The sequence below is a fragment of the Salarias fasciatus genome, chromosome 5, assembly GCF_902148845.1.
Source record: "Salarias fasciatus chromosome 5, fSalaFa1.1, whole genome shotgun sequence".
NCBI classification, from domain to species: Eukaryota; Metazoa; Chordata; class Actinopteri; order Blenniiformes; family Blenniidae; genus Salarias; species Salarias fasciatus.
The window spans coordinates 13,499,205-13,610,149 of record NC_043749.1 but is presented as its reverse complement, the minus strand read 5'-3'; the positions used below and the strand labels follow the sequence as shown (position 1 = coordinate 13,610,149).

The window sequence follows — 110,945 nt, the reverse complement described above, 5'->3', positions numbered from 1 at the left end:
TTTTGTAAGCAGCAGTGGTTGGAGGAATACAATAACATCTTGTCACAGTTATTGGCAAAATAGTATTGAATAATATCTTCAGTTAATAATAATGATTAAAGATCAAAATGGTTTTGGATCTGAAAAGGAAGCTCAATATTTATCAAGCTACCAAACAGCTGTTGGACATTAATTTCCAGTTTCTGTCTGCTTAATGCTTTCACATGTGAAAACAGTTTTGCTTAAAGCAGATGTTTTTTTTGTTTTTTTTTTTAACATAGTTTATTGTTTATTCCCTATCTGTCTAATGAGCTATGCTCAGAGTGCAGAGTGGATTGCAAAGTTTGTTTGTTTTTTTTTTCTTAATGTCAGAGTCTCCATATTTGATGTGGTTTTCTTGAACTGTTTGTGTTATAAAACAACGGGTTGCTTCATATAGCAAACCGCCTTGTTAGGCTTCACTGAGCTGTCAGATGTGTACAACACAAACGATCACTTCATAGTTCCTTAGTTTGGAACTGTCTGCTCCTTGTGCGTGTTTCCTCTATTGTATATACACTGTGTGAGACGCATAACAACGCGATGTGTGAAAGACTTCCATTTATTGTTACAGATTACTTAAAAGCGTTTTTGAATTCCTATGACCAATGTTACAGTGGCAGTAGTGAGAAACTCTTCATATGGGTTTTCACGAATTTCCTCGCAAGGCATGCTGTGTATGCTTTTGGTCTTTTCAACTGTCTTCATATCCTCTCTCCTGTAGCCTACCTGTTCCAGCTGATTTTTGCTTTGAATGCCTTTGTCTTGAAGGTTTTTCAGTTTTTCTGCTATTTCAGTAATTTCCTGACTCTGTTCAGCAGTGTCGCACGTTCAGTCTGCAGGTCAAAACTACAGCCCAATCTGGCGATCTGGTGGTGATCAGTATTGCGCAAGATACTTTTAAAAAGTGATTGGTTTTTATTGCTAGTTACTTCTTCAAAAAAAGTATCTGAAAAAAAGTAAACTGTATAAAAGTAAAAAAAAAAAAGTAACTGAGCTATAACTGACTTAAAAATTATTTAAAAGCAACTAATTATGAGGCAAACTAGCATTACTTTTAAAAAACTGTTTATGTCAAAGAATCATGGCACGTGATGCACTTTGCACCAATAGGCAACAATGTATCAGTTTTAAAGCAACATTGTTTTTTCACAAAATACAGTAAAGTGCATCAAATGTAGTTTAATTATTGAACATTTAATGTAAATATTATCATTATTTCACATTATGCACTTTCATTTAAATGATTTTGCCATATGTATAACAGAACTGACCATTCAATTCAGCTTTATGTATAAAGTGTCAAGTACAACATGATCATTTCTTGGCACTTTTACAGATAAAAACCCAACCGTTACATGAGCAAACATAAGCAACTGTGGAAAGGAAAAACTCCTTTTTAAAAGGAATGCTTTTACAGCTATTTGAGATTTGGGGAAATTGCAGTTGAATCAAAATAGACTTTTTCTTAACATGCTGATACTTCAAAGAAAGTTAATTATGACATTTGTAATGTTAATGAGTTTCTATGACATAATTTTTCTGATCACTCTCCTCACTAGGTGGCAGTGTCAGTTTCAGATGTGCTTCCTGCAACCAATCATTATAGACCTTAGAGACACAATTAAGCTTTTTAAGCTTATAAGTAATAAGTAATTACGCCATTTGTGTTCTGTTGCGTTTTGAACTGATGTGATTGTTAGAATTTGTTGTGACTGCCGTGTCTCTGCCATGCTGTACAAGCTACACCCTTCTCTGTCTCCAGCCCATGGATGTTGTGTCATCAGCGTCCAGCGGGGCACCGGGTGGGATGAAGAAGAGGGAGATTAGGATTCCTTGTGTCACAGCGATGCAGCTTGAAGCCAAGCTGAATCACTTCCATGACATTCCACGACAGAAACACCCTCAGTATTGCTACAAACGCAATCCCCGTGTGTCAAACCATGTGGCATGAAAAGAAAGGATGCCAAATTGTACCCAGGTCTCCTGTTGAGTGACAGCCAAGCATTACAGATTAAACACGCCTGTAGTAGCAGAATGACGGCTTTGATCTCCCTGTTGATTAATGCTGCAGCACAGAATGAACTGTGCTCACTGTCTCACAGGGACACTCGTGAATGCCTACTCAGTTTTCAGCATGGCTCTGGCTCAGCTTACCCGAATCTGTGTCAGTTGACTAAACTATTTTGCATAGCGCAGTCAGAGGCCACACTTGTGCTCTGTACAACTGAGAGAGGCTGTCCCAAGTGCATCATGTCTCACTGTATGGAGAATGCAGGACAAATCGATTTTATGTCATCTGGTCATCAAGTAAATAAAAAATTGATTTCACTTAAAAAAATGTAACTTTGGATATGCAATTTTGAAGTTAATACGTTTTTTAAAGAGTAAAAACCAAATTCATATCAATTTATAAGGCAAATTTAAAAGTATGTTTGCTCTGATGTTTTATGCAGACAAATTTAATCAAATGTATGTTGTTGACAACGTAATTAAAGATGATTTAAAAGTAACTAATACTGGACAAGAATACTTTTACTGAGTTTATCTGAGTATCTGGAATTTAAGCAATGCAACCATAGCTTCATCCACCTTTGGAGGAAACACAATTAAAAAGTAGTGGTTAGTATTTAAGTGTTAATGTATAATGCTAATGAAATGAAGAGGAAACTAAAGGTAGTGCATCTTTAAATAATCATGGCTCATTTAAATTTAGGGATTCTGTTTCAATGGAAGGTTTGCTGCATCAGATACTCACCTGGACTGAGAGATAGCAGGAATGTGAGCTGAGGTACACGCACACACATACACACACTTGCAGCTCTGCTTTGTCATTCTTTCTTGGAATAAAATAGAAATCAACATTGCACTTGCTATGTATAAATGCTTCTTTGTTACATTACATTGTATTGTATTTTCTGAACATTACCTGTAACTATTTATTGTAAAATCTGTACCCTTAGCTTATGGTGTCCCTCAAAAACAATAATGAGCATCCAAAATGTTATCGACGTTAAAATATAGCAGCATTTCTTTGCAAAAATACCAGCATTTTGCTTGGCAACTAGCTCAGAAGTATCAAATATCACCATTTCGTCAAGCTGGTACAGTTCACTATAATCTTCCACACTCATGACGGATACTCAATATATTCTGTGTGATTCAGGCTTATCAAGTGAACAACACTCAGCCACAGGCTCGGCAGAATAGTTTTTTCTGACGTTGATTCACAAGGTGATATTTGAAACTGTTTATGTGTACATTCACAGATTACGGTTAGTGAAGAACATAACCAGTATTTAGGCCTTTTTTGATGCTGACTGCAGGATGAGTTTACTCTGCCCAGATGAAGAGAAACAGTAACAGAACAGTAACTTCTCAGGTGACGGTCAAGTGGAACTGTTCAGCTCCTGGCAAGTGTGTCTCATCTAGAAAGCAGTGATATCAGTGTTTGTACACAAACAGATGCTGGGAATTGAGCCAGTGTTGTGAGTTTAAACATGCAAGGTTTTGTGTGATATGTTTGCGGGGGACTGTTATAAAGCTGCACCCATCCCAAGGACATACCGTCCACCGCACAATGTCATGTTTGTCTACATCCATTTGTTTGTGTTCCTTTCCTCTGGGATCTTAAAGGAAGTGCATCCAAGACTTCAGTCAATCGAGTTTCAAACAGAAGAACCCGCACTGCTAATACACTTGTCTCATGCAGGCAAGATGTTTAAAACTCCCAGCCAGCTGTCCAAACAGAAAACCCCAATTCAATATCTGAGGAACTTCTGGCTTGCACATTCATTTAGAAAGAGTTTAGGGGTATTATTGAATCTTAGCATTCATAATACAAGGTATTTCTGCTTCGTTATTTATTTGTTACCCCCCAAAGAATGCTTTAGGTATTCCTTTCATGGGGTCCTTAATAATCTTCTAAAAGCATCTGTTTGCAGGACTGTGCTGAGATCTAAACATGTTACATTTCACTTGGTATTTCTAGTTTGATGCTTTTGCCATGTATTTAGTGACGATTATGCTTTGACCTTCAAATTTTTACAGTATATTTCCCATAAATGTTTATTATTCATGCTTTTACTGAACGAAGTCGTTATTTTGAACCCAAGCCTTTCTTTATAGGGGAACATTGTGGCGATTAAAGAAGTAAACTACCTCTATAAAAAGCAGTTGTTAATTGAATGCATTGAAATTAATGGCCAGTTATAATTTGATGAAGTCAAAGATGACATATTCAAAGTCTCTATAATGAATTTGCATGCAATCTAATTTTGGACATTTTTTTTCACTGTTCTTTGTTGTAAAGTTTGCAGTTAAAACACCAGAAGCAAAATATATACACAAATGAAAACAGACACACAGCCTGTATTTTAGGTGAGTAGTGCTTTGCACAGAGAAGCAGTGCAGGTACTGCTTTTCAGAAAATACGAGGAAATAGTTTTCCAGTTACATAAGATTTGTTGTTGTAATTTCAATGTTCTATGCAGGAGGAGCACTTCATCTTAATGTTTTTTTCATTTCTAAGATTTTTAAGTTGATTTTAGGCAATTCATTGTGGAAGAGAGATATTTTTAATTATAATAAAGCATGTTGAGTAACGTCTAAGATTATATTATTCATGTTTTGTTATACCACTACATTTTCTGCTCATGCAGAGAATGGATTCTTCTATTTTACTAAACTGGCGAAGCCTGAGTAAAATAAAAAAAATTGCATTTTTGTAAATGTTTATGCAGTAAAGTGTTTTTGTTAAACTCTTTCTGCTGATGCTTTTTTGCCCCTGTCGAGGCCTCAAAGATTCAGCCCCCTCCTGGAACCACCAGACTGCTCCTTCAGGGAATTCCTCCTGCAGAGATGAATAACGTGTGCACGTGTGTGTGTGTGTGTGTGTGTGTGTGTGTGTGTGTGTGTGTGTGTGTGTGTGTGTGTGTGTGTGTGTGTGTGTGTTCATGTAGTACAGTTGAAGCTCTTTGATGGCAGAAGAGGAGGGTGGGCAGGTGGCCCAGCGATGTGTTTGTGTGTGTAGGAGAGGGGACACTTTGAGAGCCTCTTCTGTAAAAACTTTCTCAGATGATTGAAGCGCAGACAAAACAACAAACAGCAGTCCTCTGGTATGACAGATGTCTCCGCTCGATAAACGCTCCTGAAAGCCTTTCATTATTCTAGCCTACTGTTATTATATAATATTTACAGTTTATATCAGCTGTATTAGTTTCACCTCAACTGTAACTAGATTGGAGTTTCACAAATAGTGTCAAATGTCTAAAACTGTTTGCTTGTACGGACTAACCTCAATAAATCGATATTGTCTAATCAGAAGGATGAAATAGTTTAAAAGTCTTGAAAATTGCATAGGAGACCTGCACAATTTGATGAATATTTTGCCATTAAACTATTCAGTGGCAACAATTAGTTTATTGCTTACAGAATGACATCAATATTCATTTACATCTGCTCATTTCTTTAAAACAATTATCAATAAACAATACTAAGCCGATCAGGCCTATAAATCTCTCGAACATCGAAGGAGTCTCATGGCTGCAGCCGCTGAAGCACCGTCCCCAGTGTCGTCAGCGTTCGCTGACGTTCCTACAGTGTGAATGTGAATCATTGTCACATTTGTTTCACAGGGAATCACAGATTTTATCAATAGCTTTTGCTCAGTTAAAGCAACGCAGGACAACACCACAGCTCATCAAAATATCATCACTCATCCAAAATATTCCACTTTTGCAGGATTTCAGTGTAAATTATGTGGACTGGGCAGGGTTTGTCGGAATCACCAAGTAGTGAATCTGATGCTATAACCACGATCCTCAGACTTAGGAAAAACAGCATAAAACAGAAACAACAGGCAAATGAATGTGAGTGCCAATGGAACTGGAACTTGTGATATTTTGTTGTTTTGCTGTGTCACTTAGTCATTCCATTGAATTGTTGTACTTCAGTTAGATTTTACTTTTACAGCTTTTGTCCATTTATGCTGGTGATTTCTTCTGAAAGTTCAATGTAATATAAGCAATCAGCTTTTCAAAATCTTAAAAATTGTGGGAGTTTTTTGGAAAGAAAGAAAAAAAAAAGATCATCAAAAAATGAAAAGAATATAGCTCTGGTTACGCCTCTGTCAGTAAACCAGGTCGTCATTCAGTCCCAAGGTTGGCAGTTTCTGTTTGGTAGGGGATACTTCATAAACACTTGTGCATGTTGAAATGTCCTTGAGGAAGAAACTGAACCCGAAGTTGTTCCTGATGGTGTGTGATCACCTTGCATGACAGCCAGGGTGCATGTGATTGGTCACTGAAAGTGCATTAGGAGGACTGAAAAGGTAATGAATGTGAATTTACTATTTAATCTGTATTCCTGTTGCGTTGTTGCAGAGCAACAATAAAGCCTGATGTTCCCGCTGCCATCTGTCTGACCACGCATTGTCATCTACATCACCACTGGCATTTTGAGTTATGATTCAGCACAACAAAAACTTCATTGCACTGTGGCAAATGGTAATTTTTTTTTTCTTTTATATCTTGGTGACTATTCACCTACCATCTGTGTGCACAGAGATGATTAGTTTTTTTTAAAATTCAGAAAGGGACATCACATGACTGAGGGAGCCCACAACATCCTGTTGCAGGTAACCTTTTCCACTGTGACATTTGCACTTGGAAAGCTAGATTCGAGGCATGCCAGACCAAACTCGTCCAAACTAATATGCAGAGGTTGCTTAACATCTACAGCCACTAAATGTTGCAATATTTGAAATACTGTATTTCTTCCAACAGTTTCTCAGACGTTGCAATACAAAGCTATTTTGCATTTGCTTCTTTGGAGCTTCATTAATCTCTCCAAACATTTCAATAAGAATGTCACTGCATAAAGATACACTCATAACAGCGAACTAAGAATTAGAATAACACATTTTATCAAAGCTACACATTACATTAAAAAAAAAAAAAAGATTGACAATCAACAAGGGCTGCTAGTTACAAACATTTTTAACAATAAGGGTTTTAAATAATCTTGTAATGAACACAACTTTTAAAATGTCCCTGGAGGCTTCTAGTTGCTGCACGTTTCACACCTTTGCTTGATAACTGTATGTTTATACGGTGCATAAGGTTTGTAAGTCTACCAGCAGGCATGATCAGGCTCTGCATGTTTTCAAGGTCTTCCCGCTTCGACACTCCCGACTTTAATGAATGTGTCTTCATGGAGCTCTGAAAGAAGCCCGATGATGAGCCATTCATTACAGTCAAGTCTACTGCAGCAGCTTCATGTTAAACCTGCACCACTGTGGCCCCCAGGATCAGGAGTGCCAACCTCCTCTAAACAGTCTTTAACAACACTGTCATAGTAGAAGGTCTATAACAGCACACAATATGGACACACAGGCACTGCAGACTCTTCACAGTTTTTCTCCCATGTTACCTTTCAGAGGTTTCAGGGTCATATAAATCTCTTCAACGTATCTGTCTGCAGTTTTTTTTAACAGCTTTCATTCTGTTCATAACTGCACTCCGTATCTCTCTTCAGAATGTTATTTGTTACCAGTGTTTAGCAGATGGCCTTCAGTAAATGAGAAGAAAAAGGTTTTTCAAACCTTCACAGTTCAATTCAGATAAGATGCAACATATACTGTTCTCCTCCTCTCTGATCTCTGATTTACCAAAAATGATCACAATGAAGGCAATGGTGGCGAACACACCCCTCCCACCAACATCCACGAGCCACAATGGGAAGTTCTGCAGGGCTGTGTACCCTTGGATTCTACAGCATTTAACCATTACTTCAAAGTAAATTAATACAAAGTCTCCAGTAATATCACAAATACACACGTTCTTTAACCATAGGTGGCAAAGAGTATGTTTCTGACCTTCTTAGACTATATTTATTGTAATTGTAAAATATATTACGAATAAACAAGTTGCATAAATTGCAACACAAAACAATGAAAAAACAAAACGTGAACAAATGGTTATAACAACAATGGGAAAAAAAATCTTTTATAAAATTCAGATGTTCAGAAACAGCAAGCAAGACGATAATATGAGAATTATGTGATTTATATATGATGGCAGGGTATTGACTCAAGCATGCACACTGTATTGAGCTGACTCAGTGTGCAGTGTTTTCTTATTTTCAGCTCGTTAGTTATAGCAGTGATTCAGTGTATGATGTGATGACTTATGACTTACTGCTCAGTAAAGTGACTCACGGGTTTTGAACGATCATTCAAACTCAATCATTACGACTTGCAGTTAACTCACACACGCTGAAAGTGCTGGCTGTTGGCAGGATGGGATGGAGAGGTGAAAGCTGCAGACTTCTGGAGGGCCTTAAATCCGTCCCTCAGTTTTCTTGTGGCCAGCTGATCAGAGGTCCTCTGCTGATCTAGCAGCACTCCCTACCTGCCAGTCAATTAACCAATCAGCCAACAGAGATACTCAGGAGGAGAGAAGGCAACTTTAACATGCTGGTAGTGCTGTCATAGTACAAATAAGACAAATGACATGGAGGTACTGAACCTCTGAGGAGATAATCTCGCGTTGGTCCTCCATGGCAAAATGCTTTCTTAAAAGAAACTGAGGTCGGGTCAGTGACTGAATCAGTCTGTCAAAGGAATCTTTCTTATAGAAAATTGAAATGAAACAGTGTTCTCTTCTAAATAAAGGAAGATGGGGCATCAGTTCATTTCAGGTGGCATAATGAAGCTTTCCACATAGATGCTTTCCAGTGAGGGACAGGTGATCTTGGAAACTTCGTCTCAGTGTTACTGATTTTTTTTGCAAGTTTTTCCATCTTTAACCTCAAGTGTCCTGTAAATGGGTCATGCATCCTGGAGTTCATCCAAAAGTATCGTGATTCTCAACATTGAGTCCCCCAGGTTGGGGTTTTACTTGTAGGGCCTTTGCAGCATTCGGCCAGCAGGGTTTTTGTTATTGAACATTTTCAGAACTTCTCACAGATCAATGGTTTGGCTCAGGAATCTGCTGGTAAGGGGGAGTCATACTAATCAAAAAATTACTGACGTTTGATACAGTGTAGCTTAAATTTGAGTAAAATATTATTTTCCCTTTAGAAAAGGCTCCACTTCCTCTCTTTGATCTCTCAACAAAGAAATTACTGAGGAGTATTACTGAGGCTTCATTCTCTCCCAGTACTCTGATTGTCAATTATTGCTCAATAGAAGTTCTATTTTCATGTTCTAATCAAAATGTAATTATAAAACAAAATAAAAACTGCTTAAAGCTAGGGTTGGTGATCTTGGAAAACTAGCGTTAGCATCTAGCATCTCCCCAAGGCTGCACCTAGCTAGCTCCGCCCAGCTCCCACCCCATTGGAGGAGCTCCCATTGGGAGCGGAGACGTTCGCGGCGCGTGCGGTGCGCGCGGCACTTCCACGTGCAGTGCGTTCCTGGCGTAACCTGTCCTCAGCGCTTCGGTTCTTCGTTTTTCTTTATTTGCACAACGCCAAGGTATGGCGCACTGAACGGTGAGTGAACCCCAAAACATTCGTCTCCGCCATTCTGCAACGACGCTCCGTCCTTCTATGTGCGCACTGAACCAGGGTCAGTGCACGCGTACATGTACGCGCAGGGGGCAGGTCGAACGGCGAAGGGATTTGATTGGTTTAAAAAAAGGTGTCCCCTCAAGACTATTGGCTGCTGTTTGTCCCGTTTTACTCCTGCTGTAGATAGCGGATATTTTCCAAACTACTTTAAAAACACGCTATGAATTGCTTCCCATCGGGTCATAGAGATCAATTCAACCAGTATTTAAAAAAATGTATCTCATTCAAATCGCCAACCCTAGCTTTAAGGTCATATTGCCTTTGCAAATTGACAGCTGGATCACAACCCCAAACTGATTAAAGCAGTACAGAATTTGGATGGAGGTTCTCATTTCAATTGAGTAAATATGTTATGTTCATATTTACTGGATGCTTCCTGACAATCCACATCAGAGCTGTAGGATTCACAGATCTGGCAGATTTCGACAACTGAAATAACTGTTGTGATTAACAAACTTTTTGTTTTCATTTAGGAGATTAGGAATGATAGGGATAAATTCTGATTATAGTTCAGTTTTTATTTGTCAGCTGTGGCAGAAACTGTACTGACTCATTCACACAGCATTTATTGCCTTGAGATATTGTGATTTCAATATTTTTGATTCAGATTAATGTATTATGAACAAGCCAATATGAATTAGGAGTCAGAAAATCATCAGGATCCAAGGTCAATCTACCTAAGGATGTTACCAAGGTGAAAACCAGATTTTGATAATGGACTTTTTGGTTTAGAAGTTTAGATAATTTATTGGATATTTTTCATTTTCATTCAAGAACTGCGCAAAAGCAGTTTCGTGTAATACAATCCCAACAAACTATTTCACAGAAAACAGTTCTTAGGTAATTGCATAACCACATTGTTTCCACAGCATGGATATCTATTGCTCAGACATAATTACACAATGGCTGGCAACTCTTCCAAAACGATGAATGCACGATAGCGGATCAACCCTAATTGACTTTGATGGTAGCATCTTCCAGTAGGGTTCAGCAGAAAACTCCTGAATGGGTTTGGTGGTCTGTGATGAGATCTTTTCTTTCCATTTCTCCTAATTACACACATGCTGGAGGCCGAGGGGCTGGGTAGGCTAGACGAGGGCCACAAATCAAGCTCCAGACTTGAGTAACGCAATTCCAGGAACATAGCGTAGATTTCAGTGCAGTGATAGACTGTTTTATTTTTTTCTCTCTCAGATTTGCCTTTGAAAAGTCCAAATCCACTTATGTATTTACTGCAGTTATCAAAGGCATAAGCTGTTGCACTGTTACACATTTTCTTGACCTCACAGAAGTCACAGATATTCATTGTTTTCATAAATCCTCTCAAAGCCATTCAGTACTGCTTTAATGCTTTCATGAACAGATGGAACTGTCTGCATATTGAAGTTTGTACAAAGAGATGTAACACATTTTCTGGTTTCAAACCAACAAACTTGGTTATTCTTGTGAAATAGATCTGTGTGATAACCCCCATGCATCAAAACACTTCAAGATTTGTTTTACTTTTTCATTTACATTTTCAAATGCGTACCTTTATTAGAAAATTTAAATAAGTGAAAACACCTTCTATCATATAACACAAAGATTTCAAATAATTGAACAAATATATATAACAAATAACGCATTTTAACTTGAAATGTACAAAATGATTTTAATCTCTTTTCATGATAATGCTACTCAATCTGTAAGCGGATCCCATCATGTCAGATCATTCAGTGCACACTGCCCTGGTCAGAGGAGTCTGTTAAAACTTATCAATGGTGCAGAAGCCAGTTCCATTGAGTAGACCAGGATTTTGGATGTTCAGTGTGCAGGCTGTATGATCTGAGCTAAAAAAAAATATGTATTGTGAAAATACTGTTTTCTTAAGCTGTGCTATGTCTGGCAATGTTTGTAGGCAAACAATGCCGTTTCTTGGCCAAAGTTCACCTGTGATCTAGGTACAAAGGCAGATTAAAAAGAATCCTCTAAAGTTATTATAGCTTGGTATTTTTTTTCTCCTTCAATTGAAGTTAATTAGATAAATTTTGGATTTTTCATTCTGAATTTATATCTATACGTAAGAAATTATTTAAAAAGGAGGTTTAATACAATGATTAAAGTGCAGTCTTTATACTGTTTCATCACACGTTTGGCTTGAAAAAGTGAAAACACAACATCCTTCCTTGAAAAACACAAAATGAAGGGTTCGTGTTCTCTTTGAAGCAAACAAAAATAAACTTTGACCATGTTAGGTCAATAGCAATGTAATGTTAGTAGGTAAAATGTTCAGTGAATATAGAAAAGAATGATATCATCCTTCAAAGTTTGTGGCTATCATATTAACTGTGATGGCTTTTTAAAGGATAATTTCTCCTCATAATTTTGAAGAAAGAAAAAGGCATGCTGGTTACCTTGCCTTTATGAATACATTCTTCCCTCTGGTTACCTCATAAATTGCACTGGATTCTGCAGATAGCGGGAGTGATAGCTCAAGTCTGTGTCATTAAAATCAGAGAAAACAGGAGTTCTTCCAGCTAAAAGAAAACATCGACCTTCCAGAGCCAGTTGGCAGATGTCCTTTTCTTTCACCCTCTCATTAGTGGACAGAGTTTAAATTAGCACACTGTTGTTTGCTGGAGGAAAAAAAACAAAGCAACCCAAAACAACAACACTGGATGAACTAGTGATTCGGAGCTTAACCACAGTTAAAATCACATGCCTTCATACACTTGGGATCCACTCTTTTGAACTGTGGCATACATCTGTTGAGTTCCTCCAGTGACCTCTGAGATGCACAGGGTGCTTGATCAACATCTCCAGCCCGGTCCTCTCTGGGTAGCCGTTCCCCACTGGGTCATCCCCAGAGCAGACATGACCCGCAGGTTAAATGTCCTCTGCTTTCCACAAGGTCGGGCTTACTGTGACAGCTTCAAAGGAAGCTATGGGTGCTTGTTACGAGGACAGTATGGCGTTTGTGGTGCACTGAACTGATAACAGATGTAAGCTTACGTCCTTTCAGTAAGATCCATTGCTGTCAGATGACAACGTCAGGTTTGAGTTCATTAAAAAAACAACAACCCTTTTTTCTCCTAAAAGACAACATGTACATGTTAGTGGGTTCTATTGTTTAAGCCCACAATGTTATTAGCTGGTAAATGTGTTCATATGTCCGGTCATGAGGTCATGAACTCACACAACCTGCAGACTTTTCTTCATCCCCTCTTCTTCTTTGATTGGATTTCTCAAGGTTCAAGTAAATAAAATTACCTTAATATTTATTTAATTATTACTGCATTGTCTGGAACATGTAGATTTTTAGTTATTCTGAAATGCAGTTGTTAAATGTGATTTTGAGCATGTTATTTGTAGCTGCAGTAACACCTTGTAACGTTGTAGCTGCACAACACCGAGTGAGTCCTAAAGCAAAAATACAAGTTGCACCTGACATGTTCACATATAATCACATAAAATGATAGAAAGAAAATGTCTACTTCCCAATGTATTTTAATTTTAAATAAATAAGTTATTGAAGTGTTTGAACTACCTTTATCTGTATTTGAAGCTGCATCCACATTTCATCAGTTGAAAATAATTTACTGTATTTCAGCTGAGTCTGTTCTTTCTTTATGGATTTAGTTTGCCCAAGTGTAATTGCTGATTATGTGTAAAGGCAGGTTCTCCTGCATGTTTCGAGGGCAGGCTCATTGCAGTTTTCAGGAACAGTTGACAATGAAGGTAGAATGGATGAGTAAGATTAGGATGTATTTGAATTGAAACTATTTAGGTTGTAGAATATATGCTCACGTGTATTACGAAAAAACAAATATGTTTATTTTTTCGTTTTTCATTTCAGAATTCCACCAGCAAAGAGAGGTGTACTTTACAGGATGTGACTGATGCAATCACTAAGGGGGAGAGTGACTTTGAGACAGAATCTGACTCAGAATGTTCAGAGGAAACTGACATTTGTGAATACAGTTTTTCTCTGATTTTTTTTTGTCTTGATAAAATGGCATCAAAATTATGACTGTTATGTGATCATTATTCAAGACATGGCAACATAAGTACTCAACCCAGCAGGTATCATTTTTATTTCACATTCAGAAGTCCCCTATGGCAACATTTAAAAGAGTATAAAAGTGTATTTACACAAAGATGGCAACACGGTCCTACACACCTTACGAAAATATAAAAATGCTGTAAACTCTTCCATTCCTGCTTCAGAGGCCCGACATCTCAGAGGTGAAAAAAAAATTGTCTTCACCCTTTAATCTATACTTGTGTTTTACAGGGTTAAATGGACTATAAATAGATTTTGATGTAGGATTGTGCTATGTGTCTGCACACCCACAGGAAGCTCTTTTTTATTGTTTTTTTTTTTTTAAACTGCAGGTGCGCGTGTCTTCCTCGGTGAACATGAGCTGGAGGAGAGGGAAAAAGAGACGATCCCCGGAGCGCTGTGACATCAAAACGCGCCAGAGCCAATGACCTAGAAATGGAGCGTGCGTATATCCTATGTGCGTAAGCAGCGGCGGCGGCGGCACATGGCCCAGGCTGATGTTTACGTTGATGATTGCGTGTTGGGGAAACGGCATCGCAATTGGATGGTTTTTAATTAAAGGTCGGCGTGACTTTTTTATTTTTGGCAGCAATTAAAGGGAAAACCGCGGACCTGATTAAATAATGCATGGTCGGTCTCTTTGTCCTTTTAATGCGCGTTCAAGCACGAGGGCAAAAAAAAAAAAAAAAATGCACGATTGTGCATTAAAACGTCCACCCGTCCGTCCGTCCACAGCATGTGAAGAGACACATATTAGCGCGGGTGGCAATCAATCCACTGCGCGTCTCCACGCGATTAAAAAGGCGCGTGCCAAGTCTGGGGTGGGTGGCTGGGAGGGAGGGAAGGGGGTGGGTGCGCTCGTCCCCCCCGCGCGCGCGCTCCAGCCTCTCGGCGGCACAACACACAACGGTACATGTGATTCCAGTCGCCCTGCGTGCGGTAGGCGGAACCCGACCGCTCTTATAGCATCCCACTTTTGAGAAGCTTACGAGGACAATTAGGAGGGAAACACATGACATTCAGGCAGCGGGGGGAAAGGCGCGCGGACGTAGCGGGACGGAGGCAGGACACCGAGCCCGGCAGGTCTGTGTGGAGATATTTGGAGTTGGAGGAGGACACTGACACTTCTCTGGTAAGACACTGGGAAGACTGCTGCTGGGCATTTTTTTTTAACCCTTGTCTTTATCCATATTGTGTCGCTCGTATTTTAACGGGGAAGAGTTGGAAATAAATGGTCCCTCTCTGTATGTGCGGCATCAGGCGTCGTGTGCAACATTGCAAATATGGGGAAGAAAAAAGTAAGGTGATTAGATGGCTTCATTTGAATGACATCCAGGTTTAGTGTGAGAGGTGACACCAACATCCTGCACTTGATCTTGATTGTAGCCTACTTTACTACTGAGAGCCAGCACCCCAAATAGACAGCACAGCGTGCTTTTGTGAGGACTTTCTTCCTCAGGGGGTCAATCTGCAGCAATTTCTTGTTACACAAATGAATAAATGTTTGTTATGTAATCTACAGGAAGACTGCTGAGGGCAAAAGCCACTGTCTCGTGCTCTTATGATAAAATGAAGAACCAAAAACCTAAGCATTACAACCTTCTATTTTTTGTATATTTGTGTTAATCACTGCATTCTTGAAGATCTGAGGAACACATTGTGGATTATCTTGCACATTTGATGCATTTGGGCTGGACTTTATTTAGAAATTTGCTGTTGTTTCTCACCGTTGAATTTTGGTATGGTTGTCCAATTTTTCAAATGAAACCAGTGAGGCGTCTGCAGCTGGCTGTCATCCCTTCACACTGTGGCTACAGGTGCCATCTGGGCTCTATACATGGTGACCTTTACTAGCCTGAGGGACGTACTCACACATCTCACTCTATGTTAAGTGGAACTAGGAAGAGCATGTCATCTGCAGTGTATTTGCATGTGTTCATTGCTTGTGGCAGGAGAAAATGTTAAACTGATATCATTCATATCATATATGTAAGTATTTAATTATTGACAATGCATATAATAAAGATACCGTGTGTGAAGTTGGCATTATTATTTATCTTTCTAGCTCTTGAGTTTCTTTGACTCGCTTCAGGCAAATTCCTCAGTCGTCCTCTCCTCCATGGTGACTCATTTCGAGTGCTTGTGGGCAGCAGGTGAGACTGTGACTGCTGGACTTGACAGGCTGGCACAGGCAAGAGCTCATGTCTGGCCTGCTTGGCCTCTGCTACTACGATCGACTGACTCCTCGCTTTGGCCAGTGTCCTGCCTGTGTCCTACGCCATCCCAAAATGAAATGAGAGCGTTAACAGACTGATCCAGCTTCTGGTGGCATTGTGTGTGCTGAGCTTTTGATCTGCTGTGTGATTAAATCCTCCGTTTATCTGTTTCAGAGTGGGGCACAAATGTCATTGCTTGTCAGGTTGATTATAAAATGTTTCTGTTGGTAAGAAATGGAGAAAGATATTGAAGAGGCTTGTAGCTATGTTGTTGGCCTTCATTCACAACCGGGAGAGGCTCTTTTCTTCAATAGGTTATAATAATTGAATCAAAGCTAAGTTGATTCAGTTGCTCTTTGATACCTCCTGTTATTCTACCATAAATTAGTAGTTAAATGGTGTACACAAGATAGAATGCACACATGGATTCACTGATTTGGTGCTTAAATTGATCAAAGCCAAAGATCCCTGAAAATACAGTACTAGTTTACATTTATAAGAATGAACAGAAAACATGAAGGGAATTCTTTGTCTTAGAGGGTGATGAAGTTCACCGTGAGAAGAAAGGAACACCCTGCTGTGACTTTGTCAATGGTATTGAACTATGAAAGGACATGAGCCTGGAAGTTTTACAGGAATTTGGTTGTGAGCTTTGCTAAAAGAATTTGCTTAAACCTATCCCACCCATATTCACAAAGCCAACGCTAGGATTTGTTAGCCCTCATAGATTACTTACTTGGTGGTACTAAAAAAAACAAAAACCAAATGCTCATTTTTTTGCCTCGGTTTGATCTTTCTCAGTTGGAACATCAGTTGGAAAAAAAAATAGTTTTGTACTTTGGAAATGTGGATCCATCCTAACTGCTTGTTACCTGTTATGCTTCAGCATATCCGTGTTTTCCAAAGGCAGACTGGTATGATATGAAGGCTTCTGGTATTAGAGGACACATAGAATGATATTACACACTGCTGGTTTAAGGTCACACCTCTCAGGATAAATACCAGCATATTGAATATATGAGGGCTCGGCAGGGGAAAGTCATTACACCCTTTACATTAATATCCTGTAGTCAGCAGCAGATTGAGAGGAGTCGCAGTAAGCGTCTCATGAAGACAGCTTCTTGTTTAATTTAAATATGTCTTTTGGATGAATTTCATCCCCTGGATTTGCAGTCTCTGTATTACCATTTGGCATTGTCCTATGGTTTACTCACTGTCTTTGGTCTTTGTTACCCTTAGGGTGACTGTCTGTGAGTTTTGAGCTCTTTATTTGAAGAGTTTGAATCCCAAAGAGGTATTGCATGAACCCACATTATGAATTTAATAATAATGATTTAAAAAAAAGACCTCGGAGGGGGGCATAATTTTGAGCAGGGTTTTGTAGCCTGAAATCCAACCCTTCATGTTAATAACCACTGCCATAGGGAGGAGGATGAAGTAAACGCACTGCCAAGAACATTTAGATGGGACAGACAGAAGAAAATCTTTTAATCAACCTTTGAAAACCCAGGGTACATTACTCCTGAACTTGAGCTACAATGTTGTTTTTCTTATTTTCCATCACTGGCTATTGTACTGTGTGCATTTCTTAATTCCATGAAGGATTTAATTCTTAAGTCTCACATTGATCTGCTTACATTGGGTGCCTGCTGTGCTCCGGACTTCTCCGTCACTGGATTGGATTTGAACTTCCGAGGTGCTGTGGCATGTGACAGAGTCAGCAGTACAATGTCCACGACGGTGGCCACACACAGCTAGAGATGCACTTCCAGCTCAGTGAATGCTCTTCCCCCACTGACAAAACCCATGTGATGAGGAGGAAACAGGAGGGAGTTGGGTGGCAGATGCCAGGAGAGGATGGCGCTTTGTTTTAGGGCACATGATTTAGAGAAGACAGAGCTGGTATTGAACAGTGTGCTGATGAGGAAGGTTTCACCGCATGGAAAGACAGTTTCTCTCCTATTGTTCTCCAACTGCACAGATTCCCTATGAGTGCAGCGTCCTTGGCTGTGCCAGTGCTGTGTTTTATGTCTGGTTTGAACAGTCTGCTTTTGTGATGATCATGCAGGTAAATCACTGCAACCAAAAGGAGACTAAAAGGCAACACCTCAAATTTTGTGAGAGATTTCACGACTTCAGTCTGAATGTATAACCAGAGGGCTTAATACTGAACCACTCACTCACATCAATTACCAATCCAGAGTCACTGATGAACCGAGCGACTATGTTTTGGGGCGTGTGAGGAAGCCAGAGCCCCAGGAGACAATCCATGAATCCAATGAAAATGTAGTCCAAAAAGAAAGAAGCTGTTTCCCAGCAGGTTCATATATTGAACCTTATTGATAAGAGGCGATAGAGTTAACCACTGCTTCCTGTGTCATCTGAATATCCAAAGGTGCTTGCTTCAAATAGGCACATTAGACACTTTCACATGGTCCAAAAATCCTCCTTATAATGGGATTGTAAGGTGAAGAGGATTGTAAATGTGTCATGTAAACGCCTGAGTCGATCTGCTTCACTCGGAGCAGTTTATATGTCAGATCTGATTGTACGAAGTAGTCTACGCCGATCAATAATCCGCTTGTGCCTCATATAAATAAAGGCTACAGCGGAGCAGATTGTACGGGCGGATTCTTTATTCTGCGCATGCGTTCCCTCGTTCGTAGTGATGTGATGACGTGTGTGATTGAGAAAAACTTTTTCATAAAAACCCTGAGACACTTAAGAGGCGAGTAAATGAGAATATGGTCCGCACATCAACAATCAGCTTTGTGGCTGTGTTTACATTTTTGACAGTGTCACCTTCAATCCAATGTCACCAGAGTAATGAGATGGGATGTCAAATATTCTTTAATTTCAACATTAAAGGTCTAATACAGGATTTTCTCGAAAAGACGAAGCCAAACGTCTGTTACTCACTTTTTGAACAACGCGCATGCGCCAGACCATCCGCCCGGCTCTCCTGCTTCTCCCAGGAAACGCGGAAGCGTGCGAGCGCGATCTCCTCTTCTCCAGGCGTGCACGGCTCTGTTTACAGTTTCTGCGATCAGCCTCGCTCATACATAAAGCATGTTTTCCGAAACAGTTACAGTTTCATTATGTCAGACTCGCCATCGGTGAGTACTAGCTCAGAAGCTCACCGGCTACATAAACACTCTGAATGCGCATGCGCAAAAGGGAGAAGCTTATTGGGCGCAAGCACGTGGAACAAAACCAGCTCGTCAGAATGATTGACAAACAGACCCACCAATTATTTAGGTGATCCACCCGGAAATCAAAATCCTGTATTATACCTTTAACTATGAAAATGTTGTTCAAAGATAATTTGAAATAGTGTTTGTTCTTTCCCCAACGTGCAGGAATTTCCATTGAAGAATGATACACTGTTATTGGCACTTGTGCAGCGGCTCACAGGCCAAATTTGATTTACTTTGGATCTCAGTGTTTACACTGCCAGCAAAGCCCTTGTACGAGCCAGGACACATCACACTTACTTTTTCATGAAGATGAAATGAGAGTGAGTAATTTCAGAGTAAAAGAACAGAATACTTTGCTGCTTTGAACAGATGCTCCAATCTGATCATGTAAGCTAAAACTATGTGCAAGATATCATTTTTTACGACGGTCTCTTAAATTATGTCATAGTGATGCTGTAAGATATAATAGTGTTAAGAGCATTCATTCATTTTCTATACCACTTCATTCAAATATGGCTTGCAGGGAGGTGATCCTAGCTGATCATTGGTAGAGCCATATGAAATCCGTGTTAACGGAATCGCGGACGGAATCGCGGAAATGGCCAATAAAAACGGAATTGGAATAAAACGCGGAATATTGCGGAATTCGTCCTAATCTGGTCTGAAATTCAGTTTTCGGGAGAAAATGGAACCTTATAGTGCAAAGCAAACATGCCGGGGGGACCGCCCGAGCTGCTGCAACGTGTACGTCACTTCCACAGCGCTGCTAACATGCTAAAGCTGCGTTCACAACGCCAAATGCTTTCCGCAATTTTGCGTCAAAATACAATTGAAAACAAATGTGAACGCGCGTTCCAGCCACGACGAGACGCGACGCAACAACACGATGTCCAAGCGAGCTGCTCCCTCCCCTCTCACACATTGAAGAAAGTTATGAAACTCCACGCTAAGCGCTAAATACAGAGCAGAACAGTACACGGACTTTTATGTCTCAGGGGAAAAGCTTTTTTCGTAAATGCTGTCAACGTACTGTGGACTGGACTCGCAAGGACGCATGCGACTAATTGAAAATTATTTCTTTGTTGCAGGACTTTAAACATTAAATCGACTGTTATATCCTATTAAATTGTGGACATTTATTCATTTCCACTTACCAGACACCTTTTTTTATGGTAAAAATGAGCATAAAAAACAAAATACCAAATTCAGAAATATTAAAACGGAAAAAACGGAATTTGGGAAAAAATAAAACGGAATTGGGGAAAAAATAAAACGGATTTCATATACCTCTATCATTGGTAAAGGCAGTGTACTCCCTGGACAGGCCACCCGTCCATCATAAGACAAATCCTGAGACAGAAAGACAAGCTCACAGACACATGCACAAGTTATTTAAGGTGACCAGAAAACCACAAACGACTGCAGAAGAAACCAAATTTACAAACTGGAACTGTGAGGTGAGAAGGCTAACCACTGAAATATATGCTCATTTATGTATATCTGACCATACAACACTTTCCCATCTTTCATTCTGTCAAAGTTTGTGCACAGTTTGTGTGTCTACTCGCAACACGTAAGAATTATTTGTATAAAATATCAGTGCTCGGTTGTCATTTTTATGCAACGGCAGAACCAGCAACATCTTGCACTTTTTAATCAACACACTGCCTAATAACCAAAATAAACTGTCGGCATTGTTTTTTTCATCAAGTATGCTGCGAATGACGCTCATCAACAGCTCAGTTCATTTGCAGCTTTGGCCGACACACTGCGCCGGAACAGCGCTGCTCACTTCTGAACAGAAGTGATGAAAGCAGGTGGTGAGCCTGGGAACCACCAAGAGGAGGTCACAGGAAAATCAAACCAACATTTGAATCTGCGTCAAAGACAGTTGTTCAAACAGACAGCTGAGGAATGTATTAACCTCTCAAATATTTGAAGCATTTTATGTGGCGATACCAGTGACTGTTCTTTCAGTAAATCTAGTTTTTTTTAATCTACTGATCATATTCATTTACATTGTTTTAGATTTTCTCTGATAGCCACGACACATAACAAGTGGCAAAACATTTACTATGACTTTACTGTGGAATAATGGTTATTTTCCACTCTTTAAAAAAAAAACATCTTATAGAAACCCTGCCCCCCCCTGCAAAAATTGTAACCTACATCTAAGATTTGACTGTCATCTCATGAAAGTTTCAGGTGTAATCTGACAACTTTAGACTATTTTTGAAAATTTGGAGTCTGTGTAGCATTTCACAAATCTAGCATTAACAATAAATGATCTGCACTCCCCTCCTGTTGGTTGATATGCAATCATGCTGTTGACATGTGAGTCACCCAACAAAGTAAACAAAGGTCAAGTAAGTCACGTTCCTGTAACTTCTCAAAGAAACTCCTCTTCACGGATCAGTAGACAGTCTCTGTCTCACCAGTTCAGCACAATTTTTGGAGAATTTTCAACATGTGCTTCCTCCCCTCATCATATCCCTGTTTCTGTTGACGACACTTATGGACCCATTATAATTATGTCATTAAAGCATTACGGAGCGGGCCCAGCATTAGCTGTGTCTGCTGTTCATACTGCTGCTGATTAGAGTCTAGCACTGGGCTAACACTGGCAGGTAGATGTGTTTGTTAACCCCGCTGCTCATGCTGATTAAATCTTTAGGTGTGATATGTTAGCTTGAGACCTTCTCTCGGTGAGCGAGTGGGAAACATACACAGCTATGACAATGTCATGTGTAAATCCCCTCGGCAGATAGTGAGGCCTCGTGCTAACTGCTAACAGTTGAACGTCTTTGAAGCAGAACTGTCCTTTAAAGATGACGTGCTCAGAGTTACACTATCTCTTCTTAGCAAACACTAATAGCCCTCCTCCCATCTTCTTACCGCTCTCCACCATCCTGTCAGCCTGTACCAGCAGGAAGCTGTCTACCACCTTAGTCTCCTTCCTGCAGTAGTTATAAAGAAATGAAAAGCTCAGTAGTGAGAAGGAGCTCCTGCAACCTCTCGGCGCCTGAAGTCTGAGTGAGGAGCTTGCAAATGATGTATTGACACATTCAGATTTACATAGTGTATTATTGAACTGCAGCACACTTTATAAAGCTTATATTCTGAAGTGCACATACCCTTTTCAAGAAAAACCAGGACAAACAATTGTAATAGGTTATGCTAAAACAAATGAGCTCATCTGCAGGCTGTATCCTTCTGGAGTTACTGGTATCTTCCCCTGGGCCACATTTTTCAGAAAAAATAATTAAAAAGATTGATTGCTCATATCCGGTTGTAGTCTGAACATCTCTTTATACATATATGCCATCAGCATCATCATCATCATCATTATCATCATCATCATCATCATCATCATCAGCATCAGCATCATCGTTTCCATAATTTTTACATGTTTTCTTTGAACTTCAATGTATTTCTCAGTGGAAAAGTAAAACTATCAAACAGTCCTGATGCATTTCTAGTGTCTAATAACCAAATTTTTATTGGTTAGTAAATAACATGCCACTTACAGGTTCAATGTATATTGTATACACGAGCAGGATTCTATTTTCATGCTTGAAAAATCATGACCCTCGTGTGGTCCACTTTTATGTGACCTTTTTAAGCCTTTATTCATACATTAGAGGTCGGCCCTCCTGGTCCCACATGGTTTCAGTGTGTCCTTGCTGCAATACTCCTGATTGTAACAAGTTGCTCATTAGGCTTAATGCAGAGTTCCATGAGGCACATTTATGAGATTCAGCTGTATTGGAGCAGGAAAGCATTGAGGCGATCCAGGGCGGCACGCTTCCAGGATAGGGAGTGTCAATCCTTGCCACAGCGTGTATATTAGATGGGACAGTTCCCTAAAAGTGAAGATAAAACCATCATGCAGTGGTTTGTAACCAGAGTTAGGGAAGGAGTGTGTGGATGTCCAAATATCAGTACAAGCCACCCAAGTAATGAGAGTAGTTGGCATGTAGTTTGACAGCTTGTGGTCTGCAACAGTTGAACGTAGCCAAGATTATGGCAGCCGTGCAAAATGAATAGATCATCCATATTTTGATTTTATGTTTCGGGTGAATTACAGCCATGTCTCATAAATTTTCTGCAGGATTCCTTCCTTTATTGATTTTTAATAGTGGTCTAAAACCAACTTGATTTTCCAAGGAAAAAAAAATTCCAAATAAAGCATAATGTAATTTCACGGCAACACTTTGTATGAAAATAAGCATGATACATTTGATGAATAAATGGCAAATGTTTCTGGTCTGTTTAGCTGTGTATAATTAACTTATAATGGTTTTGATTAATGTTCAGCATCTCAAACTTTTCTGAATTAAACAACATGTAAGCTTCCTCTTCTGCAGAGCCACCATAGCTTTGGCAACAGTTCTTTGTTGCTGTTTGGGCCGAGACAGATTTCTGGTGCTTCACAGTGAACAAGTGGCTGTCTGGAGTGGACTGTGTTTCTTGTCAGCGTTTCAGAGTGCAAAATGGTTCTCCTCACTGGAATTTGAAACATTTCTTCACTTTTTTGTTCACATTAGTTTAGTCAGAAGATGCAGTTGGATTCATACTGTGCTCCATGCGCCATCATGCTTGCTCTGTTGACGTCTGTGTGCAACCAGGTCAGAATTATTGCAGATTACTTTACATTCAGCAATAGTTCAGTTTTCAGTTGGGATTCTCTTTTACCTTTGAACCTCATGATTTCTCATATTTATTACTTTAACGCCCTCTGAACGCATTTCTGTAGTTGTTAGTTGCTTCTCATCGTCCCTTCCTGCCCTTGGTGTGAGAGTTAAGTTAGAGTGACAGGAAGTGTCGCGTGAGTCTATAAATAAATCCAATTTTTTAGTGACTCATCAGGCTGGTGAACCCACGCAGGCATATCACAAGGCACTGGAGGCAGTGCTCGCTGCCACATACCTCTGTCCTGGGTCCAGTCTAACCTTGTGGGACTCATCATCCTTGAGGTGAAGTACACCAGTCAGACCCGGAGGCAGAACAGTACAAAGTGGGTTGCATTAAGTCTCATATAGGGGGCTATTAGTAACACCATAGTCCATAACCTGTTGAAAGGTACTTCATTTGCATACACTCATATTTCCCTCCATTTATGTTTGGTTAAATACATTAAAATTTTCTAAATCATATTATTTTAAGCTTTGCTTTATTAGGAATATCATTTTTATATAAATGTCATATTGCTTTCTCTCTGATTGTTCAGTCAACATGCATCAGTCTCATTAACTGCACATTAATATGCAAAGCTGAATAAAAAGGAGTGGAGCATTGTGTACCCACAGGTTTTATTTTTGTTAGGCTAAACGGCAGAAAGTTGAATTTATCTAATTGTGGATGGAATAATACATTACAATAGCCATGCATCGTCGGATGTGACCAGTGCCAGATTATTTGTTGGCTGAGAACTCTGATTGATCAGTGATAGATTTTAGCAGTTAGATACATAATTGTGTTTTTCTTTAATTAAAGGTAAGTTCCATTAAATGATGGATCACTCCTGTGATAAGACTAGTTTATGATAGAGAACAGACTTTAGTGCTTGTATTTGAATGTGCATATTTTAAGGTCTTAAGCTGTGAAGTGAAGCCTGTGGCAGCCAGCGAAGGAGAGTCGCACTCGCTGCGCGTGCGGCATTCCTCAGTCTGTCGACGAACGTCCACCAAATCCCCAGTGGAGATTAGAGGGAACGTTATTGCAATCTTTTTTTTTTTTCTGCTTCAAACGCGCAGAATAATCATGATTAAGGACTCTCTCCGTCTGAAACACTTGCTGTGAGATAATACCTTTCGCCTCACAGTGGATATTTAAAGGCAGCGCCAAACCGAGGCCACATCCCACACGAGAGTCTGTGACGTGTGTGTATCTCACAGCAGCTTAGAGTGATCCTGGAGATGAGGAACATTTTAGACGCTGACATACAAATCTGGTAGTCAGAAGTTAATCTCCTATTCTCCCTGCTGGCTAATCACAGTGGTACTTCATGGCCTGCGGCAGCGAGGGAGAGAGAGCTGCCAGGGGAACACTGTCAGGGAGCACAAGCAGAGGGTGCAAAGGCCCGGGGGGGAAGCAGCATCCACTGAGAGATGTTTATGAAGCCATATGAATATGTTCATGTTGGGCTATTATTTAACTTCTTCTCAAAAAGAGGAGTGTAATGACACCTAAAGATGGACTCTTATTCAGTGATATGTAGACCACAATCTTACTCTGCATGCATTGTAGTAACACATAAGCTCTGCTGCCCCTCAAAGGCAGAGTGAAGGAACTACAGCAGCACTGATGCTAAGTCAAATGTATTTGAAGTTATTCAGGCTGTACAGTATAACTACATGTAAGTCAAACATGTTTAGTTACTTTTTACATATATTCTTTATATCATGGTTGATAATTTTGCACAATTTAGCAAAAACCAGCTTATGATTGGTGAAAGGAAGGTTGCACCTTGAAAATATCACTGGGTTGCCACAAAGGCAGACAACCAATCACATTCTCATTCATACCTGTTGATTCAAAGGTAATTCTCCAAACATGAAGTATAGTGCAGTACAAAGTACTTTATATGTTAAACACAGTGGCCCTCCCTTTATCCAGTGAAGGAGAGGAAACACCTTCAATGTGTTGGAGATCTTTATAAGCAGTATAAACATTTTCTAATGGTGAAGCTTTTCCAAACTGCCAAAGGGGCAGCGGGGTGGCTAAAGGGGCAGCCGACAGCTCTCGGGATCTAAGTAGCTCAAGATCCCAGGATCTGAGGTTTGCATTTTCAGATCCCACAGTTGACATGTCACCACTCCCTGAGCAAGGCCCTTGACCCCCACCAGCTCCCTGGGTGGCACTCCGTGGCAGCCCATTGCTCCGAGCATGTGTGGTTCAGCTTAACCATGGGTTAAATGTGGAGAAATAATTTCTCCAAGAAGGATAAAAAGAAAAAAAAAAAAAACCTCTTTGACCTCATTGTTATAAAATCTCATTAATAATGAAAGTCTGGCCCAAAAAAAAGTGATTAGTGAACACTGAGTTCTCATGGATATTTACTCACTTCAAGTTATAAACTGTTAGATATGTGGCAATGTGCAAAATGTGTCAAAAATCATTTAATGTTACACTGTGACAAAGTTTCTAGAGGTGGCATGAAAGTTTTCATTTTATAGTATTGCTATGTTAAACTATTACAATACTTCATGATCCAAAGCAGGCATGGGAAAATCTCAGGGCCACAGAACGTATTCCTCGCCTCCAAAGAGATAGACTGAGCAAGTTTACCATAATGTTGATGAGAATTATGACTACACATTTTATATTAAAATTGCTGTTGTTAGCTTTTTTTTCCCCCCCTTGATACTGTATTTACAAAAGAACCATAATTTCTCACTGTCCTCCTAGAATGTGTGTGGGGGGAAAAGCATTGCGTTATTTTGGGAAACTGGCTTGCAGGCCACAGAGTTTGGACTGAGGCCACACACAGCCCATGGGCCTCTGTTGGCTCATTGATGGTGATAATATAGTACTGTGGGAAAAAAAGAAAAAAAAATCAATCTGCTTTTTGTCCTGTGATGGACTGGAGACCTGTTCAAGATTTATAATGTAAACTGTGTCTTTTTACAAATTGTACAAATAATAGAAATGACAAGCAAATAAATATTCAAGCAGAATTTCAGTGTCCATCTTCTGGCCTGATCGTATGAAGAACATCTTATAACTTATTTGTTTCATTTCTCACTTCATCCGAGACCTCTGGAGGCTGCTGTCAGCTGTAGTGAACTCACATTAACAGTCTTGATCTCAATTCTTCCACATGGCTTATCATCATTTATCAAGGTTCAAAACAAATGGGCCCATTTCTGAGGGTCCGTCTGACCTGATGTACACAAAAAGAGTCGAAGACCCAAATCCAAATGAAAAAAATAACAAACTTTAATAAAGGTGAATGCAAACAGAAACACAAAGTTCGACATGTAGAGGGTGAAATCCTAAACTAAAGCAAGGTAACTAAGCAGAAAGTGTGACCTCAAGAAGGTTTGTACACACACTAGAACATGAACAAAGGACTCACGACGCAATGATACAGAAAAAGGAAACAGAAAAGACACGCATGAGATGAGGAAAATGTTTTTTCTTAACTTGATGCCATTGTGCTTTAATCAATTTTGAGCATTTCTGAAGTTTTGGATCCAACATGCCTCCAAGGGTTCATCTTCTTTCCAGTGTTGTCTCAATTAACCTATGTGCGAGGCAGTCAAAACTTCCTAAGTTGAAACTCCTCCATGTTGATGGTTAACCAAACAGGGGGGCAGACCTCTTCATTGCTTTTAATACGGTGTTCTTGTATAACTTTCTTCCTATCAAAAGCGCATCACCTAAATGCCATTTATGGCTTTTTCTGATCAGATTGATCTGGAAACTTCACCACCTGAGTCTTTTTTTCTTCCTGCTGTAAAGAACAAGCAGGTGCACTGAGGAGTTCAAATAGAGACAGTGTTACTGAATTCTACTGAAGTGAAAACAAAAGCACGATTGATTTTATTAAAAAGGTTTTCAGGTTTCTACGAGTCTTTTATCAATTTAGACTCCAAGACTGGAAGAGTCACTTTGTAATTGGATCTGATTTCTTTCTCTGTGCTTTTATTAATGTTGGCTCACAGATTGGATTTTCAGACTTTTTGTGACAGGCGTGGAAAAAATGCACACCGTCCAATTTTATTGTGTTTTTCTTCTTGAATATGGAACATCAGAGGAGTTTATGTGAATAGATTATTGTACAACGCACAACATTTTCTATATTGTACCTCAAACTTTGATTTAGTGACACCAGTCATCTCATTACATTTTCTTCTTTTCCAAATTCAGATTTATTTTATGTAATGCTCTGATATTTTTAATTGTTATCCATCAACGTATCCCACTCCACATTTTTTTATTGGTGGTTTCTCAGTGCTCCATCCAGACACTTCATACTGACTTCAAACAAATAAACATTGATTGAGACAAATTGGTTTTGTGTGAAGAGTTTAACACACACAAAGCAGTCATTTTTATTATTTGTGTGCCCAGGTTATGTGAGTCATGCTGTTATTCTTTGTTAATCACCTGCAGAACACTCTCAAACTGAAAGGGCTTTCCAAGCATGCAATTTAGCACACTTGATGCAGGATCCCAATGAGTCAGGCTCTAAGTGCCTCCTTTTTTTGCATTAATTGTTTGATCTAAAGAATTTAATCTGAAATGCAATTTAATGAGAGTTTATCCAAGATCACTCTTTGGTTTATTCTCACAAAAACATGTTCAGTTTTCTGCCATGCAGTTAATCTCTGTCATTTTTTGAGTTATTCATAAAACATAGCACCTTTTGTCTATAAACACTCCTTTCCGTGCAACCATATAAATTATTTATTCTATCAGGCTCTAAATATTTTTCGGTAATGAGAGTAGTGTTAAATCTACTGGTGTGTGCCCGGTGTCTTTCATTGATTCAAAAACACCATGGCCTCTTCTGTAATTATGCTGTACATCCTGTGTGTGTGTGTGTGTGTGTGTGTGTGTGTGTGTGTGTGTGTGTGTGTGTGTGTGTGTGTGTGTGTGAGATAAAGTGTATTTATGAGGGTGTTCACCCTTGTGTAAAGAACCACAATACAGACAGATGGTTGCAGGCTGCGTTCGTTAAGTGTTTGCTGCTGATTTCAGGGCAGCTGCTGTGTTCAGCGGCACATGCAGAAGCGCTTAGACGCAGCTTTGTGTGTGTGACATGACGGCGGGTTACATCGAAGCCATTCACTCCTCTGCAGCTATTTTTACACCAGAGCAAGGGAGCGCGGAGTGACCTGGGCGGTTTGATCCTGATTTCCTGCTTGAACGAGATGCGCGCTAATCTGATAGACTGTTATCATAATGATTGTCAGAGGTTCCACGGCGGAACTCCATGTTTTATCGTGAAAGGCACGCTGATAGATTTATTAGCTGCTCATCAGTGAAACTGCAGGCATGTGTGATCTGTTAAGATGCAGGAAATCTATTCCCAGTCATGACTTAGGAAGACGAGGAGTCTGCTTTATGAATGTTGGCTGTCATATTTTCAGCGCCGCAGTGAAACAAATGCCATGACAGTGTTTGATAATGTGAGTTCTCAGTCGTATCTTTCAGAAATGGTATAATGAGATAGGATCACTCACATTTCAGTATAATCATTTCCTGATGAATGTGGTTGATTTTTGAAGCATTTTATTGCCAGTTTTACGGCGTGGATATCAAAAACATTCACACAGATTCCAGCAGATTAGAAGCCTTTGAGAATTACAGTGTGGGCTCAATTAAGAAAGCTTATGAGGCCAAAGGCCTATTAACATGTCATCAAGCTGTGGCAGAAGAGGCAGAATTGCACTTTCAGATTACTCATTACATAAACTCCACACACACGCACACAGAGTGTCACATTTAATTGCAGTATCCGTCCCGATAAGAGGATGAATCAGCATGCACGGCACTATTTGGTCCAGGTATCTGTTGAAGAATAACAATGAGCAGAAACCACCTGGCTCTGTTTTCCCCCCTCCGCGGAATGACGTCTCTCAGCAGAGTTGCGTACGTCAGATCCGATGAGCTGAGGCGCTGTGTGTTGGCAAACGGAGGTGATGTTTTGAATGAGGACTTGAATAAACATAGCCTCTGCTGTTGCTGTGAAAAGACTCATTTACTCCTACCCAGAGAATCACAATGTGGCATTAAGTCCCGCGTCGGATTTGGAAGTTTGGACAGCAAGTGAGGAAGTGCTGGTTTTCTGAAGATAATCTGTCTTTTTTTATTTGGGTCTTTTGTTGTGTTACCTACGTTTGTTTAGTTTTGTTTCATTATTCAGTATGAAGCTTTTATGTAATTACAGTCACACAAAGGGAAATATTTCATTGATCTTATTTATTATAATTGTAGCACAGTGTTCTCCAGAAAGCATGACATACAAAAGCATTGTTTAAGATTTATTTACAACCTGAGATTGTTCAATATAATTGCATTCACCAAAATAAAAATGCTGATGATTTATGAGACCCAGACTCCATCTTGTTTTCTTGGACACAAGAGGTTTTGAGTTTAGGATAAACGGTACGGGCTTGTACAGACAGACTCATGCATGTTCTGATGTGACACAATGTCTACAGAAAACAAAGCATTTCAGTTCAAACATACAACCTCCCCTCTGTCTCATACCACAATGGTTCTGTGGCAGCTGGTATTTACATCCAAAGAACTAAAGCACATTTATGTTGGCTTCTGATTTTCTTGGGTGTATTTAATAGTGGTTATTTGTCCCCTGATCTTGACCCTTTGGAACACACATTCCCTGGGTAGAGGTCACTGGGGTCAACCAGGTTGGTGCAGTTGGGGCATCTCTTCATTTTTCTAACTTCGTTACTCATTTTCCTGCTTTGTGCCAATTAGGTTTAAGTATGTTAGCCCAGCCATCTTCATTATGGATCCTAACTTCAGTTATCAATGTTGAACTCCTCAAATAAAAGTGAACATTGTCCTGGGTGAGCAGATCGTCATTTTCATGTTCACAGTGAAATTACAGCATGTAAATTTACAAATGAATGTGCTGCTATTGTTCCAAAATGTATTCTGCTTAAAATACATCTTGAGCCTTGACTTGCTCCACTCGTGGTAATGCACTCATACCAATAAATCACTAAATCCATCAATGAAAATCAGTAATAATAGCCACTCTGAAAATACATGATTTACAAGCTTATATACACACACCATGGTTACTTGTGACAAACTCAGGAGATTTAGAAACAAGCCTTTCAGGTTAGGTTCTCACTGGCAGAGCAGACTGAATCATTCTCAAGGATGTCATGTATTTGCTTTGCCATTGAAAACGGCGATTGTCGAAGACACAACTCAGCCCACTGTTTGAACCTCCAGTGCTGGAGGTCATTGAGGAAGAGCCCTTGTAGCTGGACGGCCCATCCTGTATTGTCTTTGAATGGCTCCTCCGGCCTCTCCGTGATTTGTGGACTGTGTGAGTGGCAGCGTGGTTCTGTGCAGTGATTTGTCCCAATAGAGCAGCCCTGCCTCTGCCTTTGCTGTCGTCAGCAACTCTGCTACAACTGTGCACGCATACAGGATACTGGCATTTGCTGAATTCAAGGTGGCGCCTTTTCAATTAGAGCTCAGTAAAATACCTTTTCAGCCCCTCGAGTGGCCTGGCGAACTGTAGCCAAGGGGGCCCAGGCAGTATAATGATGCCTGGCACAATAGTACCACTGTTCTCCAACCCGTTCCCAGGAAACCGCACAACATGTGCCATTGTGCGCTGTGCTTTGCTGCCCAACCACGTTGCCTGGCTTTAACCAGAGACACCAAGAGGCCTTACTGTGCAGCGAAGCTCACCGCAATGCGGTCGGCAGGACAGGTTTAAAAGACTGCAAGGTGAAGACCAGGGTTCATTCACCTCACACTGTAGTCAGTGTGTGTAAATTTTTCTTTTCTTTTTTTCTAAATTGCATTTGAAGGCACAGGCTGAGAGGCGGAAGAAGACTGAGAGAACGACGACTGCTGAGTCGCTGCCAGAAATGGCGGTACAGAAAACCCCGAGCATTGTGGCTGTGTTGAACCTTGCTCAATGAAGGAGGAAATCAAGAGAAAAGTGACAAGCAGAAAAATGGAGGCACAAAGGCGGCTCGAACTGGTTCGTAGCTGGTCCTGGCTGGTTCTGCTCTTTTTATCCCAGTGCTGCTACGGGGTTTCACGTTTTTGTATGTCCCTCCTTCATGGCCCCCAACGTGGCTGTCATTACCGATCCCACTGCTGTTTGTGCTGCATAGCAAGGCAAATTATTCAAGGCCGGCCAGATATTGGACTTTAGTCAACAGCATCAAGGAGATACATGTCACAGGAGCCTTTCTGGGCCTCACATGCCAGCTGGTACTCTAGGACAACACCGCAGGACACCCAGGAAATAGAGGCCTGATGCAAAGCCCAGTGTGTCATGTCTATACAAACAAACTATAAGCTTTATTTCCTCTGAGCGCCGACCTCTCGGTTGCTGTGTCAGTGATTCATTGGGATTTGCCAAATTAGGGTAGAACTTGTTTTGTTTTTTATGGAGTTTTTATAAGATATTAGCTTGTCCTCCTCTCAGTCAGTGATTTTTTGCAGGATTCTAATTTTGTGAGTGTTGCATATTCCTGAAGAACACATACTTTTATTTGTTTAATTCAGTACTGGAAGGCGTTTGCACCTAAATATGACCCAGTGCTCTTTTTTTATCCGTCTGCTGATGTATTGGTTGAAAAATAATCGATGTGTTCAGAGAAACAGTTCATACTTCATATTGTATTATTTCAGGACAAGATGGCCAGTTAGTTGAGAAAACAAATTATTCTTGTACATTTGTGTGTGTGTGTGTGTGTGTGTGTGTGTGTGTGTGTGTGTGTGTGTGTGTTACTTGACAAAGAAATGTTATAATGATCACATGCATTTCAGTGAAGAATTGTGACACTAATTGGCATTATTTTTTATGCCCACAGATCCCCAGAGGGAAATAAAAACATCACTGTTGGAGATCTGGTCAAACACCAAGCACCAGACTCAGACATTCACACGTTGCAACAGACAGATTGTCGTCTCCTAAAGAGCAGATATGAGCGAAGAGAAACCAGCCGAGACTGCAGAACACGGCCCAGCTGAGGGGAATGCTATTCCGAACGGGAAAGGCCATGATTCTGGGGAAGATATCGCAGCTTCGTCCAAAACAGTCCCTGCAGAAGATGGTGAGAAGTAAGTATACCACGACATTATGAGATTGTACATTATCTCTTAAACTGAAAATATTATAGTAATAAATACATGTAATAAATTTAATGAATTTAATGAGTATCAGTTAACAATATCATCCCTATTTAAGATTATCTGAATGTCAATGTCACCAGAGAGCATTCAAAAGAAGCAGAAACAGGATTGTTTCTTGATAACACAGGGTTTTGCAGACACAAGCTGAGTGTAAAATTAGGATCTGGATTAAGTGCCTTTGAGCAACACATTTACCTATTTTCTAACTTGCTCCTGGGCAACAGAGGGAGTACAGCGTCTAGTTATCTCATCAAGGGACGTCTTGCGGTCTTCATTGTGTCTCCTGTCAGGATAATAGATGGTTTAATTACAGCTTTTCTCTCCAAGACGCAGATGAAAAATTAGCGAATCTCTACTCAGTGAAATATTGTTGCTCTTATTATGATGTCATGACCGTGGGTGTTTTTCCACTTTGTGCTTTCGCTGCTTGATGGATGACCTTTCCCCACGCTGCTTGTAGGGAAGTTGTAGGCAATAGTGCCCAGAATGCTAGGTATGTATCGCCCCATAATAAAGGGAGAATATGTTGTGTGTGTCAAGCGTGACGTTGTTTTGTTTTGTGAGACGATATTAGCTTTGTGTTGTTCTTGTTCTTTTTAATTATGTGTTTGTTATATGTGGTTACAACTCCCGTGTTTTTAATGACTAGCCCTCACAGAACTGAAAATGCGGAGGCCAACCTTCCAGAGAACCAGGAGTTTTTGTCAGGAGTGGACGACAAGAAGACAACGCGGTTTACAGACGTGAGTTAAAATGCTCCACAGTCAGTAACCTATAACTGCAAGCTCCAGCAAAGTGCTCAACATGCTTGTTTCTCCTTTCTGTCTTTTTTTTTTCGTTGTAGTTTGAAGGAAAAACCTCCTTTGGGATGTCCGTCTTCAACCTGGGTAACGCAATCATGGGAAGCGGAATTCTGGGACTTGCATATGCAATGGCCAACGCAGGGGTCGTCCTCTTCTTGTAAGTCATGCATCTTACGCTCCAGACACGTTATATTAGCTTGTGATTACAGTTTAGAGGCACGGGGGCTGAATTGCGGCTCCCAGATGTCATGATTCATTGTCCTCTCTGGAAGATATTTCCAGAGGAGGTCTGTGTCACACATAAATAACACCTAATTGTATTGTAATTGCCTTTTATTACCACTGCAGCACATCTTGTTTGTGACACTGGAACTGATGAAACGGGGCACATTAGTTCGATAAATAATGACTTACATTAATAGCTTACTGGAAATTGTTTGCTTGGGCTATAAAGAGGTGCGATTGCAATCACAGATGCAGAAAATAACCACGTTTCTTTTCTGTGTGGTTGTTCAAGCAGTGGGTGGTGAGAATGGTGCATGTCATGAGCATCCATACCTTTCACAGTCTGCACAGCAGTGTTGTCTGTTAGGATAATGACGTCAGACAGCATCTCATTTACATGCACAGAAGGTATTTTGACCTTTCCTTGGTTGTTTGAGTCTTTCTACTCTATTCCTTTACAACAAGAAATAACAGTATACCAGGTATTTTTTTTAAAGAATTCTCGTTAGCAGATCTGTAAATTCTAAACAAAATCACTGGCATTTAAATTGTGTTTGCATTGCCATCCGTCTCCTCTCACAGATCCCTGGCATTGAGTTTTATTCTCACATAAATCCAAGGAGTGGGCATAGCTGTGATTTATGATGAACATAAAATCCTACAAAGACGTAGCTGTGCTTTGGCATGAATCGCACCTGTTTTCTTCCCTGAAACTGAAGCATGAAAGCTAAGGCCATTATGTGATGTTGGGCTGACAAGCTGTCAAAGCTTTTCATGCTCATTTCAGCCTGATGCATTTCTTCCTGCATTTATATGTATTCCTCTTGAGTTTTTTTCTAATGTTCATCTTCCTGCACAGCTCTCAAATATCATAAGGCTTGCATCTCTCAAGGGAAATCTCACGTTGTGACTCCAGCAGCATCAACACTTAAACTCCTTCTTTTGTACCTGGACTGTTCTGACACCTTCTCCTGAAGGTGGCTGCAGCTGAACCTGGCTTTGATAAGCTTGTTATTTGTGAAAGATCAAGGCCAGTGTTTAAACCTGCACAAGCTTAACGTTTGTTGAAAGATCTGGACAGCATGTTTCAGAATGTTGTATAAACACGACCTCAAGTACTCTTGGTAAGAAAAACTCAGTTTGAACAAGGAGAAACCTCTGCAGAACCAGACTCAAAGGTGGGGGCAGAAGATATTTGTCAATTTCTGGGTTTGTTCAATCTGTCTGAAAACACAAACGTTAGCTGTTTACCAGTTCTTCCTTTTGCACAGTGATCGAGCAATTTAAGCTCATGATTAAATTTTCTTTCACTTCAAGGTTTCTTTTGTATTTTTAATGTCTTTCTGATTTCTGAAATGGTCAGTAACTAAATGTAACTAACTGTAATGTAAAAATCTGTAACTAAAAGTAGCCTACCCCATAGACCGTTCTGAAATTCATAGGAAGCCATTCAAGTGCTTTGTAGTGATAGTTTTTATACCTTTGATTATTAAAGCAACACTAAGGAACTTTCAGTTTTCGTTGATTTTGGCGGCGCTAGTGGACAAAAGCGGTAGTGTTTTGCCTGAAGGAATACCACAGTTCCCATGAGGACTAGCGAGTGGCGTCGTAAAATGCTGCTCCCGGTGGCATGCTGTCGGACTGAACTCGCCTACATTTGTTTCCAGTGGCTGTGTGAAGGATGGATAGCGATGAGGTAATGAATCTAATGGTGGCTAAACAATGTTATATCATGATGTGACGCATGCCGTAAAGCAGTCCGCACATTTGGAGTTTTTTAGTGTGCAGAGTTCCTACCACCCTCCTCACAGCTGCTTAGTCCATGAAAGCAATACTGACGCCCTCAGCCCGTGACAGAGGGGTCATTCAACTAGTTGCAAGTCGATGTATCATCACAAAAGATATTAAAATTTTTCATTAAGGTTGAAAAGTTCCTTAGTGTCGGTTTAAAAAAAGTACATTCAAAATTCTTCCTAATAATTTAAACAGTGATTTTGTCAAACACTGACGTTTGCTCTCATCTCATTTTAACTTTACATTTTTGCGTGACTGTTTTTCTTCAGATCAATTAATCAGAAGTGAAAAGGCGAACTTAGAGTGACATCGACTGAAACAAAAAAGAAAAACATCCTCAGAGGTGTTTCAATGTTAAATATTTAAAAAAATGTTAGTCTCCTTTATCTTGTCCTTGAAATTAAAAAAATTGTGCCGAAGAGTCGCTGTGCGAAGTGAAGCAATGTTTGGACACTTGTACAACCCATGGCTTTGAACGCACACTCAAATAATGTCGAGAAGTGTCAGGTACTTTCCATTATTCAGAAACTACGACCGTCCTGAGATGTTGTTGGGGAGATTATCTGGCTTCTTTTGTAGTTGGCAGTCATGTCTGGAGGATTTTCCCTCGTGGCAGAAAAAGCTCCTTATTTTGATCTGAGTTGTGTGACTGTGGTCCCTTTCAAGCTTTCTGCTGCCAGAGCTGCATGTCAAACAGCGCTGGCTTTGACACTTGGCTAGACAGGCGCGGCCTTTAACTCCATAATGAACTGTATGAACTACGGGCGCCCGTGACGTGCACGCACATAATCACGCAGGAACAACAAGCAACAGATTATGGATACATTTTTATTACGTTTTCTCATTCTTTGTGTGCAAATCTCCGTCTCATATTTATTTTCATTTAACTCCTGGCTTTAGAGGCCTCAGAGTTCACATTTAATCTTTCCACCACTGCAGTGTAACAGCCTTCACTGAGAAGGAAGCAAACATGTGAATTGTTCTCATTCTGCAGGTAAAAAAATCGGTTGATGTGTTGTCACACTAAAAGTTTAAATAAAATGGAGATGTACCACTTTTTATTTTCATTCCATGTTATGTCCCAGTATGCATTTCTTGTAGTTTAATGTATCATTCATATATTAAACAGTACATAATCAATAGGGATGAGGTTTCTCCAAGATGTTCAGAATTAGAGATGCATGTTTCCAGTTGAATGCCCCCCTATGAAGACAGCTAAGGTATAAATCGTAAATGTTTGGGAAAAGGCTTTGTTTGTGTTTCCCATGTGGCTCCGGTTCTCATGTGGAGGTGGGTGCAGTGGCCTTGGCAGGTCAGTGGTCGGGGTCCGTGCAGGAATGCAGTGGGGCGAAAACCCATGAGCAGAACTACAGTGACCCAAGTGTGTCAGTCTGTCTGACTGTCAGCAGATCTGTCCTCCCACCGCCACTTGACTGAAGAAACCTTCGCCCTCAAGTCAGCCCAACATTCTTCCACAAAGTCCAGAAAAAAAAAAAAAACAACAAAAAAACCACACAAACAAACAAAAAAACTGTTAACTGGCCGAGAGTTAGGGTCGGAGTGAAAGACGGACTGCCCGGTCTTTTTAGAATGAGAGAGGAATGGAGAGACTGTGTGTGTGTGTGTGTGTGTGAGAGAGAGAGAGAGAGAGAGAGAGAAAGAGAGAGAGAGTCAATGTTGCCAACATCAGCTACAAAAGAGAAAATAGAAAAAAGTTGGAATGAGGCGGACTGGGAAAGTCAGTAGTTCAGGGTCCCATTCAGCAGACTCCCTCATGCCAGGGACTGGTCCCAGGGTCCCAGGAGTAAAAATTCGAGTAAATTCCTTAAATTGTAATGAAATGTTTCCGTCCAGAAGGAACCCTAGCATGATATTTGAGTTTTTTATAGAAAGGAACCGGTATGGCATTCACACAAATTGTGCATCTGTTACATAGCACGGCCCTTAGTCTCTCTATAATCGCTGTATGCAACAACAATATGTGAGGTTCATAAGGGACTAATGTCATTTGTTGCTTCTGGATTTCCTTCGTGTTTGATCGTATGCTGGAGTCAGACTAGAACTACTACTTTGCATTTGGGGAAAAATTTTAATGGAAGTAATAGTTTAAGAAACATTTTGGAAAACAACATCATTATTCTACAAACCAAGTGGAGGGAAAAAAATATTAAGCAGATAAGACAGAAGTAAATTACTGCAGGGAAATGCACGACGAGGGGAAAAATTATGTAAAGATGATGACCATGAGTCAGTTGAGAGAGAAATTTTGCAAGTTCCTCTTGAGGAAATTGCTCTGTTGCTGAAAATGGAGGATGTGAGTGGTTGTGACTGAAGTGGGTTATTCCACCGCCAGGGCACAAAGAGAAAGAAGATTACCACTCGGAAAAGATTTTCCTCATCTGTCAATCTTCGCATCGCAGTGACAGTGTGTTTTTTTTTTAAACAGTCCATCTGGTGTGTGTGTGAGGCGGAGGACAGAGGGGCCGACACTGTCGCCTCTTTGGCTCAGCTGGAGTAACAATCTGGTGTAAAGTGGAGCTGCGGGGACTCTTCCAGTGCAATCTATATAATGGCATCCACATAATGTATGTCTGTGCTGCAGCTGTGTAAATACCCCACAGAGTATGGTTCTGGCTTTCGTCAAAGAAAAAATGAGACCCGACAACTCTTGGTGATAAAAGTAAATCGCCTGTTTTTTTTTGTTTTTTTGTTTTTGTTTTTTTTTTCTTTTGGAAGAACGAACGGTACTCATCTAGTGTGTGACTATTGTTCTTTTGTTCCAGGTTACTCCTAACAGTGGTAGCCGTGCTTTCCTCATATTCCATCCATTTGCTGCTAAAGTGTTCTGGTATTGTCGGTAAGTGCATATCATCAAACATGTGAATTACTCTTTCTAACATCACAACGTGTGAACTCTTTAGAATTCCCTGACCTGCTTTACACCATGTTTCCACTCTTTTATAGCCATTTTACAGTAAAAGAATCTGTCAGTTGGTTGTCACTCGCCAAAATTGCCTCTTTTATCTCTCTGTGGCTCAGGAATTCGTGCGTATGAGCAGCTCGGTTACAGGGCCTTTGGGACTCCGGGGAAGATGGCGGCAGGTATTGCCATCACGCTGCAGAACATCGGAGGTGAGGTCGCACATTGCTATGTGTCCTCAAAGGAAACGATTAGTGTTTGTAGTATTTTCTAGCTTTTTAGTGCGGGGAAACGGAAATGCTGTGTTTGTATAATATCAGCACTGATGTGTTTACGTCCCTTCAATCCACAGCAATGTCCAGTTACCTTTATATCGTCAAGTACGAGTTTCCTCTGGTCATCCAGGCGTTTCTGAAGTTGGACAATCCTGCAGGGTGAGTGGCTCATGAGTCATGATCAGACCATATCCATTCGTCTTCTGGACTGCTTTATCGAATCAGGGGTCACAGTGGAAAGCTCAGGACTCACACTCACATTCACCCCAAGGGGAAATTTAGAGTCATCAGCCTCAAATGCCAGCTTGTGGACAGCGGGAGGAATCCAAATCACCTGCAGAAAGCCCTGAACTTACACACTGTGGACAGAAAGACTCCCAAAGCTAGAACCAAAGCAGGGCGTTCTCTCAGCTTTCAGGCAGCATCATCTGCATAATTACTCAGAGTTTGCATTTAATCAACCATGATATGATTTTAATTTTTGATGATTGCTTTGTTATTTTACACTGTTGGAGTTTAAGTGACATCAGCTGCTGGGATCTCATAATAATATGTCTCTTAGAAAATAACTTTGCCACTTTAAGATAATTGTAGATTATCTAGTAATCAGAGAGATTTCTCAAAGTAAGCCAAAAGAGCCTTTTCTCCCTGTAAACTCCCCTCTTAATTTTTTGTTCTCAATAACTAATCAGCGATGTTTTACTTCATGACATATAGAGATTTTGAAAAGTCTAAATGTGAACAGCTCAGATGTGCAAAACTATATTTACAAAAACCTTACGGTATATCATACTTACGACAGACATTTTTTATAGAACTTGTTCAATTTATCCCTATTTTAGGTGTTTATTTCCCAAGTATTTCAAGGCGTATCGCACAATAATCTAAACCCACTGAAAGAAATCTCTCAAATGACTGTTATGGAAAATGGAAAATAAAGAAAAATCTAGTATGTTCAAAACAAAAAAGCATTTTTTTTTACCCAAAAATAGTGCATGCTGTATTAAAATGCTGCACAATCTTTTTTTTTAGCAGGAAAAAAAAAATAAATGAAAAGAATCTGTTTCAGTGTGACATTTTTAGACCGTACCACACCTCCTAAAAATGAAATCATAATCCCGTGCCAGAAAAAGCTGCGCGTTATCCCGTCTCATCTCCTCGTGCGGTTACCCTGCCTGTGCAAAGAGTTCAGCCTCCGCACAACATTGCTGCTGAACTGTGCCAGTTGTCGACCTGCCGCCGCTCTGGATGTGATGAGCAGCTGGCGTGAGAACAGCTGTGACAGTGACCCCAGAGGAGGCTAGCGAGCGGCACCGCAGCCGGGAACACACATCAAAACACAGCGAGACTCCACAGCTGAAAACGTAAACCACGGGGTATCGCTGGCTAGTGCAGGTGGCTGCAGAGACAAATAACTCTCACTTCCTCGGATGGGATTTCCAAAGTGATCCATCCCCTCAACCCTTGCCCTAGTTAGGATCTTGTCTTCACATCCTTTTCCCTGTTTAAAGAATAGTAGATGGAAAAAAAACTTGTGCTTGCATAACAGTTGTTGACCCATTTACTCACATGCATGTATAAAATCAACATCGAGAATTTGCATTTGTGGAATAATTTTACAACTAAAACACAATCACATGTAGAATCTGTACCGAGACAAGTGAAAACAGCTCCTATTACCACTGTCGACTGAGAAATACCGGGACTGATGTGTCGCATGATATACGGCCGCAGTAAAGGTGATTTACTGTGACAGCACGCTCCCATTGTTTTCTGGTGTCAGCTCGGTTTTCTTTGTGTTGCGAGGTTGTTGCCGTGAGCCTCGGTCAACAATCATTGCTTATTGGAGATGACAGTCTCGAGTGACCCAGTGGCATTTTCTCCTGTCATTGGACGTGCGTCTGTTGGTGTATCTGTGTTCTGGGTGGCAGAAGAAGAAACATGCCGTTGCAGTCTAACTCCACCTTATATAGTGGCTGCTGTACGCACACTTCACAGAGAAACTGAACAATGGAGGGCTAAAGGGAGCAAAATGAAGTGGACCTGTATGAATGTGAGAGAGATAATGAGATAAACTCTGCAGGTTAGAGAAGAGGAGCAGATCAGATGATTCAGACAATCAAACATCTGGGGGAATTGATCAGTGAGATAACTAATCAAATCACACCATGTGCACGAAAGCTGGCTCATCAAAGACCTGCTGGTATGTGGCTGTGCAATTGTACATTTCCGTACGGTTTAGGAAATACTGAACTCGATATTGTTTTGTGTGTGTGCCAGTAATAATCGGTGCTCATGAGCTCGATGGCTACAGAGTAAGATGACAGCAGGACAGATGAGCTTCTTTTTTTAAAGTGTGCGTGTGCGTGTGGACGGGCGCGCGTTAACAGATGTTGCCTCTCTGCAACATCTCTCACCTGATAGGAGGCAAGAAATTAATCATCAGGCCTTGTGTCTCTTTAAAAAGAACTCACGTGAGTTTCTTTCCGTTCCCGTGACACGGCTGCGTGTCGCTGGAGGTCGTCTGTCATCTGCTTTTATGAACTGCTTATATTAATCTCTTCCCTTTTTTGTTAAAATGTTTCTTTAGGTTTCCTACATTCTGATTACATGTGTAAAAATCACACTATGATATTTTGTTGGGTGATTGTACGAGTAAATTAATTATTACAACGAGTAAAAGTTTAACTTATTGGCCAAAAAAAATTATAGGTGAAAAAATGTTATTACTTTTTCAAATTGTGTACACATTGGCTTCAGATTTTGAGATTAATGAAGTACAGTCATGTAAGTATTTACATTTTATATACTTCCTGCTTTCTTCTAGAATTTCACTTTTTCAATCATATTACTGCACATGCTAATACAATTGCAAGATAAAATTCAGTCACGATATGACATGTGACAGCCTAGCACAAAATGTCAGTTTGTCACTCCTTTCTGCACCGTGATCGCTATCATGTTAATATATCAGGCTGGAGATGAGGGCAGATGCATGACAGTAGTTGATGCTAATAACATTTTTCATCATCGTGATTTTCAGCTGCACAATGTTAATGTCAATGTTTCAATCAGCGAGTGTGTCTCAGTTATTTGCTCTGTTATTTTAATAAAGCTTATATTCTGTAGTTTCTTATAAACAGCAGTGCCTCTTTCCTCAATTAGCTTATGTGCCCCTGTTTATTTGACCCATTTATTTGTGGACAGTCTTTCGCACTAACTCAAATTAAATTTATTTTCTAAATGACGCCTACCACTCCTATGATTAATAGCAGCATCCCTGATAATGATCAGTAGAGGGTAATTGTTTGTCTTCGAGAAGATAGCAGTCTCTTCAAGAACCTTTCCATATTAAATCCAGTGTGTTTAAATTGTGAGCAAATGTGATCTTTACTATTAAAGCCTTAATTTTGGCTTGTTACTCTAACCAAAAGGGCACAAAAGAATTATTTTTAGCAAATGGGCAAATATAATAATATAATAATATATTTGTCTTAATTTTATCTTATTTGTGTAACAATCAATGTGCTTGTATTTGCTTTTGACATCTATCTTTTTTAAAATGTATGTAGATAACAGGGTAATTACAATTATTGTCTGATTTGCTTTATTATCTTATTCTAATGTTTCTGAAACCACCAACTTCTTATTTTTGAGAAACGACACAAAACCATTCCTTTAAACAACGGACAAGATTTGAAAATGTGATTTCATGCCTGTTCAGTTTGTTTTCTCCCCATTTCTACTCAGATACGAATAAAACAACTTGACATAGTTTTCTGGATTATACAGTAAATAGTCTTTTTTTTCCCCCCATCATGTAAATCCAGTGTGCAGGGCTCTCTGATTTTCCTGTTCAGTTTGTCCTGAATGTGCTCAATCGATACCTGACACAGTGCAAGCACTTAAAGAGAGTTGAGATTGACTGAAGTCTTTAAGTCAAGTAATTGCAAATCAATACATTTAATTCTCTCTGTCTGTATCTTTCCACCTCTCTGCAGGGAATGGTACATGAACGGAAACTACCTTGTCATCATTGTGTCTATTGCAGTGATCTTACCGCTGGCTCTCATGAAGCAGCTTGGTGAGTTTATATTCTCGTGTTTCTCTTTTCGCATCTTCTTAAGTGATCACTGGGGGTTTCTTTTAGAAATTTAAGCAAAAGTCACACATCTGTGTGAAAATATGGAAAAGGACGGGAGGTCATATGAAATGCATGCAATTATATCACTATATCATATAAACATTCATGCAAGCTTTTTTTGTATCATTCATGTCAAGTGATTATTCTTTTCTGAACTGAGCATGCAAAAATGGGATTTTTTCAGATTTTTTCCAGGTTTTTTTTTTTTTTGCTGACCTCTCTCTCTCTTTTTTTTTTTTTTTTTACAAGCATGTTTTATTTTACAGTTTCTTCCCCTGAGACTTGACTTGGTGCTCTGGTTATGCCCCTGTGCTTCAATATAATCATGTAACCATGCCAGTCATCCATGCCTGATTGACCAGAGATCACCCGTTTATAAATGGGAACTTTTTCTCTTATCACACACACTGTGTGTATCAGTGGGCTGCAGTAGTGCAGCGCACGAGCACGAGCACGAGACAAAAATAGAAGTGAAGCATAAAAACTAAACAGGGAAAGCCCGTTTGGAAATGAGAAGCAGGGCACGCTGGCCGACCTCTCGTCAGAAGTCTCTCTCCTGCCGAGACTCATTGAACAACCGACCCGCTTGCAGCAGTCAGTCCAGGAACCAGACCCAGAACAGCCACATTCAGCAAGTCACAAACTTTGAAGGACATGCAGACAGGGAGCTGGTGGGAATACTTGATTAGATGATTTCAGTATGTTTATATTTTCCGATGAGTCCAAACCTTCAATCATATCAACTTTCAGTTTGAAGAGTTGAAGCAGTTTGTTGATTTTATAGGTTTTTTATTATGTTTTCTTGTCTTTTATGGAACTATCTTCTGTCTTCTGGCCAGCAAATCGGGAAAAATTAATTGTCTTTATCTATACTTCTTTCAATTGTAATTAATAAATCGATCGATTGCAATCTCTTTCGTGTTTAAATTTCTGTCATGATTACATTAATTCATCAAAATATACTTTTGTATAGTTCAGTCCAAACAAGATGTCGTTTAGCAGGAATAGTTGACTAAATGTATAATGTTCTCAAATATTCTATGTATTGAAATGTTTGGATATCATTCCGAACAAACCTGACATTGTAATCAAAGACAGGAGAATTGTTGATAAAGTGTCTGTGTTTCAGGATACCTGGGATACACCAGTGGCTTCTCCCTGAGCTGCATGGTTTTCTTCCTCATTGCGGTAAGACCTTCAGTCTTGATACAGACACGTGAAAAAAGATATTTCATTTTTCTGTTTTGTTTGTTGTGTGATAGCTGCAGGCATACTCAGATGAACAGGGACCCCCCCCCCCCCCACCGCCACCACCACCTCTTTAGTATCCGCTGCTCTCTCTACTCATTGCTATGGACTAATGTTTGCGTTCTGCGGTTCCAGGCAGTGCTGGTTCCCTGTCTTTCTCTGACCTAGTTTTGGTTGTGCAAGCTCTAATCCACTCACTACGCTCTGTCTTTCTCTCCGGCTCTCCCATTGACATATTTTCTGCTTGTCTCTAATATTAACTGTGTCTCACAGCATATTGCATCTACTTAACGCTTCCCCTCTCTGCGCTGCGCAGGTCATCTACAAGAAATTCAACGTTCCCTGCCCATTTGTGGACTTCGCGTTCAACAGCACTGCCAGCGTTATGAATGTCAGTGCCAAGGACCCTGAAGCGGAGGCCGATCCTGCCTGCATTCCCAAAATGGCCAACCTCAACTCACAAGTAGGTTTATGCATGTCGCTTATGTCTGAATCAGCGAAATCACCCTCACTGCCATGGTCACTGACGAGCGCCCACGTGTGTCATAGCCATCCTTAGCATGTTGCCAGTGCCCCCGCACAATCCAAGCATGGAAGCCTTGGTTTGAAGCACTCAGCTGCATTGAATCGGGGATCGAGACCTTTTATGAAGCTGTTAATTGTGGACCCCCCCCCCCCCCCCCTCCCCCCCACCATGACTAACGGCTCGGGGATGGACGGCGACCCCTGAGCCGTCTGGAGAAGTGTAACAGTTGCTTTGGCATTTGCTTTCCTACAGTGAGATCATCAAGTTTGCTCTCTCCGAGCCAAAGAGACAAATCATGAGTGAAATGGGAACGGCCTGACATTATTTTAACCGCACATGCATTTTGCAACATTGGACTCACTGTACCTCCACAGTAAGATGGCCTTGAAAGACCTTGGAAAAAAAAAAAAAGATTGGTGCCTTACTTGAACTTTCAGTACTTATTTTGCTTGTGAAATTCTTGATTTTCTTCTGTAATCCTATCAAGTTTTTTTTTTTTCATTGGCTTCCATTAAAGATATATGTGACTTTCTTTACCAGACCAATCCCTGCTGCTTAGCAGCTTACAAGTAAGGCATTTTTAAATAGGCTCAAGCTGGTTTCCAGCCAGGCCCAACTTAATCACAGGGAAACAATTAGCTCTCTGTAATGTGTCAGAGGGAGTAATGGGCAGTAGAGCGCGAGGTTGGTGGTAAGACGTCTGGGATGGCGCTGCTGTATCTATGGTGACCTGTTGGGGTTCATTTTCAGACGGCCTACACCATCCCTATCCTGGCGTTCGCCTTTGTGTGCCACCCTGAGGTCCTCCCTATCTACACAGAGCTGCGCAAGTACGTGTTTATGATGGACGACCCCTGCTGACTTTGTTTTGGGCAAAATAAAACAAATCTGTTCCACAACAGAAAAGCTACTGTTTCTGCTTTCTGCTTGGCTGATCATAACCTAGGCACATGCACAGCTTTCACTTTATTTTTGAAATGTGTTGGCACTGCTTGTATGCTCCAGCATGTTGTTAGTTTGAATTTATCATCCCGCTTTGAACCGCTGTTGCTTGTATCTCTAACAATAATTTGGGTGTGTAATTGAATAATTGCATTTCTCTCCATGAAACATGGCCCTGGAGCTAAAATTGTTATTTCGTGGTTAACGGACTACGCTCTTTGTCCACGGGCATATTACAGTGACGTACCGGAAACTGCCGTGGTGTTTGTGTTTGTTTGCTTGTGTCTGTGCGTGCGAGACATCACATTGCAATATCTTCTGATTTCAGCGCCACCAAGAAAAAGATGCAGCATGTGGCCAACATCTCCATTGCAGTTATGTACATCATGTACTTCCTCGCTGCGCTTTTTGGATACCTAACTTTCTATGGTGAGGCCTGGTCCTCCTGGCATTGCAGAATAATATGTGCCTCTGTCTGTCTGTCTGTCTGACTGTCTATCTATCTTTTTTGGATCTCTTTGCTTATTTTTTATTTTTGGAAGCCTCAATCTTCCTATGTACAGTGAGAGCTATTGTTTGTAAAGTATCATAGTGCACCCCTGCCCTCTAGTGGTAATTGAGCAAACATAAAAGAAACTTCAACAGCTTCACAAGTTTCTTTTGTTTCCTAATATATTTTGATAGGTCATTTTTTTTTTATCTCCATCAAGATGCATTTTTGACATTGTTGCGACTCTAATGAAGACAGATATCCTTTCAAATACACATAACACGCATTTATTATTTTATTATCATTAATATGTTGTGTGTTTTCAGGGTAAATCCTGTTCTTTCTAGGTGGTTTATCAAACATGCTCTGTTCTTCCTGTTTGTTTCTCCTCCAGGTAAAGTGGAAGCAGAGCTGCTCCACACCTACAGCAGCATCGACCCGTACGACACGCTGATCTTGTGTGTGCGTGTCGCGGTGCTCACTGCCGTCACTCTCACTGTACCGATTGTGCTCTTTCCTGTGAGTACAGCTTTACAGTCGCCACACATATCATGAACTCCACAAAGCCTCTGGAATGTTTTAAAATAGAGTTAAAAAAAAACAACTAATAACCTTTTCGGTCTGGGTCTGCTCAGGTACGGAGGGCTATCCAGCAGATGATGTTTCCCAATAAGACCTTCTACTGGCCTCGCCACATCGCTATTGCCTTTGTTCTGCTCACTTTCATCAACCTGCTGGTCATCTTTGCCCCCAACATCCTGGGTATCTTTGGGGTCATTGGTAGGTTACAACTCAACTTTTCTCCACCACGCATGAAATGACAGCATAGAATAAATGTCATAGTCTTACGAACCTACAGACATCTTCTAGACCTTTTCCTCCAACATAGATTTGCTGGGGATGGAGTCAATACCAGCGATCGATGGGTGAAAAGATGTTAAATATGTCAGGGGTGGGTCATCATTCCTCCAAAGGGAAAACAGTCACACGCATAATCACACAGAATCCCAAGCACAAACTGCACAATTTAAAGTGACCTCAAACCTCAGAGCACGTCTTTCAGCTGTGAGGAAAAGCCGACAGGATTCAAACCAGAGTCATTCTTCAAGCGAGAATGCTGACCAGAATACTGCCCCATAGCTCTTAATCCTTTAAAGGAGAATAAAAGCAGGCTGCCCTGTCCATATACTGGTTTATAGGTTTATAGTTTACAGGTAACCTACAGATGCTGAACACTGTCAGACACTTTAACTTTGTACTACTATTGCACGACTTTTAAAAGATAGATAAAATGGACGATTACCAGATACACTAATTAGGATTTTTAAGATGGTTAAATGCTTGTATTTTGTTGAGAGTATCAAAATTTGCTTGAACTCCGTCAGTCTGATCCAACCAGCAAACACAGTCAAGCCCTTCGCGCCATCAATATGTATTTGTGGCTGTTCAAAAAATATAGATGAAAATGCTTTTCCTAATTTTTTGTTGTTGTTGTTGTTTTACTGATTTACATTTGTAGTAGAAATTGCCATTCAACAAGATTTCATGGGAATAGAAAAAAAAGAGAGAATTCACGAAGAACTGTTGGAATGAAGACATTTGTGTTTTTCCTGTATTTTCCAGGTGCCACGTCTGCCCCCTGCCTCATCTTCATCTTCCCTGCAATATTCTACATACGTATTGTACCCAAAGAAGAGGAGCCGCTGCGCTCTCCCCAAAAAATCCTGGTGAGCATCATGAAAAGATGAGAAAAATTTGAATTAATTCCGCTTCCTTCAAGGAATGCCGTCCAAGGTTATTTAATGTCGTTCACACATATCTGGTAGATGCTCGTGTAAGAATACGTTTTGCATAAACACAGATGGAACTTACCACCAGGATCAACGTTTGATCCTACTTTGGCTGAGAGTATCTTCTCATGACTGAGATCACCTCTTTGTTTTAGAGAATGAGCTCAATCAGCTTCAGTCACACAACATTTACTTCTTTGATTGCACGGCCTGATATCTGGCGATTATATTCAGCTCTTATTGTATTTCCATCCGTTTTAGTGAGACTCCAACCCCAACAAGGCTACATTTATTGACTTTCTTGCTATCTTGTACAGATAACAGATGAGAGCACATAGATGATCAACTCATCCTCCGACTGACCGCATGCCTTACAGACAGGCTCTGATTGCTGCTGTGCTCAATGCGTTTGTCACTCTATTAAATGACACCAAAGCTCTCACCATGATTGTTTTTTTTTTTTTTTTTCTGTTCAATCATATAGTGATGCAAAGCTGCACTGATAAGGATTGGGTCTTAAACCTACATATTTACTGAGCCAAGATCCCTACCTGGACTTTTCGATAGCTTACTTCCTTTAACCTTGTTTCACAAAAATGATTCCATCTTTAGTAGCTCGACATGTTATTTTACTACACTGGAAATCTCTTAAAAGCAACTCCATTGCCCAATTGCATAGTGAAACCATGTTTTTTATAAAGATGGAGAAAAATTAAAACACATCAACAGGTTTATATGCATTTTTCATGGCAACCCAGTGTGGCCTTCATTTAAAATCCACAGAAGCTTTGTCTTTTTTAGCACATATCATTTTGGAAGTTATTTGAGAAACACAGCAGCTTTTGCTAATAAAAACATAATACCACCATTTCAAGCAATATTTAGAAACTGGACATTTTTGTAATGACAGTCATAAATCTGCCAGTAACTGCCTGTAGTCTGTCTTTTGTCAGACAGTGTGGTGTTTTTCCTGCCAGTGTGCTGTGTGCATGCTGGAGCACAACACTGCTTTCTAGTGGCTGAAGCAGGGAAGCACTTCTGTTTTTTTTCATTGTAGCTGGTTTCTTATCATTGAGTTTCACTTGAGATCCCCTCCAGAAAACAACCACAGTTTAGAAGTACTTAAAAAAAAAATACATTTAAGGTTGCTTTCCAAGAAACATTCCAGCAAGCACCTACATCTTCAGCTGAACTGCATGAAGAAAATAAGGAGGGGGTTGAATTAGATGTGCTCATATAGAGAGAACATGGAAACCTTATATTCCACCCACAATCACTCCTGTATCTCATGTTTATTTCTGAGAATGTATGCAAGCTGTTCATCTTCACACTCGATATCACAATTCTTACTCAACAGATAAATATTTTCCCCACAGTCATCTCGCCTTCGCTCACTCTCTCTCTCACTTTCTCTTCCAGGCTGCCTGTTTCGCCGGGCTTGGCTTCCTGTTTATGATAATGAGTCTGAGTTTTATCATCATTGATTGGACATCAGGCACCAGTAAAGCTGCCAGTGGGCACTAAACACCACCTTCTGTTTTTATCAGGTTTTATATTGTTGATTTGGATCTGTGTTGTCATGCTACCAGTTTTACTTTGAGTCTACCCTCTTGTATCAGTTAGAAAACATTCGCCTCGGACAGCTTGGGTTCAACGTGGATCTCCACTCTGCAAATGCTCCTGAGCTCCTGTTGCCCTGAACATCCTGCCAAACAGTGATTGTAGATCCACACCAGTGTATTTTCTTTAAAATAATGGAAAGGCCAGGTGCATGAAGATAAATTGGAATTCTCAGAGGCTGTGCCTTGTGGGAAGGATGTGGGAAGAAAGCAAAAAAAAAAAAAAAAAAATTAGAAAGCTGCTGTCTTTACACTCCTGTACCTATGTTAGCTATGAGCTTCTGCCTTCTTTCACTATCCATGTTTTATCCTAAATGATTTGCAAACTGCTTCACAGTTTGAGGCGTCTCCTACTTAAAACATACTGATTGACAGTGCTTTTATGATTTGTATGCCTATCATCATTATTATTCTAAGTTATTCAAATCACTACATATTTTCTATAATGTGCAACCACAGATGGAAGTGATAGCAAAAGCTATTGCACAGTTGGAAAGATGAGTTAAAGGAATAGTCCAGCAGTTTTGGATCTGAGAGCTAGATGTCATACTTGGCCGCATATTTGCGTCTATAAATATGTAGCTTCATTTTTTTTTTTTTGGGGGCGAGTTGCACAAGCTCAACATTGAGTCTCAGCGCTGCTGAACTACTCCTTTAAGGTGTGCTGCCTTTAGCTCCAGTTTCATTAACTCGTGCTGCTGTTGTTTATTCTGTGTATCGGGGGTGTTGACATTCTCCCCTCAGACAAAGCAGGGTGAAAAACCACAACGTTTGTGGCGCAGTGAGCACATTTATCATTACATTCCTGCACAATACAATGTAGATGTATATTTTTTATTATCGATCACTACTTGATGAAAACCTCAGCTGATGAAATGATCCTCAGCTCCTGCTGACTGAGGCATAACGATATCAGAGAGGTGGGGGCATTTCAGATGGCTCTTGCTCATCCAGACTACACAGTGTGTGCAAGACTCCCTAGGTGACGTACACGAATCTTTCCTTTTCAGTATTACAATGTAACGGACGGTTATCTGAAGATCTCATCCATTTGACTGTACAGATCAAAGTGATGAGAAAATTGACTAAAAGAAAGTTACTGCTCAGTGTTTTCCTGTGATGAAGCACAGATGGTTTTTACCTGGAAGACTAAAAGTGTTGTTTCTGAACATATACCGAAAGTAATCAGAGATAACCAAAACGTGTAAAAATCAACATCAACAGGGTCATTTCATGAAGCGGTCAGTAACAGTCTGTTGCCTGTAAATATTTCTGCGTTCAGCACAACCTTGATCCCTAACACAAACGACAGATATGGGATGTCTATCTCTTAACAATCTTGAAAAGAAGTTAGCAATAGCACTTTCCTTTTATAAGCACAAGGTCGTAGCCATTAACGAGATGAAACACAAAGCATATTCAATATGTGATTTAAGGGCATGTCCCCTTGTGCAACTGAATCTTTGATCAGCCGCTTAATCTAATGTAGTTCATGAATCAGTGACGTATCGATGGTTGTCAGACATTACTTGAAATAGTTACATAAATGTAGCTTCCCAATAAGCCCCCATGTGATCATTAGTCTCCCCTTCTGGTCTGCGCTCTTCAAATACAATGACTAAATACTTAGATGTGCTGTTGGAGGTTTTTCAGTGTCTGTGTTGTTAAAAAAAAAAACAAACGAAAACATGGTTTCACTGTATTTGAACTATAGTATCTATATGCATCTGTGTTGTTTAACCTGCACCTGTACTATGATCAGAAGTATAATTCAAGTGTCTACCATTGATGGATTAACTGTTTTTTTTTTTTTTTTTAATTTGATGTGTGTTGTTTCTCGGAGCGCATCAGTCGGATTTGATTAATTGATAAAATGCAAGACGATTGTCTTTTTTTTATGTTACTTTCGTCTTGTCTCGTCAGTGATATGTCATCTGTGGTATAGTCGAGTCATATCTGACTTCCTTGCTGCTTCTTGGCAGACAGTAACCGACTAACATGGAGTTGTTAGCAAGCTGGTGTACTTGCTTACATTTCATTTTTTATAATAAATCCTCTTACACCAGACTACTTCAAGTGCTGTATGGGTTATTGTCCTGTCTGTGGCACAGCAAACCACTTTTAACCCCCCCAAACCCTCCTTTTTTTTAATATATTCAAATGTTTGGTTGTTTTTATGTATCTGTGAACAGATGAATCATGTGAATCAGCCACTGCTGTGCAACTTGGTGTTTGGCATTGTTTGACAAAATAGAAATATCCCCCAAAAACCTGTTCTTAGTTTGATCTCACAATTTTACTGTGTGTATGACGATATCATCACATGAGTAGGATGAAAGGTAAGCAGCCAATCAGTAAATTGATCAATCAATCAGTAAAAAGCAACAATAGTAAGAGGGGCAACATTGTGCCAGTGGCTGATGCAAGATGATCTCTGAGGACCTCTTCTTGGATGTCAGTGTAATTCTCTCCCTCTTTGTGTGATCTATGGAAATATGTATGATTGAATAGTAACATATTAAATATTGACATCAGCCAGCGTCTATAAATAATGTATATAAATGTATACCCTTTATATTCTATATTCATATCTAGTTTATATAATGTAAATAGCGATTAAAGAAAAATTTAGCCCAATTAAAGATGATAAATGTAATCATTTTCAAAGTGCTTTTAAACCTTTTTGTCCTTCAACTCATGTCTATTTTTCTTGTATCTCTCTATATTTTAATATGTTGCTGGCAGGTATTGTACTGTATACAATGTTGCAATAAAGATAACGGGGTAACATTGATTTTGTATCGTTTGCTTGGTATTGTTTGGACTGTTCTCTTAACATTGCCACACACACTGACGTCAGCCACACTGTCAAACACACCTGCTGAACTGGGGCTTCTGGTGATCCAGTCACATGGCAGCAGCTCGGTGCACTTAGATACACAGCACTGGTAGGGTTTTCACACGCAACCGCATCCATTTCTTGCAAATTGATTAAAAAATGAAGTGCTATTCCACGTGAGTCACAGCTGGTTGCAAGATACAGTGTTGAAGCCAGAGGTCAGATGAGAATGATCACTTTGGGTGAAGATAAACTAACCACTCCTCATAATGAAGTGCAGGAAGGAGATGTCTGAATTGACAGCACAGCGACTTACGAAGGAGTCCAGTTGCAGCATTAAACCACATACTTTTTTTGGAAAATGACAGAGTTCACTGGACTCAAATAGCTCTGGCAGTCACTCTGTTTTTGCTTTTTTGAGATGTTCGGGAAACTCAAATCATGAATGTGCAGCAAGCATGAAGCTATCAGGCCAGTTTGAAGCAACATCTTAGAGGATGTTTTTAAAGCAAAGTCTTGATCTCACCATCTATGAATGCAAGTTATGAAGCCAAGAAAATGTTCAACCTAGAACTGTTTATAATTCATATTTCAGTCTGTGATATGCTTATTATTTATTTTGACTTCTCAAATTAAGGAATGTTTTAATTCCACAAAATAGCTGAGGCTGTCTCTTCATTCTTGAGTAGGGAGTCTGTCCACAAGGCAGCACTGTAGAGCTGTGTCAGAATCTTGTCTGACATGCATTGTAATATATTGAAAGGGTTGCACAGAATTTTGTTCAATTCTTCATAGTTTTCTAGTTTAAATTTTGTTCTGGGTCAAAGTATTTAATTCACACTTTGAAGAATGACTTTATTCACTCTTTAAATGTGCCACTTTTTGAACATATAGTTCAGCTAACAGTCCTCACCGTTTAAAGCTTTTGATGGATGCATCAACACCTGGGAGAGCAAGTTAAACATGACAAAAAGACAGACAAACACTAATACAAATTGAAGAATGTGTAACTTTTATCTGTCATTGTTTCTCATGTGGTTCTGCGTTCCTGTTCTGGTATCGCAATAAAAATAATAAAATATTGAAAAAGAAGAGTGCAAAGCAAAAATATACAGGCATGCATTGCATCAGCGTACATGAAACAGTTCAGAACATTCTCAAATATATTCCACAGACTGGTTTGTATTTTGAAGTAAACTGAGTGAAGATAAATGTGCTTTAAATTATCATTAAAGTACAGAAACATTTTTCCCTGTCCAATGAAATTCTTTCTCTGCTGTCAACAGAGTGCCAGCAGTGAAATAACCCAGAGAATAGCAGGCTAAAGAAACAGTGCAAGAAAAAAAAAATCACAAGAAATTAGAGTAACATTAAAACACAGAAATAAAGTTCTTGCAGTCAGTGGCACTCCGACTACATTTCCCATGATGCACCAGGCGGTGGGCGTGTCCTCCCCGCCGGAGGTGGGCTCTGCTGCCGCCGCTGTCGGGTTGGGAGGTGACGGCGCTGTCTGGCTGTTTGTCGGGCGGAGGGTAACTTCACGGCGGCTACGGGTGTGGCTTCAAACGTGATAAATCTCAACGCGGTGGAAGAATGCGTATCGGCAACACGGATTGAAACTGAGAAAAACGTAAACGGCAGCGAAGATAATTATCCCGTGAAGAGTCGCGAGTGTAGCTGTTGGCAGGGACCCGCGAGCGCTGTTTTCAACAGCTGGAATACTTTTTTTTTCCCTCCCTCTGCTCTTAACTTCGCGTCCGTGTGCGTAACCTGCTCCAATGATTTGCTGTCGCTAAAAGTCAACGCAGAAATACTCACTTTTTTTTTTAAATCGCTCTCTGGATAACTTCGCTCTCGTCTAAAACGCACCAATGCTGAGAAACTGACTTAAAAAGAAACAACTACAGCTTTTCTTTAGATTATTTGTAGGGGGAAAAGTTTGTTCCTCTGATTTTTGCTCTTTTTTTTGTGGATGAACGGACTTCGTCACGTTTGTCGCCTCTCGCCAAAAAGGGAAGTCGCCTTTCTCAACTTCAGCCCTCGTTTTTGAGTTGAAAAGCGGGGTTTTCGGACCTCGGTCGTGAATATTTTTTTTTCTCAGGTAATATTTTCCCACTAAACAGCAGACCTGAAGCGCGCACTCGGAACCATGGGTTGTACAGTGAGTCAGGAAGATAAAGCTGCGGCCGAAAGGTCTAAAATGATTGACAAAAACCTGAGAGAAGATGGAGAGAAGGCGGCCAGAGAAGTGAAACTGCTGCTGCTGGGTGAGTAGTCTGTCACAACACTGACACTGGGTTGCAAAAGTGTCACACTAATGGCTACAGACGAATTATGCAACTGCCTGCAAGATATGAACATTTGCACCAGCGCAACAAAGGGGTAAAACGCACTAAAAAAAAAATCCCAACCAGTGCGACTTGGCGTCACATTTCCATCTCCACTGAAGCTCCAGGGCCGCTTCTTATTTATGCTTAGGAGACAAACGTGGCAGCACATCAGTGAGCGCAGCAGCTGTCTTTCCCACTTCATCTGCCACTTTTGAAAGTTCACATGTTCAGCTTTTCCTCTTGCCTTCAGACTTTTTTTTTTTTTTTTTTTAAAAAAAAAAAAGCTTTGACACAAACAAAAGTTATTTTTTTTTCTTTTCTGGAGAGTGCATGGGAAAGTTTGGAATAGAAACAGCACTCTGATGCACATGGCCTTTAGCAGAGATGTGTGGAAAGTATTGAAGCCAGTTTCACAACGTGCTGCTGAGTGTGAGCATTATTGTGAGATAATTGGTGGGACGGTCAAATGGGGCTGTATTGAGTTTGGAGTGGTTTCCTTCTCAGCATGGACTGGACTCCAGGGTCAGACATGACAGGGCCCAGTTGATAATGAGTGGGCTGGCGTTTGGATAGAGGGTGAACAGTCCTCACTGGGATATTTATACACACAAACACACACACACACCAAGTGATTGAGAGAATGACTTTTTCCCAGGCTTTGAAACATCTCTTTGGCTCTTTCAGCCTTCAGTCTCTGGATTTGAACCCTTCTCTCTGCTGTCTCCGGCATACAGACATGTTGCCTCTTGGGCTTCCTTCAGACATGTTTGTTCATTCTCTCTGGTTCTGCACCATTTTCCTCTTGCAGGTTTACACTGTGTGTTTTATTTGGAACCTTTCTTGGTAAGCTGCTCCGAGATGCAGAAGGAAATCGTTCAGCAACTCTTCATAGCTATGTCGTGTCTCATGTTCTTTGGTTTAGAATGCCAATATTATTGGCTTTAGGGACTGTAATTTTCTAAACCAACAGTGCCTTGTTTTTCTTTCTTTTTTTTTTGAAAGCTGGTATTATAATGACAAGTGATTTTATTGAAAACACCTTGCTCAACATGGAGTTATAACGGGAACAAATATAATTTTCATAAATTAATATAATTGTATTGAAAATGAATCCCAAACTGTAATCTCAGTGAGCATATTTCTCTCATGTTTACAGGACTGCTATATATGTTCTTATATCTTTTATTTACCTTAAGATACATGATTTTTTTGTAGCAGATTGTTGATCACAGACTAGCTAAATCAGTTTGTCATTCAGTTTTTTTTTTTGTTTTTTTTTTTGACAGACTGTATTAAAATGTGCTACAACTGATGAGAAACATATAGTGTTTTTCTCTCCCGAGTCTTTTACGAGAGGACTGGTTGTTAAGTTATGCCCCTGGTTATGAGGCTAATTACATACCCTGCTTTGTACACCAGGTTTGGTATCAGTAATTACCATCCGGTGCAGTGTGTGAGGGCTGCAAGGAATTACAGAAGGGGTCTGAATCTGAGCCCAGGGCTTGTGAATGTATGTATTTTAAGTGCAAGTTTCTGTTTTTTTGATACACTTTTTGAAACAAGTGTCACAGCATTTGAAAGTGTACAATTGGAATTTGTTGCTCTTATTTTTTTTTTTAATTCAAAAAGTAAACTGCATTCCTGATGAAGACTGTTGTACTTAAATAATGCAGAAAATTTTTCAGAAACCTATTTTGTGCTTTTGTCCGATAAGTTCTTTAAAGCGATGCGTGTTTCACCTAATTTGAGAATTGTGATATGATCCATTGTCAGAAGGCTGTATTGTCGTAGCCTGCAGCCTTAGCTGAAATAATTAGCTCTCCACTGCACGTGTGAAAGAAGTGTGACATCCTTTAAGAGGTGTCATGTCACACCTTTAGGGATCCTTTTTAGCTTTCTGCCACCATGGTATCTAACGGAACATCTGAGAGAAGTCTTGCTGCTTCCCTCATTGCGTGCCGTTAAGCTGTCTGTCTAATAAACCTCGAGTCAACCAAGCTCCGCAGATTCAGCGATGTGCTGCAGATTTTACATTCAAGGGTGAAGCTGGCTTCTACTCGTGGCAGTGACAGAGATGAAGACCTTTTCTTCGAGGCTTATTCAAATTGAATCCAAGGAAGTGTAGCCACAAAAAGCCCAACCGGAATGTTTCTTATTTTGGCAAGTTACTTGCTGTAGACAAGCAGAAGACAATCAGGAATTTCCATGGTGACTGCTTGCTCTAATTAAACCTGACTAAAAAGACGGGAGCATCAGATTGTTTTGTCTTGTTAGTTGTTCCCAGAGAAAGTCATTAGTTAATGTAGCAGAAAGGACTTCATGCCATCGAGGCTTAAGCATTCATTAACAGGAATTGCTCATTCATAGGCCTCCCTGCTCATTCTGTTCTTTGATTGACATTTAATCTCCTCCTCATTCTCTTAAAACATTGTTGCTGCTCCTCTCAGGTAATTTTCTCTGTTGTTGGGAAACCTGAACACTCGTTTTTTTTTTTCCAAAGCCCTGGATGGCTCTTCTGAAACTCCCGCAACAACTGCAAAGTGTGTGCGCGGATCTCTCCACGATTCGCTGAAATGACTGCTAATACGTAAACGCACACTTCAGTCATCATCGTTTTAATTACTCATGAGCACCTTTCCTCAGAGGCTTTACTGACAGAACATTTATGTAATGCATTGACATACTGAATCCATGCATGCAGCCTGTGGGCATAGAAGACTTGCATACATAAACACGGGCTAAAAATAACTTCAATATGTGTGCATAAATAAAGAAGTGGGCTGTGTATACACCCCTCCCTCACCCTTGGGTGTCAGCTTGACAGGGCAGAAGTGATAAATGATTGAACATAAAGTTTTATCGAGCTGCGTCTGAAAAATGCTGATCATGTTCTCAGAAGAGAAACGATCTGGTCTATTTTGAGCGGTGAAACAACTTCTGTGGCAGAACTGCATTTTATTTCCATTGAGAATAGTAGGCATGTTGTTTTGTGTCGTTTTGTGCGTTGCACAACACGTCACAGTTTATGACTTGGTTCTTCCTACAGCTCTGGATTGGCCCGGATTCCTTCAAACAGCTCCCTGTGGTCACAACAGCAAGGCTGCCGCATGTAACAATGTTAGACTGACATATGGTTCAGCCTGCAGCTCGTTTTATTCAAAATCAGAGCGTCAAGTAGGAAACTTAAAATGAAGGCGGACACATTACATCACCATGCCACAAGATTAGAAATGTGACGTTAATAGCTTCAGGTCAACAATATATTCCAGTGTGGAAAGGTGATGTAGAGAAATATTGTTTGAGTTTAACGTCGCCAGTTATTTTATTCACACTGCTCATTGCTATGAATCAGACTTTGAGTTTTGAGAGACACTGATGATATGAAGCCAGTGTTTTTCTTCTCCTGTTGTCCATGTGATGTCTGCAGTGTTCATAGGGATAATTACTCATTAACCTGCAAATGTTGCTGAAGCTTTTGGCAGAGTGTTGGACTTCTAGTGAGCGTTGGATCTGTTGTTGGGTAAATATGACTCCAGAGAGGAATCTGGGTGAATTGATTTGATATGAATGAAAAGTGAAATATGCCGTAAAGTAATTAACATGTCCAGATTCTAATAAATCTAGTTGTTAGTTTATTGGTTTCAGCCATTGAAACTTTTTACTGCTTGAACATTGTGTTTTTAAAAAAAAATAGAAAAGATCTTGTCCGCTCTCACATTCTATGCCGAAACTAGTGGTATTTTGTATTATGTACTCAGTTAATGCATCTAACTGTCTACCCCTTTAGTCAACATGGAGTTGCCAAGACAAGAGTTAAAAACCTGTAGAAGCTGCCTCCGGATTGAGGCAGTTTTTCTAGCCAGCTGAGAGATACTTTCTTACAGATTGGGGTTATGCTTCCTGGTAATTCATTAGTTTTTCTGCTTATGTGTGGAAAGATCAGCAGAAATAACAATGACTGGTTCCAGGTGTTGTTTATGCACCATCATAGAAAGAAACTTTTTTTTTCCCTTTTAGATAACTTAGTATTGCAGCTGAAGCCATAAAGTTGAGTCAGTTCAGTGTGTCACACGTTGGCTGAGTCAGACCAAAGTGTGACCTGAAAAACTAATTAGCTTTACTATGGGTATAAGACTGATTGAATTTTTTTTTTTTTTTTAAAGGGATGTTATTTATGAGGTGGAGCATCATATAGAATATAATTTTAATTAAATGTGTGTGGTTAAATATTCAGCTCAAATCGTTTGATGTATGCTTTTATTGTATCTTCTTTATTGTTTGTGAGAGAAAACTCTGACCTGTGACATGAGGATGTTCCTCTGCCCACCGTCGCACTACTTTAAAGACGTCTTATCCCTGTGCGTTTCAAATAATTTCTTTCATTTCCCTTTAATGTGTTGATTAGATCCCTTACTCAACATTTGCTGCAGACATGGTATTGATTAAGGTATGTGGCTCCCATTTGGAAAAGCCATCAATCTCAGCAGAACTAACCTGGGAAACCTGAGCTGCAGCCATTATGAGAGGAGAGAGAGGTTTTTTTTTTCTTCTTTTTTTCTCCTTTTCACTCTGTTTCACTACACATTACTATTACACCATTTTAACTTTTACATTGTTTGGGAAATATTTATGTTCAATCATTATGCACTCTTAAAAAAAATACACCCCTTTTCAGATAACAGGGTCTCGGTAGCAGAAAATCTCTGTCTGGCTAAATTTATTGAGACGCAGCTGTGTAATATAACTCTGACTTCAGCTTTCATGCAGTCTTCCATTTGCAGCAGTCATGCTTGATGACTGCTTCAGCTGACACGCTCTGCATTGGTCAGCCTATGCGGTCATCACTGCACAGACACACTGACGGCCTCCCTCTTATTACAGTCAGTGGCAGAGCTTTAGTGGGTGTCAGCTGTAATTACTGTCGACTCATTATGAAGACCTGGGTTTCTCTGGAGAAAACAACTCGCCCGACCTATTCCCCCCCACAAATAAACCGTTCTTCAGAGCCTTCCTCTCGCAACAGAGCACACTTTTCCAGCTTCGCAAAACGATATGTCATCCGTCCATGAGCTGCGAGAGAAGAAATAAGGGCAAAATGTGTCCATTTTTTGACTCATGAAATGCGCTCCTACTTTATGTTTTTAGGTGACTTGGCCTTGTTTACTCAACTGTCTGTACCACAGTGCCGTCCAATTAACTGTGTGACGCACTGGATGGCAGATCTATGAACGCGTGTGTGAAGAGGCTGAATATCCTGCAATTACAGGGAGCGCTGTGAAGATAAAGGCCTCTCCTACAGACTGTGTGTCTCACTACAGCTCCGCTGGGACGAGGCTACACTCTCCTCTCTGCTCTGGAAATACTGATAGAACATCCTCCACCGCGGACTCAATAAATATCTCTAGCCACAACTCATAACTCTGCTTTATTTGTATACTATTCCAGCTGCTCCATAAAAACACTACAGTTAGTTAGAGGTCAGGGTTTCATCGTAGAAATGAAGGCAGCATAGCATATAAAGTTTTTTTGTGTATTACCCGAATATGTGAGGAGTTGAAACAGTTTGGAGTGCGTGTCTTTCAGGGTTGATTTAGTTTTTGACACCATCGCAAATGTGGTAATATGCGTCTAGATTACAAGTACATTTTTTTTTCTAAACGTGCACTTCATGCATGATAAATTGTCTCGAAGGGGGAAGTAGATAAATAGTCTAACACCGATTGGTGTTATGCAACAGTTCGTGACAGAAAAGGGATACATGCTGTGATGAATATCACACAGGAGGTCGACTCATTGGGGTTTTTTTTTTTTAATGTTTGTTCTCATTACACCAAATGAATGAAAATGCATTAAAAGCATTGAGCCATGCCAATAATTACACTTTTAGATGTTGACTAATTTATCTCATATCCACTTGAACTTAACCAGCCTACCTACTACAGTGAAGAAAAATTACATCACCATTATTTTCAACATTAGAAATGCTGATACATTAAATGTATTTTTTCCAGAATTGACCCCGTTGTGATTATTTTGCACATTTTATACCAGCTACTGTTAAGACGTCATATAAAAATGTCAGTGAGGGAAGAGTGCCTTGAAATATAGTGCTATTATTTTAGGGCCCTGTCGCCCACCCCTCTTAGATAAATGGATCCTCTATTAATTCTGAAAGCTGTGCTAAAAGCATGATGAAGCATGGAAGATGTGAACATCAAAATCGGGAGCTGTTTATGTTATCATGACGGAGGTGAAGTTGTATTGATAGGTGAGATGGTGTTTTTTTTTTGAAGGATCACATTTGAGAGCACTTCCCATTGCAACACATTTTTGCCCTTTTATCCCACTAAACCAGAGCCCTGACAGCAGAAACCAGGAGAAGAGCATGTTCATTTATCATTCCTCCAAACGGTTCTCAAACTACAGCAATAATGCTTCTTGAAAAGCTACAGCCATGATATGTACAGTCTGAGTTGAAAAAACCTTGATGCCTTCTGGGTAATTGGCGTTTATCAACCAGTTGGATCACTAGGGAAAGAACTTTCACTGTAGACAAAGAGCTGTTGCTTTTGGATCAAGCAGGTGGTTCTTCCTGTCCCTCTTAGTTCAGTACATTGGTGCCTAAAGGTTCCCCTGAGGGAAGTAGTCACCAAAGAGTCTCGTAGTTATCTCAGACTATCATTGGAAGTTGGGGTTTGACTTGAGTGAAACGGGCCGATCAGTACCATCAAATGGAAAACAAGACTGCCACAAAATCTACACTGGCCCAAGTCAGTTATTCTCCCCGTTTAGCACCTCGATCAGTGGTGAACTATGTCTTGAGACAAGTGAACTCCTCTTTGATTTTACCCTTCCCCTTCTTGCCTCCAGTAGGTGTAAAATCCTCGGCAGCATCCAGTACATCTCCAAAAGCCTCAATAGTTGTTTTTGGGTAAAGATTGCGTTGAACTAAGAGTGAAATCCAGGTTAGTAATCCTATCATCTTTGAATGACACTCTGTAGGATTTCTATGCAGTTCAAGCCCATGTAGACGCTGCAAAAATATTGGAGTCAGCTTAGCACGACGCCTCTGTTCCAAGGCATCACCTGCCAGAGTTCTGAGTACTTTATCCCTCAGGAGGAAAAGTGCAGCCTTCCCAGTAAGTTTCATTGAGGCGGTTTCTGTGTCTTCATTAAAAGAAGAATATTTTTCTGTTTTGCAAATATGTAGTTTGAAATGTTGTTGGCATGGGGGTGATTAAAACATATTCCATCTGTTTGGCCATTACATTATCTACATGTTTGAATACTGCCTGAAACACAGTACTTCATAAAATTCTGTCAAATTTCTGGGTGAAAGTGATCGATACTGTTGATTAAAATCCAATGTGTTCTTTGTGACGCTGCCTATCTCTTCGTGGACCTGGGGGAAAAAAATAAATACTTTTGAGGCCATAACCCCTCATAGCATCACTGGGAGTGCCAAAGTTCCCTTCTTTATATTGCTTACATTTTCAGGGGCCTTGGGGCAAATGGTAGCCAGGGGTCAGGGCTTTCTTTGTCCGTTCGTGTCATTAAGCAGACATGGAGCAAGCCATTATAGTCTCTCTCCCCTCCCATCGTCCATTTCCTTTTTCTTTCCATTATAGGAAATGAGCTCACTTCAATTCCCCTCCATCCTCATCGGGTTATCCTGTCATTTTTCTGCACTGGAAGGTCTGGTGCTCCTGGGTTCCCCTTGGGACCAGCGTGCACTCTTGGCTTTGAACCTATATATGTTGGAACAGTTAAAGCACTCTTAAACAGCCAAATGTCAAAGTGTTCACCACAAAGAGGAAAAAAATGCTCCGGTTTTCACTTGAGACTGTGCTCTTTGGTATTCTTGCTGTCTTGGAAAATAAAAAAGGACGAGAAACATGGAAATGATGGTGAGGTGGAGTGAAATGATATCACAGACGGCTTAATAGGGACAATATTGCTGCAAGAAAACTCATCAGAAACATCCGTCTACAGAGGATGCCAACATTAAAATAGTGAATAAAAGAACATGTGAGGTATATATATAACTGACATAAAACAGCAAAAACATAAGATTTTACCCAGGGATCAACTATTTTCAGTCTTAAAAGAAATTTAAACTTAGCACTTTCTCTTGTAAAACTACATTAAGACTCCTACTCATAAAAGTTATATGTCAATACATATAGCTAATGTGCATGTATTTTCTGTAAACCAAGGACAGGAACATTAGCAGCAGTGTAGCAGTAATGAAAGAAGAGTGCTTTTTGTGTTCAGCACTTGGTAGTGAATATATGGTGCCGTGACACGAGGTCACGTCAGTCACAATTCATCTATACTTGGCTAAATCTACATCTCGGGATCGTCTGAAGTTGCCCTTCCTCTTTCAGGGTTAAAACTCCAGGAATGCACAGAGAGGGTCTTTCCAGCTTTGACAATATGGAGAAAGCGCTTCTCATTTCTTCATTTGTTTCTGTAAAATGCATGATGAGGGCATGTGTAATGTGTGTAGTTAGGCCTTTATGGTTGATATTGTGGATGTGCCACTTAGTGCAGAAGTAGGGTCGGCAAAAGATGTCTCACATAGGTGTGACTCGAACAGAGTTCTTGGTCACTGTTGTCATTGTTGGATTTTGTTAATGTCTAGTTCTTGCAGTCTTAATAATCTGAAGGGCATCTTCCTTCAACCATAACTGTTGCACTTGCTCATGGTGCAGAGACGGTTTGCTCCTCTTGGTTCCCTCCTCTTTTCTGTCATGTAGTTGTTTTCCAAGTTGGTGAAGGCTAAATTGGCGGGAGAAAAAAAGAAACAAGAAAGCAAAAAAAAAATTCTGACTGGTGAGAAGATGAGCTACATCAGAAATTTAATCGTGTAAAATATCAACAATAGGCCCGTTTCTGTGTTTTGTACCCATTGACAGTGTAATTGTCTGGTTATTGACAACATAGACACATCACCTTTTCTCTTTAGACAGCAGATGAAAAGGGAGTTGTCACTGTACCGGGAGTTCCAAGTTGAACCTTTTTTCTCCAGTGGCTACTCTGTTCTACCTCACATGTGTAAAGTTTTCCATTATCTCCTGATTGTTTCATTCAGGACCTCACTTGATCTTTGACTCTACAGACTTTCAGCAGCTGCTGCCGGGTCTTTGTTGGTCCATCTCAGGATTGTACTTCCTCTAGTGAGCTGCCTCATGCTTAAACAGCAGGAGCACGTGTGAAGGTGACAGATGGCGGGTGTCGTTCAGGTGTCACACCGGGTGTAGGTATGTTTTTACCCCAGGAGGGCTTACAATGACAATGTTGTGACAGCTGCACTGTGGAGTCTGAAACTGAAAGGTCAGTTTGTTGGGGTGACATTGCCTCAGCTCTGCCCAGTTTAACAACTGGTCAAATAAGATTAATTTAATTTTAGCTTCGTGAAACAAAGAGAACAGTTAGTCAGTTGTTTGTATTAACTTGAAAATATATAAAAGGGTCATTGGTTTGCTAGAGTTAGATATGCAGACTTCTGATAATGATTGATTAATCAGAAGTAGAGCACTGTCGCAACCCTCGGTGTTACTTTAACCTTTCGCACATTCACCAGTGTTCTGATTAACTAACAGGCAGTAATCGGTGCTGTGGAGCTCTCTGAATGCGTGTTCTCCTGTTGCTCTAGCTTCTCTCCGGTGTGACTTTCAGCTGAATGATCACATCAGGAATAATGCTGCCCAGACACTCGAATGTAGTGTCAACAAAATGAAAGACATTTTTCTTGATAATTCACTTGCTACATAAAAACACTGTTCACCTTCTCAAACCAACCAGTAAACTGTGGATCTGAGTGATTTCAGATAAACGGACACAAAGCAGTTAGTGGAGTCATTTTAATCTCTAGCTCTTCCTGATACTTTTGAACACAGTTTGCTTCCTTGCAATAAACTGAACATTTAGGTTTTTTTTTAAAAGTTACTTCAAATATCGCCCCTCTGCATTTCTCCCCACTTTCCGACATGTCCACATGCCTCCGTCTCACCTCGCCTCTCTTTTACCATTTTTGATCATGCCTGCTGACTGTTGCAGATGCTGTTGATGTCATTTCCTGTTTCACCCCACCCCCAACTGCCACTTCCTCTTTTAGCAGGCTGCATGTTAAAGAGAAGTAGATGAGAGTCTTTTGTTTGGCTGGTAGAGGAAACCAGCCCACCCATCCTGTGTCTTTGGCCTGGTTGTGATTTGCAGAGCATTAGCACTTTGAACAAAAAACAGTGCTGCAGTGAAACGGTCTTAAACACATCTGATTATAGTAGTTTTAGGTTTTTAGATATTTTAAGGTGTGTTGACAGGAGGGGAAGTAAAGGCTCTCTTTTTGTTTAAATGCTACTTTGTGTGTGAAGCACAAAATGCAAGAGACCATGACTTAAGCGAGCACACCCTTTTTTGTGACAGAAAATGTAGTTGTGAAAAGATAGTTCTTAAGAACTGATATTGCTAATTGTGTCGCTTTCATATACGGTATGGTTAGTTGTATTCATGCGATTCATGCCATAGCACCTCAAATGAGCAGCTGTTGGAACTGTGTGACGTTGCCTGGGCGGTTTGGCGTGTTGTTGGGGGCGTTTGTGTGGTGTGTAATTTAGCTCGTGGGAAGCAGAGTGATATTCCTCCAAATGCAATTCATCTAACCAGCCTTTACTAGGTAGTATCAGTTCAATAACCTTCCTTTGAGGGAAATGTGATTACTTGGTACAATTAAAAACAATGGAATTGGATTATGCTGTAATATGGCCTTTTAGATTTTTGGATTTGATCCATTGTAGCTTTGTGATGAACTGCTGTTTTATTACTATATTTCTGAGCATGCAACGTTTTTTCTCAAAGCAACAATCTGCTTTTTCAGACATTGCACAAACAGAGCAGTTGCTGGTGTATTTAATAGCATTGGATGTTTATTCAAAAATCAGCAGGATTACAGAATTAGAATAGGTTAACATTTATATGTTAACTGCCTCTGTTGTACCTATTTGAGATTGAATTCAGCATCATTGAAATAAATTCTTCATAAAGTCATTTGAAAGCTACGCTTGTGCTTTCAACAGTCACACTAATTCTATTTAAAACCAGTTTTAAAAAACCATGTGCATGAAGTGCTTGTCAACTTTTCTGTTGACTATGACGTTGCCATCGACTCTGCAAAGGTAATCGGACTCAACATACGAGCACATCTGGCTGTTAATGGTTAATTTGGGCTGACGTGACGGAGACAGTCAGGCAAAATCTTCCGAGAAGCGGGCAGAAAATGGAAAATATTTCCTGAGTTTTCATGTTTAAGAAAACAAGGAGATCGAGCTGACTCAGCCGCCGCCTTTCCGAGGCGCTCTCGCTGCCAGGGATTATGTCCTCCAGGAGGCTTCTTATCAAACCTGCTGGCAACCCAGGGTCTGCATTCACTGTCCTGCTGGGCGTGCATGTGAAGTAGGTCTTTTAATAGCAAAAGTGAGAGCACGCTTTTTTCATTATTGTAGTGTACACAGTTACATTTTCTGTTTACGTTATGCTAAATTTGCAAATAAATCTCCATGTCAAACACAGGCTAAAAATAGGTAAATTTTGGGGTCAAGTATACATCTCAATAGTTGGTGTTCAGCTGTAAACAAACACACTGCCGTTCGCAGTGACTTGGAGGTAAAGAGCTTAAAGCTGTGGGAAATTCCCAGGGGAATTAGTTTATGGGTTTCCTTCAAAAGGGGTTAGTTTCCATGAAATAAGCACGCCAGTGATGCGAAATGCTTTCCTTCGTTCGTTCCAACTGGCACATTGCTTTTTTTTTTTCTTCTTCTTTTTTTACATACCGCCATGCAGAAAGCCGTTCAGGCGTTTTCTACTGGATGTTAGGAATTTGAATATAAAGGAATGTATTTTGGTTTGGACTGTACATTGCTTATGGAAAAAGTGCTGTTGCTCCAGCTTTTCTGAAGAAATACTGTAAATTATTACATTATTTAGATGCTTTCATTAAAAAAAAAAAAAAAAACCTCAAACTGTAACAGCTGGTCCAGTGGCTTTAGGATCTGCGTGTTATTGTGTTGCCTGCCCAGTTGTCAAATTCCTATGAGCCGGAGGTTAGGAAAACTAATAAGTGCAGCATTTGATGGTCTCACCCACATTATTAAGAATTCCTTTGCACAGTCGGGGGAGTTCTTTGAGGTCCAAATGATGCTTGTGTCGGCATATACATTGAAATTGTGCTTTATTAAAACGAAAAATAAATAACAGCATCAGCACAGGAGCTATCAGCTACCAATTGTTGGAGTTCTAATTTAGCTAAAAAAATAAAAAAAGGGATCAGGAGCAGAAGAATTAACATTTTATGATATGTTTGGTGAAGCCACTCTTCTCTTCCTGACCTACATTTCACAGCTACAACCATAAATACCAAAAATAACAGACCAAACAATAAGTTTCAAGATAACCCTAAAGGATATAACCTGATGCACGTGCTTAAAACAACACAACTATCCTTTTTTTTTTTTTTTTTTTTTTTTTTTTTTTTTTTTTCAATAGTGCTTTTCTTTCATTTTCAACCATTTGAACCTTTAGGGCAAGATTCAGCTCAGAGTGGCTGGATAAGAATATCAAGCAGAAGAGAAATGTTTTTAACAAAGTTTGTTTATTGTGCTCTGTCTTGGCTCAAGTGGTCAGATGTATTGTATTATTATTGCTACATTGCCAAAAATGTTCGCTCACCTGCCTTCACTCGCATCTCCTTCTTCAAGCATAGGATTTATTGTGATGTTGATCCACCCTTGGCAGCTATGGCAGCTTCAACTCATCCAGGAAAGCTTTCCACAAGGTTTAGGAGTGTGTTTAAGGGAACTTTTGACCATTCTTCCAGAAAGGCATTTGTGTGGTCAGACTCTGATGTGTGTGATTCATCCCCAAGGTGTTGTATCATGTTGAGGTCGGGACTCTGTGCACGCCAGTTTAAGTTCTTCACCACCAGACTGGCTCATATGAACCTCGCTTTGTGCAGTGCTCCACAGCCATGTTGGAACAGGGAGGGGCCGTCTCCAAACTGTTCTCACAAAGTTGAGAATATGAAATTGTCCAAAATGTCTCAAGCTTTCGGAGTTACTTTCTGATTTGGACCAAATTCCTGAACAACAACCCCACACCATAATCCCCTCTCCACCAAACGCAGTCCGACAACTACCGTTCCGACCGCTAAACCCAGACTGTCCATCGGGTTGCCAGATGGAGATGTGTGATTTGTTACTCCGGAGTCCAGTGGCATTGTACTTTACACCGCTGCATCCATTGCTTGCTTGTGGTGGTGTAACGCTTGGATGCAGCTGCTCGCCATGGAAACCCTCCATGAAGAAGTCAAAGCACAGCTCCAGAGCTGATCTGAGGATCACCTGACATTTGGGGGTCTGTAGCTTTGACTCTGCAGAACTATGGTGACCTCTGTTCACGATGCTCCTCAGCATCCGTTGACTTCCCGATCGTTTCTGCGTTGTTTTAGTCGTACTAACAGTTTATTGTGGAAAATCTAGTAGCAAGGAAATTTCATGACTGGACTTCTTATTGTACATTTTAAAAATGTTGTCTTGAAATTTCTACTTCTTTCTTAAAATTATTTTTTGCACCGAGTATTATCTTCCTTCTCATCCTCTGCATCCTTTCTTAAAATGCTAAATTAAATCACCTTTCCCATTGCATGAGGTTTGCAATAGATTGAGGTTTATCATACATACAATACAATGTATTATATTGCTCGTGGAAAGCTCATAAAGTAGTGTTACAGTGGTACAGTTAAAACTGCTCAACAGTAAATTAATGTGACTATGGATCCTGTTGTTATGACAGAGTAAGTACTTGAACTGCCTTTGTGTTTATGTTGTCGCTATCTGTGTTATTTCAGTAGTAGTTCTGTGAACCCTGTCTGGATCAGCTGAGGTTTTTTTCCCCCCCTGGCTGATGGTTTGTTTCAAAACAAGAATTTTAAAACACCATTGCCTGTCATTTTTCTTTTTTCAAAACATTATGGTGAAAAAGAACTTAGTTGAGTTTAAAACTAGTATTTGGTTTAATTAAAGTTATTTATAGAACAGAATGCAACATTACAGAAGACAAAATAAAACAATACATAGTAAATAATGTGTGGAACTTTAATTGTCTTGCTCTTGCCTTTGTCATACGTTGAGACATTTTGTAATTTCTGAACAGCTTTTTGTCTTTTATGGTGACTCTAATGTCAAAACTTCGCTGATGCTCACAGGCAACAATTGAACTGTAATTGACCTTTCAACTCACTTTCAAGTCCTCCCTTAATGCTTGAATATGTCTGAAGGATTGGTTTAGTCTTGTTTCGTCAACGCTGATGGTTTACCTCTGGATTATTCCTGTATTAGGCCATCCTTCCTGTGACAGCAAGTCTTGGCTAATGAAGGCACTTTAGTGTGTGTTTGCAGCACTTCTCACCCACAGAGTAAACTTTAGCTTGATTAGTGGGATGAGTCTTGTCCATTGATCTCACAACTCGCCAAACTCTTGTTAGCGGATCATATCTGTTTTTTTCTCTGAATGATTCAAACTGCCAAGTATTTTTATGTAAAAATTATATTTGTATGCATTTTTTTTTTTTATTTTATTTTTGCTGTATTATCCAGCAAAAAGTGGAACTCTGCTTTATATGAAGACTTGAAAAGTGCAGTTATTAATAAATGATTCAAAAACAGGTTAGGGAAGCTTGTTTTATTTTTTTTATTTTTTTTATGCAAACCATCTTACAGCAACAGTATTAACCATATTTGAAATTTGGGAAAAAAAACAATTAATTTTCTATTCTTTCTTTTCACCTTTGTTTTTTTCTCTCTTTTTAAAGAATACCCCATTTTTCACATTTGCATCTTACTGTAATGAGATCTCAGAGAGCCTTCTGTTTTTTGTTTTTTTTTCTATTAAGTTGTGATGACTTGGTTTATCCCTGGTGGTTAAACGGAGGTTGGAGAAAGAGTTATCGGCCTTCCACACATGAGTTCAAATGCTGGGACAGCTACCATGTAATGGCTTTATGCAAATAACTTCCAACATAGCCTGAGCAGAGACTGAGCCTCAAACTGTACAATCCTATTACATACCGTGGAATTCAATGTAAACTACTCGTACCACAAAATAAATTACTGTGCACTAACACATTTCTGTATTGCAGTTGATGTGTAAGAAAAAAGCAAGATGTTATGAGGAGACTAGATTACGTGCCCGACACAACATACCCTCAGTACGATAGATTAATGAGAGGCGAGATACTGCCAACTATTTTGTATCTGTATGTGTGAACTCACCGTCAGACTTACAGCAGGGACAACAGAGTGAGAGGGGTGAGGGAGAGGGAAGGGAGGCATGGTTTAGCACGCTGAAAGAAAGTGGCGAAGGAAAAGGGGGGGGCGCAGGCCTGGAGTTGGAGCAGAGCAGGGTGCAGCTGAGCTTCTGGCAGGAACACAGCACTGAGGGCTTTATTGTGATTTGTAATTATGTGGTTTTCTGTGGGGCCTCAGTTTGGTGTGCTCCCACACTAAGGCTCTTTTTAGCCGGGGAATACTGAGTAGGAGAACAGAGAGAGGGTGGGACCTGGGTCACTGCTAACTATTTCTGTTTAACCAAAAACGAGCAGACATGGCGAGAGCTCCACCAGATCTGAGGGGTTGAACTGAAGCCACACGCGAACCCGCACTCGAACAGATTGAAATTTAAATGTAAATTTGACTGGTTTTCAAATAAGACAGTCTTTCTTTTCATGTCTTTGCTGAAAACAATATGCATGCGGCTTTGGACAGCGGTATTTTTGTGCAGTCAAAAATAGAATGATTTGAGTCTCTTTGAACTTGAAAATCATCACTCTTGTGTAAATGAAAAGGATGTTATTGAACTAGAAATTTAATTCTTTTGTTTATAATATTGCAAAGGTGGTGTGATTTTTCAGTGGTCAGTTTGGGCAGTACACATTTACAATGTCTGTTAGGACTGCTCATTGTGCTGAATTCAGTCAAAAGGTGACGTTCCTAATAAAAATTGATAAATTGATAAACTTTTTTTATTTGATTAAGGAATAAAAACACTTTAAATTAAAACATTTTGCAAAATTCCAACTTGATTCTCATTTATTTGGTAATGTCTTCATCTGACATTAATGTTGTGCAGAATGCCTCAAGTTCAGTTCAGGAATGGTATGAGAGTGACAAGGAAAGCATTAGTACAGCCGCAGAGCGCACCACAGATAGTTGACCAGTTCCTCATGGAAGTGACTCTGCTTCCTTCAACCCTGTGAAGACGTCAGACCTGGTAAGGCTGTGACCTTTGGCACTTATCAATACTTTAGTTTCTGTTGATACTATTGGATGTTGTAGATCTGCAGATCAGTCTGCCATTCAGGCGTTTTTGTATGAGGTGGTGATGTTATGATCCTCCTCAAGTCAACCAGCGAGACCTGAACGTGTATTTTTGGCACCCTCCCTGGATTGAAACAGGGTTCCTCTATTTAAAAAAAACAAAGAAAAAAAAAAGTTGAAGTGGAACAGATGAGATGAATAAGACGGGAAGTCCCAAATTGGATGTCGCTCAGCTGAGCCTGGGTGTGATGGACAGGGTGATGGAGGAGGCCTATAGAGATAACGCTGCTGATGACAGTGTGTAGCTTTGTTGAATGCGCTGCCCGTCAGGCTGAGTGAAGCAGGCAGCTGTACTGAGACCAGTTTATGAACTTCACAGGATTTTCACCCCATTTCGTTCTCTATGCCAGTGTAAGTGTACTTCCTGTAAAACCACATACTCGTCCATCATTGGTGTCGGCTATGTTTGAAATGTGTTTCATGTTGGTTCGGTTGTGGTTTTGGGAATTCTGAATGCGATATACTGAAAGTTCCAGTCTCAGTGTTTGTTTGATGTTTACCACTCTTTGCATTGATAAATCATTCACTCTGTGTGTGTTCATTGATTTTTTTCTGCCAGTCTGCTCTTAAAAGCAGACTGAGCTACACACAGACGGCTGTAGACTTGAAACCGGCTAACAACAACCGCCATTTGCAGGAGGTTGATTTCCTGTTTTTGAGCTTTCCTTTTCACCTCAGTGAAGCACAGCTCATATTAATCCATGCAAGCATGTGCAGCCACATACACAGAATCTGATGAGATGCAAGAGATCTGTCTGACTTCATGTCCACTTATGATTTTTTCCCCCTATTTATTTGTCACACAGTTTGTCAGTGTACATCTTCATTCAGTCATTTCAGCGCTGGGCCTGAACCACAGTTGAAAAGTTCCCTGCCCTTTCCACTCCAGTTTGATTAAAGGCTGTGGGGAAATGAGGCTTTGAGACAATGGGATATTCTGGAGAGGGCCTCCCTCTCTCCAGGGGACCCTAAATACAGCGTTCCCATCTTTACAGGAGAACTGTTTTGTTAACACTGTAGCTTCTCAATTACAGCCCAGCTCAGCTCAGGCACATGTGGCGTTCTGATGTTTTCCAGGCTGCGTGTCTCTTTTTCACTGGCACGGCTTCATATTGTGGCTCAGGAGAAATAACAAGGTAGTTTGTTTCTTATAGTAAGCAGACCAACACCTGTTACGATCTGTAAAGTCTTCATTCTCAGTGTTTTCAGTTTGATAAATCAACATGCTGCCTTCTTTTGTTAAAATTATCCACTACTGTCGGCTATTTGTTAGAAGTACATGATAGTCGCCCGAATGAATCAGTGGTGGTTGAATTGCTTAAAAATGGAACAAGAAACAGACATTCACGTGTAAAATGTGTGTATATGTATAAATACAGGCACAGAGAACAGGAAAGGCAGGGCGGAGCTGTACAGTGTGTTTCCTGTGAGGCAGGAAGTGAGCAGGGTCAGACCACAGAAGCACTCTGAGTTATTGCTCCGAGGTGCTGCTTCTGCCAAAGTCTAAAATAAACAGTCAGCCGGGTGCCTCGCTCTCGCCTCTGATTTGATGTTTTAATCTAATTACCCTGCTACACTTAGTTTTGTCTCGCTTGCTAATCAGCAGTGAAACTATACAGAAAAGGGACAAAGTGCAATTGAGCGCCGCTGCCAGGTGCCGTTAAAACAACCACTAATGTCTGTTGTCTAAATGAAGTCATCCATCGTTCTTTGACCTTTTCCCATCCTTAGTCTGTGTTCACACTTAAGGTGGAGTTCTTTGCGCTGTATCCAAACAGCGAAGCAGAGAGAGAAAAAAACCCACATTTTTTCTTTCACACTGGTGACAACAAATAAGACCAGACTGTGTTTTTAACTCTTTCACAACTTTTACTCTGCACTTGTGTTATTTAGTTGATATTCTGTCGTTTTTATCTTAGAAATCTGTTTCAGAGTCTGTTTTCTGTTTTGTGTGCAGCAGAGTTTTTACAGCAGTGTTGAGATGAACCGACCATCAAGCAGCATTTGCGCTGCGTGTTGTTTTTAACTCAACCAAACCAGCCAAGTTTGAACACGCCCTTAAGTTGCAAAAGAAAAACGCAGGTCACATGCGATTTTAAAAACGTGTTCAGGTTGCGTTTGATGCAGAAGGTGTCTGAAGTCACTGCGCGCCAGGCCAGAGCTAATAGTATCAGTAATGCACAGGATATTAATCCATCACTGGTGTGAGGATCAGACTGTGACCTTTCACATGAAAAGAGTGGAGAATTAAGGAGCGGAAAGATGATTCAGCTGTTTGGGCCTCGTCTGTTTATGCTGACCTTAAATACTAGATTTGGATAGGTGCTCTGCTTCCTTGTGTTGTTTGCAGATTGCCTACGTTCGCAGCATGTCCACTGGTGGAAATGAGGCTGGACAGAGCTAGTTCTCTTGTGCAGTAAGTTTTCAGAAGAGATATAATCTGCATAGAAACAGGGCATCATCAACACGGGCGTCGTTTAAAAATATTGCTTAAGCACAGAACGGGGCCTGGAGGAGGCGTGCGGGACGCCATACTCAAACAGAATTTTAAAAATTAACGTGACAAGAGAATGTGTGCACCAGCACATCAGTTTTAACCCTTGTGCATGGACATTCTGGACACAGGAGAGCCCGACTGCACTGATGGGGAAGTGGAGAATTGAACCATATTCATGTCATGCATTTAATTTATTCACTTATTAGACTTTAAAGGCTCTGTGAGGGTTTCATGCAGCTTTTATAATAGGACAGCAAGCTTGTTTCATTTTTTAACATCATTAACGATGCGGCATTTTCAGACATGGCGTCACACGTTACTCTTGACTTTCCGTATTTGTTATAGTTTCATCTCTGACTTAACTGACTCCAGTGATGGTCCCTCTGTTCCTGCAGCTCGGTGTTGGTCGGTGTTGGACACTTCAGGTGCGCCATGCGCGCTGCTGTGCAGAGCCACGGCATCGGGATATAGCCTGCCGGTGTCGTGCCAAAGAGGTTTTCCAATGGAAACTGTTTCCCTCCTGTTGGAGCGCTGTGTTTATATATCAGCTTTTTACCTGAATAAATGTTTTTGTTGCATTCTGTACATTAGGTGTTGCCTAAATAGTGCTGCCTGACAATGTCTTTTCCTTCTCTTAAAGTTACTTGATGAGCAACTTGCTACCCTTGTGAAACAAAAATATATTGGAAAATATCTTGCCATCTCATAAAGGTAACTGATCAGAAACATCGGCAGAATAAACCACGTTGTTACATCATCTGAAGATAGCTAGAAATGTCACGTGTGTATCTTTGCCAATCAAAGCATGATCATAGAAATCCACATTTTACTCTATTCAGCACAACTTTCCAATTTATAAAGGGAAAAGTGTGTGTAGGTGTGCGTGCGCATGGTTTTATACGTCCAATATTTTTTTATGCCTAACAATTTTGGCTTTTGTGTGCACGGAGTCTTTTAGTATGTATCCTACACAATGTTTTATAAATGAGGCCCCAGGTCTTTTCTTACTTATGACAAGACAATAACTCATGTTTTATAAAGCAGAAACCATATATTTCTATACATTTGCCTGGTTTTCTATAAACAACTTTCAGCCAGTTTGCGTTTTATGTGACTTTTGTGTGCTAGTAGGAAAATACATTGTTGTTTTTCTAAAATTCTGCTTTCACAACATTTTTTCTCACCCATTTTGACTCAAAACTTTGAGATGTTTTTTTTTTCCAAAGAAAAATCAAATCATAGGTTTGACCGATAATTATTTTAAAAAATCTGTTAAATTGTAAAACTGATGTGATCATCTCCAAACGTCCATTATTCACCTCTTTTAACCAAAGTTGGCTCCACTACTATATTTTACTCACTTTTATTCATGAGGGATTCTGACTCCTTATCAGTTGCACTTTTTGCAGTTCAGCTTTATTCTGCTCTTTCTAATTAGTTCTCAGGGGGTTTTAATTACTTTGAGAAATAGTTGGACTGAATCTCATACTCCATTCATGCAGGATCAAAAGTTTTCTAAAGGAGACTATTCAAACGGAAAGCTCTTGTTTTTTTTTTTGTAATCTTCATTAACATAACCTTGACTTGTAGAGAATGAGAGATGGTCAGGCGAGATGAGTCAAATGTTTCTTACAGTGCCATTAATGGTGAAAGCTTAATTTGGGTTGATGAATGTTGTATTCTCAGTGCAAGTTTACATCAGTTTATTCTTGAGCAAGAAATCATGTGGGATCTGTTTGACTGAGCTCAGGTCAGTACTATCCCAGTAATATGCAAATATGATGTAAAACCTGCATTTTGTCATTGTTACTGTTACTCATAGTTTACTCAGAAGCAGATTCATTTGCGTATCTTTTATTACTACAAAACAACCCAGGAGTTCATATAAAGACAAAATCTGATGTCAGCTAGGTTTACTCTACTCCAGCGTCTTGCTTTAAGCTCTCCTCACAATGTCTGACCCCAAATGTCTAAATTCGGCAGCTCATTTTCAATCAGAACCATTATTTTTTTTTGTTCATGGCAAAGTTGATTCAGCAAAATGTGGTTGATATTTTGTGGTTGAATGTTGCTAAAGCCTAAATTAGTATTGCATGAATGGGGCTGGCAGTTTTCTCAGACCACAGAATCAGGAAATTCACACGAGTACACTACACTCAAAGTATTTGTACTATTTAGCACATTGGCTGCTCGTCCAAAGGGGTAGATGGATGGCCGACCCTGCTGTTCGTGCCATGTTAGCATTTTTCTCAGAATTTTGTAAGTTACAAATCTTGAGAACTTCTTTCAAAATATTTTTAGATTTTTAACACTTGGATATTTAACAACGCTTGATATAGTTGTGTAGTTTTTTCTTACTGTGATTGAGTTTCTGTCATTTACAGGGAGCTTATGAACAACAGTCATGGGTGGAGTTTTCCCAGGCATGGCAGCAAATGCGTGTTTTTTAAGACTTAGCTTTTGATTCTTTGTTGTCTTCCATTAAATTTTCACAATGCCATGTCAATGTCGTTGCATTTGCACTTTCATACAGCTATAAGCTTAACTTGACACAGGAAGGTAGTGCAAGTGATGCATTTATTGAAATATTAACACTATGAAGCAACATCTCCTTCCTTCCCTTATGAAGCTCACCAAGCAGACCTCTGCAGTTTGTTTGGGTTTCTGTGTTGAGAGGGGGAAGTTAATGTGCCATTTCAGGAATGTAGTTGAACACTTCTTTTTTTTGTTTTGACACCAACTTCCATTAAGGCAGTGACCTACCAGTCAACATTCATCCTCCAGAAGGGCAATAACGGTATGATCCCATACGATATAAAAGTACCTGCCATTAATGGGAAATAAAAGCTGGTATAAAAGCATCACATGCAGCAATAGCTTAAATAGCGAGATCGAAAGGCTGTAATGGATCGGGGCATTGAAGTGAACGAGCAGCACTTAATTTAACTTATTACACTGAGGAGATGCCCTTGAGCAGAACACCTAACCCCCGGCTTCTCTCCCGATGCTTTCTTGGTGGCCATTAGGTTGTACTTGTTGTGCAAGGAAGCTTCCACTGCAAGTGTCGAGCAGGATGTTCCTTTGCAGTAGCGTTCATGCTGAGTGAATCCACTCTGGATAAATACGGGTCAATAAGAAGGAGGGTGGGGCAAAACAACAGCTGTATGCCCTCAGCAAAGAGACCGTATCTGCACCTTTCCCTTATGCCATCTCTTTTATGAAGCCAGGGAGCTGTGTTGTTAAGGAAATGTTTATTGTTGACGGTCAACTCCGAGGCTTTGTTTTCCTTGTAAATTAATCTCCTTTGGCTGCTCATCTTTGACCCTGTGTTTGATGATAGTCCTGTGCATGTTGGATTCAGTGAACTGTAGTTGTTAACGTGTAGAAAGGTCCAGATAGCTTACGGTTTCAGCTGCTTGGTAACTATGGTGATTATCACTGGAGCAGAGGGTGTTTTGAAAGCAAACAGGTCTGTTTTGGCACTATAGCCGGCTGGAGGGATGTCACCGGCAGCAGCAGAGGCGACTCTTTGGGTCCTGATAGTTTAGGCTTGTGGATAAGTGCCTTTAATGACTGCCTCTGAATCATTTGTCATTTCCATGATACACCTCAGTGGCCATAGAGGGGGGAGGTGTTCTTATCTAGCACAAGTCACTTTTCTGTTTAAAAAATGTTTGAGGGGAAAAAGAAAAAGTAATTTCTCACCTTCCAATGATTTGCAAGTAGCCATCGGTGACTTATTGTAAATTGCAACAATAATGTCATGCGGTATATCAACTGTGTTCGCCATTTGTGCCTTTAGAAGATAAAGAAAGTAAACTAACAATCAAGCCATTGTTTTAGTAGAATTTACATGTTGAGAATAAACTTTGTATCTGTGGCAGACAGAATGTGAATGTGGTCCGGCATTGATGCATGCAAGTACAACAATCATTTCAGTGTAGCACTCATGTCGTGATGACCTTTTTGACACGTTCTGCTACATTTTTATCGGTTGTCAGCAGCTGTATATCAGGGCCACAGTCACACCGTTTGAGTGTGTGTGTGTAAATTTCTGGCACTGCCAAAACAAAGTATCTCTGAGTATCTTCAGTTGTGAGACCATGAGGTTGGCTGGTCTGGGAACCTGACAGGATACTGTCATGACTGCTAATCTCCTGTCGAGGACTGGCCAAAGTCACACTGTGTATTTCAGTGTTGGTATAGTCATTATTGGAGGTGATGCAAGGTCCAGCAGGAATCTGACTGTCATAAGCAGATTTGTTCTTTTAGGCAACATATTTTTGTCAATAAACAAATAGGTTCCCACCGATGGCCAATCTTTTCATCTGTTTAGTCCATTTAGCAGACCTTGCAGCCAATCCTCAGATCTTTTTCTACATCGTTCATGAAGCATGCTCACGCTGTTTGTGGATCCAGGAGAAACTCAAATCTCAGTACTGGTCACTGTTATAACAATGTTTTAATAACCTGCACTTGAGTCTTTGAGTGTGGCAAATCTTCCAGTATACTCACATCTACAATCACATTTGTGTGTTTTGTAAAGGCAGCCCCATATTCAAATATTAATCACATAAACAGACTCAAAAGGGCTACTGCAACTGTGTGAGCTGCCACTATAAGATTTAACTGAGATTTGAGTGAGAACAAAGAGAAGATCTCTGACTTGATGTGCATGTTTGGCATTGAGGTAAAGAGACGGACACATCCACTACTGCCATTGCACCTGAATACTGTGGCTCATTGCTCAGTATGGTTGCATATATACTTTTTCAAGATCACTTCAAAGTGAGAAATGTGGATGCATCCATATTGTCAAATTGAATAAGAGCAAATGCAGGTCACTAATAATTTGATGAGGAGTGCTTTGAGCTACAGTCTTAAACTTTGTTGTACATGTTTGCATGGCTGTGCACAAATTTGCCCGTCTATTTCTTAAATGCAGACTCAATTACCTTTTTGCCCTGTGGAAACTGTGAGCAGCTGCAGTCACTGCAGAGACCTGTCAGTAGCCGTCATGGAACCATGAGCAAAATTGCTGGCAAAAATAGATTAACACTGAATAGAAAGAAAAAAAACATCTCAGGCTTCTGAGCCGCAGAGGTGTCAGGTTAAACATACTTTGACAGATTTCTTCAGAGTGGTTAATTATGAGCAAGAATGTTCAGTTGAAATGTTGAGCTTGAAGTATTTGCTGAATTACTCCAGTATTGTTCACAGCTTTAATCTGCAATGTGCCTCTGTCATGACAGTACTAACCTCAGTCCAATTTTCTGATTTTTAACAAAAGAAGGCCAAAATTGTTCCAGTTTGATACTGCCGACCCCACACTTTTTCTTTTCTTTTCTTTTTTTTAACATCTATGATGTTTGTCAATACAAAATCTGTCGGTCCTGTACTTGTTGTACTGTTTACAATTCATACAGTTACAGTTATGTCATTTGGTGGCATGCCAGATCAATCCTAAAGCATATCCACTGGACAAAACATGAAGTTATTCTTCTCTTGCTGAACCTCTTTTACCCTATTTTTTGGGGTCTTTGGCCTTCCCTCTGGTCAGCTGCAGAGAGAGGAACCTGAAAGGAAGTGAAATAAACAAAAGGAGAGCAAGCCAAACAAAGCTTCAACGAGGCTTGGGTAGGCATGCTGGTTCAGGGGCAATGTGCCCACACAAAGAGCGCTCTGTGAGAGTGGGAGTGCTCCGTATTCCTGTGGAGTACTCATTCAGTCCCACAATCACACACATACACACTCATTAAAGCCTTTGAGCATGGAGCGCAATGACAAATTTAATTTCACACAGTTGTTTAATGGTTACAGTTTTTGTATAAACTTTTTTTTTTTTTTTTAATTTTCATAGGTCCCACTCTAACACATTTGTGCTCTGCAGCAGAATTGACACTTCTTCAGTAAATGCTGAAAACGAGCCTTTGACTTGGAAGCAGGGGCAAAACGGGTGCTTTTAAGTGTCCAAAAACAAGTAGTGGCAGTTATGTTTCACATGGGTATTAATTGTACTTTAACTGAAGAGTTAATCTGTTGAGTTGTCAACTTTCTAAATGTCAGAAATATTAAACAGGACTAAATGGGTATTGGTATTCAAAAAGACAGGATTTTTTTTCATCTAATTTGTGCAGAAAATGTGTTTCATCCAACCTTTTTCAATCTCTATTCTGCCACTATATATTGCTACCTTTTCATGAACTTCTACCTGAAGGCTACTGTAAACAGTATTAACACCTGTAGCAACATTGGACTGATGATAGTTGTGGTGGAAATATGGTTTAGAAAAAATTCATCTTGCGATATATTTCCTTTATATTTGTTTTTTTATGCTCCTCTTCAGTACCACCACCAAAATGGTGGCAGAGGGTTGTCAAATGTCAAATGTTCAGTTAATTGTTTGTTGCTGCAGAGCCTTGTCACCACTTGTGAAGATTTATTTCCTCAAATTCAAAACTACATGCTGTCCCACTAATAGTCACGTGCATCACATACCAGATCCATACCATGCGTGGTAATGAACAATGTGATCTTAACTTTATGTATGACACTAACCAGATGTACTGTCAGGAGTGTAAAAGAAGAGTGCATGTGATCTGTGGGACAGTCACAGAAATGAAATGTGTCAATATTCATGTGCGACAGAATCAAGGTGCAGTCCAACACTCCTACAACACACAAATATAGCATTTTGCTCATTTTCACAGGTTGTCATTGTTCATTCATTTGGTGACAATGACATACTTTTTTAGAGGTTGTCCTTTTGTTAAATTTGAGTAGTAAACTTTCTTTCTACGGACACTTTACAGTGAAAAACCTGAAGTTGAAGAGCATCCCTTAAGAAACCCTTGAACTCAAAGCAAGGCTTGATTTGAGGGCCATTAGCCCTGAAAGTAAGACACACATCCATCCATCAATCCGTTTTTCATCCCGCTCTGTTCATTTGAGGGGCTGGAGCTCATCTCGGCTGACCGTGAGTGAAGGGCACACCCTGGACGGCTCCCCGAGCAAACACAGAGACGAACCACCGTCCCGTAACATTCACTCCTACCTGCAGCTGTAGTCAATGACAAACCGCAAATACATGTTTCTGAGGAAACTGGAGAACACAGAGGAAAATCTATCTACACACAAGGACATTCAAACTCTAAAAGCCTCAATCAGACTGAAAATGGGGATAATATCACTGTGAAATTCCCACTGAGCACTTCAGCACCATGCAAGCAAGTCAACTACTTTGATCCCAATGGACAGCTAATGTTTTTGAACTTCTGTCGTAATTGAAAATTTAAATGTCCTTCAACTTCAGATTGAAACTTGACTTCCAGATACAGGCGCTCTGCCAAACAATGATTAAAGAAATGGCTGCCATGTTGTCCGCATAAGCTGATGCACTCTGTCGGTTGCAGCTGCCACAGTTATTCAAATAATAAAATATGTTACAAAATCTTTTTGTTTGAAGGCATGTGCGTCATAAATGATCTCGAGTATGCTTGGAATTACAGAACTGCATCCTGCCATCTGTGCCAATTGGTGGATTTTGCTCATCACTGGCATTATCACAGACGCCTCCTTGCTTCGCTCGGATTGAATAGTTGGTTCTTCATAAATTATAATGTTAATGAGCCAAAGAAGTCAGTCAACGAGTCAGTCAGTAAATGTTGCAGAGCGGTAAGAGATGCCAGTTCATCTCCACTTTCTTTTAAAGTAACGGTGTTATGCCTATTATGTGCCTCTGATGTAGTGTTGCAGTATTGAACTTAAAGTATTGAAAGTTTTAAGATGATGAAACAATTGGCAAAGATGGTTGAAATACTAAGTGTGACAAAAAAAACAGTCATGTTTGAGGTTTCTTTTCTTCGCCTTTTTTTTTTTTTTTTTGGAAAGCCACATTTGCTATAATTCACACTGAACTGACCTTCGAAATCTTTTTCAATGTAAAAATAATGAATATTATCATTTTTAGCGATGAATTAAGCCTTTATGAGAAATTCTTTTCAGACGGCAGTACACTAGAACAATGGGTTCATAAACAAGCCTCAGTTGAAAATTTCAGACAGATAATCACTACAAAGCTGTCAAGGTGAATATGTAGAAGACTCTTATGTAAAGAGTGGGACAACTTTAATTCTTCACCAGAAAGAGAAACTATTTGGGGAAATGATTCTCGCTGATAAACCATCTTGATGTTTTTCTCATGTCGGTGCATGTTATCACTCACTGTCTTCATAGTGTGCACCTTATGCATGCTGAATATCACTTTTGGACCGTCTATTTATGTTGTGAGAAATCTTGGTTGTTTTGACTTTAATTTATCTTTTTCTGGAGCTGGTTTGCCCTTGATGTGTAGCATGTTCCCCGACACCACTGTCATGTTAGCGTTGGCGTGTCCTTGCATGCACATTTTTTCAAGTGTATTGGTTTAGCATAGAGAAGACCTTTTTTTTATCTGACAGAACACACAGGCCACAAATAGAGGTGATGTTTCTGTAAATATGAACACTCTGGGGAGGGTTTGCAGACTATACTCAATAGACTTTGTTAAATTTATAAAGTGTCAGTGTAACTGTACCAAGACAATGTTCTTTGTTTCTTTTTTTTATTTTCTAAGCTGATGTGATAACATCCGCCATAATGTAAATCAGTACAGCCTTGATTTTAAGTGCTGTTATAGACTCCGTGTCATTTATCATAAGTTATTTCCGGATATTTTTTTTTTTTTTTTGTCATATGGCTACAAAATACATTGTGTCACTGCTGCTGTAGTAATAATGTCCCTTCAAATTCCTCCACATCAAACTTGGAAAATCAACACCACTGAAGAGCACGTTCTTCTGATTTGCCAAATATTCTGAATAACTTCTGAAGTTAAACTTCTGCCAAACTACATCAGCTGAAGTTGAGGACAGTGACTATAATGTGGCGCGTCAACGTCATGTTCTGTCATCCAGTGAAAAGTTTAAGCTTATGTGTTCAGAAAGATACTTGCAAACTGTTCCCCTTCTCTCCATTTCCTGTGCATTTTTTTTAAGTTCAAGTCAGACTTGTCTTAGTTACACAGTAATGAATAAGCTTCCTGCCTTTTGATATAATGTATATTGGACCGTTTCTTTTCATGGAGCAGTTTCCTCGTGGTCCTGTATGTCTCCATTACTTTAATGTCTGATCAAGCACATTTCAATACTGTGGAATAAAAATTTAATTTTCTGGCTTTGATTTCTAAACTGTGTGATTCTTTGCTTAGTTTACTTGTAGAAAACATTTTGCAGTTTTACTTCAGAGAAACTGGTATCTAAATGCAATTTAAAGGATAATGTGGTAATGAAACATTTTAAATCAGTCCTCAATTTATTTATTATTTACTTTTTAAGTAGAGCTTGAAAAGAGCAGTTATTTTCCTCCAGTTGAAATTGGATTCAAAGTTGCGGCAGCTCATTTAAACTTGAGAAGAAATGCTGAGCGACGATGTTTACTTTTGCCATGTCAGGTGCATTGGTCTGGTTGAACCTTTCATGTCTGCAGGCTTCAAGGCCAGGGCAGCCTCTGATTTTCAGCGCTGGGAAAGGGTCAGTCGTCACAGGCAGCCTTGGTCGCTTTCGTCTGCTCTTTGATCGATGGCCTTTCGGTTTGGAGTAATTATCCCTGACCTGACTGGAGGCGTAGGACTTTGTGGACTCCTGTGTCCACAGAAAGGTGTAAAAGGCTTAAAATTCTGACTGCATATGTACATGGCTCTGCAAAAATTGCATGAATGCCTCTTTCTGTTTACCCCAATAAACACTACTTTTTAATTATAGCATTGTACTGCTTTACTTACAGCTGAATGATTGTGTTACGTTTACATTTAAATGACATAAAGCAGGTCAGCAGCAGTGACTTTGTCTAAATCGGAATGCTTTATTACTGTCTCCATCAGCTGTACTGCCCTAATGTGTCTCTTTCAGATGTAATATTAGTGAAGTTCGACAAATTGGATGGGTAACCAATCGAGAAAGAATTTTAAGCTCTAAATTGCGAAATGCAAGAGCACTGAAGCAGAAATACAGCTTTATGTATTTCCTTGCTTGAGTTTTTACCTGTACAGGAACAATAATTATCTGACTGCTGTTGCGTCCTTCAGAAACCTGAAGCTAGCACAGAGTCCAGGGTCTGACATGGAGGCCTTTCTGTAATGTGTGCAAGTTCTCCTTGTGTGTGTGTTTCCTCATTTCTCTTGACTGTTGTGTCTGGTGTGTAAGGTTGATTGTGACTGGCATTGCCCACAGGTGTGTGTGTGTGTGTGTGTGTGTGTGTCAGCTGGGATTGGCTTAGGTTCATCACAGCTGTTATTTAAAAAAGTTAAACGTGAATCATCTGTGATGATAAATAAGGACACATGATTTGCAACCAGTCATTAAGTCTTTGCTGCTGAATTAATTACGCGATGAATCAATTACTTAAATTCAGCTGACGCCTCAGGGACATGAGTTGGTGCCTTGTTCTCCACTTTTGCACATTCTGGATTGTAACTCTTTATGTACACTAGGGTCGTTTTTATTACTCAAGCCGCTCTGATACTATTATTGCATCTTTTTTCTTTCTTTTCTTTTTTTTTTTTTTTTTTTTTACAGAGCACATTTCTGCCCCATAGTTCGCTGCTTACAGTTTGATGCATCAATCCATAATTCATCGAACCATTTCCTTCTTTCTTCTGTCTGTGTGCTTGTACATGTGAATGTGTATATCTGAGTACAAACATTAGTGCATCGGGAGGGGGGAGCTGGTAATGGATGCATGTATAATGCATAAGCTCGACATTTCCCCATTGTCCAGAGCCCGTTACTGAATATGCCTTTGACTTCTGAGACGCCGCGTGTCCCTGTATCCCTTCATAGAAGCCAGTTGGCGCCAGAGAAAATTTCATTTTTCCTGCTGCGATTGTCACTGTCTTTGTGAAGAGTCTGGACAATGGTTCTGCGGCTATAATAAAACCCCGTCGTACATTAACGCGTTCTTCCCGCTGCCCAGACTTATCACTGCGATGCCGTTGCTGGTGTAACTGTGGTTTGCTAATGACGGCGAGAGGCATGAAGCTCCCGTCTTTGTTTGGCTGTTTGAAGTGAGACTGGAGCTCAAATAATGGTTGTGTGGAGTGCCTCCTGCTGTGTGAGCACTGTGAATGGTGAGTAGTTTTCAGTGTGACACAGAGCAGTACAGTAAAAGGGAGGACGCATCGCAGTGGTGCTGTCCTTTGCCGAAACAACGTGCGTCACTATTTTCCACCATTTCAGTTGTAAAATAGCAGTATTAATATTTCTGTTCATTGTGAATCCAAATGTGTTGTACCATTGTAATTTTTAATATAACTTAAATGAATAAATGTTTCATTCATAACTATTATTTGCAAAAATTTAAGATTTGATTATTAAGCTAGTCCCATCCAGTTGTCATTAAGAGTTTGTGTTTGCAAAGAAATTTGTTAACCTGTTGACAAAAGAAGCATGGTTTTCTGTACATGACTACAGTGAAATTTTCTGAATTATACTATTTATAAGACACGTGCTGTATTCAGATACACAGCTAGCAAACATTATATAGTTCCAAATATGTGCAGGACGAGGAACACACAATGAAACTTGAAACAAGGAGGACTTCCTCTCTGCAGCCCACATGACGTCTCAAGTACAGGAAATCATGTCACATTGTTTAGTTGAAGGCAAAGACAAAGCTGTATCCTTCCAAAGTGTTGTGTCCTGTGTATTTTCACACTCGGGTTGTTAATGCTGTGTGGATTCAGTATTTGATCCTGGTTTTCGGCTGCGGGATCAGCTTGAGATAAGGATAATATTCCTCAGTGTCCCTACAGAAAGGGATTGTCTTTCCGTGCGCTCGACGCTGGCCTGATTCACCAGCTATGGCAGCAGCCGTAGTGTCAGAGGTCATGTAAGGCAATCCTGGCCTTGACCTCACCAGATGCCTGCAAGATGTAAGCTCTGATTAAATTATGTGGAAGTGGGCGTCGGAGTGAAGTGTGGATACTTGGACACAGAGACACGAGCATGTGCAAGGCAGCACAGAATCCACTTAACCACGAAAACCTTCTCCTGTGAGGACTGATGCCCAGGCTGTGATAAAGTTAATCTTTAAGTGGCAGATTAGCTAGTTCATTTGCTTTGTAGTAGTTTCACAGCTGAGGAAATCTTCGTCAGATGTTGCAGTGTGTTATAAAAACCTGGGGGGGGTTGTGGACTTTCAGCACACTTCTGCTGTACGTGCCTTCATTTCGGCAAACGGTTTGAAAATCAACATCAATTATGAATTCATTCCATCTGGTGAGCTGTGATTACTGCTCCTGGCACTGTAACGGGCCCGGTAGTCACTCACGCTCGCTGCTTTCTCAAATGGTTTAATAACTAAAACTCAGAGATGTAGCGAGGAAGCAGAGCGAGTTGGATCGGCACCAAGAGTGTGAGAGGCCTCATGTATTTGAATTATTTGTCATCATTATTATCAAAACACCATCCCAGTCATTTGAAAAGCATATTTTCTGACTCACATTAGAGCTTGAGTACACTGGCGTTCAGTGTTTCAGTGGCGCAGCCTGGTCAGTGACTCGCTGGTGAACATTTTAAAGCAGTTGCGAGATAAGGACAGGCACTCCATCAGTTGTTTCAGTGACCTCCCAGTGGGACCTCGCCCTGGTATTCCATCATCGTCTCCAAAGGCTGTCTGTCCCTTTTCTTCGCTCTCCTCTTCTCCTTTTTTTCTCTCTTCACCTTTCAGCCTCCTCAGTTGATCCTCTCTGCTGTCTGCAGTGATTAATGGTGTGCTGTCTTTTCCATCTCGCCGTGGCGTCAGTGTCACGCAAACCGCTGCACCTTCGCAGTTTTGACTCCCACGAGCGTCGTCCTTCCTCTGTCACGGGGTACTTTGCACAGGCTCCGCCTCCTCCATGCAGACTATAAATGAAAAGGTCTTCTCCTTTACGTTTTTTTTTTTGTTCTTTTTGTACAGTCAGTGTTTTCACATCTGCATGTGTGCAGGTTGAGAGCTTTAAAGCAGAAACCACTGTGAGAAGAGTTGATGAAATTGGCAAATGTTTATTATGAATATGCATCAAAAATCAGCATTATTCAAACAGCAGTCACCACTTCACTACACAGTTTAAATTATTGTCTTTCTTAGATTAGGAAAATTAGATTTTTGCTCTCGACAGCAGAAATGAGATAATGTTATTCTGTAACTTATTAAAGAGTATGAGATGAGAAGATAAAAATATGCCCCGTAATGTGGCCCTTCACTACTTATCCTATTAATTTTCCAGATTTGGAAAGGTGAGACAGCATCTGCAGAGGCAGAGAAGTGTCAACAGTGTTAGTGGGGAGCTGTCAATCTGTCACAGGTCCAGCTGCTGCTCCTTTCTTTACATTTTGCTCCCCACCCGATGAGTGAGGATGAGAAAATACGGCTAATTTTTCTAAAAGGGTCCACCTACGAGAACATTTTGCATCGCATTCATTTTCGAGGCTTACGCTTTGTACAAATATTCTCAAAGAGATTTCTGCTACTTCAGGGTTAATAATTTCTTCTACTAGCGTTTAACATTTCAGACTTCTATTGAAGACAGGAGGATGTCTGCGCAGTTGCCTTTACCTAAAGTTGTGCTTGCATTTGTGAACACATGTTGAATATGTTCATTATATACTTTTGATACGCACGAGTGAAAACATTAGTCTCAGGTCTACAAGAGTCTTTAACATTAGTTTGACTTTTGTTCAGGATGTTTTTAATTCTCTAAATTTAAAAAGGAGTTCATGTTTATCTGCCTGTAATTATGAATGAGAAAGTTTAGTCATAAGTTGTTATGAATCAAATTGAGGATGTAACACAGTTATGCATCTGCATATGCAAATCATGAGCACAGTCAGAAATCTATTTCTTGATTTCAGGACCCATTCCTGTGTCTCAACTTTTAAAGTCGCACAGTCAAAGCAGCAGATTTTGTTAGTGTTTACAAATATGATTCCACAATGAAAGCTGTTACATAATCCAGTTTTTTGTTCCCTTGTTGTGTCTTGAACTGGTTTTTGTGAATGATTCATTGACGATAGCCTCAATTAAATATTTGCAGGAAGCAGCAGAAGAAGTTGCCAGTAACAGGAAGTCGTGTTGCAGCCTTGCTGTCGGAGCTCGAGTTTTGACTGCTGTTTTTCTTTTTGTCATCATACATTCACTTTAGCTGTAGAAGTTTTTAATCATTAATGAGCTTTTGCCTGTTAGTGTGGCTATTAATTCTGTACGGGAATGTATATAGATCGGCGGATGCATGGCGTCTCCATCTTTGCAAGGAGGTGTTATTGATTGTCTTACGTCTGCAGCACAGAACGTTTTCTTCTTCCTACTAGCTCAGGATTACTTCAGTCTCTCCATCGATGTAGAGGAAGCAGATTTGGTTTTCTTGCCTCTCATTCCTCTCTTCTTTGGCAGCAGTTGTCACTGTGCTGTCCAGACTCGCTCTTTGCCCGAGGCATTGTAGCCATCTGTTGGACGAGACCGAATCTTTCTGTCCCCGTCTTTCAAACCGACAGAAATGTCTGGCTGTGTATACACACACACACACACACACACACACACACTTTTTTTTTTTTGTTGCAGTCTTACGTGCACACGTGCTAATGCAAGCTGCTTCCATTTCCTCCTTGATTGGTTCTGAGAATAGGAAGTGACACATGTGTTTTTCAGAAGGCCCCTGGTCTGGAGTCCAGTTCGGCACATTACTCAACATGTAGCTGAGAAGAACATGCGGCGCTTGGGCTGCTCACGGTTGGTGTGTAGGCGGCTCCAGACAGTGGGCAGAAAACTTAGAGAAATGATGGGGAAATTAAATGAATTAGTTTACAGAGTAACGATAGAAAAGCCACAAAGAAATTGAGAAGGAGTGATGTGAGTTTTACTCTTAAATATGCGTGTATTTATTTATTATGGTCAGATTTTGATTTTCCCCAGTGGCCTGTGCTGCAAATTCCATTGTTTCTTGATCATCTACAACTGTCTCCACTGACTATACTTTTGTTTTAGTCATAGTTCTGTCTTTTGCACCATATATTGATGTGCAGATTGTTGAAATTCAAGTGTCTCTTTGTGCTATTTGTTTCAGTCTCAAGCTGTTGAGAGTGAGAAAAGAGACTGTGAGAATTCTCGAGTGAGTGAGAAGTGATGTCTAACGGTGAGACAAGGCCTGCCTGCAGTGCAGCCAGTATCGTCGAACGCTCCGAGGAAAAAAATGAAACATGGCATTAAAGTGAGCTAAACCGTGTTAAAGCCTCTGTTTCTGTATTTAGATATTGATTCGTAGCCTCATGACATCTAACGGTGGCTTTTTTGTCTTCAGAGTGGCTCTTGAAAATGAGCGCATGCTTGGTTTTCAGGGTACCGCCCGTCACCACGGGGTCAGATATTGATTTATTCAACAGATCTCTTCTGAAGTGAGGACAGGGAGGACCGGAGGGCCATCTTATTTTAAATTCAATTGATGAGGGAGACTTAAAAAACTACAGCCTTTTCCGTTTGGTTCAACTTTGTCCTTGCTTGCCTCCGTTACTTAACTTTTTCATTAATTCATTTTTCGTTTATTTCGAGCATTAACAATATTCCTGATACAAAAGGCTTGCACAGAGCAAAAAACTACGGAAAAAACTCCTTTGACTACATTCCTGGTGCCCGTATAAGTATCTGTTTTATGATTTTCTTATAAAAGGTTTCACTCATGTATTTGCATGCCTTAGAGTTTAATGCACATAGCTGCACTTCATCGGTTCACAGCATCACAGATTTTTAACAGCTCGTAAAAGCTACTTGAAAGCAGAACACACAAACATAAAGAGGAAGCAGCATTCAGTAGTTCACCCCTACAGAATACGGACACAATATCATGAATGCAAAGCATGTGGCGTTTAATGCAGAGCGGCTCAAAGCGAATGCGAGGAGAGTTTCCTTTTGTGAAACCTTTCCAGTTCATTTGCAATATAATTTACCAGAAGGGATGTTTGGGTTTTTATCTTCGCACACTGTTCAAGGTTGTATTTGTTAAGTTCTTAGTGCCACTTTGGACGAGAGAGGGAAAAAAGGATTTTTTTTAAATCAAAATACCAACTTGTTTATATTCGGTCGCTGCATTATTTAGTTGAGGTATTTTACTTAGTTATAAACACTTTCTTTTCAATCTAAATCCCTTATTTATCATTTCTTGACTGTACCACAGTCAGACTATGAAATGGTGTTGTACTGTCATAAAATCCAGTTCAAGCATTTCCTTCAGTATCACTAAATTTAATACAGCTTTATTTAGAAATGTTTTCATGAAGATATTGGGTAAACTTGAGATAACTTTCACGCCCTGTAAGAAAAATCAACTTTATTATTCATCGTTCATCTTTGTGGCTGATGATAAAATTACTCTGAGCATGAGGTTTACGTCTCTCACATGCTGATTGTCCACACCAAGTTCACAGCTCAGTACATCCTCCTTTCATCAGTACTGAGATTTCATTTCTTCAGTCTCGTTCCCTCTGGCGTTTTCTCTCACTCGTGTCCATAATGAGACGGAGCGTAGTTGGTGGAGGCAGTTGTCGTGCTGACTGAAAAGAGGCGGAGCGCTGTGAGTAACTTGTGTGAACCACAGCACTGATTGAAATGGCTCAAGACTAAACATCAACAGCGGGCCTGTGTTCTCAGCTCGCGGGGCCCACACTGCTGCCTTTGTGTCCTGTTCCCAGTCCCACCGCGATAGGTCACACTTGCTCCTAACACATGCACATCCATTCTCGCACACAGCAAGAGCAGTAATGCTGCGAGAGCGAGAGGCCGCTCTTAACTGAACCTTGATGAGTCTCTGATTTCAGGATCTTAACAATAAGATGACAGGGAGATATTGCTCATAAGCAATGTTGAGCTTTGAGACACATAACTTTGTAGAATTGCTATTCATTTAGTTTTGGTTTCTTCCACTTGTCTGCTTCATTTTGCTTCACTGAATAACAAAACCTGAGATGGAACAGGCATGCCAGGAACTACCATGGAAGAACTGCCTTGCACACCAACTTCTCGTTTCATCACCGGTCAAATGTAGAAATGGCTCAAGCTTGTCAGTTTTTCTTTCTGAACCATTTTTTTCTGTGTGAGGAAAGCTGAACTCTTTTACCTCCTCATAGGCACAGGTCAGGTTTTACAGCTCGGTCAGATGAATGAGGACAAGTGCAGTGAGAAAAGTTTAGTCAAATGACACTATAAGTGAACCACCCTAATATAGTGTCAGACAGTGACCTGCAGCTGTCCAGTGTGTAATATATTATCATTTCTTAGCCTTTGTTATGACCAGTGTGGATTTAGTTCACCCACAAGCAGCCAGCACAATGAGTGTCACTCAACAAAGTATTTTGTATTAGCGTGGTGCAGTTCAGCCATCGGGGTGACATTGGGTGGTTGTGAGTATTGTTGTATTTACAGTTTTTTGTATTGTAGGTTCTGCTGAATAATTGTATCCAAACCACCTGTTTGCACAGAGGGTTTAAACACATTTCCTTTGTCATAATTTTACTATGAAGCACATTTTTTCCCCAATTGGCTGGAGGCAGTGACCTATTCACCTCTAAACCTGGCCACCTGAGACCTGTTTAAAGCTGATGTTTCTCTCCATGCAGTATGTGTTAAATACATCCAAAAAAGACCCCAGTCACTCAGTGTAACGTTCATCTCTTCTGAATGTGTCACGGTTAATAACACCGAACTTCTGTGAATCCAGTCCCTCCGTCATGGCGGCTCAGTCCTCTGCAGCTGCACCACATTTAGGGCCAATCCCAATTCTACCCCTTACCCCTACCCCTTACCCCTACCCCTATGATATGCGCGTTCACGAGGCTTAAGGGCTATCCCAATTCTCCTTTTTGAATAGGGGTAGGGGTAAGGGGAAGGGCTATTTCACCCCTTTCAGCGAAGTCTGCATCGATGCTCCCTATTCTCTATAGGGGTAGGCGGAGTTTCACATTGGCCAGAAAAAAACAACATGGCGCCCACCACGGAGTCGCACAAATGTAAGATTGCTTTCTGTATACTATTTAAAAAGCTATAAAAAGTGTATTTGCTTCACTGAATTTATAGATAAACTCGCGTGACAGTGTCCCAGTCATGGATTAACGTTTTAGCGCTGCGCAGCTCTGTTTCCAATCGTGAATTTGTAACTTCTTTAGAGCACTAATCACTGAATTAACGTCATCCTTTATCATGTTTTTAACGTAATATGTTAGACACAGGGACCCCCGATGAAACCCGACTGCTGATTCAGTTTAGAGCCGGGTTCCTCAATTAGCGGACCGCGGTCCACGACCGGACCGCGGCACACCTCGCTGCGGACCCAGGGCAAATGTATGGAAAAGAAAAAAAATCTTTCTTTAAACGCTCCATGTTCCGTGTGAGCACCGTTCTGCACCCGCCGCTCTGCGCGTGGTGTAATCCAGCACGCTCCGTCGCACCGCACTGCTCGGCAGTCCTCGGTATCGGCCCCCCCCCCCCCCCCTCTCCCACAGGGCGCTGAAGTCCGGACCCATGCTTGTATATAAAAAGCAAATGTGGACCTTCAAGATTTGTATTTGAGGACCCCTGGTTTAGAGGTTAAAAAGGAAGAAAAGTTTTTGAAATCAAAATACAGCGCCAAAACACATTGGGAGTAAATTATATTATTTGTCTAAGCTATAATATGTTAGTAATAAAACGTGTTTATATAAACATATATGTATTACTTTAGGAAATTCATAAAAGAAAATGGCTTGGAAGGGGAAGTTACAGCCCAGCAAGCTTCAAAAAAGTGGGAGAACCTCAAAAAGAAATATAAGGTAAATAATAATACCATTATTAAAAAATAAAAGTAATTTCTAATGTAATTTCTATCATTTCTAATATCCATAATTTTTTGTTGTTATAGGAGCACGGCGGGGCTTAAAGGGCCAAGGGGTATCCCAATTCATAGTGCTGCAAAGATAGCCCTTCCCCTCAGCCCTATTCTAAAAGGGGTAGGAGAGTGATAGGGGTAGGGCTAAGGGCTAAGGGGTAGGGGTAAGGGGTAGAATTGGGATTGGCCCTTAATCCTGTAGTGATTCCTGGCGCTGCTTCAGACTGGTACCAGTACCTTGCAGACTGTTGGAGTCATACTGTAGCTGCTCTGTGTGGCTCTACGTATCATCATGCCACTTACCCTTTTCAGCTAAATCATTGAAATGAAGCTGTGACTGAACCGTCAGTCTTCTCCTCCGTCTCTTTCTGTTATTTTCTCTTAATTTTTTAACTATGAGTCAGAAACAACCACAACTGTGGCACACATTGCCCAGTTGCTAGGCAAGGGGGCAATATTTATTTTTTATGCATACTCCACTTTGTCTATAATAGAAAAAATAAGTTTTCCTCTGTGTGTGCGTGCGTTCATGCAGCCACAGTGTTGAGCCTCCATGGCTCAGGGAAGACATAGTGATAATGCAGCTTTAGCCACAGATCAGACCAAGTATGCTGTGTGAAAGTGACAGGATCAGTGCTATCGCTCCATCTGTCAACAATATGAATTCCAACGGTCAGGAGCCGAGTTCTTGTCACAGCTCTTCTGCACAGAAGCACAAGCAAAAATGCACATGCTGTAATTTCATGCATCTCTAAATAAGAGACAGATTAGATCTCTCATGCGCATAAGAAAAACTACAAATAAATAAAATGAAGGAAACTGATGAGTTATTAGTCAGTCACAGCAGCAGTGTGTTTTGGCCAAACTTCGCTGTCGCTTCTTCTTCTTCTTGGCAGCTGCAGTTTTACGGGACAAACTCCAAAGGCTATGTTTACTACTTTCAGGGGAGTCAGCGTGCAAATGTTTCATAAGAGGAAGAAGGCCTTTCACATTGACAACAAAGTGCTGTCAATTACCATTTTGGCCATTGTTCATTATATTCAAATTGCATCTATTGTTTTATTGTGACCGGATATTCAGAAAGTATCTAAGTAATCAAAACTTTTCAACAACACACTTTGATAAAAACAAAACCAAAAACATGAATATGGTTCAATCAGTGCCATATGAAAGGTTAAGATCATCAAATGGAAGCAAGATAGCAAACAGAAAATCATAGGAGTTGTATTTGAAATGCAAACTAAAATCAGCAGCCAGAGAGTTTGAAATCATAGCTTCATATGACCCGAACAACAGTTTTACTTTACTGTTAAACAGTAACACAACATGCACATCAGCAGTGAAGATTAAGTCTGAGTCATTATGCTGTCTGCATTTTATTGCAATTTTTAGATTTTGTTTTTTCAGTTTGAATGATTTATGTACTGCTTATTTGTGCTGAATTATCTAACCTTGGTTCTTTTCATCTTTGACAGAAAATGTGTCTGCATCATTTCACACAAAGCTATAAGCTGCAGAGAAAACTTTTTTTTTTTTTTTTTCCTCGTTGGCCATTGTGACCCTGAGACTGTACAACGAGTGCTTGGTGTTGATGTGATTTTTGAGACACTTGTTAGATTTGGAACCTAATTAATATTTGACTTTTAATTGAGAACACTTTGATCCATCTGTATGTTTGTACAGTTTTATTCATGTCAGCATCTGTTACAGGAGACGCTAGGTTTGGTGGGAAATTTGGTAATAAATTGATCCTGTGATGCACAAAGCCATCGTTAATCTGTCAAAACGTTGAGATTGTTGGTTGAAATTATCTTGATTTCGAAGGCAAATGTTTTGGCTCTCTTCATCATTCTGGACTCATACATCATGGAGGAGTTGGAGGTGACAGCTGTCTATGGAAAATATGTTGGCCCGTTCCTACCCAGGGGCTTCAGTGTGCGTGTGTGTGCTGCATGCTGCGTAGTGGTGTATTTTGAGGGTCATCCCAGAAAGACTTCACCCCAGGCGAGTGCGAGCAGAGAGTGCACTGACAGCCACTCGTATGTGTGTGTGTGTGTGTGTGCATCTGTGTGCACACATCTTTGTGTGTGCACAGTGTTGGATTCCTTGTGGCAGATGAGCTCTCTCTGTTCGCCTCAGGCTGTTAGAATAAACATTGCAGAGGATAAGAAAAGCCCATATCCTGCCTGTGCGAGACGTTTCCATTAAAATGTTAACCATGATAAAGTGACTTGTCTTGAAAGAGGGAGAATCGGATGGCATGCGGTTTTTTTTTCTGAGTTCAAATGCTGCAGTTAGAAAATTAAGAGCTCCTTGTTTACAGAAAACATGCAGGCATGCATGGAGGAAGGACATGGGACTGGTTCAGGATGAGAATAAGAAATGAGATCTGTTGCAGGGCTGCTCGGCAAAGGGAGGGGAGTTAGACACGGGTCCAGATGTGAGACAGCCTCGCTGCTTGCCTGTTTACATTTCACAGCTAACAGGAGCGTATTTTTAACCTCTGCCTGTTTTTGTTCTCTCTGCAGGTGCTGGGGAGTCAGGGAAGAGCACCATTGTGAAGCAGATGAAGTGAGTGACTGCTCATTGTTTTTGCTTTTCCTCCCCTCATGAATGCCACCTTAATAAATGTTGAACAGCACAACCAATTACATGAAGAACACAAACAGTAATTGCTGCTCCAGTGTTCATTTTTACAGGTATCTGCAGTGTGCACAACCTGCTGTACATCTGCATGAATTACAGCAACACATCATAATCTAAATATGAAAATAGATAGATGGTTTGTTTATCTCAATGGGAGATAATGGGTAAACTTCTCAATGTTTTTCCCATATCAGATCAGAGCACACTGTAAATTTATAAATGCATTGAAGAGTTGATTGAAAGTCAGTTTGTTAGATTTCTGCGGCTTTTTCCAGTGTGGCAACGTGCTTCACTCACAGGCTCCTCTTGAGTCGACTGTCATACACACTAGTAAACAAAAATAATGCTGGATGCTGTTAAAACTTAACATTAATCCCAAATTTACTCAGAAAGAGAACTGATGAGCCAAACCACTTTAAAACATGATAATGAAGTAATAGATTTCATACCACATCTGTGATATTGCAAATATTTAGAATTGAAGGAAAGTATCATATTTTTTTCCATGTATTCGTTTAATTCAATAAAAAAAATCCCCCCGGAAGATGCTCGACATACAAATTATAAAATAAAAAAATAAAAAAAATGTGACTGTCAGAGGAAATGACTGCATTGATGACAGGAATTCAGTTTGCCCCGTTCCATTGAAAATCTGCCTGTGGTTGACACCAGATGTGAAAGTTATTTTTACCACAGCAATCATGAAATATTTAAATGAGAAGCAAGCTGCTCACACAGGACATACAATGTTGCCATCACTGCCAAGACTTCAGTTATCTTTTTTTTTTTCTTCTGATTGTTCAAAAGTTATTTCGACTCTCGCTGCAGGTTCCAGTGAAATTTGATGGGAAGTGAGGCCTTCAAATGAATATTTTTTTGCTGGTATTAAAACACCTCCTTGCTTTTGGAGAGGTAGCTGGCGAGCTGTACAGAGGAGAGATGTTGTTTTTCAGTGTCTGATTCTTTAACAGCAGAGAATCAGAACACGGTGTTGTGTTTTCTTGCAAAACACGGGTTCAGTCTAATCTTGTGTTATGCAAACTGTTCAGGCTTCATCCTTGTGTTTGATTGCAGCAGTGTGGAGAACTCTGTGTTGTCCATTTATCACCCGGGTTGTTTACCCGTATTTTCAATTTTATGGACTTAGATGCTGATTGCAAACAATTTTCTGCACCAGAATACACTACAACCAAATGTTGGTGGAAATCCTGCATTGGGAGCACCTGTGAGGAGCAGATTGTATTATACATGCAGTATTTCAAAAAGATTGAATTTAGTGACAAGTTTTCCATAATTCACCCAGTCAAAGAGACATTTTCTTTAAATCCTTAACAGCTTTGTTTGTGTGAGGAGGGGAAAACACAGTAGGCTTTCAGTATTTCTGGCTGTGTCTCCCAGTGCTTCACAGCGGGCTCACTTGCATTTTAATGAGGTCCCATTCAGGATGTCACACAACCACTGATCATCCTGGCTGTGCGGCTGGGTTCCCTGGTCTGTGGCGAGCCGGGGGGAGATGGTTCTCTTTGGCTTATGCCATTGCAGTGTGTGTCTTGGCCTCACACATTCTTAACATTTGCCTTTTTCATCTTTTCTCATTTTTTTGTCTCTCCACAAACCACAAAAGCAAATGAATATTTGTTATAGTGTCCAAACACCTGAATCTCCTCCGTAACTCAAACTCGCAGAACTTCATGTATGAGAAATAAGTAATAACTTCCATGTATTCACGAGCCAGCAGATTATGTAACTTTCCTTTTAACAAAGTTACAAGTTCACTCAGAAAGACACCATTGATAATTGGGCTCCCTGATCTGCAGAGATAATGTTACGTTCATGCTTGTTTAATAGCAAACAAACACAGCGTTGTAGTTGACTCCGTGTTGACTTTGTATGTCATAACACCATCATCACTGAATCATCAGTTTGAACAAAGAATGCTCTATTTTTTTCCCTGCAGGATTATTCACGAGGATGGATACTCAGAAGATGAGTGCAAGCAGTACAGAGCAGTTGTCTACAGCAACACAATCCAGTCCATTATGGCCATCATCAAAGCCATGGCCAACCTCAAGATCGACTATGAGGAGGCTGCGAGAGCGGTAGGTCTTCTTACCTGGTGTCGTACGTTCACTGCTTTTCAGACAGTGTAACTATGTGTGTGTGCGTGTGTTGGTGTCTGAAATATAAACTGTGGACGCATGAGCTTTGAAAATGTTACAGTCACATTGTTACACACCAGATAACATTTATTGCTGAATGTGGATGGTTTTACAGAGCATTTAAATTCCCTCTCCACTGAGTGTTTGCTGAACACAGTGTGCACATCGCTGTGTATTTGTGAAGTCATCTGCATTGCTCAACATCCACGAGACCCTTCTCAGCCTCAGACTTGTGGCACGTGCAGGCTGTTTGGTCCACAGATTGCTTTTTCACACTGCATTCAGGCCACACCACAGTTCAGCTGAAGACTCGGGGTCACTGTCGGAGCAGTGGTTTTAGTGCGGCCCAGAGTTCAGTTTTGGTTTCACACCAGCCTACTGCACTGTAGTCAGACCAAAAACTCAACTCCGTTGAATTGAAAACAGTCGCATTCTACTGCTGTTTCCTTTATTGACTTTGTGTCACATAGGTTGTGCTAAACGAGGCTCTGTTGCTTCACTTCCCGAGTGTTTTACAAGTTGGGCTGTTTTTGCTGTGTACCTGGAAATATTTCAACACTTCTGACATTCTAGACACCGCACTGCTGATGCTACCGTGTTGTATTGGCGGTACGGCAAGGCAAGTGTGGATCAGAGGTCAGCTCATGGTCGATGTCGTGGAGAGAAAAAAAAAAGGAAGAGCCTGATTGGATCAATTTGATCTGATTACTGATCATCACATCAAGACATCCTTGGAATTTCTTTTATGTGCTGTTGAATACAAACAGAAACTGGAAAAAAAAAGTAGTTAAACTGTGATTTCAACTCGGTATTTATAATATGACAGACATTCAATAAGCCTGTTTAAGTTTAGTGCTGAAGTGATGAATCCTCTATTAATTACCGCCACGTTCTCTCCTCCACTTCTGTCCTGCTGCGCTGTGCCTCAGCTTTGGAATCTGAAGCCACAGAAATGAGACAGAGCAGCCGTTTCCCTCCAGTGCAGGGTGATGATTTTTACGAGGACAGGAGATGTTGAAGGTGGAGGCCTGCAGCGCTGCGTGTTTTCTGCTAAAAGCAACTGTCGGCATTCGATGAGCGTCTTCCCAGGAAAATGATAAGATCATGAAAATAAGACTCAGGCGCTGCTTATGAATAGAGACCTTCCTTTTTCCTTCTAATCTACTGTGATGACAAGATAATCTGAACAATCATTTCTGTGTAATACCCATTAGTTATGGAAGATGAAGCAATCTGTCAAGGCCAGCATCAAAGTGATATCTGAAAAGATAGATTTAATGGTTAAAGTGCAGAGAAAAAGAGGATGGTTTGTTGGTGAGTGTGTTTCGTATTGAAGCACTTCAATTAATCTGTGCCATGCATTCACTGCCGGCTTCATTAGATACGGTTTTGCTGTCAAGTTTCAGCTTGATCAGCTCTGCAGTCCGTTATATTTCCAGAGGTAGTTATGTTCTGTTTCGCATGAAGGATTTCATGTTAAAGGCTGTTTGTTTTTGTCCATAATTATGCTTTCTTTCTGATATTGTTGAGAACAGAGCCACTTTAGGCTCCCATGTTCTCTTTTTCAGAGTGTGAGGCAATGTTATATTCTTCCAGCGATGCTCTCTCCAGTCCATGGAGCTCCATGTTTTCCACTGGAAGGACCAGATTTTGTCCCACACCTCTTCAGAAACGTCAATCTCTGCCTCCCATTTAGCTTTAAGTGTTGTTATTATTAGCACGGGATAAAGCTGTTTACAGTTTGGACATGGAAATTTTTCTTATCTTGCATGACTTTCTGGTTGTTAGCCGAGATTTGTGTACAAAAAGTGTGCAGCCCATAAAGCAGTGATTTTGCCACCTTACTCTGCGGCTTCTGCAAATTTGATGCACTTGTTCATTCCACACTTCACCCTACAGGGTAAACGGAGTGAAACGGCACTCTTATAGATTTATTTTTTTGGTCTTTTTTTTAACCTCTCCTCTAACAAACAATCATGAACAGTAATAGCATAATAAATGACATACTTGCCTGTAAACATACATACACCTGCACCACCTGTAAATCCATCTCAACCAGGTCATTCAGCAAAAAGCAATAAGTTCAGCTAGGAGAGGGGGGGAATAAAAATAACGATGTGTGTAAAGAGATTTCTCATAATTGCCTCATTTATAACTTTTCATCTGCAATGATGTAAGCTTATCATTCACAAAGTTTAAACAAAGTTCTTTTGTTTGTTCTTGGCGATGTACATCAGTCGCTCAAGCTCAATATTCCTGGAAAGTTCCCTGGAGCGTCCATCCTCTTCCAACAGAGGCCGAGCCTGGAGGACTCAAAAGACCAAAACCTCATTTATGAACCGTGCGTTATCAGCATTCCCAGGCAAAGTATGGAGTTTATCAGTTTGTACTTGTCCAACATAGAAAAGTGTGTGAATATCAGGTCATATCAGACCATGCTTACACAGATAATCTCGCAGTGGAATAGTTAAAGTACAAATAGAAAGCATTAAAGGAGTCACAGCAGATGCAAACGTCACATATGTCCTCTCTTTGCTTTAATTAAAAATGTTCAATTAGTAATTTCATCAGGATAGAAACAGATGTTTGTATGTGATGTGAGAGGCTCCAAAAGAAGCTGTGACATCTGGTTGGAATATACAGAAAATGCAGTCTGCAGGAAACGAGTTTTCAAAATGCAGCTGATCTGCTTGCTGAGAACTTGGTGGCCTCTCAGTAGGTATAGGCTCCGATCTTTTTTTTGTTTTTTGTCTGTGGGTTCTACCAGGTTCTGTGGGTTCAGTGACCGGTCAGGGAAGCGCGGCGCCTCGTACAAAAGCCCCGTAAGAATCTGCGTACTATACGATGTCTGGTAATACAGAGGCGGCAGTCTTGCCCGTCATGTGGGAAGCTGGATTCAACTCCCTGCTGAGACATATTTCTGTTCATTTTCTTTTGGAAAAGCAAATATTGCTGGATTTATACCGTGATTTACACACTATATTAGAGCAAGAGACAAGAAGTGAAGTCATCCCAGAGCTCATCCAGCTCCGTCCACCCTGGGATTTATAGCACCGACTTTAACATCAGGCAAGTTTCTTTTTGCTTCTGGCCATCTCTCCTCTGAGCCCACAGCACTGGTGAGACATGTTGTTAGAAGCATGATGAATACAGATTTTTTTTTTTTTTTGTACTTTCACACATTTGAAATGTCATGCATAAGAAAAAATTTGTAACATTTTGTATACTTGGTTGATAAATGAGGCTCCATAACTTAATGCTTTATACGTAACTGGGTATCTTGACATGAAACATGTCTGATAAACATTTTATGACCTCTTTCCAAAAACTTTGGACCCAATCACATTCCCATAGACAATGCAATAAGGTACCATTTTCCTTTACACATATATTACATACATGCATTTAGTGTATATAATGTTGAGTTGGTGTGAGTTGCTGTATTCAAGTCACATGTTAGAGTATTTGGATAATTTTCGTCTTTCTACATTTACGATAGTTATTTTCTTAAGTTTTTCTTTCCTCAGGTTTATTTTCTCAAAATTTGCATAATTTTTTTTTAATATTCCTTCCCTTTTAATTCATGTTTTATGCACTAATAATGTGAAAATTCTTTTTCCAGCTTCAGTTATTAATGTTTTTAAGTATTAAAATAAAATATTCCAGTTTGTCTATTAATTCTCATAACCTTGAAAACAATCACTTTTAAAGAGACATATTCCCATTCATCAGAGTATCTGGATTAAATCATTAATGCGTATTCATTATTAATTAATATCTTGAATTTCCTGATGCTATGTCAGTAGAATCAGAGGTTTGTGGTGTCAAAGTCAAGTACTCTGTCTCACTTTATTGGAGACCTTTGGAAGTTACTGTGACTGTGTGATGCTTGCCTGCCTCCTCTGGAGCTGAAAAAAGATGTACCCTGCCTTTGTGGAGTACTCTGTTTGCAGGGGTTGTATTGAAATCCGTGGAAGGTGTTGATGTTGATAAACGGCTTCGTAGCGGCACTGAATCCCTGGCGGGTCCAGAGAAATGGTATTTTTTAAGACTGCCTCGGTCAGCATTGCTTTTTCCAAAGGTGCCAATACTGGACAAATTGTTGTTTTATTATTTACTTAATTTGATTTACTTCTTTCCCTCTTGTAGCCGCCTGCAGGAGCATCAAGTGTCCTGGAACATTTCACATTGGAACTCAATTAAAGTGTCTGATGTTGGTACAGTTGTACAGCGACCAGTCTCGTTGTGTTCTCACACCAAACCAAACCGTTGTATTTTGTCACACGCTGTCTCCTTACTTGCATGTATGTTTAATTCCATATTCTTTGTCTCAGTATGTCAGCTCTGTAGTGATATGTCTGTCACTATTGGACCATTTCCAGTTGATCTTTTGATATCACGAATATCAGTCTTGCTGTGTGTGTACAATAAGTAATCAGCAGGTTTCTGTTTACATTTGTAAATGCTGTTCGTTCATGTTTCACGTCACCTTTTACTGCAGAATTGTAAACTTCTGATTTCATTATCTGGATATATGAACTTCATTTTAAAGCTTTTTGTTTTAGTGATGCCAATTTACATGTGCTTTCAAAGTGAGCTGTTACTGAGGCTAATGCATTAATGCTGTGTTGTTATGTGCAATCTAAATGTAGTGACAGTCTCTGCGTCCACTTGCAAACCCAACAAAAGATTTAGTTTACAAACTTTAGATTCAGATTGATTTGCTCCAATAGTTTAGTTATTTTTTAATGGATCAAAATCTTGTACAAATAACAACTGGATCACAGTTTTGGTGTAATATAGTCTGAAATACAACTGCAGTATATACTCCATGGTGACTAAAAATAAGTTGTTAAATGTGGTGAAGCTGAAAGTGAAAGTAATCTGCCGCACACGCAAAGGGCTGTTGACCTGGCATGACCCACAGCGGTTATCTAATGCATGGAAATCATTTCTCAAACACAGATATTAAAAGTTCAGGTAAATCCTTGTTTAATGTGAGACACAAAAATAATTTAGGCCTCCTCAAGCTACTCAGATGCAACTGTGGTTGTGCTGCAGTTCAAATTAACATGTTAGTGTGTTACAGCAGGATTTTGTTTATTGTAAAGAATTCGTCTGTCTGTCTACTACACTGGACGAGGCACAAATGTGCATAGTAAAACCATTAACCTCAACGCGCTTGATGCTGAAAGACAAAACAATCCTTCAAGGTTAAAAAAAGAAGATGGAAACCTCTTGAATGTATCCAGTTATTCAGTGTTTTAATTTTGTCAAACTACAAGTGTGCCTCTTTATCTTGTTGAAGCTTTTCTTTCCCAGGCGGCTGTATTGTGTGTTCTTACTTGTGTTAGTGTTCTGTCATAGTGGTAGCTAGTCTATGAGCAGGCGGCCACCTAGACTTTAACATGGACCATTTGGTGGGTTTGTCAGTAGGTCGAGTATCCTGCTGGTCAGTGCATAATTCTCCATCACATCAATTGTCATTGATTTGTTAATTTAACTTTTTCTCAAATTTTAGTTGAATTGTGTGGATTACAAACAGCTGCAGGTGCAGAAAACTACACGTAAAGTGTGTATTTTTATATCCACCGTTGATCCAGTGGTATCAAGTGACTACGCCTCAGCTTTTGTCTACTTAAAGAAGGCCAAAACTAAAAAACAAAATCCAACAAGGCCACTGATTAGTAATCACTCGCATATCTATTCTTAGTGCCCTGAACAGCCAACGCAAAGAAAATACAAGGCCAGGCAGTCTCAGTCCTTTGTTTTGTATTTAGCGGCTACTGGTTCATAGTTGACAGAGAAAAACTAAGGCGGCGGGGGGGGGGGGGGTTCTGTTCCAGTTACATTACGTAAATAAATATTACAAAATCTCACGGATTTTTGTTTTTCTTCGCAGGACGACGCCCGCCAGCTGTTTGCACTGTCAGCAGCAGCAGAAGAGCAGGGCATCCTGCCAGAGGACCTGGCCAACGTCATCCAGCGACTGTGGGACGACGGCGGAGTCCAGAGCTGCTTCACACGAGCCCGAGAGTACCAGCTGAACGACTCCGCTGCCTAGTGAGTGACCCACCGCCAAGATCACATTCGCTGTGTGACGTTGCGCGCCGAACACATGGCGGCTGGACGTTAGGTCGCTCCATGAGAAGTAGTTTCAAATCTGAAAGAGGAGTCGTGTGAGTCGGTATGTATGTGGCACTACAGGTGTGAAAACAAGCAAACAGGAGTCTCACTGATACGGAGAATATCATTGTATAGAAAGATGGCGTTGCGTTATTGCAGGGCTGGTTTTCTTGAATCAAATGTGTATTCTGCATGAACATCAACAAAAAACCTGCTGATTACTATTTTATATTCAAAAATTGGCCATAAGAATGGGAACATTTATGAAGAGCAGTGCATTGTTTCTTGATTTCTGAATATCTATAATTGTGTAGAATCAAACTCTTTTGGGCTTTTTGTGTATTTGATATGATACAAAGGAACTATTTAGATTTTACCTACTGATTTATCTGAAAACATCTTCGTACATAAACCATGGATTGTTTCATTTTTTTCATCAAAAAAGTCATTTTAAGTAGTGACTTGCTAATGTTCACTGTTTCCTCTGGAAAAAAAAAACTGAGGCCGCCCAACAGATGAGTCTTTATTTTGTTTCAGGACCAGACAAGAGGTGAATCGGTAAACATGAGGATTTCAGTCTGTGCTTGTTTAGTCTCGGCTGTGTTCTCTTGATGTCTCTCTCGTTTCACTTTCCTACCCACTACATCCAGTTTTCTTTCTGTTGCTTTTACAGTTTTGCTGAAGCGTCCTTGTCTCGTTACACTGCCTGTCTTGTGTTCGCCTGTTTCCTCTTCTTTTCACTGGTAGTTTCATTTCACGTCCGCAGCTAAACGGCCAACATCCGTGTTTATCCAAAGGTCTTAATTACCTCAGTGACCCTTGTCTCTGGAATGATCCATTTATGGGTCACGTTGCTCTAATCAAGCAGTGTAATAACAGCGAGAACCGGCGGTCAATGTGCTGGTGAGAGGTGGTTATCACTCTGACCTGAAGAGACGCACTGCTGCTCTGATATGAGAGCCTAAAGAATTTGAGGCGTTGGTCACGATATGCCTACAAGCTGCAGCAGGAGTGAACTGCTCTGTTTTATGCGCACGGCCTCTGATAATGCAACAACACCTCCGGACTGCGCCGCAAACTGCCAGGGGAGTGTTAAGTGTTTCACAAATGATTGCCTTGCAGTCAAGGTAGTGTTTAACTTCCAGGGGGAGTGATATTGTTCTGTTCGGTTGGCCAGCGTAATTGTACCTTCTCCATCTTTGCTTCACCGCTGCTGTTAAAGTTGAGGGGACCTGGAAACACACGGCTAGCAAAGCCTTGCATTTAGCGGCTGGAGGAGTGGACGCTGTGCGGCGTTTCATCGTGGCTTTATAGAGCTGTGAGAGTGCGGGTTGCTATAAGAGAGGGCTAAATGAGCCCGGCACTAGACCATAATCCATGTCTGAGCACCTGCTGAGCGCCAGAGAAAGGATGGGGAAGATAAAGTAGGTGAGAGAGAGGGAATGAGAAATGGCACCGCTCTGTTCTCTCACAGCTGAGGTTTGATTAAAAAAAAGGGGGGGGGGGAGGTGGGGGGAACCAGCTGTTGTTATTTGAGGGAACAGTTCTCACCTTTTCACACATCTGTGTTGATAAAGCAATCTTTGTTTTGTACTGCAAGTGTTCAGTGTGCACTTGGTGCTGCACCGAGGCACCTGTAGTTATTTCCCTCAGTCAGCACGAGAAAATGAAACATGGTGACACGATTTCACCTTAATCTCATAAACCATACGATGAGCGTCGTTTGTCTACTGATGAGCTTCTGCAACACTGCGACTGACAACTAAACTCAATTAATCTTCAGGGCTTATGAACAGAATGGCGTGATGTGCGGACTGTGAAAGCAGCTCAAACCGCTGCGTTTGAGTGAGATTACCCTTAAACTGGCAGACACGTGGTGTGAACGCTCAAATATTTACACACGCTTTTTCGGCGTGCGCATGGGATTACTTTTAGTACCGACACTTTGTTACACAGTAACAAGTCTGTTTATGGAGCTGAAAGATTGATGGAAGGTGGACTCATCATTGGGCTTTTTCTTATGAGAAGTCTTTTTGCATATCAAACTATTTTTGATAAACATCCCTTAACAATATCTCCTGTCTTGTATCTTATAATATAGACATTGAACAAAACCCAAATGCTGAGAATTGCAGCACTATCACCATCCGAGCACAGACAAGGTTCAACAGTGTGTCGCACATTTCTAAAGTGGACATTTGAGAACACGGTGGAACCGAAGAGCTGTCAGGAAGTTGGAGTTATGATGGAAAAAAGGAACAGAAATACTGAGATTTACACCCAGGCAGCTGGAACATGTTCCCAGCCATTTCAGACTCACCAGTCTGGCAGGTGTTTCTGTTTCAGAGGAAGCAGTGTGCCTCGAGAAAACCCTCTCACGCCAAGGGAGAACATGCAAACTGTAACATTCTGCTAGTTAAAACAGAGAACCAACCTAATTTTCTGATTTTATACATAAATGATTTAATTGTCTTTTAGAGAAAAAATTACATTTAAGCCACTTATACATTCATTTGCATATTTCAATCATTTCCTGCATCCCGTGTTCCTGTTGGCATACTGCCTCTTCTTCATTTTTCTCATCTCTACTTGTAAATAGTATACACAGTATTTTCTATTTCTTCAAGTCATAAATAAAATAATTTGAACCCCTTAAAAAATTCTTCCATTAAAAAATGCTGAGGAGGTGGACGCAGACCGACTGCTGATATGTTCTCTCCAGTTTGACCTGAGGTTAGCAGAGGTAAAGCAGGCCGTCACAGCACGTCCTCATCACATAACATGATTAGAAATTTGTCTGCTTTTTTGGCTGCGCCGTGCCGGGCTGAGTTGCTCCAGTGCCAGCATGGGGCAAAGCTGTTTATCCCATCGCTGTTTGAAGAAACAGGTGAGACTCTTGACCTGGAACAACCTTCCAGTACATCTCAGCTGAACGCAGGAGCTGAGGACGATTCCCTTTTGTGACGTCTGAGGACAGTACTCGCCTTTTGATGCATGTTTTAATACGTTCATATCCTCCCACCAGCTACCTTAACGACCTGGAGAGGATAGCCAAGCCAGATTACATTCCTACACAGCAAGATGTGCTGAGGACCCGAGTCAAGACCACAGGCATCGTGGAAACGCATTTCACCTTCAAGGATCTCCACTTCAAGTAAGACCTCACTTTGACCTGTAATTTCCACCGCTGAACTCTGTGCCTCTAATGAAATCACCGAATGTGCAGTTTGTTAAATCTAACCTTCAACGGGCTGGATAATCGCCCACTGTTGAGTTTTATTCTGGATCGTTTAGGATCCGCGTTATGTGTGGCTTATGAAAGACCGATGAGTCATTAGACCCGTATTTATGTCCATCTACTGGAGCGGACGGAGGGCAGGTCGAGACGGGAGCCATGTAACAAAAGGTGGATGTTTTTGAGGGCCTCATCGCATCTCTGCATCCAGATGAGCTTCCTCCTCAACATTAACGCACATGTTGCTTCTCCGCCATCACCATGTTGGTTTTCAATGAATTTCTTCTACTTCTCTACAAAAAGGAGTTCTATTGTTCTTCTGGATATTTGGCCAATAAGTTCATTTTAGCCGTCTTCTGTTTGGTGGATTTATGGCCAAAATGTCCATTCCAAGGCAACAACAGTATAAAGGAAGTGACTTTGACTTAATTTAAAGTGCACACGTCTGTTTGCCTGCATAAGCTGAGTATAAATGAGCTTTGAATGTTACATTTTGAAAACATGAGCAAGGAAGATGTGATGGACATTTTGTTTGAATTTCATTTTCAACATCGCTGTTGACACACGGCTCCAGTACAAGTTGTTCTTGGAGGCCTTCTCGATCCATGTCTTTGTTACTGTTAAGATATTTTTACTCTGACGTCAAACTCTTTATAAAAGCAGTACTAATGTGTGCAGTAATGTATATGTTGGGGAATGGAGAAAGAGTTTTTTTTAATTGTGTTTAGACAGAAATGATCCTTTCAGGATGGTGGCGGAGCTACAGAGAAATTGTGTTTGCGTGGATATGAGTCATGAGTTTTACATCTGTAGAATTGTTTTGTTGTTTTGCCAGCTCACACTGTCTGGCCCCTTTCTTAGGAAAGTCATGGAATTCACAGGAGGAGGAAAGAAAAAAAAACATTTCTTTGTCTGATTTAAACATATAAGTTTTATAAGTTCAGGGAAGTATAATCTAGAAATACTCAGCTATCGCTCGCAGTGTGTTTGACGCCGGGCCGTGCGACATATCCGGCTCACGTAAGCAGCGCTCGGGTCGAGCGCGGAGCAGAGGTAAACAGTGTAAAGTGTGTCACTGTTATAATGAGCCCGGCTTACTCAGCCTAAAGCCGGCCGTCCACCGGAGCTGAAGCACTGCTCTAATGAACCAAATTCAGCAGCGTGGAAACTGCCTCGCTGGCAGAGGGACGTGTCGTGAAAGAAAGTGTGCCACTTTAAAATGTTACAAATGGTTACATGCTGCCGGCTTGAAATAACTTCCGTTCAATATTGGATGAAGAGAAGCTTCAGTCCAACAACCGTCCGCAGGAGCGTCGTCTCTCGTCCATCTCCTCCATCTTCATGAATAAGTCATATTAGGATCTAAACGGAGAAAAAAACCCTCTTGCCTCTATGACTCAAGCTGTCCTGAACCTACTTGTTGCCACAGCAACTGTACTGCTCTGAAATGCCAAGGAAATGATGAGGCATGTGCTGCAAACGCCCTGACTTGAGGACAGGAAGTGGCAGGAAGCCAAGGGGGGAGACCTTGAAGCAATTTGGCCGGTCTGTCGTTGTGAAGAAGTCTTGCTTCAGCCCCGTCCGCTGTCTCACAAAAACAACATGTTTACACTGTGTGCGTGTTTGTGTGTGTGTGTGTGTGCATCTGCGCAGGATGTTTGATGTGGGAGGCCAGCGGTCCGAGAGGAAGAAGTGGATCCACTGCTTTGAAGGAGTAACAGCCATCATCTTTTGTGTAGCCATGAGCGCCTACGACCTGGTCCTGGCCGAGGACGAGGAGATGGTGAGTCGAACGTCGTCTCCTCGGAGTTAAAGCTGCAGTTCACAGCCACCGTATTGCGAAACGATGAGAGAGGCTGAGGTTTTACCGAGCTCATTTCCTTTATGCGCCCCAGTTGTGTTCTCCAGTAATCTCTTTATCTCCACGTTTTGCGCCCGCTCCGCTCAGAACCGAATGCACGAGAGCATGAAGCTGTTCGACTCCATCTGCAACAACAAGTGGTTCAAAGACACGTCCATCATCCTGTTCCTCAACAAGAAGGACCTGTTTGAGGAGAAGATCGCCCAAAGCCCCCTGACCATCTGCTTCCCCGAGTACACTGGTACTGTTTGAAAGCTCCACTGTTGTGTCAATAGACTGTCCTGTTAGACTTCACAGCTTCTCTTTTTACAACCGACACATAAACCAGGAGTTTTTCTAACCGCTTAAGTCTGTTCTGTGCAAACACTTCTCAGAGATTTCCAGTTAGACTTCTCATTAGTCTCTCAAAAAGCCCAAGATTATAGTGTTTTTTTTTGCCAAACACTGCCGATCTAAAGTTGTTCCTGAAATCCTCTTCAAACTGTATTAATGGGAAAAGGTTCCAGCTTCAGACTGACTGTAAACAGTTGATCCAATTTTTTTAAAGCTGCTAACCAAAGATAAACACAATAGATATCAATAAGGGCTGTAACGGTGTGTAGAAGGTGTGTCCTGCGGGTTTGTTGTTGTTTTAATAGATAATCCCTCGTTCTCTCAGGCCCCAACAAGTACGAGGAGGCCCAGGCCTACATCCAGACCAAATTCGAGGACCTGAACAAGAAGAAGGACACCAAGGAAATCTACACCCACTTCACCTGCGCCACCGACACCAAGAACGTGCAGTTTGTGTTTGACGCCGTCACCGACGTCATTATCAAGAACAACCTGAAGGACTGCGGCCTTTTCTAAACACACCTGAGAGAGAGTCAAGGTGGGTCAGAGCAGAGTCTCACAACTGTGACCATATATCCAAAATTCAGCATTTATTTTGACAAGACTGAGCCTGATAAATGACTGATTTGTTTCTTTGTGTGTGTTTTAGATTACTTGAACAGTTGTGATCACCATAAGTGACGGGGGATATGCTCACATCATGAATGACTGCACTGGCCAACCACGATTCCTGCTTTGATCTGCTTTTTATAAAGACACCTAAGAGACTGAAAACCCGACGAGCCTTGCAGATTTTCAACGATTGCTGATCCAGTCGCTCGTATTGTTAACTCTTTGGGCTATGACCACAAAAATCAACATTTCTTATTGTATTTTTGTTCTCTTATTTTTTTTTTTTCTTCTTTATTTTCAATTACTAGAAGAGGGAAAACTTTTTTATATAAATGCATTCATTTTACTTTTAGAGATTCTGATGTGCAAATTATTAAACTTTTAATCACATGAAGCTTATTTTGTTAAAGATGAAGCACAGGCTTGGACATAAAATATGATTGATAAAAGGAAAGTGCTTTTTTTTTTTATAATGTTTACATCTGTTCATCCTTCATAGCCAAACTGCATATTGTTCTGCATGACTCTATGTGTCAAATATTAGCTCTGTAATCTGCACAAATTATCTAACATTCCTACAAAATGAAATAAAAAAAAATAAAAAAAATTTAAAAGGAAAAAAAAAAACAAAATGGCTTCACCTGCAGGGGGGAAAAAGATGGCAAAATTCTAACTGCTATTTAAAGTATGTGTGTACCTAACATTCTTTCACTTTTTATAGTACCATTTCCATGTCTGTTGCAGTATGTTTGTGCCTTGACTTCTGTTTACAACCGATTTCCTAGATATGCTTCAGTACTGTTCGACCTACTGTGCGCCTAATTTTTTTTTTTCTTCCATTTTTCTGCCTAGCACCTATGAATATATAGTGATTATTAATGAGAGACGAAAATCTAATTCAGAAGAAGGTTAGTGTTTTTGGTAAATATTAAAATGCTTTTAAAAGTCCTATATGATTTAATTTAAATAAAAGTAGACATCACCTGACTTTTTTTTGCACATTGTTTTTTCCCCCTCTCTGTTTCGTTAGTCCCAGAGTGATGATTTTACCGTGTTTTCTCCACACACACACACACACACACACACACACACACAACCAACCATGTGGAACCTTTTGGCAGACGCGGGGGTCAAAGTGCCACTTGTCCATCAAGCAGTACGATCAGGAAGGTATGAGATCGTTCTAAAACGTTCTGTCAAGAACCATCTTGGAGGTGCTGAAAGGACGGAGCTGCCTTCAGAGACGGTCTCTCGCTGGGGC

At 40.4% G+C, this 110,945-nt stretch overlaps 2 protein-coding genes across 4 annotated transcripts; both read left to right on the top strand.

Moving 5' to 3' along the window:
* The first annotated feature begins 14,553 nt into the window (after positions 1–14,553).
* Positions 14,554–49,985, top strand: LOC115389099 (sodium-coupled neutral amino acid transporter 3-like). Of its 2 annotated transcripts, XM_030092495.1 has the most exons (17): positions 14,554–14,765; positions 32,594–32,843; positions 33,376–33,408; positions 33,565–33,658; positions 33,760–33,875; positions 38,521–38,594; positions 38,777–38,869; positions 39,010–39,091; positions 42,934–43,016; positions 44,206–44,264; positions 44,641–44,787; positions 45,601–45,680; positions 46,121–46,221; positions 46,677–46,801; positions 46,918–47,062; positions 47,906–48,009; positions 49,492–49,985. In XM_030092495.1, exons 2-17 carry the CDS (start codon positions 32,707–32,709, stop codon positions 49,594–49,596), a joined length of 1,578 nt encoding a protein of 525 aa, XP_029948355.1. In that variant the 5' UTR covers positions 14,554–14,765; positions 32,594–32,706; the 3' UTR covers positions 49,597–49,985. The 2 variants fall into 2 exon arrangements, with proteins under 2 accessions (XP_029948355.1, XP_029948356.1); XM_030092496.1 differs by lacking the exon at positions 33,376–33,408 and having other exon boundaries at positions 14,555–14,765.
* A 4,044-nt stretch (positions 49,986–54,029) lies between these two features.
* Positions 54,030–110,671, top strand: LOC115389100 (guanine nucleotide-binding protein G(i) subunit alpha-2-like). Of its 2 annotated transcripts, XM_030092499.1 has the most exons (11): positions 87,129–87,133; positions 93,528–93,538; positions 94,292–94,297; positions 95,241–95,283; positions 97,316–97,457; positions 103,420–103,580; positions 106,669–106,797; positions 108,532–108,661; positions 108,827–108,980; positions 109,398–109,610; positions 109,722–110,671. In XM_030092499.1, the coding sequence occupies exons 2-10, from the start codon at positions 93,535–93,537 to the stop codon at positions 109,586–109,588; spliced, it is 960 nt and encodes a 319-aa protein (XP_029948359.1). In that variant the 5' UTR covers positions 87,129–87,133; positions 93,528–93,534; the 3' UTR covers positions 109,589–109,610; positions 109,722–110,671. The 2 variants fall into 2 exon arrangements, with proteins under 2 accessions (XP_029948358.1, XP_029948359.1); XM_030092498.1 differs by lacking the exons at positions 87,129–87,133; positions 93,528–93,538; positions 94,292–94,297 and adding an exon at positions 54,030–54,797.
* Positions 110,672–110,945: the final 274 nt, after the last annotated feature.

Coding starts and splice junctions, on each gene's coding strand:
- LOC115389099 (XM_030092495.1), top strand. CDS start 32,707: ATGAGCGAAGAGAAACCAGCCGAGACTGCAGAACACGGCCCAGCTGAG. Junction 32,844..33,375: donor CCTGCAGAAGATGGTGAGAA/GTAAGTATACCA, acceptor CGCTGCTTGTAG/GGAAGTTGTAGGCAATAGTG. Junction 38,870..39,009: donor CACGCTGCAGAACATCGGAG/GTGAGGTCGCAC, acceptor TTCAATCCACAG/CAATGTCCAGTTACCTTTAT.
- LOC115389100 (XM_030092498.1), top strand. CDS start 54,680: ATGGGTTGTACAGTGAGTCAGGAAGATAAAGCTGCGGCCGAAAGGTCT. Junction 108,662..108,826: donor TGGCCGAGGACGAGGAGATG/GTGAGTCGAACG, acceptor CGCTCCGCTCAG/AACCGAATGCACGAGAGCAT. Junction 108,981..109,397: donor CTGCTTCCCCGAGTACACTG/GTACTGTTTGAA, acceptor TCGTTCTCTCAG/GCCCCAACAAGTACGAGGAG.